This window comes from Capra hircus (assembly GCF_001704415.2).
Source record: "Capra hircus breed San Clemente chromosome X unlocalized genomic scaffold, ASM170441v1, whole genome shotgun sequence".
NCBI classification, from domain to species: domain Eukaryota; kingdom Metazoa; phylum Chordata; class Mammalia; order Artiodactyla; family Bovidae; genus Capra; species Capra hircus.
The window spans coordinates 22836539-22980717 of record NW_017189516.1 but is presented as its reverse complement, the minus strand read 5'-3'; the positions used below and the strand labels follow the sequence as shown (position 1 = coordinate 22980717).

Below are 144179 nucleotides of genomic sequence, written 5' to 3'. Positions count from 1 at the left end.
TGTAACCCGTTGTCATAGCGACAAGTTTGGGAAGCGAGCCAGTGCTGCGAGCTCCTGACAGTAGGGAGGGGAGGGCAGTGGGAGAAGACGGAAGATTTGGACCTCGCTTTCCTCTGATTTGTCTGAAGTGTTCAGCTGGAGAAGATGATGAGCATCCTCCAGGGAGAATCATTGGATGTTAGAGACTCTCTTATCCAATCTCCTGATATTCCAGATGTGAAAATAGGCCCAGAGAGGTCCAGAAGCTGGCTCAAGGCCACACAGTAAGTCAGTGATGGAGACAGGGCTAGACTTTTTAAAAAAGGATTCAGGGTCATAGAACTGAAGCATAGCAAACCTGGACAAGACCTTTGAACACATTCCATCCACCTCGCCACCAACACACTTATGCTTTTGTTATTTTTCATGTGGGAAACCTGGGACACAAAGTGGGTTAGAACTGACTCGGGGTCACACTGCAACTCAGGTGATAACTTGAGATCAGAACCCAGAGGCCTTGGTTTAAGTATTTCCTGAGGAAGTGGCATTCTGGGGGCCACTGTTCAGAGAAGTCCCTCATTCCTGACTGTCAAAATATGGCCTCCCAGGGTGAGAGTGACTTGACTGCTTGGCTTTTTTTTTTTTTTTTCCTGATTTTTTTGGCTACAACACTTTGCATGTGGGGATCTTAGTTCCCCAACCAGGGATCACACCCATGCCCCCTGCAGTGGATGTGCACAGTCCTAACCACTAGACCACCAGGGAAGTCACTGCCTTGGCTTTTCATGCCCTCAAATCCAACACACACATGATCATATATATCTTGTAAATAAGTGTTTCCCCCTGACAGTGGCAGTGATATTGCACAAATGGTAGCCCAGCCCCACCTCTAGAGCAAACACACCTGCCCCACAAATCTCCCCCTCCAAATCACCCACAGGGCTTGGCACCTCCTAGACATTTTTTTTTTACTTCGCTGGGTCTTCATTGCTTTCTCTAGTTACAGACAGCAGGGAAACCCTCGTGCTGGTGCTGTGGCGTGTGGGCCTCTCATTGTGGTGGCTTCTCTTGTTGCAGAGCATGGGCTCTGGGTACGTGGGCTCAGGAGTTGTGGCACTCAGTCTTAGTTGCTCTGAGACCCATGGGATCTTCCTGGACCAGGGATAGAACCCGTGTCCCCTGCATTAGCAGGCAGATTCTTAACCACTGGACCACCAGGGAAGTCCTGGACATTCTTTTATGTGATTCACGCCTCACAATGGTCATTCTCTGTCTCTCAGTTTAGCAGGTGGAGACCTAAATGACCAAAGGAAAATAAAGTGACTGGTCCAAGGATACACAGTGAGTCTTAGCCTGAATCCCTTCTCTTCCAGAAAGGTATTTCTGCCCCTGATATCCCACAGTGAATTCTCAGCCATTAGAATTCCTCCCATCATGATCTAATTACTCCCTGGCACATGTGCTATACATTTCCTCTGTATTCTCTGCTTTATGTGCAGCCCAAACTCCCCTTCTCTCCTCATAACCAATCCCTCACCAAGTCCTGCTGATTCTTCTTTCTGTCTCCCAAATACTCCACCCTTTTTCCTCATCCTCTGCCACTACCTTGATCTAGCCTCAGCATCTCTCATATGAATGACCCCAAGTCTACTCCCCGGCCTCACTGCTTCCAGACTGGCTGTTTTTAACCTACTATTCTGGACACCAGCAGTGAGAACATACGGGTTTAGAAGTTAAAACATCGCTTCCTTCTATGACACCCATCTCCACATAAGGATAAAGTTCTAGCTCCTTGTTGGGCAATTAAGGCCACCCATGGCCCCTGCCAAGCCTCTCGAGCCTCATCTCTTGCTACCCTGGCCTCACACATTGTGCTCTGGCCACTGAACTAACAACAAGTGGGTCCTTCAATGTACCAGGCTCTCCCTTAGGTGTCTTTACAGTGTCTTCTGCATGGAAGACAATGACTCTCCAAATCTAATGAACTCACCTCAAGCGTTGTTTCATCCAAGCAGCCAGCCTTGATTCTTAAGCTGGATTGGACCCTGTCCTCTGGGCTCCCACAGCCCTTGGAGCTCCCCTCTCCCCTATCCTGTGTGGAATTGATGTCTGGGGTTCTCTCGCCTACATGTCAGAAGCTCCACAAGGGCAGCTGACTCTGTCTCCGGCAAAGCCCAGAATCTGGCTGGCCTGAGTGGAAGGGTCAGCAAATATTCATCGCATGCATTCAGGTGCATGAATGGTTGAATGACGAACACAATTTGGGTTCAGCTCTGTGGTGGTTCAGTCCTTCCCCAAAGGGCTTGCATGTCACTCTTTTCTGGCCAGTTCCTCTCTCATCTCCTGGGTGTTGTTGCTCCGGGATGGGGAGTGGCTTGGTTCATCAGCTGGTGCAGCGTGAGACCAAACCAGCCAAGTGAGCAGGGAGGTGAGGTGGTGGGAGAGAAGGGGTGCAGTGCAGATAGAAAGTGAAGGCACCCACTGGGATTGGTGCTATTATTCCCCCCCACACACCTTAAAGGTAAGTACAGTGAGGCACAGGGAGACTTAGGTGACTTGCCAAAGCCACACAGCTAAGAACAGCAATGTAAGACTCCAACTCTGATGAAGTCCAAGTCACTTCCACATTGTTCCCAACATCCCCTTTAGACAACGGCTTGGCAGTAGTTAGTGGTGGAGTCATGCCACAAACTGGCACCTTAGAGAAACAATTGTCAAGGCAGAAGAGAGAAGAAATCATATCCTGAACACCTATGGTGACCTTGGTGACACCAAGATGTATGGAGGAGGATGCAGGAAAAGGGTAAGGGAGATGGAGCATAAATGCTGAGCTTTATTACTTACTCGAGTCTATGTGTGTGTTTGTGTGTTAGTCGCTCAGTCGTGTCTGACTCTTTGCAACCCCATGCACTGTAGCCCGCCAGGCTCCTCTGTTCATGGAATTCTCCAGGCAAGAATACTGGAGTGGGTTGCCATTCCCTTCTCAACCCAGGGATTGAACCCGGGTCTTCTGCATTGCAGACAGATGTTTTACCATCAGAGCCACCAGGGAAGCCCAAATCTCTCTATACATAACCTCTTAACAGTCACAGCAGCCCCTTTATGTGGAAACTATTAATATCTTATATTAATATAATATACTGGTTTTGTTCAAGCAGTAGGATGTGTTTTTCCCCCATATTTTCATCAATAAACATATATTGCTGTTGGAGAGAGGGTTATTCATTTTATTATTTGGGGACTTGCCTGGAGAATCCCATAGATTGAGGAGCCTGGTGGGCTACAGTCCATGGGGTCGCAAAGAGTCGGACACGACTGAGTGACTTCACTTTCTTTCTTTTCATCTCTGAAGAACTTGAGGCTCCTAGAGAGGCAGTTACTTACATAAGTTTAGGCACCTAATCAGCAGCAAGGGCAGAACTTGCATAGGAGTGCCAGGCTCTACAATGAGGGGAGATGAGAAAGTTGAGAATCAAAGTGGATCATAGCTTCAGCAAGCGGCAGTATAAGAGTGATTGGATTGAAAGGGGCCTGATTGATAGAAGGGAGAGGTGGGTTGGGGCTGTGCTTTGAAAGAAAAGATGGAGTGTGGCCTTGGAGGGTCCAGAGCTAGAATACTGGACCCAGACTGGGTACTTTCCATTAAAAAAATAAAAAATATTTTTTATATATTAATATATTAAAAATCACATAATATATAAAATATATATTGTTTCTCTCACAACCTCTGCTCAGAAATCCCCAAATAATAAAATGAATAACCCTTTCTCTAATAGTAATGTATGTTTATTGATGAAAACATGGGGAAAAAGCACATCCTACTGCTTGAACAAAACCAGTATTAGAATTTTGGTGCACTTAAGCTGTATTCTAGGCCTGAAAGACATTTGAGTCAGGCTGTATAGTCAATTATACTTTGCCATTTTTACACAAATGTTTCCCCATTAAAATTATTTATAAACATCATTCAAATGGCTGTACAATATTCCACTGAATACTTATGGAATTCCTTTCTGCATGGGTTTTGGCATTTCTTTCATTACTTTTCTTTCCTCCTTTAGAATTATTTGATTTTTTTCTGTGTCTTATTTTGAGAGATAATATAAGAGAGATCGTTGTTTGAGTGAAGTTAGGAAAAGCAAGGTAGGCTTGTTGGAAACAGTATTTGAGGGGAATGTTAGATTATGTTAAACATGAACAGGATAAAATCCTTCAAATGACACATGAAGGTATACAGTGGAAAATAAGTCTCTTTCTCATCCCCACCCTCAGTTTTCCAGTTACATACTGGGCTCTCAACTGTTAGCACTTCCCTGTGTGTCCTTTGTGTGCATAGCTATGTTTTTATTTTTTAACAGCTTTATTGAGATGCAATTTACACACTAGAAAATTTATCCGTTTAGTGTATAATTCAGTGACTTCTAGTATATCCAGAGTTTTGTAACCATCACCACAATCAATTATAAAATAGTTTCATTACCTCTCCCAAAAAACCTATACCCATTTGCTGTCATCCCAAAGCTCCCATCTCCCAATCCCTAGGAAACCACTGTCTGTCTCTGCAGATTTGCCTATTCTGAACATTTCATATAAATAGGATCATACAGGGACTTCCCTGATGGTCCAGTGCTTCAGAATTTGCCTTGTAATACAGGAGATGCGGGTTCAGTCTCTAGTTGGGGAACTAAGATCCCACATGCCATGGGACAGTTAAGCTGCACATCACAACTAGAGAGCCCGTGAGCCACAACTACTGAGCTCATGTGCTCTAGAGCCCATGCTCTGCAACAAGAGAAGCCTGTGAGCTGCAACTGGAGAAAGCCTGTGAACCACAACAGAGTCCAAGCACCACAACAAAGACCCCACATAGCTAAAATAAGTAATTAAAATAAATGAGATCATACAGTATGTGGCCTTCTGTGACTATGCTAAGTCTTTCACTTAGCATAATGGTTTCAAGTTTCATCCATATTGTAATATGTATCCATACTTCATTCCTTTTTTTAAAAAAGTATTTGTTTGTCTGCATTGGGTCTGAGTTGTGGTACATGGGATCTTCATTGCATCATGCAGGTCATTGCTGGCACACGAACTCTCTAGGTGTGGCTCACACACAAGCTCAGTAGTTGTGGTGCCTGGGCTTAGTCGCCCCATGGCATATGGAATCTTAGTTCCCTGACCAGGGATTGAACCCACATCCCTTGCATTGCAAGGTGGGTTCTTAACCACTGGAACACCAGGGGAGTCCCACTCTAGGTTTACCCAAGAATTGAATGGAAAGTGCAAGAAAGTTTCCATATACCCCCTTACCCAAGCCAGTCTCTTATTAACATCTTGCATTAGTGTGATACATTTGTTACAACTGATGAACCAATAATAATAACAATTTTTCTTTTTTCCAGCTTTATTGAGATATAATTGACTTATATGTTATTATTAACTAAGGTCCATAGTTTATATTAAGGTTCACTCTTGTGTTGTACATTCTAGGGGTTTTGAAAAATATATAATGACATAATCCACCACTACAGTGTCATACAGAGTAGTTTCATTACCCTAAAATTCCCTGTTCCACCCATTTACCCCCTTCTTCCTCTCCCTGAACCCCCGGTGTCTTTACTGTCTCCATTCTTTCACCTTCTCCAGAATGTCATATAATTGGGACCATGTGTAGTCCTTTCACATTGGCTTTTTTCCCTTAGTAATGTGCATTTAAGGTTTTCCTGTGTCTTTTCATGGCTTCATAGCCCACTTCTTTTTATTGCTGAATGATATTTTGTTGTCTGGATGTACCACAGTTTATTTATTCACTCACTTACTAAAGGATATTTTGGTTTCTTCCAAGTTTTGTCAGATATAAATAAATAGATTGGCTATAAACATACATGTGCATGTTTTTGTGTGGACCTAAGTTTTCAGCTCATTTCAGTAAATACCAAGGAGTACAGTTGCTGAACTATATTAAGGCAGTGGACAGATGAGCCCCATCCCACCCTAAGGTAAAGTAATAGGAGATGTCATTGCTTGGACTGAAACTCCAAGAGAAGAATAGCAGGACAATTAAGACACCACATATTTCTCATTCTCAAAGTTGGGAGACCTCCCCAACCACACATGTGCAGACAGGCTCCTTGAAGGTCAAAGGGAAGTGATGCTAAGTGATGCCAAGCTACCCATTGGCCTCTTCAGTGGAATCCATCTTGGCTAAGAGATGCATGCACACACATGGGAGGACCCTGAGATATACCTAATAGGGACTGTGAACCAGGCAAATCAAAATGATTGTCCAAAGGAAACCTGGAAGAAATGGCCCATAAAACTAATTCAAACAGCCATGAGGGCTTGACTCAGGGACTCTACCTCTGAGTCTGCCCGTGTGTCTATCTACACATACTGTACTCTTTTTCTTCCTAATATACACTTTACTTATTTCACTACTTTCTGTCTTTGTGGGAATTCTTTTCTGCAAAGCAGAAGGGCCAGGGCCTGGTCACTGACCACTGGTCTAGTGGCTAGGATTTGGTGCTCTCACCACCATGACCCAGCCTCAGTCTCTGGCTGGGAAACAAGCCCTGTTTCAAGCTGCTGAAGACTGAGCCCACCTGAGATTAGTATGGTAGCAGTATGTTTAGTTTTTTAAGAAACTGCAAACTGTCTGCGAAAGTGGCTGTACTATGTTGCATTCCCACCTGCAATGAATGAGCATTCCTGTCACTCTACTTCCTCACCAGCACTTGGTGGTGTTATTTTGGATTCTAGCCATTCTCATAGGTCTATGATGGTATCTTATTGTTGTTTTAATTTGCATTTCCCTAATGACATAGATGTTGAACATCTTTTCATGTGCTTATTTGCAATGTGTACATCTTCTTCGGTGAAGTGTCTGTTGAGATCTTTTGCTAATTTGTAAATTGAATTGTTTTTCTTTCTTTTTTTTTTTTTGTCTTGAGTTCTTTGTATATTCTGATTACCAGCCTTTTATCAAATATGTGGTTTTTTTTTTTTAAGTTTACTTTTGCCTGTACTGGGTCTTTGTTGCTGCCGGAGAAGGCAATGGCAACCCACTCCAGTACTCTTGCCTGGTAAATCCCCATGGATGGAGGAGCCTGGTGGGCTGCTGTCTATGGGGTCGTACAGAATTGGACACAACTGAGCGACTTCACTTTCACTTTTCATTTTCATGCATTGGAGAAGGAAATGGCAACCCACTCCAGTATTCTTGCCTGGAGAATCCCAGGGATGGCATAGCCTGGTGGGCAGCCGCTATGGGGTCGCACAGAGTTGGACACGACTGAAGCGACTTAGCAGCAGCAGAGCCTTTCTCTAGTTTCAATGAGCGAGGTCTACACTTCATTGCAGTGCATGGGCCTCTCATTGTGTGGCACTGGCTGTAGGGCGCTTGAGCTTCAGTGGTTGTGGTTCCCAGGCTTTGGAGCACAGGCTCAATAGTTGTGGTGCATGGGTTTGGTTGCTCTGCAGCATGTGGGATCTTCCCTACCAAGGACTGAACTTGCGTCTCCTGAGTTGGCAGGTGTATTCATCACCACTGACTCACCAAGGAAGCCCCCAGATATGTGTTTTGAAAATATTTTCATCTATTCTCTGGCTTGTCTTTTCATTCTTTGTGTCTTCCACCAATGGTGAAACTCAATTTATCGATTTTTGTCTTCCATGAATTGTGCTTTTGGTGTTGTTTTTAGTTATTGCCAAACAATGACTAAATACTCCAGTACTCCAATACTTTGGCCACCTGATGTGAAGAGCCGACTCATTAAAAAAGACCCTGATGCTGAGAAAGACTGAAGGCAGAAAGAGAAGGGGACAACAGAGGATGAGATGGTTGGGTGACATTATCAACTCAATGAACGTGAGTTTGAGCAAACAGATGGTGAAGGACAGGGAAGCCGGGGGTTGCAAAGAGTCAGACATGGTCGAGCAACTGAACAACAACAAAACTCAAGGTTACATAGATTTCCCCTCTGTGTTATCTTCTAGGAATTTTGTAGTTTTACATCTTACACAAAGGCCTATAATCCATTTTGAGTTGATTTTTGTAAAGGGATTAAAGCCTTTGTCTAGATTACTGTTTTTGCATGTGGATATTCAGTTGTTTCAGCACTATTTGTTGAAAAGACTATCCTTTCTCCATTGAATTGCCTTTGCTCCTTTGTCAAAGATTAGTTGACTTGGGACTTCCCTGGTGGTCCAGTGGCTAAGACTCTGTTATCCCAATGCAGGAGGCCCAGGTTTGATCGCTGGTCAGGGAACTAGCTCCCACATGCCTTAACTAAAAAAGATCCCACGTGCCACAGCTAAGACCCAGCACGGCCAAATAAATAAAATAAATATTTTTTTAAAAGATTAGCTGACTGTATTTTTGTGGATCTATTTCTAGGCTCTGTATTCTGTTCCATTCATCTATTTGTCTATTATTTCACCAGTACCATATTTGTCTTGATTACTGTAAGTTTATATCAATAGGAAATCTTAAAGTCAGGTAGTGTCAGTCCTCAGACTTTTTCAATATTGTGTTGGCTATTCTGGGTCTTTTGCATTTACAGATGAACTTTAGAATTAGTTTTTCAGATCCACAAAATAATTTGGTGGATTTTGCTTGGTATTGCATTGAATCTATAGATCAAGTTGGGGAGAACTGACCTCTTGTCTTCCTATCCATGTACATGGAATATGTCTCCATTTATCTTCTTTGATGTCTTTTATCAGAGTTTTATAATTTTCCTTATATAGATCTTGTACATATTTTGTTAACTTTATACCTAAGTATTTAGTTTTTTGGTGCTAATGTAAGTGGTATTGTGCTTTTTATTTAAAATTCCAATTGTTCATTGCTGGTATATAAGAAAGCAATTGGCTTTTGTATAATAACCTTGTACTTTGCAGCCTTGCTTGCTCTAACTGTTTGTTAGTTCCAGCCATCTTTTTGTTGATTCTTTGATATTTTCTACATAGACAATTATGTCATCTGTGAACAAAGACAGTTTTATTTCTTCCTTCCCAATCTATATACCTTTTATTTCCTTTTCCTGCCTATAGCACTATCAAGAAATTCTAGTATGATGTTAAAAAGGAATAATAAGAGCAGATATCCTTGCCTTGTTCCTGATCTTATGGGAAAAAAATCTAGTTTCTCACCATTAAGTATGATACTAGCTCTACTTTTTTGTAAGTTTTTCAACTATGAATTGTTTCTCTTAAATTTTTATTTAGATAATTTCAGATTTACAAAAGAGTTCCAAGAATAGTACAAAGAAAACTGCTGTATACTCAATCCGGATTCCTTAAACATTGACATTTTACTATACTTATCTTACTCCATTTCTCCCTGTCTCATATATATATATATATATTTACCTGTGAACTAATTCATAGTCACTTGCGGACATGATGCCTCTTTACTCCAAAATACTTCACTGTGTTTTTCCTAAAACAAATTATCTTACATAAACACAGAGCAATTATAAAAATCAGGAAATTCAGATTGATTCAATGCTATTATAATTATAATCTACAGAACTCATTCAGAACTCACCAGTTTCCTCAACAATGTCCTTTATGGCAAAAGAGAACTGAATCATGTTCACTCATTTGTCATATCTCTTTAGTCCCCTTTAACAGCAAAGACTTCAGTCTTTGTGTCTTCTGACACTGACATTTTTGAAGATTACAGGTTAGTTATTTTTTGACTATTCCTCAATTTTGTTTTTTCTGACATCCCCTCATGATTAGATTTTGTTATGCATTTTGGTAGAAATATCACAGAAGGGATGCTGTGTCCTTTTCAGTGCATTATATAAGGAGGCACATGATGACTAGTTGTGTTTCTCCACTGTAAAGTTACTATTTTCCCCTTTGTCATTAGTGAATATTTTGTGGGGAGATACATTGAGATTGTATATATATCCTGATCTCAAACTTTCACCCACCAGTTTTAGCATTCACGGGTGATCCTTGAGGTTACCAGATGGTGACTGTCCAATGCCATCATTCTTTGGACTTGTTTTAGTTGGCTCTCCAGTGTAAGGGAGAGCTTTCCCTTCTCCTACATTTATGTACCTATATCCTCATGGAACTGTGGTTGTCTATAATATTCAGTGGGTTAGTACCATTCTTTATTTTGATGTCCAAATGTCCCAGATTTGGCCAGCAGAAAGATGACTCCTGGGTCCTTTTGGCAGATCTCCATCTTTTCTTCAGCACTTCCTTATTTTCTGACACCACGAGATGCTCCAGGCCATCTCGTACTTTCCCTGCCTCAGTCCTGGAATCAGTCATTTTCCTCAAGGAGACTTGATCCTTTTTAGTTGAGAATGGCATTTAGGAACAAAGATTTGAGTGTTAGGTGTTATACCCATATTTTAAGTGTTTGGTTTTTCTATTTAGGGGGAAGGAAGGCTGAATCTACACCAGTCAGTCAGTTCAGTTGCTCAGTCATGTCCGACTCTTTGCGACCCCAGGGACTGCAGCATGCCAGGCTCCCCTGTCCATCACCAATTCTCAGAGCTTGCTCAAACTCATGTCCATCGAGTTGGTGATGTCATCCAACCATCTCATCCTCTGTTGTCCCCTTCTCCTCTTGCCTTCAATCTTTCCCAGCATCAGGGTCTTTTCCAAGGAGTCAGTCCTTCCCATCAGGTGGCCAAAGTATTAGGGGGTCAGCTTCAGCATTAGTCCTTCCAATGAATATTCAGGACTGATTTCCTTTAGGATTAACTGGTTTGATCTCTTTGTAGTCCAAGGGACTCTCAAGAGTCTTCTTCAACACCATAGTTCAAAAGCATCAATTCTTTGGTGCTCAGCTTTCTTTATAGCCGAACTCTCACATCCATGGGGCCCCTCACATCCATACACGACTACTGGAAAAACCATAGCTTTGATTAGATGGACCTTTGTCAGCCAAGTAATGTCTCTGCTTTTTAATATGTGGTCTAGGATGGTCATAGCTTTTCTGCCAAGGAGCGTCTTTTAATTTCACAGCTGCAGTCACCACCTGCAGTGATTTTGGAGCCCAAGGAAATCAAGTCTGCAGTGTTTCCATTGTTTCCCCATCTGTTTGCCATGAACTGATGGAACCAGATGCTATGATCTTAGTTTTTTGAATGTTTTTAAGCCAACATTTTCACTCTCCTCTTTCACTTCCATCAAGAGACTCTTTAGTTCTTCGCTTTCTGCCATAAGGGTGGTATCATCTGGGTATCTGAGGTTATTGATATTTCTCCTGGCAATCTTGATTTCATCTTGTGCTTCATTCAGCATGGCATTTCGCATGATGTACTCTGCATATAAGTTAAATAAGCAGGGTAACAATATACATCCTTGACATACTCCTTTCCCAATCTGGAACCAGTCTGTTGTTCCATTTCTGGTTCTAACTGTTGTTCTTGACCTGCATACAGATTTCTCAGGAGGCAGGTAAGGTGGGCTGGTATTCCCATCTCTTAAGAAATTTCCACAGTTTGTTGTGATCCACGCAGTCAAAGGCTTTGGCATAAAGCAGAAGTAGATGTTTTCCTGGAATTCTCTTGCTTTTTTGATGATCAAATGGTTGTTTGATCTGTGGTTCCTCTGCCTTTTCTAAATCTAGCTTGAACATCTCGAAGTTCTCGGTTCACATTACTGTTGAAGCCTGGCTTGGAGAATTTTGAGCATTACTTTGCTAGCATGTGAGATGAGTACAATTGTATGGTAGTTTGAACATTCTTTGGCATGGTTTTTCTTTGGGACTGGAATGAAAACTGACCTTTTCCAGTCCCATGGTCACTGCTGAGTTTTCCAAATTTGCTGGTATATTGAGTGCAGCACTTTATCAGCATTATCTTTGAGGACTTAAAATAGCTCAACTGGAATTTCATCACCTCCACTCGCTTTGTTCTTAGAGATGCTTCCTAAGGCCCACTTGGCTTTGCATTGCAGAATGTGTGGCTCTAGGTGAGTGATCATACCATCATGGTTATCTGGGTCATGAATATCTTTTTTGTATACTTCTTCTGTGTATTCTTGCACCTCTTCTTAATATCTTCTTCTGTTAGGTGCATACCATTTCTGTCCTTTATTGTGCCCATCTTTCCATGAAATGTTCCCTTGGTATCTCTAATTTTCTTGAAGAGATCTCTAGTCTTTCCCATTCTGTTGTTTTCCTCTATTTCTTTGCATTGATCACTGAGGAAGGCTTTCTTATCTCTCCTTGCTATTCTTTGGAACTCTGCATTCAAATGGGTATATTTTTCCTTTTCTCCTTTGCCTTTAGCTTCTCTTCTTTTCTCAGCTATTTGTAAAGCCTCCTCAGACAACCATTTTGCCTTTTTGCATTTCTTTTTTCTTGGGGATGGTGTTGCTCACTGTCTCCTGTAAAATGTCACTAACCTCCATCCATAGTTCTTCAGGCACTCTTTCTATCAGATCTCATCCCTTGAATCTATTTGTCACTTCCACTGTATAATCATGAAGGATTTGATTTAGGTCATACCTGAATGGTCTAGTGGTTTTCCCTACTTTCTTCAATTTAAGTCTGAATTTGTCAATAAGGAGTTCATGATCTGAGCCACAGTCAGCTCCCGGTCTTGTTTTTGCTGACTGTATAGAGCTTCTCCATCTTTGGCTGCAAAGAATATAATCAGTCTGATTTCAGTATTGACCGTCCATGTATAGAGTCTTCTCTTGTGTTGTTGGAAGAGGGTGTTTGCTATGACCAGTGCATTCTCTTGGCAAAACTCTATTAGCCTTTGCCCTGCTTCATTTTGTACTCCAAGGCCAAACTTGCCTGTTACTCCAGGTATCTCTTGACTTCCTAGTTTTGCATTCCAGTCCCTTATGATGAAAAGGACATCTTCTTTGGGTGTCAGTTCTAGAAGGTATTGTAGGTCTTCGTAGAACCATTCAAATTCCACTTCTTCAGTATTACTGCTTGGGGCATAGACTTGGATTTCTGTGATATTGGATGGTTTGCCTTGGAAACAAACAGAGATCATTCAGTCATTTTTGAGACTGCACCCAAGAATTGCATTTCAGACTCTTGTTGACTATGAGGGCTACTCCATTTTTTCTAAGGGATTCTTGCCCACAGTAGTAGATATAATGGTCATCTGAATTAAATTCGCCCATTCCTGTCCATTTTAGTTTACTGATTCCTAAAATATCGATGTTCACTCTTGCCATCTCCTGTTTGACCACTTCTAATTTACCTTGATTCGTGGACCTAACATTCCAGGTTCCTATGCAATATTGTTGTTTACAGCATTGGACTTTACTTCCATCACCAGTCACATCCACAAATGGGCGTTATTTTCGTTTTGGTTCCATCTCTTCATTTTTTCTGGAGTCATTTCTCCACTCTTCTCCAGTAGCATATTGGGCACCTACTGACCTGGGGAGTTCATCTTTCAGTGTCATATCTTTTTTGCCTTTTCATACTGTTCATGGGGTTCTCAAGGCAAAAGTACTGAAGTGGTTTGCCATTCCTTTCTTCAGTGGATCACATGTGGTCACCTCCTACTGCACTTAAAATAGAAACCCCCAAACAGCAATGTTCCCAACTTCTTGCCACAAACTATCTGCAAACTCATGAGATTTTAACCTGACCTATCCCTGTTCTTTCCCTTCTGTCACACTGGAAATGGTGTCATTCATCATGCTGACTGATCCTTCCGTTGGTGCTCTGTGCCCCATTCCCCACTCAGGAAAACCTTGATATTTCAGTTTCCTCTCTCCCTCCTGTATCTTTCATATTTCCCTCTCTATTGACTCATCCTTTAAACATGTTCAGGTCTCTTATAACATAAAAAAATTGACCTATTTACAATACCATCAAAAGGAACAAAATACAGAGGAATAAATTTAACCAATGAGATGGAAGACTTGCATGCTGAAAACTACAAAAGATTTGTCGTTTGTTGTTTAGTTACTAAGTTGTGTCTGAGTCTTCTACAACCTCATGGACCGTAGCACGCCAGGCTCCTCTGTCCATGGGATTTCCCAGACAAGAATACTAGACTGGGTTGCCATTTTCTTCTCCAAGGGATCTTCCTGACCCAGGGATATATAACCTGTGTCTCTGGCATTGGCAGATTCTTTGCTGAAGGAAATTAAAGAAGACCTAAATAAAGAAAGATATCCTATGTTCATGGATTGAAAGTTTTAACATTTTTAAGATGGCAATACTACCCAGATCCATCTACATGTTGAGTTTAATTCCTATCAAAATCCCACTGACCTTTTCTTCAGAAAAAGAAAAGTTGAGCTTAATATTCATATGGAACTGCAAGGGACCTCACATAGCCAAAATAGTCTTGAAAGAGGAAAGCAAAGTTGGGGGACTCACATTCCCCAGTTTTGAAACTTACTACAGTGATCAAAACAGTGTGGTACTGGCATAAAGACAAACATATAGATCAATGGAATAGAACTTGGAGTCCAAAATAAACCCAAATACCTATGGTCAATTGATTTTCAACATGGATGCCAGCATCATTCAATGGGGCAAAGACCAGCCTCACCACAATTGTTGTGGGATAACTGGTTAACCACATGCAAAAAAAAAATTGAACTCTTTACCTGACACCATCTATAAAATTTAACTGAAAACAAATCAAATACCTAAATGTAAGAGCTAAAACAATAGAACTTCTATATGAAAACATACGTGTAAATCTTTGTAGACTTGGATTTGGCATTAAAAGCACAATCAACAAAAGAAAAAAAATGAATTGGACTTTATTAAAAAAACTTTTGTGCATCAAGGAACACCATCAAGAAAGTGAAATGATAATGTACAGAGTAGGAGAAATTATTTTCAAATCATACATCTGATAAGCAAGTTGTATCTAGAATACAGAAAGGATTTTTACAACTCAGCAACAAAAACAACACAATTGAAAAATGGGAAAGGGACTTGAGTAGAAATTTCTCCAAAGGAGATATACAAATGACCATGAAACTCATGGAAAAAATGCCCACTATCAGTCATCAGAGGAATGCAAATCAAAGCTACAATGAGATACCACTTTACACCCACTAGGATGGCTCTAATAAAATAAAGGAAAATAAGTTCTGGCAAGATTTAGAGAAACTGGAACTTGGTACATTGCTCATGGGAATGTAAAATGGTGTAGCTGCTGTGGAAATCAGTTTGGCACTTTTTCTAAAAGATACACATAGAACTTCCACATGACCCAGCAATTCCATTAAAGCATATACCCAAAATAATTGAAAAAAGATATTTAACCAAATACTTGTACATAAATGTTCATAATAGTGCTATTCACAATATCCAAAAGGTAGAAAAAACCCAAATGTTCATAAACTGATGAATGGATAAAACAAAATGGTGGTATACCCACATGATGGAATATTATTTAACTTCATGTTTGGGAACACATGTAAGAATTAAAGATTTTAAAATTAAAAAAATAAAAAACAAACAAACAAAAAAAAAAAAAACGAATGAAGTACCAATACATGCTACAGCATGGATGAACCTTAAAAACATTATGTAAGTGAAATAAGTCAGACACAATAGATCATATATTATATGATCCAGTTACATGAAATGTCCAGTAAAGGTAAATTCTTATAGACAGCAGATTGTTTCCCAGGGCTGGGCACAAAGAGGGAGTGGGGAGTGATTGGCTAATGGGTACACGGTTTCCATGTGAGATGATGAAAATATTGTGTAAATAGATAAATGATAGTTGCACAACATCAGCTATGCATTTTCACTGAATTGTATACTTTAAAATTGTTAGTTTCATGTTTTGTGCATTTTACCTCAATTTAAAAAATAATTGCCTCCATTTTTTAAAAAGTTAAGCATAAATTTACCATGTCACCCAGAAACTCTACTCTTAGGTATCTACCAAAGAGAAATGAAACATATGTCTGCATGAAAAATTGTACTTGGATGTTCATAGCATTATTTATAATAACCAAAAGGTGGAAAGAACCCAAATTTTCACCAACTGGTGAATGCATGAACAAAGTGATATATCCATACCATTTGGCAATAAAAATAAAAAATGAATCTTAAAAACATTTTGCTCAAAACAAACAAAAAACCATTTTGCTCAATGAAAGAAGCCATGCACACACACACAAAACCTCACGTATTATGAGTCCATTACTATGAAATTTGCAAAAGTTGCAAATCTATAGAGGCAGAAAGTAGGTTAGTGGTTGCCTGGGTCTGGCGGCATGAATGGAGAGTGACTATAAATGAGCATGAGGGATCTTTCTGGGGAGATAGAAATGTCCTAAAAGTGGACTGTGGTGATAATAGTACAATTCTGTAAATATGCTAAAATTAATTGAATTGTAGAATTAAAGCAGGTGAATTTTATGCTATGTAATTATACCCCAATAAAGCTGTTTTTTTAAAACAACAACAACAACACAAGACCACTCTATACAAGAGACAAGACCACTCTATCCAAGAGAAGTGGAATACATTTTCTATTCAAATACACGTAGAACATTTCCCAGGTTAAGTCATATGTTAGGCCATAGAAAATTCATAATAAATTTAAGATGACTGAAGCATCATATCAAGCATCTTTTTCAACCACATGGTATGAAACTAGAAATCAATTACAAGGAAAAAAACTGGAAAATTCACAAATGCATGAAGATTAAACAACATGCTACTTAACAACCAATGACTCAAAGGAGAAATTGAAAGATAAAATTATTCATTTATTTGGCTGCACCAGGTCTTAATTGTGGCACATGGGATCTTCAAGCATTGTTGCAGCATGCAGGATCTCTTAATTGCTGCATATGGGATCTTCAGTTGTGACATGTAGGATCTAGTTCCCTGACCAGGGATCAGACCCAGGACCCCTGCATTGGAAGTGTGGAATCTTAGCCACTGGACCACCAGGGAATTCACTGAGATGCAGCAGTTCTAAGAAAGAAGTTCATAATGATGAACACCTACATTAAGAATGAAAATCTTAAATAAAAATTCTAACTTTACAATTCAAGGAATAGAAAAAGAATAAAATAAGCCCAAAGTTAATAGAAGGAAGGAAATAAAGATCAGAGTGGAAATAAATGAAATAGAAACAAAAAAGAAAACAGAAAAGATCAATGAAACTAAGAGATTTTTTTAAAAAGATAAACAAAATAGACAAATCTTCAGCTAGACTTAAAAAGAAATAGAAGATTTAAATCAATAAAATTAGAAGTGAAAGAGGAGTTATTACTTATTTACCACATACATGCATAGACTCATAAGAGATTATTATGAGCAATTAAATGTCAACAAATTGGGCAACCAAGAAGAAAAGGATAAATTCCTGGAAACATACAACTTACCAAGACCGAATCATGAAGAAATAGAAAATCTGAACAGGCTAGTTACCAATAAGGGGATTGAGTCAGTAATCAAAAACCTTCCAACAAATAAAAGCCCTGGACAAGATGGCTCCACTGGTAAATTCTACCAAACATTAAAAGAAGAATAAATGACAATCCTTCTCAAACTCTTCCCCAAAATAGGAGGAAACACTTCCAGTCTCATTTTATGAGGCTAGCATTACCCAGATACCAAAGCCATATAAGAGCACTAAAAGAAAAGAAAATTATAGGTCAATATCCTATATTCAATACCATATTAAAAGGATAATACAACATGATCCAGTGGGATTTATTCCAGGGATGCCAGGATGATTATCCACAAACCAATAAATGTGATACACTGCATTAACAAAATGAAGGATATAAATCATATGATTATCCTAATAGATGCAGAAAAAACCTTTGACAAAATTCAACATCCATTCATAAACAAAAACTTTCAACAAACTTGGTATAGTGAGAGAATGTACCGCAGTATAATAAAGGTCATATATGGCAAGCTTCCCTGGTGGCTCAGATGGTAAAGAATCTGCCTGTAATGCAACAGACCCAGTTTCGATCCCTGGGTCATGAAGATCCCCTGGAGAAAGGGATGGCAACCCACTCCAGTATTCATGGGGAATTCCATAGACATCTGAGACCCGAGGGCTACAGTCCATGGGGTTGCAAAGAGCCAGACACTACTGAGTAACTAACACACATGGCCATACTGTCTAAAGCAATGTACAGATAACACTATACTCAATGGTGAAAAGCTGAGAGCTTATCCTCTAGGATGAAGAATGAGACAAGCATGCCCACTTTCACTACTTTTGTTCCACACAGTACTAGAAGTTGTAGCCAGAGCAATTAGGCAAGAGAAAGAAATAAAAGGCATCCATATTGGAATGGAAGAATTAAAACTATCTCTATTTGCAGATGACATAATATTATATATGCTGCTGCTGTTGCTAAGTCACTTCAGTCGTGTCTGACTCTGTGCGACCCCATAGACGGCAGCCTATCAGGCTCCGCCGTCCCTGGGATTCTCCAGGCAAGAACACTGGAGTGGGTTGCCATTTCCTTCTCCAATGCATGAAAGTGAAAAGTGAAAGTGAAGTCGCTCAGTCGTGCCCAACTCTTAGCGACCCCATGGACTGCAGCCTACCAGGCTCCTTTGTCCATGGGATTTTCCAGGCAAGAGTACTGGAGTGGGTTGCCATTGCCTTCTCCGAATATTATATATAGAAAACCCTGAACACTCCACAAAAAAACTAACCAACAAATTCAGTAAAGTCTCAGGATACAAAATCAATATACAAAAAAAAAAAAAATCAATGTACAAAAAAATCAGTTGCATTTCTACATACTAACAATGAACTATCAGAAAGAGAAATTAAGGGACTTCCATGGTGGTCCAGTGGTTAAGACTATGCGCTCCCAATGCAGGGGGCCCAGGTTCAAGCCCTGGTCAGGGAACTAGATCCCACATGTCACAACTAAGACCCAGCACAAATAAATAGTTTTTTGAAAAAGAGAAATTAAGAAAACAATCCCATTTACAATTGCATCAAAAATAATAAAATACATAGGAATAAATTTAACCAAGGAAGTGAAAGATCAGTACCTTAAAAACTCTAAGACATTGATGAAAGAACTAGAAGACACACAAAAAATGGAAATATCCTCCATGTTCATGGATTGGAAGAATTAATATTAAGACGGTCATACTGTCTAAAGCAATGTATGGATTCAAAGCAGTCCTTATCAAAATTCCAATAAATTTTTTTCAGAGAAACAAACCATACTAAAATTGTTGAAACCACAAAAGACCCCCAAATAGCCAAAGCAATATTGAGAAAGAAGGACAAAGCTGGAAATAGCACAGTTCCTAATTGCAAATGATATTACAAAACAGCATGTTATTTGACCCTAAAAGTACTCATTACAAGGAAGAAAAAATTTTGTAACTATATGAAGTGATGGATGTTAACTAAACTTTTTGTGATAATCATTTCACAATATTTGTATGTCAAGTCATTAGGTTGTACACCTTAAACTTATACAATGCTGTATGTCAATTATATCTCAATTAAACTGGAAGAAAGACAATATGTTAATGGCATGAAAGCAGACATGTTGATCAATGGAAGAGAAAAGGGAGCCCAGAAATAAATCTATGCATATATTGGTCAATTTATTCATGACAAAGGAGTCAAGAATACACAATGGGGGAAGGATAGTTTATTCAATAAATGGTGCTGACAAAACAGGGCAGACACATGCAAAGAATGGAACTGGACCCTTATCTTACAACAAACACAAGAATAAACTAAAAATGAATTAACGACTTGAATGTTAGACCCAAAACCATATAACTCCTAGAAGAAAACATAAGGTATAAGGTCCTTGACATTGGTCTCGGCAATGATTTTTTGGATTTGATACCAAAAGCAAAGGCAACAAAAGCAAAAACAAGCAAGTGAACTAAAAACTTCTGCACAGCAAAGGAGTGAAAAGGCAGCCTACAGAATGGGTAAAATATTTGCAAATAATATGTCTGATGAGTTAATATTTAAAATACATAAAGAACTCATGCAACTCAATAGTGAAAAAACCCAAAGTGAAAGTGCAGTCACTCAGTCATGTCCGACTCTTTGCAACCCCATGGACTGTAGCCTACCAGGTTCCTCCATCCATGGGATTCTCCAGGCAAGAATACTGGAGTGGGTTTCCATTTCAAACAATATGATTATAAAACAGGCAGAGGAACTGAATAGACGTTTTCCCAAAGAAGACATACAAATTGTCAACTGGTTAACAGGTACATGAAAGGTGCTCAGCATCACTAATCAGGAAATGCACATCAAAACTACAGATATAACTTCATACTTGTTAGAATGGCTATAATAATTAAAAAAAAGACGAGATGACAAACGGCAACAAAGATATGGAGAAAAAGGAATCCTTGTGCTCTGTTGCTTGGAATGTAAATTGGTGCAGCCACTATGGAAAACAGTGTGTAGGTTCCTCAAAAAATTAAAACTAGAACTACACTATGATCCAACAATTCCATTTCTGTATATATATCCAAATGAAATGAAAACAGGATCTCAAAAGATATCAGCACTCCCATGTTCACCCAGCATTATTCATAAAAGCCAGGATATGGAAGCAACCTAAGTGTCCATCAATGAAAGAAAAAAATGTAATACACACACACACAATGGAATATTATTCAGCCACAAAAAGAAGGAAATCCTACCATTTGCTACAACATGGATGGAACTTGAGTGCATTATGTTAAGTGATATAAGCCAAACAGAAAAAGAGAAATATTGCATGGTATTCCTTACATGTGGAATCTTTAGAAAAAAAGAGAGAAAGAGTTAAACTCATAGAAACAGACAGTAGAAAAGTGGTTGCCAAAGGCTGGGAGTTGGTGGGGGGAATGGGGAGAGGTTGATAAAAGGGTAGAAACTTTCAGGTATATGATGAATAAGGTCTGAGAATCTAATGAGATTTGTGAGAATCTAGCATGATGACTGGAGAAGGCAATGGCACCCCACTCCAGTACTCTTGCCTGGCAAATCCCATGGACAGAGGAGCCTGGTAGGCTGCAGTCCATGGGGCCGCTAGGAGTCGAACATGACTGAGCAACTTCACATTCACTTTTCATTTTCATGCATTGGAGAAGGAAATGGCAACCCACTCCAGTGTTCTTGCCTGGAGAATCCCAGGGACGGGGGAGCCTGGTGGGCTGCTGTCTATGAGGTCGCACAGAGTCAGACACGACTGAAGCGACTTAGCAGCAGCAGCAGCAGCAGCATGATGACTAGAGTTGATAACACTGTATTGTATAACTGAAATTGGTTAAGAGAGTAGAACTTAAATGTTCTCACCACACACACGAAAAGGATAACAAGTGCCTCAGAGCCTAATCAGTATATCTCTGTCTCTGTCAGGGGTGAATAGTTTGAGAACATTATTTGTACCCCTGTCCATATTTCCTGTTCACTGTTTTCCTTTTTTATCTTTTTTCCTTTGATCACCTCTTAACCCATTACATTTTGGCCTCTGCTTCTTCCTTCTTAACCCATTGTAATTTGCCATCCACCCCCACCACTCCATGTTCTCTGCAAGGCTGCCAGTTATCTTATTGCTAAATCTAGTGGTTGGTTTCCAGGCTTTGTTTTGTGTGATATTTGGCATGTTAACCATTCCTTCTATTTTGGAAGATGATTTGCCCTTGGTTTCTCTGACACTACACTCTCCTGGTTCTACTCTACTCTGTGTCAGTGAATTCCTCCATTATCCAGCCAGCCACTTCAGTCATAAATCCAGGCTTCTTCTCTGACTCACTCTGTTAACTACCACACGAAATCCATTCACTAAGCATGCTGAGTTTTACCTCGTAAATATTCTCTTGTTCAGAATTCTATCAGGGGTTCATGGATCCTGGAAGGTTTCAGAGAATCCATGAATGCATATGCTGAATTGAAGGCAAAATTTGGTATGATTGTGTGTATTAGCATTTCTCTGGGGAGAATGTATAAGCCATAACTTTCATTATATTCTCAGACAGGTCTGTGACTCAAAATAAAGTATAACACCATTAATCTAACTCCATCCATTTATTGATATTTTTATCCCCTCCTCCCTGCTCCCCCCATCCCACCCACTCTGACCAGATGTAGTTACTACAAAGACCCATTTCTCCATATAACAGTCTCTGCAAGACCGCAAAGAGATCAAACCAGTCAATCCTAAAGGAAATCAACCCTGATTATTCATTAGAAGGACTGATGCTGAAGCTGAAGCTCCAATACTTTGGCTACCTGATGCGAAGAGCCAACTCATTGGAAAAGACCCTGATGCTGGAAAAGATTGAAAGCAAAAGGAGAAGAGGGCAGCAGAGGATGAGATGATTAGATAGCATTGCCAACTCAGTGGACATGAGTTTGAGAAAACACCAGGAGATAGTGAAGGACAGGCAAACCTGGTCCTTTGCTGCAGTCCATGGGGTCGCAAAGAGTCAGACATAACTGAGCGACTAAAAAACAACTTTCTCTTAGGGCCACAAATAAGGATGGGCTATTGCTGAGGACATGGACTGAGGCTAGCAGGGCTAGATGCATTCTGCCTCAGGAGGCTACTGTGCGCCACCATGGCCTGCTCCTCTCCCCTCTTTCTGCCAACAAATCATTTATTCTTTCATTTTCCTTCCTCTCCCATCTCTCCTTATCCAATTTCTCCTTTTCTCTCTTCCTCATTCTCCTTCTCTTCCTCTTTTTCTTCCTTAGCTTCTCCCTCATACTTTATTAACACATTAATTATAGGGTAATCAGACTTTGACCATGGAACTTGAAGCCTCTTAAAATCAGGACTAGAGGCGGCATTCACCTTGCTCATTGGCTCTTACTTGCAGAGTCCCCAGCACAGCCTCCACAGAAGAGAAAAGGGGAGGGAATGGGCCTGCGCTTGGAGGTATGGAGTCAGTAACTAGGGAAATCCCAGCCCCAAGTATAACTGTAATGAGTTAGAAGAAATATGTGAGTCAGGTCAAGAAATCATAGATCTTACAACTTTTTATCAAAACAAAGTTTGGAAGAAATTTAAAAATGTATCTAACCCAATCTTCCTCCCTTCTCATCCTTCTTGATTCCTTTCTGTTCTTCACCCCATACATCCATCAACAAGATTTTTAGCTCTCCCTTAAAATTTATTCCATTCCACTATTTTATGTGCTATAGCTTCTGGTACTATTGCTATCTTGAAATTGTGTAGTGTCCTCCAGCTTTCTTCTTCAATGTTGTTTTGGTGGACTAGATCTTTTCTTTTCCATACGAACTTTTTAATCACTTTGTCTATATCTACAAAATAGTTTAGCAGGGTTTTGACTGAATCTATGTTGAATCTATAGATCAATTTGGGAAGAACTGATATTTTAACAATATTGAGACTTCCTATTCATGGGCTTCCCAGGTGGCTCAGTGATAAAGCATCTGCCTGCTATGCAGCAGATGTGGATTTGATCCCTAAGTCAGGAAGATCCTCTGGAAAAGGAAATAGCAACCCACTTCAGTATTCTTGCCTGGAGAATCCCATGGACAGAGAAGCCTAGTGGTCTATTAGTTTATGGGGTCGCAAAAGAGTCAGACATGATTTAGAGACCAAACAACAACAATTCATGAACATGGACTATCTCTCCATTTATTTAGATATTCTTTGATTTCTTTCATTAATGTTTTGTAATTTTCCGCATTCAGATACTGTACATATTTTTTATATTTATACTTAATTCATTGTTTTGCAGCTATCGTAAATAGTACCATTTTCTTAAAATTTCAAATTCTAATTTTTACTACTGGCATATAGGAAAGCAACTGATGTTTGTGTATCGACCCTGTATTCTGTAGCCTTGCTATGTGTACTCTTATTAGTTCCAGAAAAGTTTTTTTTTTTTTTTTGTAGATTGTTTGGGATTTTCCACAATCTTCCAAATTTTCATAAATTGTATTTTTCATTTAACTCAAAATATTTAAAATTTTCTCTTGAGACTTCTTCTTTGACACATATGTTATTTAGAAGTATTTTAATTTATAAACATTTGGGGATTTCCTGGAAATTTTTCTGTTGCTGGTTTCTAGTTTAATTCCATTGTAGTCTGAGAACATATTTTGTATGATTTCTGTTCTTTTAAATTTGTTAAGATGTGTTTTATGGCCCAGAATATGGTCTATCTTGATAAGCATGTTGCAAACTTGAGAAAATTTATACTCTGCTGTTGTCAGAAGGAGTACTCTGTAAGTGCCAATGAGATCAAGCTGACTGATACTGCTGTAAATTAATTAAAAAAAGAATGGTTCACAGATTTAAAAAAAAGAAACAAATCTGAATTTTACATTTTAAAACATCCAGAAAACTTAGTTAAAAAGAAAATTATTTTTAAAATCCTACTTTAAAAAATAAGTAAAAATAGATCCGAAATCTTTACACTTACCTTTCTTCATCATCACTCTCCTAGCCTAAGCTATTTTGGTCTCCTGCTTAGACCTTCTGACTGGTCTCATCACTAGCCTCCTAACTGGTCTACCTGTTTTCAGTTTTGCTCCCACTATAATCCATTTCCCACAAATCAGACAGAATGATCATAGACATGTCAATCCTAGCTCAAAACCCTCTAGTGGCTTGTCATTGTACCTGGAGTAAACACCTTTGTATGGCTGGCATGGTCCTACACAGGCTTGCTTCAGAATTTCTCTCCTACTTCATTTAGTACCAATCAGACTTCTTCTGACTGGTAATCCCTTAAATACCCCCAAGTTCATTCTCACTCTACAGCCTTCACCCTTGTGTTTCACCTTGCTTGGGAAGCCATGTCTCTGGATCGTCCTGAAATGATCACTTTCTTGTCATTCAATCTCACCTCAACTCTCCCTCCTAGGAGAGACTTTCCCTGACTAATCTTGTAGTCTATAAGTGACAATGTGGTCAAGTTGATTGATAGTGCTGTTCAGGTAAAAATATATCCAAAATCTGTCCAGAGACCTTCACTGACTATTTAATCTTGTTCCCCAGATCTACCCAGTCACATTACCTTTGGACAATATTTTCAAAACACTTTTACTTTCTGAAATGATTCTGTTCCTATATTTGTTGGTTGTTTATATCTGTCATCCTTTCTCTAAAATGTTGCCACCGGGAGAGCAGGGACCCTCTTCATCACTGAATTGTCAGCACCTAGAGCAGAGTAGGCACCTAAATATTTATTAAATGACTGCACTTCTGTTTGAACATTCCCAGTCACTTGGAGCTGACTGCTTTGATCCATAAGGCAGCCAGTGCCTCTTTGGATGTTTTTGTGTGTTAGAAATTTCATCTTTCACTCGAGCTTAGCACTGCATTCTTGACCATATAAACAGATTAGAAGAGAAAAAAATAACTTACAATCATTATGAAAGATGCTGAGACTTTGGTAAAACTTAACACCTGTTAGTGATAAAAAAAAAGATGTTCTAAGCATGTTAGGAATAAGAGGTAACTTCCTTAAACCGATGAAAAGCATCCTCCAAAATCCCACAGGGAATGTATATAATGGTTGCACACTGAAAATTTTCCCTTTAAGATAAGTAACAAGACAGGGATGCCCATTATCACTCTTTTTGTTCAGCATTGAATTGGAGATCCTGCACCATAAGGGAAGGAAGTGAAATAACAGGAATAGGGATTTGGAAGGAAGAAATAAAACTGTCATTTAAATCTATTTTCTATCTTTCACCCACTGGTTCTCCTTCAGTTTTCTGGAGGCCCACAGACCAAAGCTGTCCCTTCTCCATGATGGTCCAGGTCTTCTTTCATCTCTGGGCCTCAGTCACCTTAACTAGAAAGTGAAGGGTTGGACGAGGTAATCCAAAAAGCTCCTTGTGGTTCCATCTTCCCATAATTCTTTGAGCCCAAATAATCTCTCCTGCAGGCTAAACATCTCTGTTTTCCTCGGTAGTTCCTAATAGTGATGACCAGAGCCCTCCTTTCCTAGTAACACATTCCATTAAAAAAAAATGTGGTTTCCAGAACTGGGGCAGAAGGTGAAGAAAGGATAGGGCATGAAAAGATTGGAGTAGAGGGAGTTAGACCGAAAACAGAGTTTAGACATGAAATGGTAGAGAGAGGCAGCAGAGGTTTCAAGGTATCTGAGGGAGAGGTTGCCTGGTAGGGGAGAACTCCTTGACTTTGTCCCTGGAGTGAGAAGAGGATCTTCTGCATGGTTTGGGGGAACAGTGATGGGAACTGAGTTTGTAGCTGTCTCCAAGCATTTGGTGGCTCTGTCAGTCCTTCCAGCTCTCCTACCCTGGGCTCCGTAGCTGAGATGGAGGGAGGGGGATTGACAAAAGCCAAAGCAGGGTGGGAAGGGAGACTGCACAGAGCTAGGCCCCTGTCCAGGAGGCAGGAGCAGCCGCCACAGTAGGAGGGAGCAGCAAGCCAACAGCTGAGTGAGACAAGGCCTGGGTTATTTTTTTTTTCCAGTTTGTTGGCATGTGGGTGGATTTTTCTCCTTTTTTCTTCTCTCCTGCTCTCTGCCGTTTCCACAGAGATGTGGGAGTTTGCAAATTTGTCTCAGTGGAGGGGAGAGGCAAGAGCTGATTTGGGGGGTCCTTGTCAGGAATCAGGGAAGCAGAGAAGGACACTGCAATTCTGGTAGCAAGAAAACTAGAACCCATTCCCTGATGGTATCACTGGGGCAAGGAAGGCTTCCCTCGCTTTCCTTTCCCCCAGTGCTGCAGAGGGATGTATTCTCACCTCTGTTCAACTCTTTGCTCTCAAATCCATCCCACCTGGTGATTGCAAAAGGCTTTCTCTGATTCTTTCCTTGCTCTGCAATGCCGAATGCCCTTTCCTCGGGTCCCTGAACAAACTATGGGCACCCTGAGACTATTCCACCCAGAGGTTGCTTTCCTCTCCAGTATGGCCTGGGGTTGGGGGTGAGGGGCTAAGGAGCTTTCCTTTTTTTCTAGCAATACATGTAAAGGATTGAAAAAAAAAAAAAACCAAAACAGTACTTATAGCACATGCTAAGTGCCAAATGAGTATTTCAGGCTTTCAGAGGGGGAAGCTTTCTGAAAGAATTAAGGGGTGAGTAATTTACAGAAGTCTTCCTGGAGGATGTAGAGCAGAGACAAACTGACAAAGTAGGTAAGGGCATGCCAGGCAGAGGCACACAGCACGAAGTTGTGGGTCTGGACACCTAGATGCTGATCCTCATTCTGCCATTTTGAAATGTGATGTTGAAAAAGAAGTTACTTCCCTTCTCTTGGGCCATCTTTTCTCATTGGGAAAACAGGCTGAATCTCTAAAAGCTCTGCAGATTTGTGGAGCTGAATCCTGATTCCTGGCCGTGGGGCTTATGAGCCATCTAATGACATCATGGGTATCCAGAGTGTGTTGAACAACTGTACCATTTTGCCTGGGACTGAGAGGTTCCCTGGGAAGCAGAATTTCAGCGCTTAAACAATCTTGAGCAAACTGGGATAGTTGGTCACCCTAGCAAGGCACACATCCCCTACTTGTTATTATCACTATCGTTATCATTATTATTACCACTAGAGGGCAACACTCTCTTATGCCTCGGAGTAGGTCTAAGCCTCCACCGGCCCAAAACGTAACGAAGTGTCCCGTCATTCCAGGACAGACCAATCCTCTCAGTCTTTCTCCAGGAGAGAATCCTGAGGAACAGAAAGATCTGTGGACCTTGAATTCCTGGAGCTTCCTTTTGGCCTTGCCAGCCCTATGTGGTCTGATTTTGCCAACTGTGCCCAAACCCTGATCTGCACTCACTTGCCTATTCTGCCCCACTATGGCAGGACCGCCCTTTTCTTAGGGGACTGGGGACATACAGGGATGCTGACACTTAGCTTTGGTTTGTCTGAATGCAACAGGCAGTTTCACACGGATTTCCTGCTCTCATGCTTTGACTTTCTGGCAGTATATACATTCTACAAGGGTCTCCCAGGATTTCCCTGGTGGCTCAGACAGTAAAGCGTCTGCCTACAATGCGGGAGACCCAGGTTCTATCCCTGGGTCGGGAAGATCCTCTGGAGAAGGGAATGGCAACCCACTCCAGTACTCTTGCCTGGAAAATCCCATGGATGGAGGAGCCTGGTAGGCTACAGTCCATGGGGTCGCAAAGAGTCGGACACGACTGAGCGACTTCACTATAAGGGCCTCCCAGGTGGCGCTAGTGGTAAAGAACCTGCCAGCCAATGCAGGAGAGGTAAAGATACCTGGGTTTGATCCCACCCCTGGGTCGGGAAGTTCCCTGGAGAAGGAAACGGCAACCCACTCCAGTACTCTTGCCTAGAAAATCCCATGGACGGAGGAGCCTGGTGTCCATGGGGTCGCAAAGAGTTGGACACGACTGAGCGACTTCACTTTTCACTTTTTCTGGGTCGGGAAGATCCCCTAGAGGAGGGTATGGCAACCCACTCCTGTATTCTTGTCTGGAGAATCTCCATGGACAGAGGAGCCTGGTGGGCTACAGTCCATAGCGTCACAAAGAGTCAGACATGACTGAAGCTACTGAGCGAAAGATACATTCTACAAGGCAGCTGCATTGATACAGGGGCTGGCTTTCTCTTTTCCATAGAATTGATTTCCGTATTACCTTATTTCTGTCATCAGATCGAATTGTAGTTATAATTTATCTATCTATATATCCCATTAGATGGTTGATTCATGCATTCAACAAACATAGATTGCTTATTGTTTACCTACCATGTCCCAGGCTTTTTGCCAGATTTGTGTTACAGTGGGTGGGGTGGGGGGCGCAAAACAGACGGAATATCTGCCCTTGTAGAGCTAACAGTCTAGAGAGGGAGGTGGGAGGGAAGCAAACAAAGAATCACACAAATCAATATGTAATTACACACTTGCTAAGTTCAAGGAAGGAGAAGGACTCACCGAAAGCATGTACCAGAGGGTTCTGCCTCATCTGGGAGTGAGAGAAGGAGCTGCTGATGAACTGACATCTGAACTGAGATCTGAAGAATGAACAGGCAGTAAGTAGGCAAAGGCAACAGAAAACAGCTTTCTATGGCAAAGGAACGGCAGGTGCGCAGGGCCTGAGAGGGGACGAGCCCAGCTCCCAGGAGGAGCTGTTTGCTTCTTGAGGGCACAGCCTGCTTCTTGTTCATTTTTGCTATAGCTCCAAGCCTGGCGTACAGAGATGCCAAATAAAATGTCTGGGGAATTGAACTGAATGAAATTTGGTCTTGGAAATTATCATAGGTTGGAGGTCAAAAGACCTAACATCTGATTCCAGCCCTCCTGGGCAATTCGATTTTCCAACTGCTTACCATGCACACATCATGCGCAAGGACCTGGGGAAAGGTAAACAAAACAAAACGAGTCTCTGCCCTTCAGCAGCACAGGGTCGGGTGGAGTGGCTGACAGATACGCAGGCTCCTTCCACTCTCTGGGCCTCATTCTCTTTGGTTCTAAAATGAAAGATTGGAGTTACAAAATCCCTCAGGCCCCTTCTAGCTTTAAGAGTCTTGACCCGCTCTTCCTTGAATACCAGCCGGTTAGGTGGCAGTGGGAGCAGCGGAGTGGTTGCTTCCATTTTTCCTGCCTTCTAGGCTTCACAAGGAATAGGACTGGGGAAGTGCAGACTTGAGCTCTAGTTTTGGACCGTTTTCCCTTTTTCAAGGGTCTCAGGAGCAGTTAGGGTTCACTGCTTTTGGGGAAAATGTTTCAGAATTCCATGAACCTTTGTTTCTTTCTTTCCCATCTCCTCTCCCCACCTGCCCCTCCCCAGTCTTCTTGTCTACATCTAGAACTGTGTTTGCATATATTAAGGCTACGAAGAACCTTTAACATCATTGTATCCAATACTTCCATCCGGTGTTTACATTTCCTACGCAATAGACCCTTCAAGTGAAGCCGTCTGGCCACTATTTGAAGACTTCCATTGATGGTTAACTCACTCTTTCCACTAGGCTTAGCCTATGAGACGCCACTTCCCTCTGGGAATCTGTCTCCCTGTAATTTTCACCCACTGCTCCTGGCTGTGTCCTTTGGGGCTAAGCAGAATAATTCCACTACATTGCCCCCTGACAGCCTATTGGGTATTCAAAGCCAGGAATCACATCTTCATAATCCTGCTCTCCTCCAGGCCTAATATCATCTGTTCCTTCAAATGCTCTTCATTGGTTCAAATCTCCTTAGCATCTGTAAACACAGATTAGTTTATGTAAGATTTATATTCCGCCTACTTTAAAGAGGATATTAGGCGACTCATCAGTTACAACATGAAAGAAAGACAATTAGGGATAAAAATGGGGAAGAAAACAGACCAGAGACCATGTAAAGGAAGCCTGAATAGATGTTGCCAGGTACCTAAAATGAACTGGATTATAATTGGACTCTGAATTTGGCTCGAAGTTTTATGGAAGCTAGGACAAAATTGGAAACACATTGGGTTATGTGGTTTTATGTTCTGACAGAATCATGCTTACAAATCATCTTCAGAGAGAAAATTTTTCCTAAAACAAAACCCAGACTAGTCTATTAGGATTGCTTTCCATGAGACTGCTCAAGACTGACAGGTACTTCACATACATCTTGGACCCTCCCCCTACTAGTGGGAAAGGGGCCAGAAGGATAATTAATTAATTAGCAAAATGCTGTCTCAGTTTTAAGCACTGCTATCTCTTTAGGGATCTCCACAGGGATGAGTCTTCCTTTTCTGTTCCTTTTTCTTTCTTCTCTGTGCCTCACAGATCATCACTTTCCCACTGTCCCGCTCTTTACAGTCTTCAATCTCAAGACTCTTCGGAATAGCAGACCTCAGGAAATAGCCCAAGTAAGGAGTTATAAGCTAGTGATCACACAGCAATTATATGTAAATCATTTCTCTCTGGTCCTCAGTGTTCTCATCTGAAAAATGAGTTAATCTCTAAGCTTCAGCTTGAACATTCTGGACTATAAAACTGAGGGAAAAGACTGATGATTTAAAAACAATTTTTTTTTCCATCTCGTGTCTGGCAGCTAACAGTGTAGAAGATCTGCTCGTGGTAGAGCTATGAGAACCCAATAGGAAAAACCAATTTGAACAGATGCCACCTTCAAATCTGAGGAAATTATTTCATGGCTCTCATCATCATGATGAGTTCTTGTTGACTGGGTACTGGCAGTGGTGAGATGTGGTTTTCAGGGTTCTTTCCTGCTTTAGCTCTGCGTTCTTTGGCAAAGCTGGCGCTGGGGTAAGGAGAACTGGAGCAATCACACCAGGGATCGAGGCTTCTGGGAAATGACTCCGGAGGCAGCAGGCAGGAAAAGAAGGTAGTGCCAAAGTTTCTGCTGAACAACAACAATGAGCCAGTTAAAAAAAAACACTTTTGGGCTTTCCTGGTGGTCCAATGGTTAGGAATCTGCCTTGCAATGCAGGAAACACGGGTTAAATCCCTGGTCCCAGAAGATCCCATATGCCACAGAGCAACTAAACCTGTGTGCCACAGCTACTGAGTCTGCACTCTGGAGCCCTTGAACTACAACTCCTGAGGCCCATGCACACTAAAGCCTGTGCTCCACAACGAGAGAAGCCACCACAGCGAGAAGCCTGCACACTGCAGCTAGAGAAAGCCTGTGCACAGTAAGAAAGACTCAGCCAAAAACAAATAGTTTAAAAAAAACCCTTTGTAGTGTGTAATATTTGGTACACATAACATCCATGTGGAACCCCTTCCCTCCTAGCCTGTTACTCTCCTGCTCAAAAAACTTTCCATGACTTTTCATTGCCTATAACAGATTCCAAATGCTCTTGTTTGGCTTTGGAATCTTCTCCGAGCGGAATCAAGCCATGTCTTCTTATCTCCTCCTGTCTCTTACAACACATGTGCACGCACACACACTTGTGCTTCTGTTTCTCTCTTCAATCACATCATGCATGGTTCCCTAAACACAGTTTCCCAACTCTGTTCCTTTCCTTCCATGGCCCGGGACTCCAACAGGGGTTTCTCAGCTCTACCACTTCCACCTGTTGAAATCCTCAGCCCAGCTCAAATATATAAAGACCTCCCAACATCCTAGTCCTGGTGACTCCACTCTTGTGCTTTGCACGTTCCATTTTGTTACTCCTTTTTGGAACATAGGATTGATTGTAGTTCTCTGACTAGACTGGGAGTTCCCTTAGGGCGCAGGCTATGTTTAATTCACCCAGAGCTCTCCATCATCCTTCCTTGCTTTGCCTTTCTCCAGAGCACCATCTGGGGTCATTTCCTAGGGCTGCCATAACAAAGTACCACAAACCGGGTGACTTGAAACAGCCGACATTTATTCTCTCTCAGTTCTGGGGGCTAGAAGTCTGAAATGGGACTTCTTCAAAGAGAGCAGGGCTATGCTCTCTATGAAGGCTGGAGGAAAGAATCCTTCCATGCCTCTTCTAGCTTCTGGTGGTTGCCAGCAATCCTTTGTGTTCTCTACCATGGAGACTCCAAGCTTTGCCTTCATCTTCACATGGTATTCTGTGTGTGTGTGTGTCAACGTCCAAATTTCCCTCTTCTTTTAAGGACACTGGTCATTAGATGGAGTGAAAGTGAAAGTTGCTCAGTCGTGTCCAACTCTTTGCAGCCCCATGGGCTGTATTCCATGGAATTCTCCAGGTCAGAATACTGGAGTGGGTGGCCTTTCCCTTCTCCAGGGGATCTTCCTAACTCATTAGATGAAGACCCATGCCAATAGAATATGACTTTACCTTAAGTACATCTGCAAAGATCCGAATTTCCCAAAAAGATCACATTCACAGGGTGGACATCAAGTTTGGGGGGATACTATTCAACTCAGTACACCATCTGACATGTTCTAGTTCTTTATTGTCTCTCCCCCAGTACAATGTCAGCTCATGAGGTTAGGAACTGTTGTCTATTTGGTTCATTGCTATATCCTCAGTGTCTAGAATACTGCTTGACACATAGTAGACAATAAATATTTTGTAACTGAAACTTAGTACCCATCTGCCTGCTGCCTCACAATCTGAATGAGAGAAGCAGGGACAGGAAAGGGAACATAGGTTTGCCTGGAACATAATAAATACTCTGTAAATATTTGCTGGAAATAGAAGTATTTGATAGCTATATTAATTTAACTCTTACGGAGCACCTATTTTGTACAAGGTATTAACGAAAGCAGTGGCGCCCTACTCCAGTACTCTTGCCTGGAATCCCAGGGACGGGAGCCTTGGTGGGCTGCCGTCTATGGGGTCACACAGAGTTGGACATGACTGAAGTGACTTAGCAGCAGCAGCAGCGATGTGAAAAAGAAACATCTGAGCTTCCTGGCTGTGTTTCTGTGTGACCCTGGGCGAGTCATTCAACCTCTGGGTTTCGCTTTCCCCATCCATGGCATGGAGGTAATGACATCATCCACCTCACAGGATTGTCATGCAGATTGAGCTCATGCATGTAGAGTACTTAGCACAGGGCCAGCCACGTGGTAAGCACCATAGATGTGTGTTGTTTTTTTTTTTAACTGTAGCTGCTGTTATACGCTAGACTCTGTGCAAAGTGTTTGTAAAAAGCAGTTTTATCAAGATACAGTTCATATACCATAAGATTCTCCCTTTTAAAATGTACAGTCCAGTGGGTTTCAATTAACAGGGTTGTGCAACCATCACCACCATCTAATTTTAGAAAATTTTCATTCTCCCTCCCCAAAACCCCATAGCAGTCACTCCTCTTCCCCCAACCCATGCCCTCGCCCCTAACAACAATTACTCTACTTTCTGTCTCTATGGATTTACCTATTCTGGAATTTTATCTAATGGAATCATGCAATATGTGGACTTTTGTGTCTCTTTTAGCATAATGTTTTCAAGGTTCATCCATGTTTTAGCATGTATTAGTACTTCATCCCTTCTTTAAAAAATTGAGGTATAGTTGATTTACAATATTATATGTTTCAGGTGTACAATACAGTGATTCACAATTTTTAAAGGTTATACTCAATTTATAGTTATTGTAAAAATTGGCTATATTCCCTATGCTATACAATATATCCTTACAGCTTATTTATTTTTAAAAAACTTTTTATTTTGTATTGGAGTATAGCCAATCAACAATGCTATGATAGTTTCGGGTGGTTGGCAAAGCGACTCAGCCATGGGGGAGAATTGTTCTCCGCAAATTCCCCTCCCATTCAGACTGCCACATAACATTCAGGAGAGTTCCCTGTGCTATGCAATAGGTCCTTGTTGGTTATCCGTTTTAACTATTGGCTTACTTATTTTATAGACAGTAGTTCCCCCTACCCCTCTATTGCCTCTCTCCCCTTCCTTCTCCCCACCAGTAACCACTAATTTGGTAACAACCAATAATTGTAAGTCTGTTTCTGTTTGGTCATACTCATTAGTTTATTTTATTTTTTACATTCCGCATATAAATGATATCATACAGTATTTGTCTTTCACTGTCTGACTTACTTCATTTAGCATAATACCCTCCAAGTCCATCCATATTGTTTCAAATGGCAAAATTCCATTCTTTTTATGGATGCACAGTATTCCATCTCATACACATACCACATCTTCTTTATCCATTCCTCTGTTAATATTGGCATGCATATATCTTTTTGAAGTAATGTTTTCATTTTCTTTGGATACATACCTAGGAGTAAAACTGCTGGCTCATATGGCAGTTCTATTTTTAGTTTTTTGTGAGGAAACTCCATACTGCTTTACACAATGGCTGAACCAATTTGCATTTCTACCAACAGTGTACTAGGGTTCCCTTTTCTTCACATCCTCATCAACATTTGTTATTTGTGGTCTTTTGATGATAGACATTGTGGCAGATGTGAGGTGATATCTCACTGTGGTTTTGATTTGCATTTCTCTGATGATTAGTAATGTTGAGCATCTTTTCATGGGCCTGTTGGCCATCTGTACATCTTCTTTGGGAAAAAGTCTATTCAGGTCTTCTGCCCATTTTAAAAATCAGGTTGTTCTTTTCATATCGAGAGAGTTGGATGAGCTGTTTATATATTTTGGAATTCCAGTCATTTTTATGGCTGAATACTATTCCTCCATGTGGATATACCACATTTTGTTAACCCAGTCATCAACAGATACACATTTAATTGTTTTCATTTTGGGGCTATTATGAATAATGCTGCTATGAACATTCATGTATAAGTTTTCATGTAAACATGTTTCATTTCCTTTGGCTATATTCCTAGGAGTGGATTCCTGGGTCATATGGTAATCCTATATTTAACAATTTGAGAAACTTCCAAACGGTCTTCCAAAGCAACCACACCATTTTACATTTCCAGCAGTAACGACTGAGAGTTCCGATCGTTCTACATGCTCAACCAACACTACTCCCTGTTTGTCCTTTTTATTTGAGTTATCATAGTGGATGTGAAGTGGTATCTGTATATGTGTGTTTTAAGAAACTGATGTTTATTTTTCAACAGCTTTATTTCTGTTTTCTGTTCAAGAGCCTGTGGAGAACAGCTTAATACTACCCAATGGTCATTCTTACCAATTCACTGGCTTGGGATCAGTCTTCAGTGGTGGATTGAATGCTCCGATCTTTGGCAGAGAACTGCTCAATAGGCGCACAGAGCACCAACATGCTTTCAGACCAGCCTGTGATCTCAGGTTGAGTAGCAGTAAACTCAGGAACTAGAGCGGTCCATTCAGTCTGAAATTCCTTCTTGGTCACAGCCTTTCCATCAGTGACCTATTTATTCTTTTCGATCTCTACAGGGTCTCTGTAGAAACAGAGATCAGGCATGACGACCCGTGAGTGCTCATGGAAGACGGTGTCACGCATGCACTGTACTTCCCAGGACAGTATTCACATCAGACCCATGGAGTGGGTTCCCTTGTTGTTGCCTGGGGTGGCAATGTCCACCTGGAGCAGAGGAGAATCTGTGTCACGCAGAGCAATGGTGGGCAGATCAACATAAGATGCCTCTGTGAGAGGCTGGTGGTCAGCTATGGGATCAGTGACCACTGGAAGTTATGGCTCATGGAAGGCTGCCTGGATCTCATTAACAAAAGATTCCAGGAGTGAAGGAGCCAGCCATAGGAGTGGCTCCAGTGACAGCAGCAAACTTCACTCCAGCTTGGTGGCCAGTATTCCTGGAGGATGTGACACTGACATCAACCGGGTTTTCAATGGCATGAGTCACCAGCAGAACCTTCTCTCAGGTTCTCTTCAGATTTATGATGTAGATGTTATCACTTCATTCTGTAGATGTACAGTTCCAGTTGAAAGTCAAGGTTGGTGCCACCTAAGTGGGTTCCTGCTGCAAGGAATTTAAGGATATCCTCCTCCTTCATCTGTAGGGTATCAAGGGCTCTGGACATTGTGAAAGTTTCCTTTTACATTAGGAAGGAAAGCTCACTGTGGTTTTTATCTGCATTCCCCTGATGGCTAATAATGTTGAGTATCTTTTCATGTGCTTAATGGTCATTTGTATATCTTTGGAGAAGTATCTATTTAAGTCCTTTGCCCATTTAAAAAAGTGAGTTGTCTTTTTGCTGTTGAACTGTACGAGTTCTTTACATATTCAGATATATCATTTGCAAATATTTTCTTTCATTCTCTGCATTGTCTTTTCTGTGCCAAATGATTTTGCATGCTTTTCCCAAGACCACCCCCTGTGAGGTAGGTGTTACTGAGAGGGAAAAGGAAGTTCAGAGAGATGAAATTTAAATCCAGTTCTGTACGACTGTAAAACTCAAGCTTTCTCTTCTATTCCAGCCTGCTCGCAAAGATGAATGAAGACATGTTTCTGGCTTTAAGGAGCTTGGTCTGGCAGAGGACATGCAACAAGAACAAAAACAAATGGGCTGTAAAGCAGAGTTCCACAAGTGCCACAGAAGAAGTGTGGAGGAAGTGAGCGCTCCTGGCTGGGGAGATCAGGGCTGGCTTCAATGAGGTGGTGTTTGTCCTGCAGGATGGGTACAGTTTCATTGGATGGAGGTGATGGAGTAAATGGAGATGAGCATTTCCAAAGGAGAGCAGAAAATGAGGGCTGAATGAATGAATGGAGCTTTGAGCCTAAGACTGGTTGTGATGGGGAGTCCCAGGGCTTGTTGAGGTGGGAGATCCTGGGGACTGCCCATGATATGGGCTGGAGAGTGGTCCCCAGAGGTAGAAAGTCCAGGGGTTGGATGGGATAGGAACACTGACACTTGGGATTGGCAGACCCAGGGGATGGGGAGTCTGAGGGATTCCTGGACCTGGGGGCTGCCTGGGATGGAGGTTCCTGGAAGGTCTTAGATGAGGATCTTGGGCCTGTGGACCCGAGGACGTTGGAACGGACTGGGATAGAGGGCTTCTTTAGGCTGCATTAATTGAGGACCCTGGGACCGGTGAAATGGAGAGATCTCCAGCAGCTTGCGATAGGGCTGGCCCGTGGGGGCCCTTGGGGCCCTTGGGGCGGGTCCAGCTTCGGGCGCCTGCGGCGGCTGCAGGTGGGACGCGCGGGGGCGGGCCGGGCGCGCGGGGTGGGGGCAGGGGCGGGGGGCGGGCCGGCGGCCGGGGCGGTCCCGCGCGGCCGCGCTGCGCAGTGACTCCGCAGCGGGCGGAGCGCCGCGGGCCGCGTCCTCGGGAGCCGTGGCGGCGGCAGCGGCGGCGGCGGCGGCGGCGGCGGTAGCCTCAGCTCCTGCTCCCCGTGCCGCCGGCCCCAGCGCTGTCTCCCGGGCCCCCCCGGGCCCCCGGGCCCTCGAGCCCGGTGCGCGCCCTCGCGTCCCGCCGGCCCCCTCCCCCGGCTGGGCCCGGGGGAGGGTGGCGCCGTGAGCGAGCTGGGATCGGGCTTTCCTGCCCCTTCCCCTGCCCCTGGGCCGCCAGGATGGAGGCGGGGTCGGGTCCCCCGGGCGGCCCGGGATCCGAGAGCCCCAACCGAGCGGTGGAGTACCTGCTGGAGCTGAACAACATCATCGAGAGCCAGCAGCAGCTGCTGGAGACCCAGCGGCGGCGCATCGAAGAGCTGGAGGGCCAGCTGGACCAGCTCACCCAGGAGAACCGCGATCTGAGGGAGGAGAGCCAGCTGCACCGCGGGGAGCTGCACCGGGACCCCCACGGCGCGCGGGATAGCCCGAGCCGCGAGAGCCAATACCAGAACCTGCGCGAGACCCAGTTCCACCACCGCGAGCTGCGGGAGAGCCAGTTCCACCAGGCGGCCCGGGACGTGGGCTACCCGAACCGGGACGGCGCCTACCAGAACCGAGAGGCTGTGTATCGGGACAAGGAGCGGGACGCCTCCTACCCACTCCAGGACACTGCTGCTTACTCTGCCCGCGAGCGCGACGTGGCCCAGTGCCACCTGCACCACGAGAACCCAGCCCTGGGTCGCGAGCGTGGCGGGAGGGAGGCTGGGCCGGCGCACCCGGGCCGCGAGAAGGAATCCGGCTATTCGGCGGCGGTGGGCGTGGGGCCCCGGCCACCGCGGGAGCGGGGCCAGCTGAGCCGCGGCGCATCCAGGAGCTCCAGCCCCGGGGCCGGCGGCGGCCACAGCACCAGTACCAGCACCAGCCCCGCCACAACCCTCCAGAGAAAGTAAGGAACGCGTGTTTGTTTTCCCCGGTTCTTCCCCGCTAGTTCCCTCTTCAACTTGAACGGCTAGTAAAGTAAGAAGCCAGTGCCTGATTCCGTGTCCTCTCCTGTCCCAACCTGTCGGGAAAAGCCGGGCGCCCCCTCAGGCAGCCGATACCCCTTCTCTAGCTTCCCCAGAGTGGGTTGGCCCGATGAGTGCAGGCATCTCTTCTTTCTCAAAACCGTGGCCAGTGAGAGCTTGGAGCAGTCGTCACCCCATCCACTTCTTCACCCCCTCCCTGTATCCTTGCCAGAGGATGGCTTTTCATTTCTTTATTTATTCTATTTGGATGTGCCGGTTGGGATATTTATTGTCTGTCACGATGTCAGCTCAGAGACGCAGGGGAACGAAAGCCCTCCCTCCCCCCCACCCCCGGCCGCGACTCCCCCCACCGTTCGGGTCTCCTCTGCAGGTCCTGAGCGCAGGCCTGATCTTTTCTCCTCTGGCAAGTGGGGACCAGAATGGCAGCTGGAGGCTGAGACGTCCCTCTGAGGGGGAACTGCAGCACGTCCTGGCCGGGGGAGCAAAGATGGAGGCCCGGCCCTTGGCTCGTTCCTCAAAGACCACCCCCTCTCCACCCTCAAGAAAAACACCGCCCAATTAAAGAGCATACCAGCAAGAGAAGTCTACAGATCTTCCCTCTTGTTGGATCAGTGCCAGTGTCTGTGCTGGGGTCTGTGTGTCTGCTTATTTGGGACACCTTGGCATCATCTCTTGGGTTGGTGGGGCATGGGCTGGGTCCACTTCCCCATGCAGATACCATGGTGAGCTGGTTGGAATAAATGTCAAGCTGAGGGAGCCAAGGGTGTGCAGGCTCACAGGGTTGCCTTAAAGGCTCCCTGATTTCTCTTCTGCTGGACTGGAAAGAATACTGAACCGGGAGTTAGGAAACCCAGGTTCCCCTTCCAGCTCTGCTGCAGATTGGCTTTGTGACCTTGACTGAGTCCCTTCCTCTCTTAGGGCATCGGTTCCCCCATATCTTTATAAAAGGCAGGATCTGCCTTGAATTCTCTTGAATGGCCCCTCCAGCTTAGATTTGATGGTTCTGTGACTAATCCAGCCACCACTACAGACCAAGTCTGAAGTCCTCTAGCAAATGGACAGCCTTCCTCCTCCTCTCACGGCTCAGCTGGTCCTACCATGTGCCACAACCAGCGGAGTGTCTCTTGGAGGCTGGGCTGGGGGTGGGGAAGCCTTCTGCCTCAGGAAATCTGCCGGGAGACAGCTCTCTGCAACTCCCCCGTGGTGAGGCAGCAGGCTGGGGTGCTGGGTTGAGATGGCTGGGCCCCAGGAGCAGCAGCTGCAGCTCAAGGACTCGGCTGGGCTTCACTGCAGCGCACCCTCAGCTGAGGTTTGCTGTGGGCTGCCCCACAGGGAGATGGGCTCTTCTGCCTGGGGGAGGGGGTGGGGGCTGCTTGGAGCCCATTCCAGGAGGACTGACTGTGTGGAGCTTGGGGCCCCACACTGGAGGGAGGGGCCAGGTCAACCAAGCAAGACCCTTTCAGGAGAGGACCATGGTAGGGTGAAGGCAAAGGGACACTAAATGGACATTGTGGTCCTTGAGCCTGGCTGCAGAAGACTTCCAGAGTGCTCAAGCCTGTGACAGACGAAGCAGCCTTGTTATGTATGCTCCAGGTCGCAGAACAGGGAGCAATGGGAAAATTGGGGATAAATCAGGAAGAACTTTCCAACCTGGTCTGGTGAGGCAGTGGACTGCCTCAAGGGGATCCGGAAGGGCTAGAGAAAACATAATTCCTGAACTGGTAGAAAGCCCTATGAAATGACCAAGGCTTTCCCCAATTCTAGGATTCAGTTCCCCTCCTGTTCTCCACCCTGCAGATGTGAGTTTGGAAGCCTGTTTGCTCTTGAGCTCTGGGCTTCTGCCATCTGGGTAGGCTTGCCTCTCGGTCCTTCCCTCTGTGCAGCCTCCAGGCTGTTCGTTGGATTTCACATTTTGTGAAACACATTTGTGTTTGTTGCTTCCCATTTCCTAATGGGTTAATAAGGGGAATTTAGATGGTACTTCAAATTTCTCCTAACCATAAATATTTGCACATCCATTATTACCTCTGTCGGTCCTCGCAACAGACCCTGTGCAGTGAGCACTAGCAACTCCATTTTAGAGATGGGGAAACTGAGGCTCCAAAAAATGAAGGGACCTTGCTCAAGGTTACACTGCCAGTTCTTAATAGAGCTAGGGCTATAACCCGAGTCCACCTGTCTCCAAGGCCTGTTATTTTTCCACTGGAGCTTTCTGGAGCCTCAGGACCTGACCAGGTCACAAACTGGAAGAGGCCAAGAGAGCCTGAGGTCTCTGGAGGATTCGAGCAGGGGAAGATGGCTCTGGAATGAGTGATGAGAGGGGGAGTTGATGGGGGAGGGCCTTGTCTCCCTCCTTTCCACTCTCCCTCCCTCTCTATCGGCCAGGTGTCAGGAGGGCCTGTTGATGCAGTAGCCATTGTTGTCGCCACAGCTGCTGCAAGCTACTCCCCTGCCAGGCCTCCTCTGGGTTTGTAAGGAGTGGGTGAGAGGCTGCTGCTGAAAGCCAGGGCAGGCAGGGTGGGAGTTGAGCAGCAGAGGCTGCAGCACTGGGGGAGGCTAGGTAGAGCTGGTACAAGCAGGGCGCTCCTGGCCCCCCGGCTCCCTCTGGTGGAGAAAGAGAGGAGCGAGGGGCCTGGGCCCAGCACGGAAGGGCCCCTCACCCAGGGGGCATATTCAGTCCTCCCAGCTACCCTGTGCGTCTGTCACCACAACCCACGTTTTCCAGCCAAAGAAACTGAGGGCTCAGAGAAGTGAAGCAACACTCCAGAGGTCACAGAGCCATGAGACAGACTCCCAAGCCTGGGAACTTGCCCTCTACTGCAGTTGATAGCAGCTGTTATGCCCACCCCCACCCATGTCATCCCCCCAGGATTCCCACACCCTCCGGCACTGTCTCTCCTGGACAGGTTCCCAGATGCCAGTCTGCCTTCTGCTGTGCTCTGGGTGTGGCCTTCCTAGTGCAGCATAGCGCATGATAAAGCCCGACCTCCTTCTGGCCTCTGGGCCTTTGTATGTGAAGTCTTCGCTTGCTTTTGTTTGTCTGTTTGTTTAGCAGCTGCTGATATCCACCGTGCTCAGGTCTGTCCCCCTGGAATTGCCACCCTTTCCCCCCCTCGCCTCACTCGTCATGATTAGAGAAGATCTCTGTTTTTGTTGTCGATCATGGCCTGGGCCCCCTTGCCAACCTGGCGCCTAGAATGATTTACAGTTGTGCTGGGGGCCACTGCTGAGTCCTCCACGCTGGAGAGAGCTGCATTTCCCACTCTTTTTGCCTGGGCCCAGCTCTGGCTTTGCCGTAGGCAGTGGTGGGCTGAAGCCTGTTTGGTGGTAACTCTCCATCCTCTGCCCCCCCACCCTGCCCACCCAGCAAGCTGGCTTGCACTAGGGGACAGCAGTCAGCAGGGCCAGCCTGGTGTTCCTGTCAGCCAGGGCAGTGCTGGTCTAGGCACTGCTGTGGCGTCTCCTGTGTGCAGTGGACTGACAGTGTGCTCCCCGCAGGGGCTGTGGATGCTGGGGGGAGGGAGGGAGCCCAGGGAGGGGCCCTAGGGAAGTCTGTCTCCTTTGGGGTCTTGGGCCCTTTTCCCGGGGTGGGGGGGGTCCTCTCCTTCTTCTCAGGAGGGAATACCATTTCTTTCCCCACCATTGTGTTGGGAGCATTATAGTTGTGTGGGAGGCAATGATAATGTCGAATTGAATGAGAATTAGAGGAATCTTGCTTCTCTGTCTAGATCTGGTGCGAGAATGGGGCTGTTGTCATCCACAAACATTTCTTGGCTGTGTACAGAGAGCAGGAGGGGCCTCCAGGCTGAGCAAACACCACACTCTCTGTTCTTGAGATCCCCCCACCCCCTCCCCTGGCCAAAGACACAGGGGACCATACCTGACCCATCATAGTGCCGGTGCTTAGGACGAAATGAGTAGCACAGGCAGTGAGGAGTGGAGGCCAGGACCTGGGGCAGGGGGAGCTTTGAAGAGAGTGGATATCACCCTGTGTTGGGTGGATAGGCAAGGGGGAGAAGACCAAATCCAGGCTTGCTCTCTGCTATTCTTTCATCTGTCCCACCTCTGCCTCCCATGGCCTGTGAATTTTCTGGGAGCACAGAAGAGGCCTGGGGCATGGAGAAGGGGCCACACATACGCTGAGTGAGCCTCAATTCTGTGTGCCAGGCACCACCCTGTGTGGTTTTATGTAACAGTAGCCAACATTGTTTTAACCTGCATTTACTGTGTGCCAAGCACTGTTTGTTCCAAGTGCTTTCCATATATTAATTCATTCAATCACCACATGAATCCCTTGATGTATTATTGATAGATACTGTTATTAAGTCCACTTCACAGATGAGGAAATTGAGGCCCAGAAAGGTTGGATAACTTCCCCAAGGTCACTCAGTGCATAAATGGCAGAACTAAGAAGGAGCTGGGAGTCCAGGTGGCTGGACTCCAGAGTCCATCCACAGCATTCTCACCCTCCATTCTGTGCTGCTGCTTATCTCATTTACAGAGTCTGTGCCAGGTGGGTGTTCGTGTTATCTTCATTTTTCAGACAGAGAAATGGGAGATCAGAGAGGTCCGGTGACCTGCCCAAGGTTACACAACTGCATGGGGCCCAGAACTATCTGGCTGCTGAGCCTTTGGTCTACCATTGCCTCCTGGAGGTGGGCGTGAAGATGGTTTAACATGCTCTGAGTGTAGCTCTGGGCTTCCACCTGCAGAGCTCCTGGGACCGCTGCTTGAGTCAAGCTCCCTCTCCTGGTAGCCTCTTGGATTTTGACCACAGACTCGTAATCGATGCCCTCCTGCTCTTGNATAATGTTATCCAAAGTGTGTATATAATGAGAAGCAATTAAGGTGGATCATGTGAATGCAAATGACGGCTAATAACACCATTTCAAACTTTAGTATGAAGAAGAGAAATTTCTGTAATCCAGGAAGAAAGGCCCTCCCTGCTTATGTCATCCTTAATTCACAGATCTTATAATAAATCACCTCTAGCATCACAAACAAGAGTTTCTACTTAGATGGTTAAGACTATAGTGCATGGGGATGACCCAGAGAGATGTTGTGGGGAGGGAGGTGGGAGGGGGGTTCATGTTTGGGAACGCATGTAAGAATTAAAGATTTTAAAATTTAAAAAAAATAAAAAATTAAAAAAAAAATAAAGTACAGGGGAGGATATGCAAAAAAAAAAAAGACTATAGGTCTTTGTCCACCTGAAACTTGAATGGGTAAACAAGAGCATGTTTGAACTCATCTCAAGAAATCAAAACACTGTTGCTATTAGCCTATAATGGGAAGCAGGTCCTTAAGTGTTAACAGTCATGTTAGCAGCCCATGTATACATTTTCCTGACTGTTCTGTAGCCCAGAATGCACAGGATTAAGATTCAGGAGGGGGGAACATCACTAAAAGTGGTAGATTGGGATGCACAAATAATAAGTCCCTCTACTGAATCACCCTTTAGCTGACTAAGAACAACAGAACAAACTTTTTCAGAATTTTGGAATCTAATCCAAAACTTACAGTAAGCAGGGAACTCTTTTTAAAAAAAATTTATCGAGGTATAGTTGATTTACAATGTTGTGTTAGTTTCAGGTGTACATCAATGTGAATCAGTTATACATAACATGCATTCACTCTTCTTTTTAGATTCTTTTCCCATACAGGCCATTACAGAGTATTGAGTATAATTCCCTGTGCTATACAGTAGGCCCTTATTAGTTATCTGTTTTATATATAATAGTGTATATATGTCAGTCCCAATCTTTCAATTTATCCCTCTTGACGCAGAAAAGGGTGGCTAAAATTTGATAAAAAAAATTTTGAAGCATTTTGCTAATTTGTCTACCATTTCTGATTCCCCAGCAGCTGAGAGAAAGGTGGCCCATATTCCTCCTGCAGCTTGCTGGTGCCAAGGGGCTAATGACCTTGTTCTTAAAATACTGTGGCTGTGTGTTTTGACCTTTTTGATCCTGAGGGTCAGGCATAGAGACTGACCTTTGTCTTAAACCCCTACACAAGGCTAAATTGGCTTTAGAGGTCATGACTACCTTTGTTGAAAGACTTAAAGACTTACACTACCCATGTCCATCTGGGGCAAAGGATGGCAGAAGGGGCAAGCAGCAAATGGATGCAATACCACAGAAAGAAAGAGACCGAGGAAAAAATTTCTTGGGTGAATAAAGCCTCAGAAGGGCCACTGTGCACACCGAGGAAGTCAGAGTGCAATACACATGCCCTGAACCAGATGTATGCTCAGTAAAAGCCTGAGTAGGTGGTAGGCTTGCACTTCTGGAGGATCTGTAGGTTCCATGCAATCAGGAATGTAAGAAAAGAAAAGTAAGGCAGAGTTGTGGGCAGCCTGGATTAGTGTTGAAGGAATGCCCCAAATCTTAGCCAAGTTGGAAAGACCTGGTCAGTAATTTGTTTATTTTGGCTTCAGGTATTTAAAAGCAATCTCTGTCAGTTCATTGGCTGACTAATGAAATAATGTAATGGAGACTTCCATGATTACACATGGCAAGGAATGCAGTCTTTGCAGAAAAAAAAAAGTTTGAAAAATTCAGTAAATAAGTAGGCAATTGTATCCCTCAACAAACAGCAACAAACTCTGAGGAAGGAAGAGAATCTGATTTCCAGAGTTATCAAACTGTAATATTCAAACTGCCCAGTTTTCAACAACAAAAAAATTACAAGGCATACAAAGAAACAGGAAATTATGGCCCACCCACAGGAAAACGACAGAAACCATACCTGAGGAATTCCATACATTGTGCTTACTAGACAAAGACTTAATATCATCTGTCTTAAATAAGAGTCAACAGGCCTGAGTTCAAGTCCTGGCTTTGTCACTAATTCCCTACATGAGTAAGAAAGTCACTTCCATTCTCTGAGTCTATGTTTCCTCGGGATTTATAAAATGAGGACTAGGATGACCAGTGGTCACAAGCTGGGAACTGACATTTCAATTTAGCCTACTGATATGTTCAGTTTATTCTTCACAGTGTTTCTTTTAAAATGTGAATTATTGGTCAACATTTTTAAAATATTAAGATTTTTACATGAAATCCAATTCTTGGCTTTTCTTGAAAAATCTGGAAGATCTGAGCTCGCTGGACTTTCATACTTGCTATACTCTATTCCACCAATGAGAACTATCCAAGTCACTTTTGCTCCCTTTAGATAGGCCATAGATTTCCCAACTTGACAACAGGCTCCCACTTACCCTAGTACCAGGCTGCTTTACTCATGTAAGTTACCTGCCTGGCCCTGTAAACATCTAAGTCAGCTACTCCTGGCTAAGATGGGTCTTTACAGCTCTAAATCTACTGTGAATCTAGGGTTTTATATAGGTGAAAAGTTTTCCCAAGTGAAATGAAAAAAAAGACACTATATAGTCCAAAGCCAAGTAATATTCTGGGGGCAGTGGGCTTTCGTATAAATAGGAGAGGTTTAGTTTCTGTGACATCTGATCTGCACAACCCTAAGGAATGATGGTAATGATCCGATTAGCTCATCCTTTCATCTTCTGCCAGAAGGCCAGAAACCAGGGAGATCTAGAATTTTAAGAAACAAGGAAAATATATGCTGATGGCTTCAGAGTAGGCTCTTTACACTCTGAACAAACCCATGCCTTATCTCTCAGGCCTCAGCTACCACTAATAGCAGGTTGCTACATATTCTGTACAGAGCCTGCCCTCGAGTGGGCAGTAAGCTGACCCCAGATCATGGCCCAAAGTCAGAACAAAGGCCAATTTTTACATGGTAATAAAAGAAATAGGCCTGAATGATTTGGAATTAGGGCCCCAAATGGGATAAGAGGGCCACCACAGGAATGGGATTTTCTACTTAAGAGACACATCATATCCTGGCAGTCGGCTCTCAGCTCCCAAAGGGGACACCAGCCCAGAAAAGCAGCTGAAGATGTCAGTACTTAAATGTGAGGACTGATGTTCAGCAAGCTCTAATTCACTTAACCTGATCAATTGCTGTGGAGGAGGAAATGGTAACCCACTTGGGTATCCTTGCTGGGAAAACCCATGGACAGAGGATCCTGGCAGGATACAGTCCATGGCGTTGCAAAGAGTTGGACAAAACTGAGTGACTGAGCATGCATGACCAACTGCTGAGAAAGTAAATCAACTCCTGCATTGCTCTCGTGAAGTCATATCCCCAGAGATATGAGAGAGACTGAGAACACACACACACATACATGTATGTACATACAGACTAAAATTCTCAATAATAGAAGAGGCAGATATCTGACTGGATAGAAGGCATATAAACTCAGAAGTTTCTTGTATAGCACCCAAAATGGTATCACACTTTCTATTTACAGATATCCAGCATACCTAAGGTTACAAATGATTTTCACAAGACTTAATTATCCACATTTTACAAGGAGGAAAATTGGGCTTCAAAAATATACAGAAAACTGTTCAAGGTGCATACTCAGAACTGAGGCAAGAATCCGGTTTCTCAGATTTCACATTGGTTTTAAACCTAATTAACAGCAGGTAAGTCTACCTTGGATAGAATAGCACTAAAAATCCTAGGGCTGATGTTCACATAGCAATGAGACTTCCAGGTAGGAAATGGAAATGCTCCACTATGTCAGTAACCTATTTGGTCCAATGATCCACAAAGGTGTCCAGTTGGTATAGAGTTAGGAGGAAAGTCTTTTCTTTGCCATTATACTTTTATGTTATATGCCAAATACCCTAAGGACAGTATTCTCAAGGAGTTACTGAATCTCAGCTCAGGATGAGACTAGATAAACAAGGCAACAATTCTACAACATAGAGGTACCTCATCTCAGGAAATCAACATCTACCTATATCAGTAATAATGAAGATTCAATAGTTGAGTGTTATTCATCTATATGTCCTACCTAGACATGTCAGAGCTTGAATAGATTCTAGAGAATGCTTCAGAGATGAAGGAGAAACTAAAAACCCATGCTGTTGCTGCTGCTAAGTCACTTCAGTCGTGTCTGACTCTGTGCAACCCCACAGATGGCAGCCCACCATGCTCCGCCGTCCCTGGGATTCTCCAGGCAAGAATACTGGAGTGGGTTGTCATTTCCTTCTCCAATGCATGAGAGTGAAAAGTGAAAGTGAAGTCGCTCAGTGGTGTCCGACTCTTAGTGGCCCCATGGACTGCAGCCCACCAGGCTCCCCCGTCCATGGGATTTTCTAGGCAAGAGTACTGGAGTGGGGTGCCATTGCCTTCTCTGGAAAACCCATGATGATTTGTCAAATGTCTGGAAAAGCAAAGATTATAACTCAGGTCTCTCATTTTTTTAATATAGCTAGCACTGCCTCCACAGTACAATTCTAACCTCAACCAAAATCAATGTAGAAGAATGTTGTTAGCAATTCTACATTTAAATACCTACTAGAAAAGAGCCTGGGTTTCCCTGATGGCTCAGTAGTAAGGAATCCACTTGCCAATTCAGGAGATGTGGGTTAGATCTCTGGGTTGGGAAGATCCCCTGGAGAGGGAAATGGCAACCACTCCAGTATTCTTGCCTGGGGAATACTATGGACAGAGGAGCCTGCCAGGCTACAGTCCATGGGGTTGCAAAAGAGACGGACACAATTTAGTGAGTGAACAAACAACAACAACAAGAAAAGAGCCTATATAACCTCTACCATTCAATTCCTTGAGTAACACAATCTTACCAGAATGTAAACATATACATAAATGTTCATTTATGAGAACTGAAAGGTCTAACTTGGTGTCAATTTTCACATCATTCATGCAACAATTTAACCTGATTTCCTTTTACTGGTAACACCACCACTGCTAGATGCTAAAGTTCCATTGTATTCCCCTTTAGAGATCAGAAGTCCATTTACTTATCACTTAAAAAGGTTTGCAGTGATCAAAAACTCATTACAAATACAATCTAAGGCAACATCTTAGTTTCTTAAAGAATAAACACTGGTATAATAGAATATTGGAGTTCTAACTTATGATTTAGGCTTTTTCATTAATGCTCCTGGTCTGCTGTCATGGTTCTCAGTCTAGATTTGTGCTATCTGATACAGTAGCAATTGTAACATTGCTAATAGGCTATTAGCCTATTACAGTAGCAATTGTAGCCTGTACAGTAGCAATGTACAGTAGCCTATACAATAGCAATTGTAACATTGCTAATAGTAACATATGGCTAATAGGCACTTGAAATGTGACCAGTGTGAATTGAGATGTGTATAGAATACACATCAGATTTCAAAAACTTAGTAAAATATTTAAAAATTTATAGTGATAATATAATATTATACCATAATATTTTAGATATATTGGGTTAACTTAATTTAAAATACATTAAATTACTTTCACCAATATCTTCTTAACTTGTTTTAGTGTGGCTAATAGAAAATTTTACAGTTGTGGCTTGTATTTGTGGCTCACATTATATTTCTACTGGACTATACTGGCCTAAGCCAAATCGTTCTCAATATCAAAGATTCTGATTTAACCAGCCTAGAGCTGGGGTTTTAGTGTTTGTGTCTTTTAAAGCTACCAAAGGGAATTATTTCACTGTGCAGCCAAGACTGAGGACCGCTAGGCTAGACTCTACACCATGCATGTCTGGCCCAGCCAGGGGTCTCCTCAAAGGTCAGCTTCAGCCCACCCATGTGGCTACTGAAGCTATGTCCTTGGAGAAACACTCCTCTTGGCCTTGGATGTATGAGCATCAATGTCAGTTCACTGATATTCTAAAACTTGGTTCTGTTATTTGTCTCCTAGAGTCTTTCTGCTTTTCCCAGTATTTTATCCTACCCCTTGAATTACAGTTTATTATAAAAATGACATTTAATTGAAGATGAAATACATGCATATTTGAGTGATTTTCACTGAGTGCAATTTAATCCTTTTTTTAGAGGGGGCTGTCAGCCCAAGGCACACAAGCTGTCTGTATACAGGGTCTCAGGCTAGTTACAAAGGCCCATGGTTATCGTTGTGCTCTTTCTAACTACCCCTGGGACCAATTCATTAACCAACAAAGCTGAGTTGGGACACATGGTCTGCGGAGACTCTGATGGAAGACACCATATATGTTAGAGGGAAAAGGACCGGATATTTCATTAAGAAATTCTCAGCATAGAGAGGATGAGGGGCCATTTTGTCTACCTCTTTGCTTCTGAGCAGTGCCCTCACCTAAATTATTGTAACCAGATAACAGTGCTTCCTACATTTGCAACTCCCCTAGGAAGGAGGCTTCTTTCAATCACTATGGTCAGCCTTGATACACAGACTTTCTTGGAGCTATTAATAATAAGGTGGCAGTGGTGAGGATGATAAAGCAAGTTACCATGTGCTAAGTACCCACTATGTGCCAGACACTTTACTCACACAGTAATCTCATTTAATCATCATAAAATTTCTGCTATTCCTATTTTTCAGATGAGGAAATAAGGAAAGATAAAAGTTTTGCCAAAAGCCATAGAGGCAGGAGGTAGTAAATATGAGACTGCATCTTCATATTGGATTATCTGATTCCAAATGCCCTGCTCCTTCCCTCATGTTACACTTCTATCCTTCATATCCTGAGGCCCTTCATTTTCCAAGGACCCAAGCCACTCTGATCTTTTGTTTGAGGCCAGGACTTCACCCTCATCTTACAAAAGAAACTAACAAAAGGTGATAGTAAGGATAGCTATAAGACACCCTGATGTGGCTTTGGTACTTGTATTGCCACAAATCTGTTTTAATATATATTATTTTGTTCACTGTGATATCCCCTAGCATGAAATAATTGTCAATACCATTTTGCATATGGGGAAAATCACAGCTCATGACTGCCAAACAGCTAATTCTAGCTCATAACACCAAGGAAAGCCATGAGCTGGAACACCAGGCCAGTGTTCTTCCCGCATTAGCCTCCTGCTAATGGGTAATACAGAGGAAGCAGAAACTGCTGAGGACCACCTTCTCAAGGACCCCTTCTTTTAAGGGCCAGGTTCTTCGTGGCATAATGTCAAAAGGGCCAAGGCCTTGGCAGCCTTATCAAGCTGCCTGCTTCCCACCCTTGGCACATCTTAGTTCCCAACCACCTTGCAAAAAGCAATATTTGCGGTCAGTAACTCTAGCCCTTGAGAGGGTAAGGAGCCCAGATTCTTACATTAACAGCTGCAGACAATCATGAGACAACACGCAGGGGTGTTCACACTTCCCTAAATGAGAGAAAAGAGGCAAAGGAAGCAGAGAGGAGTGGGGAGGGCAGAAAGAGGGTGGGAAGAGAGCTATAAAAAGAAAGGATAAAAAAAGAAGAGGCAAGTAAAAGAAAGAAAGCAGAAAAGAGAGGTAAGAAAGGTAAAATTTCACAGCAATATAGAGTTGAAAAGGTCTTCAAAACTATCAAGGCCAAAAGGGAAGTGATTTGTGCAAAGTCACAATGGGTAGAAGATGGGAGGCAGGAGATGGGGATTGTTATAAAAACAAGAAAAAAACCTCAAAATTAGAAGGGCAAAGATTAAAGAAAGCCCAAGTGCCAGGTAGGAGACCAAAAACATGAAGGAAAAATGTGAGGAGCCATAAGAAGGGGAATGAGAAGGAGAAAAGGGGTTGGTGAGGGGGAAGCCACAGGCAAGTAGCCAAGGAGAAAGGAGAGGAGAGTGAAAGCTGACACTCACCCTCACAAAGCTGGCAGGAAACCATCCCTCCTCATCGTCGATCTGGCCCCACCACCAATCCTTGTTGGAAGCATCCAAGACTTTGATGACGTCGCCAGCCTTAAATGCCAACTCCCGGTTGGCCATGGTGACGTGATCCCATACTGCCTCAGCACTAACGATGGAATCTCCAGTGATCAGCTTAGGAGACAAAATAAGAATGTGTTCAGTCCACACATCTAGCTACCTTACTTCCCCCGCTCCCCGAAGCTCTACTACTTATGGAAAAACTCACATATTAGTGGTGAAGGGTGGGGTTGATGGAGATGACACTGGGAGAGCAAGCTCTACTGGACCATAAGACAATACTATCAACTCTCCATTAGCCAGTAGGTTGAATGACCCAGAATGTGTATATGGACTATGCAGGCCTCAAACTTTTATCCCTACTCATGAGCTCCTCCCCTAGAAAAGAAAAAGATCCAGTCCATCTGTCTTTGATGCTTTAAGGCAGCTCTGGATCTGGAACGAGTGGAGAGTCTGAAACCAATGGCTAAAATGAGGCTCGAGCATATTTGCTCTAAACTCTCTGTTCTCCCCGTTTCTTCTTCTTTCTTTCAACTGTCCAATTGAGAGTTGGTGATACATTATTTAACTCTACTGTACCTCACCCACATGAGTTACAGACCATGGCATTCCTCACATATAATGGACCCCAGTCCTGCAGCCTCCTGTTCTCACCCACACATGATGCTATCCAGAGAATTCATGTGTTCATAGGTATGAAAGAATCTGGCATTCTGTGATGCCTTGCTCCCAGGAAACTTGACCTTGTCACAGATTCACTCAGTGATTTATACAATGACCCTGTGAGATACATAGGGAATCTAGGTTGACTTCTGCATTTGCGAGATGTCAAAACTGAGCCACAAGGAGATTAAAGGATTAGCTCAGATCACTCAGCAAGGTAGGGGCTATGTACCTTTGTCCTTAGACTTTATGGCCAGCAGGACTTGGCTCCACATAGAAGCAGGCAGACATCTATGCCACTTCCACATAAACACACACACACATGTTCATGACACTTGTCTAGGCACAGTAATGTGGATGGGTATGGGGGAATAGGCTGTTTCTCTCTGGCTACCATCTTGACCACTGTATTATTTGTTCTCATTTCCTCCACAACTGGTTCCAGCCTGTATGGGTCATCAATCTTCTTGGCATTTGGAGGAACAATTTCCAGAATGAGAACATATGGCTCATCAGGCAAAGGACTTAAACAATCCCTTCCCAGAACTGAATTGCTGAACATGTCCTCTAGAAGTCATCTTTTCCATCAGTCTACTCTGATGAAGGACACCAGGGTAATTATTGGCTCCGCAAGACCAAAGTCAAAATAATTCAGACAACAGAGACAGAATATGGATCATGCATCCTCTCATACAGGTCTGCCTTCCAACATACCAGCCAGAGGATAACCCTATGGTCATGATATTAATGCATAACACATGACACACATAGGAAAAAAAACAAACACACACACTGATCTTTTGACTTAATTAAGACATTCTGATGGTTAGCTCCTTCCTAAAGAATCCTTCATTGGGTTATAGCCATTGTTCTTTTGATAGAAGGCATAGAGGGAGCTCCTCAGTTTGGATGCAAAAGAGATTTCAAATAGGACCTTTTATAATACCACCTTTCGAGTACCTCATGAATTACTGTTTATAAAGTGTTTCACATCTACTGTATCACTTGATCCTTACGAATGAGCTGGGTCTCACTATTACCCATATTTTAAAGATGAGGAAACTGAGTCTCAGAGTGGTGAGCTGGTCCTTTGGCCAATCACACATGTAATAAACTATAGAGCTCAGTCTTTTGACTGCATATGCACTAATATCTATCATGCCATACTACCAATGTCTAATAATTCAGTTCAGTTCAGTTTATTTCAGTCACTCAGTCATGTCCGACTCTTTGCAATCCCATGAATTGCAACACACCAGGCCTCCCTGTCCATCACCAACTCACGGAGTTCATTCAAACTCACGTCCATTGAGTCAGTGATGCCATCCAGCCATCTCATCCTCTGTCATCCCCTTCTCCTCCTGCCCCCAATCCCTCCCAGCATCAGAGTATTTTCCAATGAGTCAACTCCTCGTATGAGGTGGCCAAAGTACTGGAGTTTCAGCTTTAGCATCATTCCTTCCAAAGAACACCCAGGACTGATCTCCTTGTAGTCCAAGGGACTCTCAAGTGTCTTCTCCAACACCACAGTTCAAAAGCATCAATTCCTCAGCTTTCTTCATAGTCCAACTCTCACATCCATTCATGACTACTGGAAAAACCATAGCCTTGACTAGATGGACCTTTGTTGGCAAAGTAATGTCTCTTCTTTTGAATATGCTATCTAGGTTGATCATAACTTTCCCTCCAAGGAGTAAGCGTTTTTTAATTTCATGACTGCAATCACCATCTGCAGTGATTTTGGAGCCCAGAAAAATAAAGTCTGACACTGTTTCCACTGTTTCCCCATCTATTTACCATGAAGTGATGGGACCAGCGGAGAAGGCAATGGCACCCCACTCCAGTACTCTTGCCTGGAAAATCCCATGGATGGAGGAGCCTGGTGGGATGCAGTCCATGGGGTCACGAAGAGTCAGACACAACTGAGCGACTTCACTTTCACTTTTCACTTTCATGCATTGGAGAAGGAAATGGCAACCCACTCCAGTATTCTTGCCTGGAGAATCCCAGGGACAGGGGAGCCTGGTGGGCTGCCGTCTATGGGGTCGCACAGAGTCGGACACGACTGAAGCAACTTGGCGGCAGCAGCAGGCCCAGGTCTACTTGATTCTGCTACCTGTATGTTTTTGACAGTGCAGTCTTCTTTTTAGGGAGTCCATTCTTGGCTTTCCCCAGGAGCAGTTGGCTCATTCTTGTCCCCATTTAGTCTAGTTGACCTGCCTAGGCCCTCAGGTCATAAACTCCTGCTACACCCTGGACAAAACCAATCCCTAGATAGGACCCTGTGGCCATAAAACAACTGGAAAGCCTGTTGTCAGGGCCTACTTGGAGTCAATGACAAAGCTGAATAGCACTTCAAAGATCATCACCCTTAATACCTCATTTTATAGATTAGGTATAATTTAGCAGTAGTGACTTGCCTAAGGTCAACAGATGGCCAACCTTCTTCCCGTTTTCTCATCATAACACCATTGATAAAGAAGGTGGAAAAAGGATACCTGGATTTAAGACCTTGCTAAAGAAGGAATGGCAAAGATGATATTAGCTAATACAGAGCACTAACTATATGTCAGACACTATTATAAGCACTTTATACACATCAACTCATTTAATCCTCACAGCAGCCCTATTATTATTCCTATCCTACAGATGAGGAAACTGAAGCTCAGAGAAATTAAAATATTTGCTCAAATCCATACAGCCAATAAGTGTTGAAGCCATAATTCAAATGCAGGCACAGTCTGATTTTTATAGCATCTTTGCTCTTACAAACTATACTGCCTCTGAGTCTCACTTTCTTCATCTGGTAAGTAAAGATAATTCTACACTCCCACATAATTTATAAGCTGTAAGACACTGAACCAAGAATTGACAAACGTGTGTGCAGACAATGAGAAGAGGGCATTTTAGAAGGGGATGCAGTTATATAGGGCTCCTGTGTTCTCTAGTCACAAATGCAAGCAGGAATAAGGGGATACTCTTCTCTTATCCTCTGAGATGTTTTAAAAGTAAGCTAAATTTGGGCTGAAAATTAGTTTCAAATCTCCCTTTTGTATATAGAATTGACTTTTAACTTGCTACAATTTTTCATAAATACAATTTTTCTCTGCTCATCCGTTTTTCACTCAACACTGTACCAACAGTGAATGCCCTTCAAGCAGTATGCCAAAGTGGTTAAAGGCAAGCAAACCTAGCTTCAGTTCTGAGCTCTGCTACTTTAGAAAGTAGAAGTGGCAATGGGAGGTGAGGAATACAAGAGAAGCCACATAAGTAATCCAAAATGGAACTGTCAGCATGTAATTAAGGATACCAAGAGTACAATATCACAAAAGCCATAGACAAAACTTTCAAGCTATACAACCTTCAGTTTAATTTCTTCATATGCAAAATGGGGTTATTAATACCTGCCTCACAGGCAGAATTGTAGAGAAAGTGAACTGAGTGCTAGATGTATAATGTCTAGTACTGTGCCTGATATAGTCTGGCCTAGTGCAAGACTTCAGAGGAAGGAAGGATCATGTGTGGGCTCTAAAACAGTTTTGTGGTACACTGAAGAAGGCCTTAAAGAATAGGTACAATTGTAATGAATAGAGAAGGAAACAGAAAAGGCATGTGAGGCAGGCTAAAGTCTCAAAGGTAAAGAGTATAGGAAATTTGATGGTAAACATGTAGTGAAGTTTGGAAAGGTCTGGGAAGATTGGGATGGAAAGACAGCTAGAAAGGTGGATTGGAGTCTTGTTTGAAGGCTTTAAATTTCATTTGAGAAAAAGGAGGTCAAAGTTGATTTGGTAGAGGGATTTCAATCCTAAGTATGATCGTTAAAGCATAAGGATGAGTAATGAGGAAATGTTGGTTTGGGGGTGGCATAAAAGATAATGTTTTCTCTAATGTGCTGAACGCTGGTGGCCAGCAGGACATGCAAGTAGATTTGAAGTTTGAGAGGAGGGAGACAGTTATACAGGTTTGAGAGCCAATGATCCAGAAGAAATTATAGAAACCAAAGAAGTTTGCCCTGGAAGAAAGTGCTAAGAAAGAAGACCAGAAACCTAGGAAAACAGCAATAATGTGAGGTGAAGAAGAGAAGAGGAGCCAGAGAAACAAATGAAAATGGAGTTGTCAGCACATAGTTAGGATACCCAGGGGTGCAATCTCACAAAAACCAAGGACAAGTGTTTTCAGTAGCAGGAACTGATCAAATTATCAAATAAAACAGAGCTATCTATAAGAGGGAAAAAAATCAAGAAAAGTCTATTTGGGAGTGGCTGTTCAGTTCAGTTCAGTCACTCAGTCATATCCGACTCTTTGTGACCCCAAGAATCGCAGCACGCCAGGCCTCCCTGTCCATCACCAACTCACGGAGTTCATTCAACTCATGTCCATCGAGTCAGTGATGCCATCCAGCCATCTCATCCTCTGTCGTCCCCTTCTCCTCCTGCCCCCAATCCCTCCCAGCATCAGAGTCTTTTCCAATGAGTCAACTCTTCGCATGAGGTGGCCAAAGTACTGGAGTTTCAGCTTTAGCATCATTCCTTCCAAAGAACACCCAGGGCTTATCTCCTTTAGAATGGACTGGCTGGATCTCATTGCAGTCCAAGGGACTCTCAGGAGTCTTCTCCAACACCACAGTTCAAAAGCAGCAATTCTTCGGTGCTCAGCTTTGAGTGGCTGTATCAAGGTTTAAATCCTTCATTTCTTGTTTATAACTGGTTTACGCCCCCCACTAAAATCCCTAATTTCCCAATGGTCACAACTTTTTCATCTTGTGATCCCATCATCCCCAAAAGCCAGGAGATGGTACTGGGTTACTCCAGCAAGGTGCCCAAATTACACCTAGCCTTGGGACACTGTTGATGTGACTTCTAATAAAATACTTCCCAATCCTCAGGGCATTTCAAGTACAGGACCAAATATAGGTTGGTTCTTGCTGAGACTTACCATTGAGTGGGACACATGGTGTTCTGCATTCCCAAACCAAAGACACTTTTGGACATGAATAAAAAGATGAAGAGGGAGAAGAGTCATAATTCTTAAAGGAATAATATCCAATTCCTTTTTAATCTAGATTTCCCAGCAATTCTAGTTTCAAATATTCTATTCCATTGTCCTACAAATAATCTGTTACCAGACCTATGTGTCCTGACATTTTACCTGAAAATATGATCACTATTCACTGTAGGCTTTGGGAGTTTGATCTCTCAGGCTGGTTTCTTATCAACAATGAGGCATGTGTGCCTATAGCTAACTTGGAGTGGCTAGTGGGCCCTTTTAGGAGGAGGGAAAGAAGGCAAGGAAGAGGGAGGAAGAAAAACAGAGAGGAAGAGAAGCACTTGTTGAAAATATGTGCCAGGCATTGGGTAAGGGGATTTCTTTTGTGATCTTAGTCTCTATAGCTCTCCAAGGTAAGTATTAATATAGTCATTTTTACTGAATATAACCTGTGAGGTTGCCAAGTAGCCCACAGTCACCCAGTTAGTAGGTGGTCGAGCAGATATGAATGGCTAGCTGACCTTATTGTATAGCTTTGCTTTTGTGAATCCCCAACACTACCTATCAAGAAGGCAAGGTGAGGGGGCTCCCAGCTGGTTTCTCTCTTCAGGGAAACCAGTCCACCCTGTGAATGATCTAAATCAGTAGTTCTCAATCCCCTGGAAGGCTTGTTAAAATACAGATTGCTAGGTCCCATGAGTCTCTTATTCAGTACTCTGAAGCGAGGCTTCAGAACTGGTATTTCAAACAAGTTCCCAGGGGATGCCTGCTGGTTCAGAGATCACACTTAGTGAACCACAGACCTAGAGGGTCTTTCTAGTCTAGGCTTTACCCCTGCCTTTCCTTATGCCTCATTCTCCTAAGGATCCCCATGGCACCCCACTCCTTGCTTGGTTACAAGGTACTGCTCAGTGGTTGGTATGTCTGAGAATGAGTATTTTGGGTCACGTAGGGAGCATTCTCAATGCTAGGCCTTGCAAACACAGAAATAAAACCCTCACCCAGTTTCCTTCTTTCTTTCTTGCACCTTTTGTCTTCCTCTTCACATTCTTGACCTCTAGCTGAACAGTACCACCCTCAAAATAGTTATTTAATTAGCCTGGGTGGCTGCCAGAAATACTAGAGTTTTAATGGCAAGGAGCAGCAGAGGGAAGGATTAAAAAACTGTTGTTCAAAATAGTATATGTCCTATTGCCATGAAAAGTAGCTGAGCCTGGCTTTCCTTCTGAGAAGCTTCACAAGGGGATAAGAAGCAGCCTGAAGGATTTTGCCTTTCTTTAAGGTTTTTTTTCAGTTGATACTTGCCCTCATTCTCTCAAAAGTTCCCCTCCCTCAACAGCTGCTGCTGCTGCTGCTGCTGCTAAGTTGCTTCAGTCGGGTACAACTCTGTGCAACCCCATAGATGGCAGCCCACCAGGCTCCCCCGTCCCTGGGATTCTCCAGGCAAGAGTACTGCAGTGCCCTCAACAGCTAGGCATGGACAAAAGAAAATCCTTTCCTTTGTTCCATTTGGCTGGTTGATGTTAGTTGCTCAGTCATGTCCAACTCTTCATGACCCTGTGGACTGTAACCCTCCAGGCTCCTCTATCCATGGGATTCTCTAGGCAAGAACACTGGAGTGGGTAGCCATTCCCTTCTCCAGGGGATCTTCCTGACCCAGGGATTGAACCTGGGTCTCCTGCATTGCTGGCAGATTATTATCTGAACCACTAGGGAAGCCCTTGTTTCCTTTACACACATCTAAAATAGGCTGGGATTTTATTCTCTCCTGAATAAACCAGAGATCTTTTTCATATGGCCTTGTAAACAGACTGTTATCTTGCCCAAATTGTTCAAGGACAAGACTTTTACCCATTTCTGGGTTACAAAGGTGTAACCCAGACTGTTTCAACAATAGTGGGGAGGTATCAAAAGATTGGCTTAGAAGAAGCTCTACCAGTAAGTCACTGAATCATCTTAGATGGGTCCCTTTACCTGTCTCAGTTTATCTGTCAAGCTACAGACTTGAACCAAACAGCCCTTTCCAGTTCTGGCTTTCTACTAAGGGTAACATTTGAGCTTTGCAAAGGTCAGGAATTTCATTATTGTAGATTATTTCTTCTCACTGATCTTTGCACTTGATAGTAAGTAAGTAAGTGTTAGTCGCTCAGTCGTGCCCAGCTCTTTGTGACCCAATGGACTGCAGCCCACCAGGCTCCTCTATCCATGAGATTTTCTAGGCAAGGATACTAGAGTGGGTTGCCATTTCCTTCTCCAGGGGATCCTCCCAAACCAGGGATTGAACCCGGATCTCCTGCGCTGCAAGCAGATTCTTTACTGACTGAGGTACAAGGGAAGTTTTGCACTTGATAGGATTTTTTTATTGCTCTCTACTCAAGAAAATGAGAACTTGTCACTGGCTAGTCCCTTCCTGAATATAACTCACTCAGGCATTGTTAGTGATACATTAAAGCACAGGCCAGTCAGACTGACTGGGAAAACTGAGGAATGGGTTTTCCACTTTAGCCCTTGACTGCTCTATTCAAAAGTCAGTGGGGGGGGTGTGGGGCAGTGTGGGTGGGGAGTGGATTTTCTTAGTGGTCCAGTGGTTAAGACTCTGCCTTCCAATGCAGGGAACTTGGGTTCAGTCCTTGGTGGGGGAATATGCCATGGGGCAACTAAGCCCCATGGCAACAAGAGAAGCCCACACACCACAAATGGAGAAGCCCTTGCACCACACCTAGAGAAAGCTCATGCACCACAGTGAAGACCCAGTGCAGCCAAAAATAACTTTTAAAAAATGTCCGTAGCAGGGAAAGCTTCCCTGGTGGCTCAATGGTAAAGAATTTGCATGCCAGTGCAGCAGCATGGGTTTGATCCCTGATCTGGGAAGATTCCACATGCTGTGGGACAACTAACACAACACACAATACTAAGCCTGCGCTCTAGGGCCCTTGAATCACAACTACTGAGCCCACATGCCACAGCTACTGAAGCCCATGTGCCTAGAGCTCGTGCTCTGCAACAAGAAAAGCCACTGCAATGACAAGTCTGCACACTGCAACTAGAGAGTAGCTCTAGCTTGCCACAACTAAAGGCCCAAGCGCAGCAACAAAGGCCTAGCAGAGCCAAATATAAATAAAAGTCAGTAAGGACCTTTGCTCTTTGTTCTAGCCACATAGCTCCTCAGATAAATCATCTTTCTCATGACATCAGCTCTTACTACCTCCAGTCCCATATTTCCAACTACCTGTTTCACTTTTCCCTGGGGGCCTGCTACTGCCTCCAATAAAACATATGTAAAACTCATAATATTAAGGCCCCATTCCCCTGCATCCTTATTTTTCTCATTTCTGATAAACTTTCTGGGCCTGCTGATTTTTTCTTCTACATATAGATATGACCCTTTATCTTCTTTTTCAATGCCTTTTCTTAGGCCTCGGCCTTATAACCTCAAGTTGCCTCCTAACTGGCCTTCCTACGGCTCACAGGTCTCTCTCCTCCTTAATAATGCACTTCTTAAAACTTCTTTGTTGGTGCCACTATTCATGCTCAAGAAGCCTCAAAAACTCCCTACTGTCAATCTCTCAAAGCTCTCCTTAATGTAGCCCCATCTTTGGATCCAATCCTTGTCTTGAACCAACAGGGACCTTCCACTCTGGTAACACAGAGTCTCTTTCAAGCAGATGACTCCTACCTCTGTTCCTGATTCAGCCATTCCCTTGTCCATGGTTAAGTGTAGGGATATGAGATATGCTTCCTCTTCCTTGCCATATGATCTTGGCCCACCTGCTCCTTAATCTCGTCCCTGATGACTCCACCCTGTATCTTCTCTCCCTTGCCTCTTTCACTAATTTTTACATAGGATAAGAAGAATATATTAAATAACGTAGAGTTATTCAAGTTGTTAACCAGGGTGTTATTCTCCAAACAGATTGTATACTTGTGAACAGTAAATCTAAAACATCTGCTTAATCTATAATGAACAACATTGTTTTTAGCCTCTAAAGTTCTGTGCCCAGAGCCCTAAAACCAGGTAAGCTCTGAGGAAGATCACAGTAAAAGAGTTAGCATCTTTGTCAGGTTGCAGAATATTCTATGGGGCCAAAGAAATTGTTTGCATAATATATACCAGATGACCTATGGGCCAATCCATTGCTGATAGGATTTATGGCCAGGTGGCTTCTGGGGTGGGCTGGCTTTTGCTGAAGATCTTCACTGATGCTCAATGGTCATCAGAGAAAGAAGAAATGTCAGGTAAGAAAAAAAAAAAACTGATTTTTTTTTAATCATAAGGATTGCTATTTGTTTTCCATATGACTTAATACTTCACACCTAGCTAGTTTCAGCTTTAATATGGATGCTGCAATCACCCATAACCAGATAATTTCATTTCTGAGCAGAATAATTAATACATTCAAGTGATGTGGCTCTAAATATATTGAAAGGAAGTATGCAAATATTGCCACTTTTCATGATGTGATTATCTTTTTCCTAGTTTGGGCATGTGATTTGTGAGTCATTAGGCATTGGCTTCATTCAATATCCCACTGTTAACATAATTTTTCACTTTAACAAAATGAAGGTTGGCTTTAGCCACACCTGGCAGACATGAACCCCAGCCCAGCTGGCTTGATTTGAAAGAAGAGGCTACATGCAGGTCAGCTCAGCAAGAATCAGACAGACCACCTGATCCAGAGGCCAATACGTCAAAAGCCAATTCACACCTGTCAGCTCCTAAAAGCTGGGTAAATCTATCAGATTAGCATCTTAAGATATGAAGCCATCCAGGACTAACAACAATTATTACAGACTAGTAACAAAGGATAACACCTCTTTCTAGACCTCTTCTAAAAGAAGTTATGAAGTGATCTCAGCTATAACAGTGACCAAATATATGAGGTAGGGAAGTTGCTTGTTTGGTTTACACCTTAGCAATGGACTCTTCTAGTATGACACTTCAGCCATTAGCTCAATCTAACCGGCCTAGGAGTTTCTGAAGTGACACCCAGCTGCTGCCCCAAAGCTTATGATGTCAAGATTTCGGTCTTGTTGAAGGAATAGGTCCTTTAGAGAAAATGCAGCCAACAGGGCCAAGGATTGCAAAGATCAGAGAGAAGTGTTTCCAGACCACCAATCATGATACCATTGGCTGCAGAGATCTCCCTCAACAGAGTAGCTCCCATCCTGATAAGCATCAGCTTGCACCTTCAAAGCATCTTGGAAATAAAAGTTACTGTCAAGTTGTTTGGGAATTTATTGGTATCATCCAGGTGCCTCTGATTCTTTATACCAGTTTCTCAATTGTCATTCCCAGACTCTTTGCTCAGAATCACCCCAGCATTTTTAACAAGCAGCCCGAGTGATTCTAAATCATATATCATACTGAGACCAAGTGTCTTTTAAACTTTCTAGAGCCTGAGTTTGAAGTACAAGAATTTCCTCTAACTGCAATGGTTTCCAAAGAAACCAGAATCTCTGAAATTCTCACTCTTGGTTTCTCTTTCTTGTGTCAGTTTTCAAGCAGGATAAGGAATTACAGTAGTTTGTCTAAGTGGATTTTCCCAGGCTGCCTCAAGAGACTATCTGTACCTGCACCCCTTCTTTCACTCCCTCCTAGATCTTCAACATTGACACCCCTAATGGAAAATTTTTGCAGTATCTCTCTACACTACAATCTAGAAGCAATTTCCTAGAGCTACGTTCAATCTACCCAAGTCAGCTCCCAATACTCTAAGAGAAAAATTATCAGTAAAAAAAAAAAAAAAAAAGACCCAGCAATGCTCTTTCCACGAGTTAAGTCAGAAGCATGTCATCCCAAGCTGGAGGTCACTCTGACCCCTATCTATCTCTTTAGTCAGACTGGGACCTATCTCCAAAATATTCCTGCCCTGATTATCTCGCCCTTCTTGGACTTGCTGTGGCTACTAAGTTCCAGCTATCCATGTGGGTCGCTTGTTTCCTACATACCTTGAAAGATGGCCAGGGCAAGCCTGGGGGATAGGCAGGAGATTCAAAAAGCCCCAAATGCTTGAAGTGACCTAGACTCATCACCCTACACCTGGGTTCTTGAATTTCTTTACATAGTTCCACTGAGACAAGACTTGGAAGCTTTAACTTTTTCTGGACTGTGCCTTGAAGGTCAGCCTTGGAATTCCTCCAAGGGATGGGGTTGGAACTCCTCTAGGTTTACAGAAGGGTTAGGAGGAGGGGGCTAGAACTACATGAAGAATTTGTCCTCTGTGGCTCCCACATGTATAGTTCTATACTCATCAACACTGCAGCCAGAGGGTGGGTGGGCAAGGCAGCAAGAAGGAAAAGTCATTTTTTATCCATTTGACAGATGTCGTGTTAAAATCTTGTAGGGCAAAGAGGACTGTAGGTGGGGGGAAGGAGCAGAGGAGGAGATAGGTTGGAACTAATAGTTCTAATATATTCTTAAATGTGGCCATCTGGTCTAAGGTAGTGATAACAGTAACAGCATTTAGTAAGGTATACTATAACCTGCTTCTATACCTGGAGAAGAGACAGAAAAAATAAATATATTTCAACCAACTTAAACCACCTTGAAGTCTACTGAGCATGCCCACCCAGGACACCAGCTTGCAAAGTCTCTAGCCTTGGCAGGCATTTCCAAAGAGAATCTAATTATCTCCTGGGGAGTCCTTATAGCCCAAAAGGGAAATATGTATTTAAACAGCCCATCAGAAAGTGAAAGATGGTTCCCAGTGCTTATTGATTTCCCTCTTCTCTTTTACTCCCTGCAACAGAAAAGACATTGGCCAAGGCATTTAGCAGTGTTTCTGGCCCTTGTCAGTAGTTTCCTGTTCAGGGATGGGTCATTTTTCTCCTGACGAAGTCTAGCACTGTCCTGGGTTCCCAGAAGATGTGATAAATGATTGATGAGCAGGAATGGTCAGTGAGCATTCACTAGATCAGGCCCCCGGGGACTCAAACTGGCTGAGCTGTCTCCCCTTCAGACTGTGTCCTTTAGGACTACAGACAGAGGCATGTAACATCTAAACCTAGGCTAACAATGAAGACACAAGAAAAGCACAATCAGACCCACCCTCAGGGCCCAGGAAGGATAGAATGCAGATTGGATGCAAACACCCCATCTGTGTTTGCAGGAAAAGTGATTGTGCTTGTAACAAAAGATCTTCAAGTAGGTCAGTTAGGCTTATGTAAGAGATCCTCAGCCTGTCTGGGCTAGGTAGAGGAGGTAGGAGTGGAGAAGGGAAGGGACCCAGGAAAGCTGACTGAGGGACAAAGCAAAGAGCAAGACGCTAGGGCTTGAACCTACCCTTCTTGACTCTGTCTCAGGCTCAAAAGCCTGAAAGAGTGAATTATTATACTCAGAGAAGGCCAGGATTGGAGATTCCCATGAGCTAGCACATCTAGTTCAGTCTAACATTTTACAGATAAGAAAACTAAGGTTCTAGTAAACAGAAGTTGGCTAACATGTCAAGTTAGTCTGCAGCAGAGCCAAGATTAGAAACCAAGCCTACAATAGTTTAAAAGGACAGTTGTCAATTGTTTTGGTTAAAAATTGCTTTCCAGAAATTATCAAAACATTGTTAATCAGCTATACCCCAATACAAAATAAAAAGTTCAAGATTTTGTTTAAAAAATAATCAATTGGTTAAAAAATAAACGTCTATCCCAGTATCTACCTACTACTAATGTAGTATGTGTTTCATAAAAAATCTACACAAAAAAGTAGAAATGAAATGATGAGATTAACAATTTAATATATAAAGAACTTGCAATATGTTCTTCCTAAGTTTCATTTTGGAGATCAGTTTTAGACATTTTCTGATGGTCCTTCCTTCCTCTGCCCTACAGATGTCACCCCTTGAATACTACAACCATCACCTACCTCACCCTCCTCTCAGGGCCCCAAACAAATCTGACTCTCCCTGGAAATGAAGGCTAAGTAGAGTTACTTCCAGTATCTCATTCACCACTAAATGTTTTTGCTAAGGAATCTGAAATTCAAATTTACACTAAAATAAAAATGCTAGTGAAAAAACAGTGGGAAGGGAAGAATGGGCTCCAGGCTTGACTTGGTTACTGAGTATTGAACTTAAGCAAATTGAACTTAAGTGAATATAACTCCCTGAGCTAGTTGGACCAGCTTATCTCAAATGGAAAGTTAGGTTGTCTTTGACAGATGCTGCTGTCAAGAGACAGAGGGGAACTGAAAAAGACATGGAAACAAGGACATCAGAAGTGGGATGGAGTGGGATAAGAAAGGTCAGAAGACAAAACTTGACTATTTCAGATTTTTGCCATGGGTTACCTTTACCCAGAATGGAACTTTAGTACAAGGATGGCCTTTAGGTTCCGCTGCCAGAAGAATGAGTACTGCTTTCTCCACCCAGTTCAAGCCACCTAAAGTAGTTTCAAGAAAAGAGAGAGCGGCTCACCTACCATGAGCTTAACACATTATAGTTTCTAAATTCCTTTCATATTCATTACACATTCATGAGGTCACTAGATCCTGCCAGCAATTCTGGGGAGTAAGAAGAGCAGGGATGAGACCTCATTTTTAAAATGAGGAAACAGGCTTGGACAAAGGAAGTCCCTCAGGTATCCCAGGAGCACGGGCAAAAAGAGAACCCAAATCTTCTGACTCACAGTCCAGAATTTTTCTAATAATAAAAAATGGTTAACATTTACTGAGTACTTAGTATTTGTCAGGGCTTCCCTGGTAGCTCAGACAGTAAAGCATCTGCCTACAATGCGGGAGATCCAGGATGGATCCCTGGGTTGGAAAGATCCCCTGTAGAAGGAAATAGCAACCCAATCCAGTATTCACACCTGGAAAGTCCCATGGACGGAGGAGCCTGGGGGGGCTACAGTCCATGGGGTCGCAAAGAGTCGGAAATGACTGAGCGACTTCACTTTCACTTTCATTTTAGTATGTGTCAGGGACAAATCTAAGTTTTTACATATACTAACTTACTTGCTCACCATTTTAAAAATGAGAAAAACATGGCTCAGAAAGAGGAAGTGATTGCTGAAGGTCACACAAGGTCAGAACCAAAACCCAGGTTGTCTTACTCTAGAACAAGTGCTCTTAACCTCTGCTCTCCACAGCATATCCTCATGCTCCTATAGGATCACAGACCCTCCGATGCATAGCAAGATATAGAATAGGGTGTATATTATCATAAACAGAGAAAAATATATTCATATATGTTTTATATATCCATGTAACATTTCTCTGGAAGGATTCACTGATGACCTCTGCAGAGGAAGCCAAGTGGCTGGAAGGCAGGGCTAGACTGAGACTTTTCACTGTGTACCTTTTGGACCATGTGACTGTATTTCCTTTTCAAAAATAATTTTAAATGAGTCTTCTATAGTCAAGAGGGTCTTCCCTGGTGGCTCAGAGGTTAAAGTGTCTGCCTCCAATGCAGGAGACCTGGGTTCGATCCCTGGGTTGGGAAGATCCCCTGGAGAAGGAAATGGCAACCCACTCCAGTACTCTTGCCTAGGGAATCCCATGGACAGAGGAGCCTGGTAGGCTACAGTCCATGGGGTCGCAAAGAGTCGGACACGAGTGAGCGACTTCACTTATAGTCAAGAGAACTGAAGAAACTATGTGGCTGCTTCTTGGCAGAGCTCTGGTGACTGACCCTTCCCTATCCACCTCTTTGGGTGCTCAAAATTTAAGAACAGAAGGTGTCTCTCTCCTTTTTTATTCCAGTTTCCTAACCCCTGACATTGCTTGTCTAATCCCCTAGAAAGGTCAGTATTATAGTCATTCCATAGGTTTCAGTAGCACAAGTGAAAACAGCAACAATTTGAGTTAGGCTTTCATAGCCAATCTGTGAATTATAGAAAAATAACCTATTAGTGGCAGGACAGATGACAAAAGACACAAAAGGTCTTCTTCCCCAGAGCCTAGCACCCAAGGCCTGAGCTCCACAGATTCTTCTATTTCCTTCCTTTCACTACTCTTGTCTCAGTGTGCCTACCCACCCTTCTCCTGGGCTGAGAAAGGAAAAATACACAAGCTAGAAAGGCTCTAGGAAATTTGGCCTAGCTTGTGAGTCTGCGGTGTACAAAGGAAAATATACAATGGGAATAAATGTCAGCCAAGCTATATTTTAATGTTTACATCAAGGCCGGTAAGAGTCAGCCCAAATAGTCTCAGGGAACTCTCTCAGCTGTGGTTTCTGGATCTCTACTATTTTAACTCTCAAGAGTTGGCAAAATACCCCAAAGATTAAGGTCCTAAAATATTATTTCTTCAGAAATAATTATTAAATAATTATTAAATAATAAAAAATTATTTCTTCAGATACCTTTAGGTCCAACCCCTTATGCAGGTCAGTCATACAAGGCTTCTATACTCAGGAAGCTGTGAGGAGGTGGGAGTAGCTGAGGTAGACCAAGTGCCTTCAGGGATCATCCTGAAGTGAATTAAATGGGCAGCACAATTCCCTCTCACAACAGCTTAGCATCTTCTCCAACGCTTCACTGCTTCTAATATGCAGGAGACGAGTAGGACGTGAGCTACTGTGGAAGGGATGACAAGTCAGTGCCTCTCATGGGTAAGCAGGGCACTTCTGGGTTAGGCTGTGCCCCAGAGAGGCCCTGTCCCTTGCTATGTGTCAGAGACAAACCTAAATTTTTAAAATTAAGTTGCCACCAGCAGCTTCCTTTTAGTACTAGACTTCATGGGGTGATAGCTTGGGGCCATAGAAAGAACACTGAATAGAGTCTGAAGGCATGGCTTCCGGACCAGAATCCACCATTACCTAACCCTGTACCCTCAGACTCAGTATTCTCATCTGCAAAATGGAGACAATACTAGTTTATAACAGGGTAGGGGGAAGAAATTGAGAAATAAAATGAAGACAAGCTCCTAGATTACCTCCAAAGTACCTGTAATCACAACTTGGATAGACTCGTAACAATTAACAATAGAAAAACATGGTCAACATTTTAAAAGGCACTTTCACATATTTTGTCACCATGAATTCTTGCACCTCACAATTCTGAAACTTAACAGTTAAGCCTATTTTACAGACCAGAAAAGAGACTCAGAAGGAATTTGCCCATAATTTATGGGATGAGGAGAAATTTGAACTTGCGCTAATAGTCTAGTTCCTGACCCACCCCCTTCAACAAGGCAGGTGGAAATGGCCCTAAGCACAAAACTTAGAATAAGGCACATTCTCAGGGTCAATACTGGAAATAAAGGCTACATCCTCTGGCACGTGGCAGGTACAGGCTATCTGAGCTTGCTTTTTCTAGTTTAAGAAGAAAACTGTTTCTGATGCTCCCCACTTTCCCTACCTAGAGTTCCTAAGGAGCCAAAGCTATATGACCATATAAATGTTGCAATACATGTTGTAAACCTGTATTCTGGGAAAGGACTGACCTGGTACTGAAAAGCATCTTTATGAGTGAGGGTGATCCCAGCATGACTGACCAACCTGACCCCATGAGATTGCTTCTCTTTGGTCTTTCTTTCTACTGCTACACTGTAAGTTAGGCTCAGTAGTTGGCAGGTATTGAGATCAACTTAGGAATAGGGGAGATACAGCTTTATGGGTGAAGAACAAGTACGTCCGCAAAGCATTTTCTCAGCTGAGTCTATCTGAGCTTTGCCAAAGTCTGAGAGGCAATATTGGCGATTTTACATATAGACCAAATAAGACTCAGAGAGAGGAAGGGAACCTGACTGAGACACACACCCCAAGTGGCAGAATAGCAACTGAAATGTGTGTGTGTGTGTTTGAAGTTTTATTGCATTCTTTCTTCAGGTAAGGAACAATATAAAAGAATATTAGAATTTTTTTCGATCTTCAAAATCTTCTACCCTAAATGTAAAATCCTAGTAAGAAATTTGTGTTTCTTGATTTCAAGTCCAAAGCTCAGAAACAGACATGAGGCTGTCACATTCAACAGTAATTCCCTGGGTCTCTGAGGCTGCTGCTAAAGGGCAGACCTGGCACACTGGCCACCTGTCTCATTGCTCCCCACCCTTTACCCAGATACAGTCTAGAGCCCCTCCTTCTAGCTCCAGCCTTTGGTACTAAGGGCCAGAAAGGCCTCTCCAGGACACCCCGACCTGGTTTCCAGCTTGAGAAACTCTAAAAATAGCAGGTCTTCATTAGTGGGGCCAGATGGTCCAAGCTGCTGTGCCTAGGGGCAGGGCTGTGGTCATTAAGGATGTGGCTGTTTTCTCCATCCACCACTGACCCAGGAGAGGCTAAATCTCTGCCCCCTTTATGAATCCTATGTACTTCCCCTCACAGTCTCCCGCTCACAATTTAGATATACTTACTCTGCTCCAAGTTGTTATGTCATTCCCTAGAAAAACAAACTTTAATATCAGTTACTTTAGGTTTTCTATGATATTACTTCACAATTATACCATTACCTAATGGTCTGTAAGTAGATTAGGGAATAGAGGAGCAGGCTCAAACTTTCTGCATTGATCAATGTCAACTTATCTTCTCCATCTGCCTGTTAACAACTCAGGGCTCAGTTCTAAGTTTTGTTTGAATGACAGAGCCTGCTATAACACATGCCACCTTGAGTATCCATTTTATTCCTGAGCCCACTGCTCTCTGAAGCCTGATTTCAGGCATAAAGGGGCAGAGCAAACTGATAGAGGCCCCAACAGATGGGGCCAGTGCCCTGTTGTGCCTACTTGAAAGACTGGGACAGCTGACTGGTCTTAGGGATACACTGTGTTCTTCATCAGAATGTGTCCCATAAGGATGTGTGGGGCCTGTGTATGTGTCCCATAAATGGGTTCAAATATGTCTCAAGGTTGTGTGGGGGGGGGTTGTTTGTTCAAGTCCTTAGGAGTGTGTGCCCAGGGGTAGGAGTATGCATCTCAGTATACTCTATGCATGTGAATGTGCAGTTATGTTTTATATGCATCCATGTATGCCCACAAAAATTTGCATAACCATGCCTCATGTGTGTATGTGTGTACTCTGCCTGTGCCAAGCATGTGCAAGTGTGAGTGTGCCCCATGGCAAACTGAACGTGTGTGCTCCAAGTGTATCAATGAGAAGGTATATCCCACATGTGTGTCCTATGTGTATCCTAAATATACTCCACGTATGTTTGAGTATGTGCATCACATGTGACCTATAATGTGTGAATATGGGCAGAAGCCATTGATAGACAGCAAGACTGAACTAATTTTCCTCCTGTACAATTTGTTTCTATCAGCTTTTCCCTAAGACACCTGGGTTAACCTGCTCCCAAGAAGGTCAGAGGACACTGACTCAAACTTCATCTGTCACTTTCTGAATATATTGTTCATAGGTGCTTTTCCCAAGAGGCTTAGCCACCACTCCATTTATCCAAGAGGCCTCAAAAAGAAAGACAAGGATCAAGGACCAACTCTAAGACTTTGGGCAAGTCCTTACCTCTCCCCAGACAGCAGTTTCCTTTAGCAGTATCGTGAGGGAGTGGGCTTATGGGTTGTTCCTCATTCTTATACAGTGATTTTCTCAGTTTAAGCATCATGGACTAACTCTGATCTCTCCTACCACCACTACCACAACAAAAAGAAAGTTGCACATATATGTGCATATGGATTAGCACCTACAGATGCCTCATTCTAGCTAGGCTCCCTTTAGCCCTGGACAGGCTATTGGTTGCTTCCCTACATTTGTCATTCCATACTCATTTTGCCAGTGTCTTGAGCCACTTGAGGATAAAGTCCTAAATGCATACAATGTTCACTAAAGCTCAGGCAAAACGAGATGGGGTTTATCCAAAGCATTCCTTTCCCATCTTTTGGGATGACTGTGGGAACTAGTGATGGTACTAAGCCATCTTTTAGGCTCAAGGTACAACCAGATAAATCTACAAAGAGAAAACCTCCAAACAGGGTGTGAAGGGTCACAGGATGTAGGGCCACCCTTCTGAATTTGGCAAGGCGTCTCATGCATCCATGGATGATATATGGGTGGACTTATAGGTCAAATAACTGTATCTGAGCTGCCAATTAGTAGTTCAATGCCAACCTAGTCAGAGTTACATGGTGACATCTGCCTGGTTTTCTCTGCTATCTTGACTAACTTTTATAACAAGACATGGATAAAAGCAAAGTGTAGAAGGCACCTTTACAATGAACTTCTTGCTCAAGGCCATTTGGTATGGGTGGGTTGATAACATCTAACTATATATGCAATGCTCTTAAGAGCACACCACTGCTGTAAGAGGAAACACTAAGAGTTTCAATTTACTTAACCTTAAAATGGGAAGAACAATCCAAGCCATGCTCACCTCACAGGGTTGTGAGAAAAGAAAAACATGGCAGGAACATATGACTATAGAGGACTATACAATAGTCCTTATCCTCTTGCCCTGTTCCAGAGGTAAAGAGAATTTTCCAAAGTAGTACAGATAAAGGTAAAAAGTGAAGACTTGACTTAATTAGGTCATTTGTCCAGAGCTTGTGAACTCTAAATACAGCTCTTAATCATATCATGAAACCCAGTAATGCCCATCACAAATTCTGGTTAAGGACCTGGGAGCAAAGAATTGGGTTTTAAAAGCTAAGTACCTAGGTTATTCTGGCCTGATGTATTTAAGAAGGCACTAAATAAAAATACAATTAACTTTGGCTTTCTTCCAAGCTCCTCTTTTATCTTTGCAGTAGATAGGGAGACAGAAAGCTAGTCTGGTATTCATAGTACCATGTATGGCCAGGTGGCAGGGTGGGTGGAAATGGGGGTAAATAAAACAAAGCTTCTTATAAGAAAAAAAAAAATCCAGCTTCCAACCAATGACCCAAGATATGGGCCAGGACATAGGGATTCTATCCTTCCAGGGGAGGAAAATAAAAGAGGCCTCCATGTTGTAACAGAGAGAAATGAGGCACAAAGACAGTGGAATTTGTTAAAGGTCACCCAGCAACTAAATTCATATTTATAGCCCCTCTTTATATTCATGTGTAAGTCTTTAACAAATCCTTTACAGAGAGGATTTGTTAAAGGTAGAGGCCTACCAAGTGTCAGGCCCTTCCACTACAGCAGTCACTCAGGGATTTTAGCCTCAGAAAGTTCTCAGGGATTATCAGAGAAAACCAACTCAGAGAGGTTAAGTGACTCACCCAAGGTCACAGAGCTAAAAAATGACAAACAATTAGTTCAGTGATCTTTTGCTTTCTATCACACCATACAGATTTCCTTTACCATTCCTGAAAGACAAGAGCAGCTTGCAAGTCCCATAGATCCGGGAATTCACATTCTTGCAAGCTATAGCTCCAGTACTGCTTTAAACATACTGTGTGTTTCCTTGTGTGAGTCCTTTCTTACTTTGAGCCTAGTTCCCCAGCTTCCAAAATGATGAAATTGGACTCAAGACAGCTGTAACACTCCCTTTCTAGAAGATAGAGCTGTTCAGAATGATTTAAATGGCACTATAACTTCCAAAGCTTGAGCCCAAATCTGGTACTATATGACAATACATCCTTGAGTCTCATTTTTCTCATCTGCAAAATGCTGGTAGTCCCTGTTTTACTTACTTCATAGGGCCACGATCAAGTGAGACAATGTGCAAAACCCACTGAAAAGTTTAAGACAATGTTCGAGAGTCAAGAATCAAGCAAGCATCCACTAGCCCCAGTGGCTTTTCTCTAAATCTGAGTAGAGAAAGTGTCAATACACTTTCTATCCAATAAATTTTTCTGAGCCCTCCTATGCAGTTCAATCTAGATTTTCAAAACAAGTGCCTCAGCTGGCTGCAAGGTCCAAAGGAAATCAGTAAATCTCTCCACTGCCTATTAGGCCCTAAACACAAAGCAGTCTCATCATTATGTCTGTTCTGAGTATTCCCCACCATATCAAAGCTTCTCCTAGGGATTCCTGGCTCTACCATGCCTCTTTCCAAATGTCAAAGCACCCACTGCCCAGCCCCACTGCCAAGCAGGGTTCACAGAGAGAGGAGGATGGAAGAGAGTGGGCAGAGCAGAGGCTGTGGGAAGTACAGCTAAAAGTAGATGCTGCCTTTAGGCACCACACTCTGAGGGGGTGTGGGTGGGCTCTTAGCACATCCTTCCTGCAGCCTGCTGGGCAGGGAGGTGCATCCTTCCCCTCCTCTAATGAAGGCAGGCAAACAGAGGTCAGAGCTGCCAGAACCATTCCCAGATCTGGCTATGGATGCACAATGCTAGATGCCTCTGGACCCTCAGGGTGGATGGCTGAGCAGCACATTGTTGTACCCAGGGAGCCCTTCCTCAGAAGAACTGATGTAGTCTGCAGAAGATTCTCTGCTCCCCTACCCGCATCTGACTGCCTGGCACTCTGAGGGCTCTGACAGGCCTTTTCCCCTTTAGGAAGTTACATAATACTTTTGTTCTCCCAGCCTCTCTCTAAGAGCTCTCTCCAACCAAACCTGAGAGAGCATCCAAGTCTCTGATACAGCCAAGGGAGCACAGAGCCAGAACTCTATAGCAGAGGTAGAAGGTTATAGGGGGCAAGGGGCTGATTTGATGACTCAGGATACCAGACCCATCACTGCAACCTTGAATAAATCCCTTTCTCCCTCAGTGCCTTAATTCTTTCACTTGTAAAACAGGATGGGGAAAGGCATGCAGATTTCCAAAATACTTTAATTGCTGGCCCACCCTGGCCTCCTCCATCGAGTTACCTATCTCCCAAGCAACTTGGTTGTGCTGGGCAACCATCCCTGCTCTTCTAACTCCAATTCCCCTAATGAATAAGGTCTGCACTAGCAAGTTTGGAACTCTAGACTCTCTCCTCCACTCAACCAGACAAGTTCTGCTTTCTCATGCCATGTTTTATAGAGAAGTTTGTGGATAAAATTTCATTTGAGAACACGATTCTCCTGCTAAATCTACTTCTCATTTTAGTCACATGGAAACAAGAGGCCTAGTGGAGAAGGGCTTTGATCAAGTTCTGGCAGCAAGGTAGGTACAGAGCCACAGCTTGATTTTAGTAGGCCCAAGGCCATTTATAGAGTTTTTTCTCCTACTAAAGATCTGCCTTCCATATGCTGTCTCTCCATCATGCATTCACAATTTCCCTCTTCTCTACTACCAACTCACAATCTTGATGCCCAAAGCCCAAATACCCAATTCTTGTCAGGGGCTTGAAACTAGCACAGAAGAGTGATAAAAGCAAGAAAGAACTGACTTTGGACATATCCCTCCCTTAACCTTTCCATTTCCTCTAGGTTATCCCTTTGTTCCTTTCTTCAAAGTTTTCTCTTGAATTCTGCTGTATGTCAGCAACAAATTTCAAATTCTCAGAATCATGACCACATTCTGACCACAGAGTTCAGTATGCAGGCTACACTTGAAGAACTGAAACGATCTGCTATCAAGAGACCTGGGTTCTAGGCCAGGAATGATCACTTTCTGAATACGTGACCTTGAGTAACACGCTTAATCTCCCAGTGCCTCAGTTTCCTCAACTACTTCCAGATTTAAGCAAAGAGCCAATGAAATAAGTACAAAATTTTATTCATTTAAATTCATATTAGCACTAGTAGTAGTATTAGCTAAATGAATGGCTACTTAAAATACTGTAGGAAAGGGGTTCTGAGGTGTCAAAAGAGCCAGCTGCTTGCCTCCTAGGCTTTCCCAGACCTATAACGCTGGCATTTTATCTATAAGAGGCAATTTTCAATTATCCATGCAACATGTCTCTTGAACAAATACTAAATCTCAAACTAACATCCCCCCTGCCACTCAGTTCACAGTAGATTTCACTTCCCTGTAGACAACCAGTGTGTGCTCAATGAATATAACCCCATAGTTCAGTTATTCTAGAAGAGACTAAGCTAAATATAATTAGGAAGGCAAGTCTACTACCTCCAAAACAACCCTGTGCATCCCAAACCTGCTAAAAGAGATCTTTGGATCACCTACTAGTCTTGAATAATAATATTCTTAATCATTTTGATCATTAGTATTAATCACAAAGTAAGCACAGATCATTAAACCTGGAAGAAATCTTTGAAGCTATCTAATCCAGCTGATCTTACTTTGCAGATGAGGAAACCAAATTTCAGAGGGGAGAGGTAATTTGACCAAGGTCACCCAGCAAATGAACAGAATCTTCTTCACCATTATAGAAAATGCATAGGAACTTTTTTTCCTGAAAGGTTCAAACTATCTCACAGCTGATAATTTAAAATCCAAATAGACCCTCAGACTACTCACTCTCTAGGGTTGAATCCTCCATTTTGGTGTGGGCACAAGCCCCTGGGATTCATCAAGGCCCCCACAATCCTAGAATAAAATTTCACCATCTGTGAAGCCTGCCTATTCATGTGTGCAACAAGCCAGATTCAGGCTGAGCTGACATTTCCTTTGAACATAGCAGTCATTCTCATCCCTGGCTGAACATTCTTGTCACCTCAGGGAGCTTTTTAAAAAATATTGATGCCAGGCTTCACCATGACCAACTCAATAAGATCTCCCCCAGAGATCTTAGGAATTGTTGTTAGTCCTGTTAACTCCCCAGGTGATTCCAATGTGCAGCTAGGGCTGAGAACCACTATGTTAATGAAAACAATGCAGCCAACCAAAAGAAATACACATACAGAGTTATGTGAACTGTTCGAAAACCAAATATATTATTTTAAAGCTAAATCTATGATGCCCTGCTTTTCCAAAGAGGGGAAAAGAAAGTGGTACCCAAAATCTACAGTTGTGGCACTGACCCTCAGGCAAATTCTGGACTCAATTAGGAAACATATGGTTTGTGGGTATTCAAAGAAAACAGGGAACCCCAAAGCCTGCAACAGGATTTACTAGGGGTAAGATATCAAATGACTCATACTTTTTCTCATGGGGTCATTGGCTTTGTAGATGATTGTTATGAAACTTGCGTACAAATTGATGTCCACAAAGCATACAACAAATCCATCATGCTACATTATCCTCATCAACAGACTGATAGGAGAGATGATGGTAGGGCCCAGTGATTCTGCACTATCTGACCAGATGTACACAAAAGTTAACTGGCTCCAATTCCAAGAGGCAGCTTGATGAGTTGCCAGAGGAGCTAGCATTAATCACATTATATTCAACACTTCTTTGAATCAACAGCTTGGATGGTACTTATTCAGTTTTTAAATGATGCAATGCTAGAAGAGACTGCTAATCTGTACCATGGCAAGGAAAAAAAAAAGAAAAACCCCCAAAGCTAGGATAGACCAACCAAAGAAAATAAAAGTTCAACTGATGCAATGCTAGAAGGAACTGCTAAGTTTTGGCACAATGAAGCAAAATTTTAAAAAGCCATAAAAAGCTAGAGTAATTGATCAACCAAACACATTTTAGTGCTTGGTTCAAAAACACCTGAAGTTAGGTTCAAAAGGCCAATTTCACAAGAGCATAGACGACTGGAAGAGGCAGCAAAGCCATTAAGAAGGCTTTTAACCCTCTCTGCATGTTTGAATCACCTTGGAATACTTATTTTTTATTTAAAAATAAAAAGCTGCCTGGAACCTATCATGTGACAATTCAATCAGAATCTCTTAGAGTGGAAACTCGGCACAGGTATTTAAAAATTCTCCAAGTGATCTGTATGTTCACTGAGGACTGAGGACCAGAAGAAGATTGCAAAATTAGGTATTTCATAGACAAAGTCCTTTTTTTTACTTAATTCTGATCAGATGGCACATGGTATAGTATGATCAGTTCTGGGCAGCACGTTTACACACACACACACACACACACACACACACACACACACACACACACACACACACACACACACACACACACACACACACACACACACCACACACACACACACACACACACACACACACACACACACACACACACACACACACACACACACACACACACACACACACACACACACACACACACACACACACACAGTGTTTTAGGCTTTACCAATTCACACTGCCTTTCTCCTTGAAGATCCCAAATAGTGAGTTTTCATGAGACTAAAGGGAACTCTTTGATGTATATGCAAGATTAAAAAGCAACATTTTATTGAATAAAGAATTCTGTCCAAAATTGCTATATAAATGAAAGGTATGAAAAAGCACTAAAAATGAAAGCAAGTAACTGAAGAAGCTAGTATGGTTTCAGGGATGACTTATGCTCCTTCCCCTCCACCTGACTCCATTCAGCTGCACACTAACTGGGAATGATCAAATCTGACTCTTTTGCCCCTGTCCATTTGAAAGGCAGACCCAGTACCATCCCATAAATCTGACTTTTACCTCTTGCATTGGTAAAACCAGGAATAACAATCCTTCCTATCTACTTCACAAGGTTGATGTGATGCTCTAAATTGGGAAAGATACAGAATTGCTTTGTATAGGCCCATGCACTGACAAGGGATTATTAGTATTGTCATTACTGGACTATTTCCCCAGTTTTCTCTCCCTATTAGGCCCTTCCCCCCTCTAGTTTTTCCACTCAGTACTTTGGTGCCAAGGCAAAGCACCATACCAAATACTCTTGAGAGCTGTACCTACTTAATGACAGGAGACACTCTGGGTAGACATCAGAAGAGCTAAGCTTTGATCAAGGATTCTAGAGATTCAGTTGGCCTAAACAAGTTGCAGAGCTAGAAATAAGGGCTAGAGGGTCTAAGATTCCCTACTTCCATCCCACTTTTTGGGGCAAAGCCAATGGGACTGAATCCAGATGCTTTTTGGGAGGTCTTCTGAGGAGGCAGTTATTTTTGGAGAATAGCTCAGTTTCCAATCATGTCTCTCTATACAGAGCAAGTACTCCACAGGCCAAGGAGAGCAGAGGCCAAGATGGCAGAGGCTAGATCTCTGCAACTGCTAAAGTGTACCCTCTGATTATAGCCAAGCACTCCCAGTCTAGACCTCACCAGAGTGCAGAAAAGCACCTCACCCACAGGTTCATTGGGATCCTTCAGGTTCCTAGCAACTTAATTTCTCTCTCTCTCTCTCACACACACACGGATGAGAAAGTCTGAATCAGGGCCCAAACCCTGTTCACCAAACTAACAATCAAACTGGCCTCTCCAATTTGCCCAGCTATCTCAGTTGGAATCTATTCAGAAACCAACAACATAGAAACAAACAAACCAATTTCACACTGCAGCTAGGTTGGGAAAGTTTCCCTGCTGCTGCTGCTGCTGCTAAGTCACTTCAGTCGTGTCCGACTCTGTGCGACCCCAGAGACAGCAGCCCACCAGGCTCCCCCGTCCCTGAGATTCTCCAGGCAAGAACACTGGAGTGGGTTGCCATTTCCTTTTCCAATGCATGTAAGTGAAAAGTCAAAGTGAAGTCGCTCAGTCGTGTCTGACTCCTAGCGACCTCATGGACTGCAGCCTACCAGGCTCCTCTGTCCATGGGATTTGCCAGGTAAGAGTACTGGAGTGGGTCACCACTACCTTCTCCAAAAGTTTCCCTGCTGCTGCTGCTGCTGCTAAGTCGCTTCAGTTGTGTCTGACTCTTCGAGACCCCATGGACTGCAGCCTACCAGGTTCCTCTGTCCATGGGATTTTCCAGGCAAGAGTACTGGAGTGGGATGCCATTGCCTTCTCCAAAAGTTTCCCTAGCCACGGCCAAAAGTGGAGTACACTGCACAGGCAGATGTTACAGGTTCTGACAGATAGAAGCTGTCTCAATGGGGAGGGGGGAAGCACCGCTCAGTTTGTTCTCACATGCTATCCCTTTGGTCTTCCCAGGTGGCTCAGGTAGCAAAGAATCCACCTGCAATGCAGGAGATTTGAGTTTGATCCCTGGGTCTGAAAGATTCCCTGGAGGAGGGCACAGCAACCCACTCCAGTATTCTTGCCTTGAGGAATCTCATGGATGAGGTAACCTGGAGGGCTACAGTCCACAGGGTCATAAAGAGTCGGACAGCCACTGAAGCAACTAGCATGCACGCACACTATCCTTTTACCTCCTCCCTGCATCAGTCAAAACTCATGGTGGACAAAAACATTTTTCAGAGCCTTCAGATCTCCTTGCACTAAAGCTAGACTGTGAAATGGCTCATTTAATCTTAAGGAGAAGGCAGGGACTAGAGAGGGATTTGAACCCAAGAGCCTTCAAATAAACAGTCCCATGACTGGGATGCAGCTAGGCTCTGTATGCCTTCCCTGGATGTTTTCTAGGCATTTGTGGGCAATGAGGATTTTGCTCTTTCTTTATCCTCTCCCCCAAAGCATCTTTCCAAGTCCTGCCTTGCCAGCTCCTGCCTTTCTCCAAAAGCGCTTGTGCCTGGACCTTTAAAGTGCCCTAGACCTCAGGGGGAGCTATGTGATGATGCAGGAGTTGCTTGGATACTGGTCAAGGACATTTTCTTGAATCCTCTAGTGGGGAGCTTGTAGCAAAAAGTATCCTCAACAAAGGAGTTAGACAGAAGGAAAGGGAACAAGGAGCTCTGTCAGAAAAAGTTGGGACAAATCAGAGAGGTAAAGACTTCTTCTTACCCCTTACAGCAGGGATGGTAAGGGAGAGAGAGGAGGCTGTATCAGGGAAGAAAGGAAAAGCTTAGAAGGGGGAAGATGAAGAGAAGAGACTGGAAAGGGGGAAAAAGTAAAAATGCAGAGGGTTCCACTCCTCTCGGCTGCATTTTTCATTTTCTCCCACTCTTTTCTCTTTTTGCTTACTCGTACAATCTTGAAGAAGAAATGCCAAACCTTCAGGATCCACACAAGTAAAAAGTCACCCTGTTCACTACTCCCTAAACTCCCTTTTAGCTGCTCTAGGGTAGCCTGCCATCTGGCTAGCAACATTCCCTTATGTGCCTAAAGATAAGTTAATTTGAAAAATGTTTACCCATTTCACAAACTAAATTACTGATGAAAGAGCTCTTTCAAGCTACCCCTTTAGTCTGAGGCTATGTAGGGTAGGGGAAAATCGACAGAGGGGGACACTCATCCACCTTCAGTTCAGTTCAGTTCAGTCGCTCAGTCGTGTCCAACTCTTTGCGACCCCATGAATCGCAGCACGCCAGGCCTCCCTGTCCATCACCAACTCCCAGAGTTCACTCAGACTCGCGTCCATCGAGTCAGTGATGCCATTCAGCCATCTCATCCTCTGTCATCCCCTTAGCACCAGTCAAATCCTTATAGGCCTTAGCACAAGGAGGCCTTTCAGAACTGGGGAACTCAATTCATGTCCTGCTGTTTTTCTTCATTCCTAGCACATTCAACCCCATCCAGATTCAGGAGTCTGTACCCGACACAAACACAGAGTAGATGTGCATACACACCCACATACATACTGTCACACATCCTACACACATACATTTACAAAGGCTTTCTGCCAAGGGTCTGTCAGGCATCCAAAGGTGACACATACTTTGTCATAAACCTGGTTCAAAGACTAGCCTTAGAGAATCCTTATCCCCTTGAAGGAAAAATAAAAAAAGCATTCTATTGCTATAGCCCAGTTTTCTTCCCACATAACTAGGTAGAAGAATCTCTTAGGTAAAACAAGTTTCTCCAGATACCAGCAACCAGATATTTCTTCCTTCCCCCCTCCCATCACCCCTTGATGTACATTTATTAACATTTCATTTGCCTTTTCAGTTATCTTCCCAGTTCATTAGCACCTGATTTCAAGTGCCTATGGACACCCAAAATCACAGAATTCAAAAACATAGTCCAACCATCCCCAAATGCCATGTTATAGACAATCCCAAAATTGCTCAATGTCAAGCAGTCACTGAACAGAGAAGACCCAGGTCTGTAGCTGCCTGGCCTACAGCCTTTCTTTCATCACTCTCCAACATTGTCTCAAAACAAAGTGTCCAACTAAAATATCAGGTTACTTTACACAATACTGTTGGAGCAAATGCAGGAATGGAGGGCAAATGGGGCTCACTAGATTCTCTTTGCCAAAAAATCAAGTTCTTAGTTCAATCCAGGGGTGCCCACAAAAGGACTAAAGAGTAAATAATAAGAATCAATGCCAGCAAACTTCCCAGATCATGCTTACAACATGGTGCCAACCAAATTAAAAAATCAGTTTATCACCCACACAGAGCCATCAAGAGCACACCTTGTAACTCAAAACCTCTTCTAATGCCATAAAATTATACTCTTTGGGTCCCAAGGTCTGGACAATTTCAAGAGCCCCCTTCACAGCCCCTCTGCCTTAAAAATCTTTTCCAAACAGTTTGAACAAAAGTACATGGTACTTGAAAGCACATTGCCAGCAGATTTACACATCACTCATGAACAGTCGCCCACATGGGTGCAGGGGGAACATGTGTGTGGATGTTTTATGTGTCCTGATTCATTGCTATATGAGACAGAAATGGTACTCTTTCAAGTCAGGTAAGCAACAGAATGAAGACCTGCCAACATCAGCAGGTTGCGGGGGGGGGGGGGCGCATTATATTATGCACACTGGCATCAGAGACAAATTTTTTACTGGATTTGACAAAAGCTTTCTTAGCGGAAACGGAAATATAGAAATAATAACAATAGCAAAAATAACAGCAATCACCACCACTACCACCTGATACAGACATGCAAATAAATATCAAATTGGAATGTTGCTTCTAGCTCACGTTTTCCAGAGCTTTCATCCCTTTCCATCCAGTCATTTTTTTTTGGGGGGGGGTGCTCAAAACTCACAATTTAGCATGATACATAATTTCATTTTGAAATGGAAACTTTCCAAGTAGAGAGACCTCTGATTTTAAAGAATAAGGAAGCAAACAAAACCACCATTTTCTCATTAACACTAGCAAGTTCTATTTAAAATGTAGTTCAAGAACATCACTGCAAATAAACCCCAAAGAGGCATATCTAAATATATTATTCCCAAGGTTGGTAGAAAGCTAGCTTTAGTTGTTTTTGGAGGCCACAGAGACAAAATCCCCAAACTCAAATTCACAGGCACAATTTTTGGGAAAAAGAACCCCAACAGTTACTGTCAACGTCTTCTCTTGCTAATTCATAAAAATCAAAGAACATTTTTATGCCACATACCATGATTCCAAAGAAATTGACATTTAATGATTTTTAAGAAATGTTTTAAATGTGGCTTCTGTCCAAATTGGAAACTGTAAACGCTGGACAGCAAATTAAGATTCAGAGAACACAGTCACCAAATGCCAGCACAACGCACCCCACCACATCACTTCCCATATTCTCGCTTCTCATTAAGAGACTGAAGAATAATTTCCCTAAATTCATTCCTGTATCAATTTCTTTCCTCTAAACATCTAGTGCAACACTGTTTTTCCTAAGCTGCCAGAAATTCATCATGCTCTTCCCACAACCTCCCTTGCCCCAGACAAACCCAAATACCATCTTCTGATGTCAAGAAAGAAATTCTAACTAACATTCTCTGATGGAATTTAAAGGTCGGTTTCCAGAAAATGAATTGACAAAACACCACAATCAGCAAAGCCATTGTGTAAAGATGCAGAGCTTGCTTCATGAACATCACATCAATGAAGAATGCACACACACATACACACACACACACACACACATGCACACTTAAATAGAAAGCATTTCTTTATCAACAGTTTTACTCAAGCAATAAGCAACTACACTCACAGGCATACTTAAAAGACAAGACATAACAAAAGATTTAGGGAGAGATAATATACCAACGTCATACATATCACAGCGAGGCCATGTTGAAGCTCAAAACGTTTTCCCCCCTGAGTAAGAAAGCGTGCTCTTTCTCTCCCTCTCTTTCCCTATCTCTTTCTCTCTCTCTCTCTCTCTTTTTTTTTTTTTCTTGGAGGTTCTCGGGATGAAATCAAAGCAAGAATTCCAGACAGCTCAGGCGGCTGGACTCCATTCAGCGCGTTCCCAGAAAAAACATGAGTATGACATTTACAAGCAGAAGGACTACAATCACGGCAAAAACGACTACAGTTTGCACATCCAGGGTCATGGTGCAATGCAGAACACTGTAGTGTTCCAAATGAGGGGCTGGCAGATTGGGAGATGTCAGTCTCTGTTCTGTCAGACTGTCCATACAGCCACCATGCTAGAAAGGAGAGGAGGAAGTCGGGTGGTTGGGGAAGGGCTGGGTTTGGCGCCCGAGTTTGGTATGGGAGGGGGGAAGGGGGGATGGGGACAGGGGTGCTTGCTTCCCCCTTCTCAGAACTGAGCTGATCTTTCTTCCCTAGCTGAGAAATCTTAGCTTGCGCTGAAGTCTGCAGAGTCCAGCATTCTCTCTCGGGCGCCACGGAAAAAGGCAAAATCCTGGCTTTCAAAGAGAAAGGCAGGAGAAACCAGAGCGAGGTTCTCCGGCTCCTGCTCAGTCTGTCTGTCCGGGGGTGCGTCCGTCCACCTGCCTGGCTGGCTACCGGTCAGTCTCGGTCTCCTCTATTCCCTCTAATTCGCTCGCTTTTCTACGCTTGCTCTGTTCGCCAGGCTCTGGGCTGCCAGCTACTCTTTCGGTCCCTGCCTCGCTGGCTCTCTTCCTCGCCTCTCCCCACCCCCCAGCCCATATTCTGCGTTTTTATTCACGGAACGACTGCCGGCGCCTGCGTGAGGTGCAGCCAAAATGCTGACAGGCCCGCCGACCAATAACAGGTGCCGCAGAGGAGCGTTTACTCGCCGCGGGGGGGGTTGGGGGGCGGTACTTGAGCTGGCGTGCTACCAGCGGCAGCCAATCGGTGAACACATGGTGCCCAGCAGGCCTGCTCCATCCAGCCCAGCCGGAGCTCCAGGCTGCCAGTTCTGGTGTGGGGGTGGCGAGCTTGTTGTGGGTGGGTTGATGGAGCTGAGGAGAGAGAGGAGGGAAAGGCCTGGGAGAGAGGAAGGGAATGGACAGAATGGGCCAGAGGGGAGAGAGCATGGCAGAGAGAGAAGAGGGAATGACGAGAAGACGGTGAGAGGCACAAGGGAAAGAAAAGGAAAGATGGGAAAGAGAAGAAATGGGGGGGTATGATGAAGAAAAAGAAGCTTGGGGAAAAGGATGGGGAGGAGAGAAAAGGAATTGGGGGGCGGGGCGCGGCGAGAAGGGACCCTTTGGAGCAACTTTGGAGCCTGGGCCAAGGAGGAAGCAAAGATGCTTTTGGTTAGGAAGATCCCCTGGAGAAGGAAATGGCAACCCACTCCAGTACTCTTGCCTAGAAAATCCCATGGCCAGAGGAGCCTGGTAGGCTACAGTTCATGGGATTGCGTAGAGTGGGACACAACTGAGCAACTTCACTCCGAGTATTTATAGGCCACTCACAATTAGCTATACAAATCCAACAAATCAGTGCTGTGTACAGAACCACAAGGACACTCTACAAATTATACATAATTCAATTATATTTATCTTTCTCTGATATCTCTGCACTTGCAGATCATATTTCTTTCCTATTTCTGGTTTCTTTGAACTATGACAGCTTGCACTATTCCAGCATATTGGGTACTAGGAAGAGAGGACAGTTTTGCATTGGAAAAGCCTCTACAAAACCTATAAAACTTGCAATCTGCTTGAAATCACTGCCCTGTTCTGTCTTTGTAGTCTGGTGTCTGAAATGAAGAAGCCCTGGAGTAGAGACAGGTTTCAGATTTACTCCTAGGCCTACTTCAAGCTTCCTATAAGACTTTTGGGCAGCTCCTTTCCCCTCTATGGGACTCCATCTCCCTTCTGCCACAGGAGACCTTAGATCTCTCAGAATTCAGTGAAATCTCTGAACCCTTACCTCAGAAAAATACATAGAGCAGGCTTCTGGGCCTTCAAAACCAAGGACTAACTTACACTGAATATCTCTAAGGGCCTTTCTTACTCTTACATAGTACTGTACACATGAACAGATAGATATTGGTGGAAAGGGGCAAGAAAGTAGATTATCCAGGGATAGAACTAATTAATTTCTGGTATTTCTACCATACTATAAACTCTAAGCAGAATAAGAATTGCTCTCTATTCTCTAAAAATCTTTGAGTCTAGGACAGTCACCTATTCAAACTTGGTGAGTGGAAATTCTGAGTCAATGGAGGTCATAAATAAAATGGCCCCTAGCCTTACAAGATAGAAAAAAAAAAACAAAAGAAATGCCCACTTTAAAAGTTTGACGTATCACATCACCTATGAATGATTTGTGCCAAAACAAACAGCAAAATATCTTCAATCAGATCAAGCTTCTAGATCTAGCTATTGATTTATATGATACACAGAGGACAGAAAAACATTTTAAACTGCAATATGGTGATACAGACTGTAAAAAACTACAGGACCAAAAATCTGGTTCTCTAGAAAGTAAACAAGGAGAAAAAAGAGTGATTGATTCAGGTGGAACTTGTATATGTGTGCATCACCACCCATATGTGACATTTATGAGACAAATGACAACTTTAACAGGCTAAATATTCAATAATATTAAGGAATCACTATTAATTGTTTAGCTGTGGTAATGATACTGTGGCTAAGTTTAACAAAATGAGGAGAATAGGGGTACATCTTTGTGATCTTGGATTTGGTAATGGTTTCTTAGATATGATATGAAAAGCACGAGCAATAAAAAATAGATAAATTGGATTTGGTCAATGTTAAAAAACTTATGTGCTTCAAAGGACACTATCACGAAAACATATACACTGGCTAAACATATACAATGGAAAACATATTCCCTGGCTACTTAATATATGGTAAAAAATTAGCTATGTAATATATGGATAGCCAGTGGAAATTTGCTGTATGACTCAGGGAAATCAAACTGGTGCTCTGTGACAACATAAGAAGTGGGACGTGGAGGAGGTAGGTGGGAGGTTCAAAAGGAAGGGTATACCTATGTCTGATTCATGTTGATGTATGGCAGAAACCAACACAATATATAAAGCAATTATCCTTCAATTAAAAATAATATTTTTTAAATGACAGAAATATGAAAAAAGAATATGAAAAGAGAATACACAGAATGAAATATTTCCAATTATATATCTGATAAGGGATTGTATCTAGAATACATAAAGAGCTCTTATAACTCAATTATTTTTAAAACCCAATTTAAAAATTGGCACAGGATCTGAGTAACATTTCTCCAAAAAATGGCCAATAAGACATAAAAAGATAGTCAATATATTAATCATCAGTTCAGTTCAGTCACATTTCTGTGTCCAACTCTTTGCAACACCATGGACTGCAGCACATGAGGCCTCCCTGTCCATCACCAACTCCAGGAGTTTACTCAAACTCATATCTATTGAGCTGGTAATGCCATCCAACCATCTCATCCTCTGTTGTCCCCTTCTCCTCCTGCCCTCAATCTTTCCCAGCATCAGGGTCTTTTCCAATGAGTCAGTTCTTCACAGCAGGTGGCCAAAGTATTAGAGCTTCAGCTTTAGCATCAGTCCTTCCAATGAATATTCAGGACTGATTTCCTTTAGGATGGACTTGGTTGGATCTCTCCTTGCAGTCCAAGGGACTCAAGAGTCTTCTCCAAAACCACAGTTCAAAAGTATCAATTCTTTGGCAGTCAGCTTTCTTTATAGTCCAAATCTCACATCCATATGTGACCACTGGAAAAACCATAGCTTTGACTAGATGGACCTTTGTTGGCAAAGTAATGTCTCTGCTTTTTAATGTGATGTGTAGGTTGGTCATAACTTTTCTTCCAAGGAGTAAGCAGCTTTTAATTTGATGGCTGCAGTCACCATCTACAGTGATTTTGGAGCCAAAAAATAAACAATAATAATAAAGTCTGCATGGTTTCCACTGTTTCCCCATCTATTTGCCATGAAGTAATGGGCCCAGATACCATGATCTTAGTTTTCTGAATGTTGAATTTTAAGCCAATTTTTTCACTCTCCTCTTTCACTTTCATTAAGAGGCTCTTTAGTTCTTCTTCACTTTCTGCCATAAGGATGGTGTCATCTGTATATCTGAGGTTACTGATATTTCTCCTGGCAATCTTGATTCCAGCTTGTGCTTCATCCAGCCCAGCATTTTGCATGATATACACTGGATATATGTTAAATAAGCAGGGTGATAATATACAGCCTTAATGTACTCCTTTCTCGACTTGGAACCAGTCTGTTGTTCCATGTCCAGTTCTAACTGTTGCTTCCTGACCTGCATACAGATATCTCAGAAGGAAAGTCAGGTGGTGTGGTATTCGAGCTCTTGAAGAATTTTCCACAGTTTGTTGTGATCCACACAGTCAAAGGCTTTGGCATGTTCAAAAAAGCAAATGTTTCTCTGGAAATCTCTTGCTTTTTCGATGATCCAATGGATATTGGCAATTTGATTTCTGTTTTCTCTGCCTTTTCTAAATCCACCTTGAACACCTGGAAGTTCACGGTTCATGTACTGTTGAAGCCTGGCTTGGAGAATTTTGAACATTACTTTGCTAGCATGTGAGATAAGGGCAACTGTTTGGCCTTGAAGTACAGAATGAAGCAGGCCAAAGGCTCATAGAGTTTTGCCAAGAGAACACACTGGTCATAGCAAACACCCTCTTCCAACAACACAAGAGAAGACTCTACACATGGACATCACCAGATGGTCAATGCTGAAATCAGATTGATGATATTCTTTGCAGTCAAAGATGGAGAAGCTCTATACAGTCAGCAAAATCAAGACTAGGAGCTGACTGTGGCTCAGATCATGAACTCCTTATTGCCAAATTCAGACTTAAATTGAAGAAAGTAGGGAAAGCCACTAGACCATTCAGTTCTGTTCAGGTATGACCTAAATCAAATCCCTTATGATATTAATCATCAGGAAAATGCAAATGAAAGATATTTGCTATAGCAGATTTGTAATGAGATACCACATTACACATGCTAGGATGGTTATAATCAAAAAGCTATATAATAAGTGTTGGGGAGGATGTGGGAAATTGGAACCTTCTTAACACTGCCGGTAGGAATGTAAAATGATGAAACCACTTTGGCAAATAGTCTGCAGTTCCTCAAAAACTTAAACATGGAGTTACCATTTGACCCAACAATTGCACTCTTAGATATACACCTAAGAAAAATTAAAACATGCCCACACAAAAAACTTATACATGTGTATTAATAACAGCATTAGTCACCATAGCCAAAAGATGGAAAGAATTCAAATTTCCATCACCTTCTGAATGGTCTGGTCTCCACTGATGCCTTACTCCTTCCTTACTCCCTCTGCCTTGGGGACACATTCACATGACCTGTCTGATTGTATTATCTTTGCTTCCTGCTTGGGTTCTTCATTTAGTCATTAAGGCCGTGAATTCTCAAAGTTCCTCTAATCTCAGTCCCCTTTTCTTCTTATTCCACACTTGCACTGAGTGATGGACCTATCCATTCCCAAGCCTTTAACTACCCACCACCTACATTACACACTGAAGTACCGCCTTTCAACAAGGTTACAGGACACCAGTGGGGGAACAAAACAGGCATAGGTGTTTGCCTGCAGGGAGCTTACAACCTCCCTGGGGGTTAGCTGATAAGCCCCAGGTAACTCTCTTGAACTCTATTGAATCTCCACCTGCCTTCTGGATGTCTCCTGAATATCTCACAAGAACCTCAAATTTGGTAAGTCCAAAATCAAAGCAGTTTTCTCCCGCCCCTGCCAGCTTCCTCTTTTCCCTGAGTTCCCTGTCCCTTGGCAATGTCACACACAGAATTAGCCAAGGAGATACAAAGGAAATATCCATAAGTCTTCCTTTTCCTTCACCTTGCTGCTAGCCAACCAGTCTCTAAGTCTTGGTGATTCTCTTCCTCCTTGAGGAATGTGTTCTTCCTGTCTCTACCTACTGCCAGCTACTGTGGTTTTTGTGCTGCTCTCTTTCTCCAATTCAGCCTCTACTCTCCTGAACAAATTATCTCTTTCAAAAGCAGTCCTGCTCTTCTTAATTCTATGGTGGATACTATATACTGGATGCTGAGGATCCATGCCACCCTCCTTCTAGCTTGCCTTCCTGTATTGCTGAAAAGCTATTAATAAAAACCAAAACAACAATAAAAACAACAACCTTTGATTTCTCAAACTTCTTTGCATCCATTGTTTTGGATGTGGTTTATTTCTGCCAACCATAGGCATATGCACAATATTTGAAAGAAAGTGATAATACAGAAAACATACTTCTGCTGCTTCTAGTGACAAGTAGAATGGTGGGGTTTTAGTTTTCTGCAGCTGTGTTACCTTTCCATAGGTCCCAGTGTCTAGACCCTGCTTTGTGTCTTTGAACAAGCAGGAAATGAGACTTTTAAATATTTTTACTTATTTGTTTTTGCTATGGAAGATCTAGCAGGCATAATGATACTCTAGTCAATAGTTAAGGCAGTGGCAGATTCCTAATTCCTAGATTGCAAATCAGGTACAGTGTTCCCACAGCTGCTGATGCTTTACCTCCTTTCTTCTGGCAGAGAAAACAGCTGGATTCATTCTGAGATTCATTCCTGGAGGCCTAGTCTAAAGCTTGCCCCTTAAGCTCTTCTACCAATTTTGGAAACACTAAATTTTCTATATTAAAACTCTGCTGAAAATAACTAGAGCAATATAATTTCCACAGCTGAACCCTGAGTTATATAGATCCTGTGTTCAAAGGCCTTCCATGGCTCCCCACTGCCTTTAAGGCAAATTCTGTAGCATGGCATACAATGCCTTGCCAATCTGGCATCCTTTGCTTGACACTTAGCAGGTGCTTCATAAACATCTGCTGAATGCATGAAGAGCTCCTTCACCTAGTTGTTTCTACTCTGAGAATTATATCTTCCAACCACAGAAGGTAACCTTATGAGAGCTCAAAGAAAATCTACTCTAACCCCTCATATTCTAAGTTAGGAAACTGAGGCCCAGAGAAAGTAAGCTATACACGATTACATAGTTAATTGCTGGCAGAGCAGAAAACAAAACTCATTTCTTGAGTCTTGAAAGTACTTTTGGGGGATTTCAGACTTTGAAACATGGCATTTGATCCCAGCCGCATTTATTTGCACTTAGCTTCCTGTGTAAGGTGACTCACAATTTCAATTTCAAAAAATTAGAAGAGGCCCTAATGTTTCAAGAAGCACTTCAAAGGCAGCCCTTCTGCTGACAAGAGTCAAGAAATCAGAGAATCTCTTGGCATAGCAAAGTCCCAATTTCATCCTTCAATCCCTTCTGTAACATCTCATCCAGTTTTCCACTCCAATACCCACGACAATAGGGAGGTTCCTCTCTCCTAAGATAACCTGGTAGTCCTTTGGACAATTTCAGTTGGTGAAAAGTTCTTTCATCTTTTTGAGCCAGATATTATCACTACTTCTATTACAGCCACTGCTGAGGAGCATGACATCAATTAAAATATAATATAGAATTATATTATTCAGAATATAAATGTTTGTTTATAAATATATATAATATATATTTATAAATATTGTCTAGAATATAAATGTTTCCAAACTCACACTGAAATTACTGTAAGTACCCAGCATATTTCTCAGAATCCAAAGGGAACTCATTAGATAATAATAATAATAAATGCTTATAGAGTGCTTACTCAGAGCATTGTTCTAAGCCTTTTACATATGTTAATTATTTTAATCCTCACAATAACACTATGAGGAAGATACTATTATTGTCATTATTTTACAGATAAGGGGATTGTGGCATAGACCTTAAATAACTTGTCCAATGTCACATGGCTAGTCAGTGGTGGAACCAAGGTGCAAACCAACCCTGTCTGGCCCTAGAGCCTATGCTTTTCAAAACTATGCTGTATAAATGCCACTAGGTGACACATGTTCCACCTTCCAATAGCATTTGACATGATATCTCCTCAGTCACAAGAATAAACTGTTTCAATGTTCTGACTTGAATCCAAATGGCCTACCACCCAGGTATGATATCTAGGTCTTAAATATTTGCCTTCTCTCAGGGAAAAGCCAATGATTGGTTTTCTCGTGGTTCAAATAGCTCCCAAAGCCCCACTTCTATCAGAAAGCATACCCAAGGAAAGTTCCACATTTTGTCCTGACCCCTATTGCTCCTCATTCATTGGCCATCCAACTCCCACCTCAGCCACCTCATAGTCCCTGATGTCTGCCATGGACACTCTGGAGATATTACACCTTGTCTGTTAATTTTCTTGGCAACCTATATGACTAGATGCTCTTGCACATTCATTATGTCAGTTCTATTTAGGAGAGGCAATTCCCTGAGGACAGGAACTCTTGGTTAGTTCAGTTATTCAGCAGTTAAATTCAGTAAGCAGTTATTTTGCCAGCTAAGGGGTAAAGAGAGCCTCTTGGGAAGCTTACAGTCTAGTGGGGAAAAGAGTCACAAATGCATGTAATTTCAAAGTCATAGTATTCTAAGCATAATCAGATAATGAATAAAGTTACTGATGATTATAGAGCAAATCAAAGAATTTCATACTTGAAATGGGAAAAAGTTATTTCCTCCCAACCTCCCTTTATAGGACTCCTAACTACAGTATATGTGATGGCGTAGAGGAAGTAGAGTGGGAGGAAGAAATATCTACTTTAGACTAGGCTTTTCAACATATTTTATTTAATCCTTCCCAGAAGCCCCCAAAGAAGTAACTGTTATTGTTATTTTAAAGAGTAGAAAACTAAGGTTAAGAATGTTTACATCATTTGTTCATAGCCATATAGGTATTCAAATCCTATAGCGGGATTTAAATTGAGATCTATTTCCAAAGCCCACTTTTTCTTCCTCCAATATCCCTGATGAGTTTTGTTCAGCAGCCACTAGAATATCTTCAGTAACAAAAAGAAAAAAAAAAAATCTCATCCTGAAGCTTCCAAAGTCATTATTCATTTTGAGCTAAAATTCACTCTTCTCTGGTTTCTGTCCATTTGTTAGCCTCTGGGCTATGCAAGAAGGATCTACCCATCTAAGCAACAGTGTTCTTAAGTGTTTGAAGATATCTATCATGAGTTCAAACTCTGATCCCCCCCTGAACACCCATCTTACACACACACACACACACACACACAGACACACACACGTTTTCCAAGTAAACATGACATTTCTTTAAGGCCTTCCCCTTGTGGCATGATTTACAGTCCCCTCCCCAGGCTCGTTGCTTGGGAAGTTTTCCCACACATCCCTCAGAACACATATGCAGGTGGAAGTGGCAATGGGGAGTATGGTGAAACTGTCACCTCCCTTATTCTAAACACTAGTTCTTAGGAAGAGCTACCTGTGAACTCATGTTCACCTAAAATGACTGATGCTTTCATGTGCTGCTGTGCCCCCACAATGCCTTGAGAAGTTCATGGCAAAGTGAAAAAAGGACAGTGGATGAAAAGCTAAAGCTGTATGACCTCAAACATGTCCTTAAACTTACTTAAAACTTAAAAGACCATGACTTGTTTTAAAGTTGTAACTTAAAGCATCGGTTGTTTTAAAATTTCAACAGCCTTGCCAAAAATGTGGAAGACATGGAGTTTGTCTCAAGTAGGGTACCCTGAGGAAAGGGGAGTGATTGGGTTAAGTTAAAGAATAAGGTTGCATATAATTGTATGGTTGTGTGGGTGGCATTTTACAGGGAAAATCAGACAGGATTAAGAATTTTACTCTGCCTGAAGATTTTTCTCCTAGCTATCTACAAGTTTAGGTGTAATTACATTGCTTCAAAAGGAGTCCATCCCTGAACCATCCAATCACTGTCTATTCCATCATCCTGCTTTTCTTTCTAGCCTTGAAATGTTATAATTATTTGTTTATTGGTTTGTTTTCTCCCTTTATAAAGTGTAAGCTCCATGAAGGTAGAGACTGTTTTGTTCATTGCTGTATCTCTAGCACCTAGATGCTTGGAATTCAATAAATATTTTTAAATGAGTGAATAACTAAATGGTAAATGAATGAATGAGTGAATGAAGACCAAGGCATAGTCCTCCTGATTCACAGTTTAGGATGTAGAGGAAAAGTGTCATGGAATTATTCTCTGCTGTGGCCTGTGAATACGAAACTTTGCACTGCCTCCCTTCCCCCATGGCTTCCGTCACTTAGAACTTCTCCAAAGGGACTAAAATTTCCAGATTACAGCCTGAGAATTTCAGGACCTCTTTGGTTTTCTGTTCCCTGTTGGCAGAAGCCATCCTAAACCACCACTCGGAAGGAAGCCCTTCCCTCAAGAAACATTGCCTATACCGCCCTCCTGTGGCCAAAGACTGAATACATTGCTGAATAAATACCCAAAACCAGTATTTCCTCTTGTTTCTTTACATGATTTATTTTGGACCTATTTCTCTCTCTCTCGCTCTCTCTCTCTCTCTCTCTCTCTCTCTCTCTCTCTCTCTCTTTTTGCGGGGCATGTGGGTGAGGGTGGAGACTTATTGCAGTTCCATTTCAAGCAAGCTGGCGGGTCAGCCAACTTGCCTCTACTCAGAGTAGAAAGAACTGGTTAGAAGAAAGTAGCAAGGGTCTAAAAGACCCTTCAGAGGAAGTACAATGCTTGCATATCAGGCTCAGGATCTTTCTGGGAAGGCCAAACCCAATAATGCATTAATTCGGGGTTTATATGGGCAGTGAACACTTCCCTGAGGCCCAGTGTTTAGTTTAGGAGCCTAGTCTGAATAGTTCCATCCTTGGGCCTCACGACTCACTCAACCAGCTACTTCTCTGACTCCTATGTCCAAGTTTATTTATTTACAGGCTCCATTTAAACTGAAAACTGCTGAACAGCAAGGACACTAAGCATTCATCATCAAATTAAGCATGGTGCTTTGCTCAGAATAGATGTCCAACAAGCATTACATAGATAAGCAGGTAGATTGGCTGGTAGGTAGGTAGATGATAGGAGTAAGTTGAAACTGCAATAGGAGGAGAAGGGGTTAGCTCAGCTAGGGAGTTTGTCAGATACTGGATTATGTGTCAAAGGAAGACTAAGGAAATAGTTTAGGAACTATATTTTCTATGGAAGTCCAAGGTAGTCTAGCAATGAGGCTCTGAGCGAAGATGTAAACAGAGTTGGACACTACCAAAGATTAGTAAAAAATAAAAAGATGTGTGTAGGACACACAGCTGGATAGAGGTTTGTAGAGATTTGTGAGGGTCAAGATGAGACTTCAGAAAGTCTTTGTGGATTGATGTGGAGACATCTGAAAGATATATTGTATGAAAAAAGAAATATGCAGAATTAATTTTGTTAATATTCTCCAAGGCAATCTACAGATTCAGTTCAATCCCTATCAAGATACCGATAATGGCATTTTTCACAGAACTAGAGTAAATGATTCTAACACTGCTATGGAAACATAAAAGACTCTAAATAGCCAAAACAATCTTAAGAAAAAAAGAACAAAGCTGGGTGTATCATGCTGTGTATGTGTGTGTGCTTAGTCACTCAGTCATGTCTGACTCTTTGGGACCCCATGTAGCTGCCAGGCTCCTCTGTCCATGGGGATTCTCCAGGCAAGAATACTGGAGTATGCTGGCATTCCCTTCTCCAGGGGATCTTCCCAACCCAGGGATGGAACCCAGGTCTCCCATATTGCAGGCAGATTCTTTACCATCTGAGCCACCAAGAAGCCCAAGACTACTGGAGTGAGTAGCCTATCCTTTCTCCAGGGGATTTTCCTGACCCAGGAATCAAACTAGGGTTTCCTGCATTGCAGCCTGAGTTATCAGCTGAGTTACCAGGGAAGCCCAGGTATCATGTTCCCTGATTTCAGACTGGACTACAAAGCTACAATAATCAAAACAGTATACTGCCGGCACAAAAATAGACACATCTATCAATGGAACAGATTAGAGAGTCCAGAAAAAAGCTCACTTTTCTATAGTTAATTAATCTACAACAAAGAAAGCAAGAACGTACAATGGGGATAAAACAGCCTCTTCAATAAATGTTGCTGGGAAAAATAGACATACATATGTAAGAGAATTAAACTGGACTATTTTCTCATACTATATATCAAAATTAAACTCAAAATGGATTAACGATTTGAATGTTAAAACCTGAAACCATAAAAATTCTGGAAGAAAACAGATGGTATGCTCTTTGGCATCAATCTCAGCAATATTTTCTTTTAGGTGTCTCCTCAGGCAAGGGAAACAAATGCAAAAACAAACAAATGAGGCTACATAAAGCTAAAAAGATTTTATGTGGTGAAGGAAGCTATCAACAAAATGAAAAGGCAGCCAAATGAATGGGAGAAGATATTTGTAAATGATATAGCTGATCAGAGGTTAATATAAAGACACACAAGGTACTCATATAACTCAATATTGGAAAAAAAGATCTGACTGAAAAATGGGCAGAGGACCTGAATGGACATTTTTCCAAAGAACACATAGAGATGGCTAACAGATACGTGAAAAGATGCTCAACATCACTAATCATCAGGGAAATGCAAATCAAAACCACAGTGAAATATCACCTGTTAGATTGGCTATCATTAAAAAGACAAGTGACAGTACTGGAAAAGGTGTGGAGAAAAGGGAAGCCTTGTGCACCATTGGTGGGGATGTACATTGGTGAAACCACTATGGAAAACAGTTCCTCAAAAAATTAAAAATAGAACTTCTATATGATACAATCGGAGAAGGCAATGGCAACCCACTCCAGTACTCTTGCCTGGAGAATCCCGGGGATGGCGGAGCCTGGTGGGCTGCTGTCTATGGGGTCGCACAAAGTTGGACACAACTGAAGTGACTTAGCAGCAGCAGCAGCAGTATATGATACAACAATTACACTTCTGGGCACCCAAAGAAAGCAAAAGCACAATTTGAAGATATATATATACCCCTATGTTCATTTGCAGCATTATTTAGAATAGCCAAGATATGGAAGCAGCTTAAAGTGTCCATTAATGGATGGATGGATAAGAAGATGTGGAATATTACTCAGCCTTAAAGAGAACGGAGTCTTGCCATTTGAGACAACATGGGTGGACCTAGAGGGTATTATGCTAAGTGAAATAAGTCAGAGAAAGAAAAATACTGTATGATTTCACTTATACGTGGATTCTAAAAAAACAAACAAATGAGCAAACATAATAAAACAGAAACAGACTCAGATACAGAGAAAAAAACTGGTGCTGTCAGAGGGGAGAGGGGGAAAGGATGAGTACAATAGATGAGAGAGATTAACAGGCAAAAACATCCAGTTATAAAATAAATAACTCATGATGATGTACAGCATAGCAAATATAGTCAATAATATTATAATAACATTGTATGGTGGCAGATTATAACTAGAGTTACTGTCATGATCATTTGGTAGAGTATAAGAATATTGAATCACTATGTTGTACACCAGAAACTAATATAATATTATAAGTTAATTATACTTCAGTAAAGAAGTACAAAGAAATATGCTGAATGGTACATAAAATGTATGGTTTGGGGGATGAAAAATAAATAAAATAAAATAATTTTGCCCATATCTGCATAAAGAAACTCTAGTAACCTCTAATGGAGGGACCTGGGTGAATAAGCTTCATTCATTTATACATTTTAAAAGTTTGCTTGATTTTTAAAGATGTGACTGTTATATTCATTAAAAATTAATTTTTAAAATGTTAAATATGCTGTGTGGTGTTAATATGCACCCCCTTTTTCTTTCTCTCTGCTTCAATTAATCTGGTTAAAGAGCCCTACACTAGAAGCAGTACAGTTTGAGAGTCTGACCATAGGCATTAGAGTCAGCTTGCTGAATTTCAACCTCAGTTATTCCAGTTGTTGGTTGCTTAACCTTGAGCAAGTTTCTTAATGTTTTTGAGCCTCGTTTTTTTCACCTTTAAAATGGGGAGAATTCTATAATGTCCTGGTACTCACTCTGCCCTTCACTTTAAGCAAGCTTCAGAATCTTAGTATTGTCGTTTCCTCACCTGAAAAATAGAGAGATTCTTACAGTTGTCGGTGAGGGTTTATGAGTGAATTCATGTAAAGCACTTAGAATAATGCCTGGCATATAGGAAGCTCCGTAAATGCTGGCAATTACTATTATTTGAAGGATTGAATATTATCATTTTCCCTTCAGTTCAGTTCAGTTCAGTTCAGTCACTCAGTCATGTCTGACACTTTGTGACCCCATGAATCACAGCACGCCAGGCCTCCCTGTCCATCACCAACTCATGGATTTCACTCAGACTCACGTCCATCGAGTCAGTGATGCCATTCAGCGATCTCATCCTCCGTTGTCCCCTTCTCCTCCTGCCCCCAATCCCTCCCAGCATCAGAGTCTTTTCCAATGAATCAACTCTTCGAATGCGGCGGCCAAAGTACTGGAGCTTCAGCTTTAGCATCATTCCTTCCAAAGAAATCCCAGGGCTGATCTCCTTCAGAATGAACTGGTTGGATCTCCTTGCAGTCCAAGGGACTCTCAAGAGGCTTCTCCAGCACCACAGTTCAAAAGCATCAATTCTTCGGCACTCAGCCTTCTTCACAGTCCAGCTCTCACATCCATACATGACTACTGGAAAAACCATAGCCTTGACTAGACGGACCTTAGTCGGCAAAGTAATATCTCTGCTTTTGAATACACTATCTAGGTTGGTCATAACTTTTCTTCCAAGGAGTAAGAGTCTTTTAATTTCATGGCTGCAGTCACCATCTGCAGTGATTTTGGAGCCCAAAAAAATAAAGTCTGACACTGTTTCCACTGTTTCCCCATCTATTTCCCATGAAGTGATGGGACCAGATGCCATGATCTTCGTTTTCTGAATGTTGAGCTTTAAGCCAACTTTTTCACTCTCCACTTTCAGTGTCATCAAGAGGCTTTTTAGTTCCTCTTCACTTTCTGCCATAAGGGTGGTGTCATCTGCATATCTGAGGTTATTGATATTTCTCCTGGCAATCTTGATTCCAGCTTGTGTTTCTTCCAGTCCAGCGTTTCTCATGATGTACTCTGCATATAAGTTAAATAAGCAGGATGACAATATATAGCTCTGACGTACTCCTTTTCCTATTTGGAACCAGTCTGTTGTTCCATGTCCAGTTCTAACTGCTGCTTTCTGACCTGCATACAGATTTCTCAGAGGTAATTCCAAAGAAAGGCAATGCCAAAGAATGCTCAAACTACCACACAATTGCACTCATCTCATATGCTAGTAAAGTAATGCTCAAAATTCTTCAAGCCAGGCTTCAGCAATACATGAATCGTGAACTTCCTGATGTTCAAGCTGGTTTTAGAAAAGGCAGAGGAACCAGAGATCAAATTGCCAACATCTGCTGGATCACGGAAAAAGCAAGAGAGTTCCAGAAAAACATCTATTTCTGCTTTATTGATTATGCCAACGCCTTTGACTGTGTGGATCACAATAAACTGTGGAAAATTCTGAAAGAGATGGGAATCATTTCCCCTTACTTTAGGCAAATTGTATATTCTCTGAGCCTCATTTTCCTCATCTATAATAGAAGAAACAAATAATACCTACTAAAAAGATGATGATATAATGAATTTGAAAGTTCTATATGGAGTAAAACATTTGGTTAAAAAGAGATTAACTAGTATAGTAGAAAAATGAAGATTCTACTTATTCAAATTCTCCCCATCCCACCCCTAGTATTCTGAATGAGATCATATCTAAGTAGCAAGTGGAAGTCTCTAAAGGTAATGAGTCATTTATGTATTAAATGTCAAAAAGTTAGTCCTGGTTCCCACTTCTCTAAAGCAGAGTGGGGAAAAGGGGCTGAACACCACTGGTTGCCACTTCATCATGAGATGTTAAATGTTTCTGTATAGCTGTTCTTATTTCTGGAGGTGCTAAGACTAATTGATTCTTCCACTATCCCCAGCAACTTCTGCAAAAGGAAACTTGCACTCAGCCCCAAAGGCTCACTCTCCCACCTCCACACATACAACCAATTTATACAGTACAAAGAAAGTCACTTAAGCAGGAGTACCAGTCCTCCAAATCACAGCAAACAGCAGTTTAGGCTCATTTTATGACATTATCTGGTTGGGACCTCACAACAGCCAAAGAAGGCTAGCAAGGGGTGGAGGGTAATCAATCATTCCCACTTTACATAAGGGGAACACTCTGGTTCTCAGAAGGAAAGAGACTTCCCTCAGCTCTCACTGCTTCATGGTAGAATAGAAAGAACCAAGAATTAAAAGCCAGAAAACTCAGTTCTGGGGACAGTACTTTCGAGTCCATAAAGTTCTATACGTTTAGGATTTTTGTTTTTTTTATTTTTTTTATTTTTTTTTCGTGTCATTTTATTTTATTTATTTATTTTTTTAATTTTAAAATCTTTAATTCTTACATGCAAAACTATCATACCAGGGCCAGGCCTAGAACCCAAATTTCTTGTCCTCCAGATCAGAACTCTTACTACACTGATAGAAAAGAGAACAGCAAATAAGGATTAAGAAAAATTATCCCCCCCCCAAGCCTAACTGCAGCTTACATTGAAATGGAAATTCACAGCTTCTTAAATAAGCCTTTTATCACATTTCAACCTCATGGCAAACTTGTGAGAGAAGCACAGCCAGAAATAGGAAATTAAAATTTTAACTGCCCCTATGTATACTTCTTCTCCCTCTTCCCTGCTGTATTTTTTCTCTTTAGCACTTAGAACATACTATATGCTTTATGTAATAATTTGCTTACCATGTATCTGCCGTACTAGAAAATTTGTTCCACAAGAATAGGATTTTGTCTGATTTGTTCATAATTCGGTGCCTAAGACAGTGTCTGGTACATAATAGATGCTCAATATGTATTATTGAATAAGTGAATGAAGGAATGGGAGGGCAGTGTGCATGTGTGTGGGGGAGAGAGAGAGAAAGAAAGAGAGGGATAAAATGGCCCCATTTTGCATATTAGTAAACTAGTATCCAAAGGAGTTAAGCAATTTTCTCAGGAAGGACTTCTGGAGCTTCCCATTTCAGCCTGTATCCCTCACCTAACAGCCTGGCTGGTTCAGGGGCATTTCACCTGGGCCAAAGAAAATATTTATCACAAATTCCTCTGCCTTTTCTAGGGCCAGCTCTAGGCATGGTTGACTATAAGCAGTCTAAGAATCTTTTCCTTCATGAGTTCACTCATCCATTCCACAAATATTCATAGGAGTGCCTGCTCTGTACACAAAAGGCATTCTGCCAGGCCTCATTGACCTTTACACAGCCAAGTACATATGTCTCACAAACATTCAAATGACTTCCCTCAGTTTTCACAATCTCTAGAATTTATAACAGTGAAGGAGGAAGGAGCAAAAGTTATTTGAGTTCTCAGCATGTGGCCTAAGAGCTCTGTTCTCTTCCAGAACCTACCTGGTGATTTCACATCTACCTTATAGAACTGTTGGGAAGAGTAAACTAGATACACATGCGAAACAGAGCAGTGCAGTGCCTGTCACAAGATGAACACTGGCTTTGTAAAGGTTAGCCCTTATTCTCAGCCCAGAGGAAATGGCAACCCACTCCAGTATTCTTGCCTGGAGAATCCCAGGGACAGAGGAACCTGCTGGGCTGCTGTCTGGGGTCGCACAGAGTTGGACACAACTGAAGCAACTTAGCAGCAGCAGCATTCTCAAGCCCTACTGCATTCATGATCTTATTACTGGTACCCCTTACCACTAGAATGAAGGAAGCCAGGCAAACATCCACTCCTGGCAAGCGGGGTGAGTAACGCTCAAGGTCTAATCCTGGCTTTGTTTAAAGATCAGTTCAGTTTGGTTCAGTCACTCAGTCATGTCTGACTCTTTGTGACCCCATGATCCACAGCATGCCAGGCCTCCCTGTCCATCACCAACTTCCAGACTCCACCCAAACCCATGTCCCTTGAGTCAGTGATGCCATCCAACCATCGCATCCTCTGTCATCCTCTTCTCCTCCTGCCCTCAATCTTTCCCAGCATCAGGGTCTTTTCAAATGAGTCACCTCTTCACATTAGGTGGCCAAAGTATTGGAGTTTCAGCTTCAACATCAGTCCTTCCAATGAACATCCAAGACTGATCTCCTTTAGGATGGACTGGTTGTATCTCCTCGCAGTCCAAGGGACTCTCAAGAGTCTTTTCCAACGCCACAGTTCAAAAGCATCAATTTTTCAGCACTCAGCTTTCTTTATAGTCCAACTCTCACATCAATACATGACCACTGAAAAAAACATAGCCTTGACTAGACGGACCTTTGTTGGGTAAGTAATGTCTCTGCTTTTTAATATGCTGTCTAGGTTGGTCACAACTTTCCTTCCAAGAAGTAAGCATCTTTTAATTTCATGGGTGCAATCACCATCTGCAGTGATTTTGGAGCCCAGAAAAATAAAGTCAGCCACTGTTTCCACTGTTTCCCCATCTATTTGCCATGAAATGATGGGACCGGATGCCATGATCTTCGTTTTCTGAATGTTGAGCTTTAAGCCAACTTTTTCACTCTCCTCTTTCATCAAGAGGAAAAGAAGATATGTCATCTCTCCCAGTCTCAGTTTCCCCAGCTTTAAAGTATGAAGACTGTTGTGATGCCTACATAAATGAATGTATGTGAAGGAGCTTTGGAAATGCAAATTACCCCAAAAATGTGAGATTATTATTGCATTAAAATAATAAAGATGATCATTATTTGAACTCTTGATATGTGAAATACACTGTTTCAAGTGCTTTACATAATTTCATCTTCACAATAGTACCAATGACCAATGACGACTATCATTCTAGTTTCATAGATAATGTGTGATGGTTAATTGTATGCATCAATTTGTCTGAGCTATGATGCTCAGATATTTGGTCAAACATTATTCTGGATATTTCTGTGAAGGTATTCTTTTAGGTGACATCAACATTTAAATCTGTGGGCTGTGGGTGAAGCAGATCATACTTCACAGTGTGGGTGGGCCTCAGTTGAAGGTCTTAATAAAACAGAGACTGAACTCCCTCTAACAAGAAGGAATTCTGCTAGCAGACTGTCTTCAGACTCAGACTGCAACTTTTCTCAGCTTGCCGGCCTACCCTACAGATTTTGGGTTTGGATCTCCACAATCACAGGAGCCAATTATTTACACCCGTGGAGGATTTATTTTGATGTATGGCAAAACCAATACGGTATTGTAAAGCAAAATAAAGTAAAAATAAAAATTAAATAAAATAAAATCTCTCTCTCTCTCTCACCTTCTGTGTATGTGTGTTTATTTATTTATAAAGTTGACCTTTAAACAATGGAACGGTTAAGGGTGCTGAGCAATAACACAGTTGAAAATCCATGTATAACTTACAGACAGCCCCCCATATCCATAGTTTCACATCATGTAGTACTGCAGTCTATATTTTGGTGAAAAAATGCACATGTAAGTGGACCCACTCAGTTCAAACCTGTGTTGTTCAAGAGCCAACTGTGTGTGTGTGTGTGCACGTGTGCATATATATCCTGTTGGTACTGTTTCTCTGGAGAACCTTGATTAATACATAAGGAAACTGGAGCTTAGGATGGTTAAATCCTTTGCCCCAAATCACATAACTAGTCAGTGACAGAGCCAGAAACCTAGAGGTTTTCTTTCACATTTCCTCCCTATACTATACTTCTCACTCAATCCAGTATCAATTTTCATTGATTCTATCTTCAAAATTATGTCCAATCTGCCCTATTCTCAGCTTCAATGACTGTATTCTGCAGCAGTTTCTTAACTGGGCTTGACTTCTCCACTTTCACTCTCCTCAATCTAGTCTCTATAGCCTGAAAAAGTCAATTTCTCATATCACAAAGCAGATTCCATTATTCCACAAATTCAAATGCTTCCTACTGTACTTATAATAAATAGCACTTGTTAGTGTCCAGCACTATCACACACAATGTTAGCATAACTCAATCTTTACAATAACAGTATGGATAAACCATTATTATCCTCATTTTTCAGAGGCCATAATTGAGGCACTGAAAGGTTAGGTAACATGTTCAAGGTCACTAAACTAATAACTGGCAGAGTAAGAATTTGAACCTAGGCAGTCTGGTTGAACATGCTATTAAACACAGAACCATACTTTCTTTGAGTATAGTGATATATACCTTCCCTGGGCTTGCAAGCTCCCTGGGCCTACAAGATCCTGTGTAATCTGGTCCCTGCCTGACTTTCTAACTTTTATCATGCCACTTGTCTCCCTTTCTGACTGTGCTCCAGCCAAATGTGCCTTCTTTCTATCCTTTGAGCATACGAAACTATCTCAACCTTAAAGGACTTTACACACACAATTCCTGCTGCCTCTCCCAGACTCCCCACAAACTTCACTATCTCATTCTTTATTTTTTATTATAATGCAAGTTTGTTAAGATTTTTCTCCAAATCTCTACATAGCTTACTCAACTTGAATGCCATTTCCCTTGTATGCCACACAGGCACTTTGACAGAATATTTCTTCATGGCAACAGTACTTCTTAGAGCTAGCTGAATGCATTCATTTTCTGCCACTGCTTGGTTTTCATTATTGAATAGCTTAATCACTCGCAGGACTAGTCACATTCTCTCTCTCTCTCTCACACACACACTTACACACACAACTACCCCCCTACACAACTACCCCCCACACACACACACACCAAAAACAGCCTGATGAGCAAACTTCTCAAAACAGTAGGTTCCTAAGAAGTTTCTCTCATCATGTCATGGGACTGTTTGGGGGCCTTTTTGTCTCTCCTCAAGCAGAGAATTCAGGAAGCCTTGGGCTGGGGTGGGAGGGATAGTTATTTGTGAATGAAATTCCTGTTGGATCTCTTGGCACTCAGAGAAGAGTAAAGTGTCTCATCTTCTGAGAGCTGAATTCAGGGTAGTAGGAAAGATCATATTCTTCCTACCCACATGTGTATCCCTTCTGTCTTATCAATAATAATAATTTTCCCCTATGGGTAGAGAGCAACAAAATTTACACAGCTCCTTCTTATCTATTCATACATATGATTTTCACAGAAAACTGGAAAGATAAGTTAGGCTATGTGTTGATTAATTTTATGTATTAACTTGACTGGGCCATAGCAATGCTAGACATCTGGTCAAAGATTATTCTGGGTGTTTCTTTATTATTTTTAATAGGAATATAACTAGATATGTGGATTCTTTTCCAGGTTATATGATATATGATAGCAGAGAATTTCTTTTTAGATCAGTGTCAATTCATAGTAGCCTGTATAATTTTGTTGAATTAATTAAGAAACTCAATAGCATCTATGAGATAAGGTACTTTGCCCCATTTGACAGATGAGAATACTGAGAATAAAAGAGGTTTGACAACTGTCAAGTGTTTCAGAGTTGAGAAGTATGAAAGCCAGGCCCTTCAATGTCAGACTTGTGATTCTGAGATCAGTACCTCGATCCCTCCACTCGAGGTACTATCTAACCTAGCACAAACTGACATTGCAGATACAAGCTATGAATAAATATACTGAACAATTTACCATCAAAAGTGAGCTCATATTTTTTTCTTTTTTAACATTGTCTACTGAGACAGATTTTATTCTGTAAATGACAACTGATGTTTTATGTTCAAGGACCTTTGTATAACATGTGACACTTTCAATCAGTTCAATAGTCGAGTGTTCAGCAAAGAAATCTGACTGTAATGAAAAGCTCAATATGAATTTCCAGGGCTTTGAAAATGAAAGAACAAGGAGCAATGACCTTTCAACCAGCCACATTATAGAATGGTAGCTAAATATGCACTCTTATCTTTTCATAATGGACCACTAGTTAAATTTTACCCAACATTTACTTCTAGGAATCTGAGAATCTCAGATCTGGAAGGATTTTGGTAATCATTAATAGCCCCATTTAACTGGTGAGAAAACTGAGGTTCAAAGCACTCCTATTAAACAGCAGAGCCAAGATTAGAAGTTTCTTGCTTTCCAGGCTATAACAGAATTTACTACTCTTATCTCTTGAATTTTGGGAGTATCTTTTCTTTTTTTCTTTTTAATTGAAATATAGCTGAATATGTGGATTCTTTTCCAAGTTACACTCAGTTTGTGGTCTTGGATAAAGTACCCTCTCTATCTGAGGCTCAGTTTTCACAATCTACAAAATGAGTGGCATGAAAAAAATTTTTGTGTGGGAAGTAGGGAGAACACAGGGAAAGTAAAACCTTTTTCCAAAGCTGTAAGCAACAACCTCAGAGAAGGCAATGGCACCCCACACTTGCCTTGAAAATCCAATGGATGGAGGAGCCTGGTAGGCTGCAGTCCATGGGGTCGCTAAGAGTCAGACATGACTGAGCGACTTCACTTTCATTTTTCACTTTCATGCATTGGAGAAGGAAATGGCAACCCACTCCAGTGTTCTTGCCTGGAGTGTCCCAGGGACGGGGTAGCCTGGTGGGCTGCCATCTATGGGGTAGCACACAGTCGGACATGACTGAAGCGACTTAGCAGCAGCAGCAGCAGCAAGCAACAATCTAACACATAAAGCAAAAACCTAGGTGCTCTGGATAAATCAAAAGTAGGAGATCCAAACTTTCTCTTGCCCCTGTCTATCCCCTTCCTGTGAGGAACTGCCATGGCAACCCTAGGGTTCTGAGGCAGAGAGTCTATAATCCTTTTGTATAAACAGCCAAATACTAAACATTTCAGGCTTTTCAGGCCATATCGTTTCTGTCAATGCTACTCAAATCTGTGTACCGTGAAGGCATAGTGAGCTTGACTGTGCTCCAATAAAACTTTCAGTTCAGTTCAGTTGCTCAGTCGTGTCTGACTCTTTGAGACCCCATGAATTGCAGCACGCCAGGCCTCCCTTTCCATCACCAATAAAACTTCAGGGACTCTGAAATTAGAATTTCATATAAATTTCCATGTAATTTCATGTATGTGTGTCACAAAATATTCTTCTTTCAATTTTTCCCAACTATTTAGAAATGTAAAAGCCATTCTTAGTCTGAGGGCTGGATTTGACCGTTAGGCTGTAACTTGCTGACCCTTGATCTAAAGAGTTGAGCTAAATTATACCCAATATCAACCAGATTGGACATTATAGCTGAGACAGTCCAGAAGCAACTTAAGCAGTATAGAAAGTAAAGCCCAAAATTATATTGTTGCCATGGAAATTCCAGAAAGTAGATAACACAGTACATTGGGTCTGCTCAAGAGTAGGGGACCACAAAAAGGAGAAGGCTCAAATTCTGATCCTACTCCTCACTTTCCCAGGCTGATCTGCATTTCAGACTACTTGGCAATTCATCTACTGTCAGAACTTCAACTGTAACCAATGCCTCGCAATCCTTCTGTGAGCTCAATGTGTAGATCACAAACTGCCTGTTAGCTATCTTCCATTTGAGGCTGTTTGAACATCTTAGACTTAACGTAGCTCAGACTGTATTAGTCATCTCCCCTCTCTACCCTCTCTAAATACTGCTCCTCATTTTGTATTCCCGATCTCTGTGAAGGATATTACCATCCACTTGGTCTCACAAAAAGACTGTCACTAAAGGGACGTAATGGAGTGCTAGAATACATCAAGTCTTGATTGATCCTTCACCCAATTGATGGCAGCATTTTTACTATTGGCCACATTTTAGCTGTTGGTCACATCTATTAGGTTGTAGCTTATAGTCCAAAGCTGAGTTCAAGCCCTAAATCTCTGCATTTCTACACTGATAGGCATACATGTGGGTTAACTGTGACAATAACTGTAGGTTGTCTCCCAATGGCCCCTTATTCCTTTGTATCAGAAAACTTTTCCCTGATTGTTAGCTGTGCACATAACAAGCCAGTTTATATGACTACATTTCCAAGTTTCCCTTGCAGCTGGAAGTGTCCATGTGACTTAGTTCTGACCAATTAGATTTAAAGTGAAAGTGAGGTCGCTCAGTCGTGTCAGACTCTTTGCGACCCGTGGACTGTAGCCCACCAAGCTCCTCTGTCCGTGGGATTCTCCAGGCAAGAAAACTGGAGTGGGTTGCCATTTCCTTCTCCAGGGGATCTTCCCGACCCAGGGATCGAACCCAGGTCTCCCACATTGCAGGCAGATGCTTTAACCTCTGCACCACCAGGGAAGCCCTAGTTAGATTTAAGGAGAAGTGTTAAATAGAATTTCATGGAAAGTTTCTTTTAAAAAGGAGGGTCAAGTCCTTTTCCTCCTCTTTTATGCTTCCTCATACCTAAAATGTGGATATTGATAAATGTTCTGGAGCTTCAACACCTATCTTGGATCATGGAGCAACCTCCAGAATAAAAGCAAAATGCTAAGGATGGTGGAGCAGAGAAGTCCCCAAAGACTTCCTAAAGCTACCATATTGGCCCTGATATGCCTATATTCTGACCTATTTTATGTGAAGGAATGAAATCTGCATGTTTTAAGCCACTGTGAATAGATTCCTATTATTCATAGCAGAAATAAATCAGCCATTAAACTTACCAGTTGCCACTCTATCTTGCTTATGCAGAGATTTCCACCAACTCAAATGCTGTGGCTTTTATATTGGCAACATGAAATTTGTCATGGAATTAGTTCAAGAATCCGTAGTCTCCAAAGCAGTGGCATGCCAAGAGTGGAACAACAGGAGTAGACAATCCTTAGTGCAGGTAATGAAAGAGTACACTACCTATAGATTATTTTAAGACTAAAAGTAAAAGTGTACTTTTATTATCACTATGCAGCACCAATTTTAAATAATCTCAGTAACAGAATATTCCTCCTTGAAAAAAATCTTTCATTGGTCAAAACGCTAAACAACTATTGTTATTACTGAGTTTTAGTAATATATACATACAGTTTCAAAGCAACTTTTATTACTTATCCTTTAATAATATTGTATTGTACATGGAAGTTGATTCAGAGTTGATTCAGCTGATTCCAGTTGTACGCTTGCCACCCCTAACATGCACACAGATTTTACATGTGTTCCTTTAGTTCATTTTACTTTGAAAAGGTTTGTGTGCATGGGTGCTAAGTCATTTCTGTCATATCCAGCTCTTTGTGACCCTATGGACTCCTAGAGGACCCCTCCAGGCTCCTCTGTCCATGGGATTCTCCAGGCAAGAATACGGGAATGGGTTGCCATGCCCTGCTCCAGGGGATTTTCCCCACTCGGGGATCAAACCCATGTCTCTCACATCTACTGCATTGACAGGTGAGTTCTTTATCACTAGTGCCACCTGAGAAGCCTAGAATAAGGAACATTCAAAGTAGCTTTGGGTGCATTTCATGTCTGCAGATCCCTGTGGGACTAAATGTTCCAGAATTTAAATAGCAGATGTGAAGTAAACAAAGATAGCACAATAATTGTAGTCAAAGATACAATGTAAGTTATTTCAATTCTGTCATTTGTGACCAATTAGAGTTTTTACTTGTGTTTAAAATATAGAACAGAGAAAACAATACAAACTATAGAGTGTAGTACTTTTGTTCAATAAGTACAGATTTTAAATCAAATATGAGATGTTACTGAATTTGAATATATTTAAAATTGAATTATTCTTTTTCATTGTTAATTATTTGAAAACTAAAAAACAAATCAATAAAATAATTATTAGAACTGATTATTACACGATTACTGAAAATAATTTTGTCACATAGAGAAGAGTATTAAAAATGATCCATTCCAGATGTTCCATATGTTAAGTGTATCATATCTCCAAAATACTAATAATATACTTAATATTTTCCAGAATCCCAGAAAGCAAAAGACTGATTCATTGATAATCCATACAGAATCAACCCTTAGTTAGCCCACTAGAGGCCAGGAGCCCAAAGAAGATCATTTGATCATTGACTTAGACACAAAATTCCCTTGCATGCATCTACCCACTCTGTGTTCATTCTAGCTCCACATTCAGCCATCTGAGATTTGGATGACTGGCTAGAAAGGAGAAAGATACAGATCATCTATAATGCTCAGTACAGTCCTTTCATACAGATTATCATCACCCTGGCCCAAGCCACCATCACCTCTAACCTGAACTATTACAAGAGCCACCTCACAGCTCTTTGCTCCACTACAATGTATTATCCTCTTAAAACTTAAGTCAGATTAAGTCCCTCATCTGTTTGAAACCTTCCAAAAATTACCCATCTCACTCAGATTAAATGTCCCCAGGACAGTGGCCTCCTTGTGTTCCTTAAACAAACCAAATGTGCTCTCTCTCTCTTTCTCTGGCTGTTTTTTCATCCATTTCACCTAAATATCCCCACAGACCTTGTTCCTTCATTTCCTTCACATATCCACTCAAATGTTTCTTAGTTAGAGAGGTTCGACTGACATCTAATACATTATTCCAACTCTATCTCTATTCTCATACTAGGTTTCCTTTTTCTTCTTAGAGCTAAGCCCCTTCTGACATATTGCATAGTTATTTGTGCAATTGTTTAGTGAGCCCCTTCAACCCCTTGAATGTACGATATATGATAGCAGAGAATTTCTTTTTGTTCACTGCTACCTCCAATAACTAGATCAGCATCAATTCATAGTAGCCTCTATATTTTTGTTGAAATAATTAAGAAACTCAATAGCATCTATGAGATAAGGTACTTTGCCCCATTTGATGGATGAGAATACTGAGAATGAAAGAGGTTTGACAACTGTCAAGTGTTTCAGAGTTGAGAAGTATGAAAGCCAGGCCCTTCAATGTCAGACTTGTGATTCTGAGATCAGTGTTCCCTCCACTCGAAGTACTGTCTAACCTAGCACAAACTGACATTGCAGATACAAGCTATGAATAAATATACTGAACAATTTATCATCAAAAGTGAGCTCATATTTTTTTCTTTTTTAACATTGTCTACTGAGACAGATTTTATTCTGTAAATGACAACTGATGTTTTATGTTCAAGGACCTTTGTATAACATGTGACACTTTCAATCAGTTCAATAGTCGAGTGTTCAGCAAAGAAATCTGACTGTAATGAAAAGCTCAATATGAATTTCCAGGGCTTTGAAAATGAAAGAACAAGGAGCAATGACCTTTCAACCAGCCACATTATAGAATGGTAGCTAAATATGCACTCTTATCTTTTCATAATGGACCACTAGTTAAATTTTACCCAACATTTACTTCTAGGAATCTGAGAATCTCAGATCTGGAAGGATTTTGGTAATCATTAATAGCCCCATTTAACTGGTGAGAAAACTGAGGTTCAAAGCACTCCTATTAAACAGCAGAGCCAAGATTAGAAGTTTCTTGCTTTCCAGGCTATAATGGAATTTACTACTCCTATCACTTGAATTCTGGCAAACAGTTAAATAAATGCTTTCATCATACAATATTCACTACTTCAGTCCCCTAAAAATATTATGTGATTTCTCCATCAATCTTCAATTACATAGTTTCCACAAGGTTTCTGTTACCCTCTCTTCTTTCTCATACACAATTAGCAAAACTTCAGATTTCTCTATTAACTTAATCTGTTATCAATGGGTGGCTCTGGATCCCTACGCTATAATATACTTAGAGGAGGAGGGAAGTATCTCCTTGACTCAGCTTCCAGAAATACTAGGACTTTCTTTTCTTTCTTTTTTTTTTTTTTTGGCAAATTTCATGGCATTCGTTCATTATGAAAGAAGTCCTTTACCAAGATCATGATTCTCTGTTCCTTTCTGCCTTCCTCAGCACCATTTGATGATTCTGTGGAGCAGTGGAGAGGGACACTGACAGAATCAGGAGACTCCTGTGCTGGACTGAGCTCTACCTTCATGGAGCTGTGTGGCCCTGGGCAAGTCTCTCCCACTCTCTGGATCACAACTTTCCTGGATGGACAACATGGGTCTGAAGGTCTTTTCCTGTTCTATTGCTTTCTGGTTCTACAAACATTTGAAATATCCTTATGGGACCCCACAGAAAGAGGAAGATCTGAGAAGAGTCTCTTAAAGCCCTGGCAAATACAGACTGAATGACTTCAAGAACCACTGAAACAGAGGTCTGAGGAAACTCCTCTGAACACAGTCTTAGCCCACACCAGATTTACGCCTCCCTTCCAGAATGGAAACAAAAACGGAGTTAAATATCCGTTTTTTCCCAAAAGCTTCAGGCTACCTTCCTTCAGCTGCAAGTTATGGATAGCAGTGGGGAACTGTAGGCTGGCATTGCCATCAGTGCCTGCTGACCCAACCTGACTACCCTCCAAGACTCTCTTGATTCCTCCCAGCTGAAGACAAAGGCATGGTGGTCTCCCATGACTTGAGCTACCCCTCGCTGAGTCAGAGAGTCATCAGGATGAAGCCACCACTTCCTCTCTGCAAAGGAAGTCATTCCAAGGTCTCCAGGTAGAGAAGGGAACATAATAGCATACAGTGAACTGTTGGGAGGATGATAGTAAACACACACACAAGCACACACTCCTTGGATGGGGGTGGCAGAGAGAATTCTAACCGAATGGGGCCAGACCCATTTCCAGAATGGCAGGTTCTGTAGCCTCTCCTTGGCAAAGCCTCAAGTGTGGACAGGGTGACCCCAGCCTAGGCAAGGAAAGGCTTCAGGACTCCCCCAGGCACCTTCTCTGAGAGGGGCTCTCTGGCTCTCCCAGTAAGGGGATACACACAGCCTATTTGGGGGACCATGCAGTTCTCCCATACTGCCCCCTCCACAATCCCAGGCTTTGTAACTTCCCCCTCTTTCCCAACCCCGTGCCACCCTCCACCCTCGCCACCCGCCCCCGGCCAATCCTCTCTCCTGAGAGACTCACTGCTCCCAGAGAGTCCCTCTACCCACCCCCTTGCCTCTCTGGTTTGCTAGGTGACCCCCCACCCCCCCGCCACACACACACACACACACACACACACTCCTATCCCACTCCCACTCCGGGGTGGTAAGAAAGGGGACGGAGAAGGGAGGGGGCTTTCCTCACAGGCAGGCGAGCAAAGACTCCTAAAATGGCCACAGCAAGCTTGCTGGTATCTCAAGGACAGCGGAGAGGGCTCTGTGCCGAAGCTAGGGGGCTCACTGCATGGCGGCTGGTGAAGGAACTGGGGGTGGGGCTAGGGGACTGAGGCTGGGGAGGCTGCGGTTATGTTCACTCACCATTCCCGATCCGCCCCTTATCCACTGCATGGTGCTAATGAAGTCCGGCTTCTCCTCAAGGCCCTGGAGGCTGTTGCGGGTTGTTTCAGGCAGGCTGGGCTGGCAGGGCTGGAGCAAGCGAAAGCCCCAGCGCCCCCTCCCCCTCGTTTCCTTCACAGCCCTACAGCCCAATCCCCTCCTCTCTGGAACTCGCCTTCATTCAGCTTTTTCCATCCCTGCAGCAGGCTCTGCCTCTCTACCCTACAGCTCCCGAGGTGCTTGGCCTGGGGAGATGTGGGAGGGGGGGTTCCCACCGACCGCCTTTGTCCTTTGCCAAGGCTTGAGATCTGGGAGGCAGGGATGCAGGGAGATGATGTGGGTGAATAACCTCCGCCCGGGAGAAGGCAGCTGCCACCTCTGCCTGCCTCCGGCTGTACTGGAGTTAGATGCTGTTTACTGTGGGGCTCCCCAATTGTGTCGAGTCAGCGAAAAGTCCTTTCCAAAGTTGCCAGAGGTGTTGGGCCAGGCTTTGAAATAATAGGATTCTGCCCCCGTGAAGCCATGCCAACACTTGCTTTATCACTTTCACTTCTCAGAACAACCTTGTGGAGGCAGGCATTGGTATCTCCATATTACAGATAAATAAGTGGAGGTTTAGATGATGGAAGAGACCAACCTAAGGTCACATAAAAAAGATAGTCTCAAGTTTACCCTCTGCAGCTTTCCATGCTTCTTTTGCTATAATTCATACAAACACACACACACACACACACACACCCTCATGAATCTTCCTGACACCCTAAGGAATATAAAAGGTAGCTTGTTGATGGATGAATTTTCCATTTGCTTATTTTGCTGAGAATAAGTCAAATGAACATCAGCAAAACAGGCAAACGGAGAAACCACCCACCTCTTCGTGATGTCTCTAACTCTATGCAATTCAACCCAGACTGGCCCCTCTGCATCTGCTGGGAGTTGATGCTGTTGGTCACATTCATACCCATTATTATTGCATATAGTCTTACAATAACTTTGTGAGGAAGACATGACAGTGAGTGCTAATTAATTAGTCCCTCATTATAGATGTGAACATTGAAGACTAGAAAGTGAAAGATATTTGCCCATGGTAGCACAACCAAAGAAGGCAAGAATTCAAGGCTCCTGACCCACAGGGAGGTTCAAGCAAGAAAGAGATTACAAAAAGCAGAGATTGGGGTTACAGCAAGAAGGAATTAAAATATGACATCAGAAAGAAGTGCCTGAAGGTAATTGATATGAAGACATCACTGGCATACTCCACACACTACCTTACTGTCCTCTCCTTTCTAGCAAATTCTCCCCTCTTCATCCAAGGCATTGTTTTGGCCAAACAGCTGCCCTAATATCAAAATAACTGCCTTAATGAGTATTCAGTCCTGGGAGGGGTATAAGCAGAAGCTGAATTGTCCTTTGGCAAGGGATTCCTGAATCAAATGGGAACTTAGCCTGGGTGACCTTTCAACTTTCTTTCAAGTCTGATGGTTCAGTATTCAGAGATTCTACAATGTCTCCTCACTGTCTCATCTAGGGACCTTCATTCACAGTGAGGCTCTTGAATGCACCTCCCTGGCCAACCAGCCCATTCAAGCTCTCACGACTCTATAAAAATTTCTTTAAGTCCTGACACTAGGCACACAGCCTCTAGAAAGCTTTTCTGAAATACTCTTAAGACCTGATTTTATCACCTTTCATCTAACTTCTATAGTGCCACCTTTAGTTTTCTCAATTGAAAATAATCTTTTACTCACTGATTGTTATAGGCTGAATTGTGCAGTCCTCCCCTAAATTCGTATGTTGAAGTGCAAACCCCAGTGCCTCAGAATGTGACTGTATTTGAGGACAGGGTCTTTAACGAGGTAGTTAAGTAAAAATAAGATCATTGTATAGGCCCTACTCCAATATGTTTGGTGTCCTTACATGAAGAGGAAATCTGGACACGGGTGAAGACCATATGAAGACAAAGGAGAAGACAGCCATCTATAAGACAAGGAAAGAGGCCTTGGAAAAGACTACCTTGATCTTGGACTTTCTAGCCTTTGGATTTGTAAGAAAGTAAATTTATGTTATTTAAGCCACCCAGACTGCAGTACTTCATTATGGTAGTCCTGGCAAATTAATACACTAGTTATGTGTACATTTTTCTATTTAATGTCACTTAAGTGGAAATATAAGTTTTTGTTTGTTTGTTTGTTTGTTTCTTAAGTAGAGGCAATGAATTACTAACCTTGCTATCTCCTACAGTAGTGACTGGCACATAGGAGATATCCAATAAAATATGGATTTTTTTTAATGGATACATTCAGTCGACAATATTATTGAGGGGATATTTGTATACATATAGCTGATTTATTCACTGTACGGCATAACTAACACAACATTGTAAAGCAACTGTACTTCAATAAAAAAATAAATAAATAAAAAGACAAAACATAAAAAATATTATTGAGCTTCCTTGTTCCAGGCATTGGGATAGCTATTCAAGATACAAGACAAACTTCCTTACGGACTTTGTAATCTACTTGAAGTGGAGAAAAAATAAACAACATAAAAGTAAACAAACAAGGTAATGAAAGGTTGTGACACATGCTTTGAAGAAAATACACCAATTTGTGTGATAGTGAGAAGCCTTGGGATTATAGAAGTTGTCTATATCAATAAAGATCCAGTCAAGAAAATAAAAACCACTCTAGATATTTCTTCTGTAGGGTTTAATACAGAGAACAAATCACACTGTCAAAACGAAGAAACCAAATAGGGAATGGTGGGGCAAGCCAAAATGTAGCAACCATAGAAAACTGTTACCAGTTTTCTACCCATCTAGAGCTAGATGGGTAATGGGAAAAGGTAATGTTTGTCAGATGGAGAAGGCACTGGTGACCCACTCCAGTACCCTTGCCTGGAAACTTCCATGGACGGAGGAGCCTGGTAGGCTGCAGTCCGTGGGGTCGCGAAGAGTCAGACACGACTGAGTGACTTCACTTTCACTTTTCACTTTCATGCGTTGGAGAAGGGAATGGCAACCCACTCCAGTGTTCTTACCTGGAGAATCCCAGGGATGGGGTAGCCTGGTGGGCTGCCGTCTATGGGGTCGCACAGAGTTGGACACGACTGACCTGACTTAGCAGCAGCAGCAACATTGTCAGAACCCGGAAACTGGTATTAAATTGAAGCTAAAAGCATGGGGTGGTTGGCCTAATGGTGCAGGTGCCATGAATAGAGGAATTATCCCCAGAAGCTAGAGTCACTGAGGAGATAGAGCGACTTCCAGAATACACCTCTTTGAAGCAGGAGGTAAAGGAATACTCTTCCTCCTGTCCACCAGTCTCCCACAGGTGTCTTCCTTTGGACAAAACAAGTGAGACAGCAAGGGAATCTAAGAAATTTAGTTTGTAGGAGAAGAGGGAAGAATTGATTTGAGGGCAAATATTTCAGTGTTAATATATGACATGTGTGGAAGAACAGATGTTGATCCCATAGGCATAGACACTACCAAATCCAGTATGTCTGGAGTGCTATTTGCTTAATACATATGAACAGCTATAGGTGACAAAATGAGGTGGCACTAGTGGTAAAGAACCTGCCTGCCAATGCAGGAGACATTTAAGAGACACAGGTTAAATCCCTAGGTCAGGAAGATCCCTTGGAAAAGGGAATGGAAACCCACTCCAGTATTCCTGCCTAGAGAATCCTATGGACAGAGAAGCCTGGGGTCACAAAGAGTTGGACGCAACTGAAGCAACTTAGCAAGTACCCAATGTAGAAGGCTAGAGTATAAGCTCTGAGGCCAGAACTGCTTGAATTTAATTATTGACTTTGGTAATTACTCAGCCAGGTATTTAATGTTCTGCATCTCGATAGTTTTCTTATCTGTGAAATAAGGGTAATAATATTGTCTACTTCACTAGATTGTTTTGAACATTTGATAAATTTGTCCATAGAAAGAAAGTACTTAGCGCAAACCCTGGCAGCCAGTAAGTGTTCAGAAAAGGTCTGTGCCCCAGACCTCGCCTTTGAAGTCCTGTGATCTCCCAGAAGCCTATTTGGTACTTAACCTTGCATCAGCTCTCAGTGGACAAGTGCCAAATGCTGTCCTCTTTTCAGCCATGAGCAGCATGAGGAGAGAGACAATCATAGGTATGTCCCCAGCTACATTCTCTTTATTTGAGTCCATTGTGATTCAAGGAACTCAGAGGCAGGCTTCTGAGGGCAGAGCTACCAGGGCAAGTTAGCCACTGTCTACTGTGGCTGTGGCTTTGTGCAGAATAAAGAACTGAATTCACTACAGTTGGGTAACCTGGTTCAAGTGCCCAGCTTCTCTGCATCACATTTCTCAATTATCCAATGAATAAATTAATTGTCATTTATGTAATAGTCTTCAGTTCAGTTCAGTCACTCAGTTGTGTCTGACTCTTTGTGATTCCATGGACTGCAGCATGCCAAGCCTCCTTGTCCATCACCAACTCCCAGAGTTTACTCAAACTCGTGTCCATTGAGTCAGTGATGCCATCCAACCATCTCATGCTCTGTTGTCCCCTTCTCCCGCCTTCAGTCTTTCTGGTTGGATCTCCTTGCAGTCCAAGGGACTCTCAAGAGTCTTCTCCAACACCACAGTTCAAAAGCATCAATTATTCAGTGCTCAGGTTTCATTATGGTCCAACTCTCACATCCATACTTGACTACTGGAAAAACCATAGCCTTGACGAGGTGGACCTTTGTTGGCAAAGTAATGTCTCTGCTTTTTAATATGCTGTCTAGGTTGGTCATAACTTTTCTTGCAAGGAGTAAGCATCTTGTAATTTCATGGCTGCAGTCACCATCTGCAGTGATCTTAGAGCCCCAAAAACTAAAGTCTGTCATTGTTTCCACTGTTTCCCTATTTATTTGCCATGAAGTGATGGGACCAGATGCCATGATCTTTGTTTTCTGAATGTTGAGCTTTAAGCCAATTTTTTCATTCTTCTTTTTCACTTTCATCAAGAGGCTCTTTAGTTCTTCTTTGCTTTCTGCCATAGGGGTAGTGTCATCTGCATATCTGAGGTTAATGATATTTTTCCTGGAAATCTTGATTCCAGCTTGTGCTTCATCCAAATTGTAATAATCTTAATCACTTATGCATATATATCAAAGTTGGCAATGATCTCCAAGATTATCTTCTTCAACATTCTCATTTTCGAGATGATAACATGTTCAGTTCAGTTGCTCAGTAGTGTCCATCTCTTTGCGACCCCATGGACTACAGCAGGGCAAGAATCCCTATCGATTACCAGCTCCTGGATCTTGCTCACATTCATGTCCTTCGAGTCAGTGATGCCATCAAACCACTGCATCCTATATCTTCCCTTTCTCCTCTGCCTTCAATCTTTCCCAGCATCAGGGTGTTTGCCAATGACTCAGTTCTTCACATCAGGTGGCTAAAGAACTGGAGTTTCAGCTTCAGCGTCAGTCCTTCCAATGAATATTCAGGACTGATTTCCTTTAGAATGGACTGGTTGGATCTCCTTGCAGTCCAAGGGACTCTCAAGAGTCTTCTCCAACACCACAGTTCAAAAGCATTAATTCTTCAGTGCTCAGGTTTTGTTATGGTCCAGCTGACATCCATACATGTCTTTGGAAAAACAATAGCTTTGACTAAATGTAACTTGTGGGTAAAGTAATGAATTGTCTAGGCTGGTCATACCTTTTCTTCCAAGGAACAAGCATCTTTTAATTTCATGGCTGCAATCATTCATCTGCAGTGATTTTGGAGCCCAAGAAAAGTGTCTCGCTGTTTTGATTGTTTCCCCATCTATTTGCCATGAAGGGATGGGACCAGATGCCATGCCATGATCTTCATTTTTTTGATTGTTGAGTCTTAAGCCAGATTTTTCACTCTCCTCTTTCACTTTCATCAAGAGGCTCTTTAGTTTCTCTTCACTTTTTACCATAAGGGTGGTGTCATCTGCATATCTGAAGTTATTGATATTTCTCCCAGAAATCTTGATCCCAGCTTGTGCTTCAACCAGCCCAGCATTTTGCATGATGTACACTGCATATAAATTAAATAAGCAGGGTGACAATATACAGCCTTGACATACTCCTTTGACAATTTCGAATCAGTCCATTGTTTCATGTCTGGTTCTAACTCTTGCTTCTTGACCTGCATACAGATTTCTCAGGAGGCAGGTAAGGTCATCTGGTATTCCCATCTTGCTAAGAATTTCCCACTGTTTGTTGTGATCCACACAAAGTCTCTGGCATTGTAAATAAGGCAGAAATATATGTTCTTCTGGAAATCTCTTGCTTTTTCTCTGATCCAATGCATGTTGGCAATTTAATCTCTTGTTCATCTGCCTCTCCTAAATCCAGCTTGAACATCTGGAAGTTCTCTGCTGATGTACTGTTGAAGCCTCATTTGGAGAATATTGAGCCTTACTTTGCTAGCATGTGAGATGAGTGCAACTGTGTGGTAGTTTGAACATTCTTTGGCATTGCCTTTCTTTGGGATTGGAATGAAAAATTATTTTTTCAGTCTTGTGGCCACTGCTGAGTTTTCCAAATTTGCTGGCATATTGGCAGCACTTTCACAGCATCATCTTTCAGGATTTGAAATAGCTCAGCTGGAATTCCATCACCTACACTAGCTTTGTTCATAGTGATGCTTCCTAAGGCCCACTTGACTTCACATTCCAGGATGGCTGGCTCTAGATAAGTGATCATACCATCATAGTTATCTGAGTCATTAAGATCTTTTTTATACAGTTCTTCTGTATATTCTTGCCACCTCTTCTTAACATATTCTGCTTCTGTTAGGTCCATTCCATTTCTGTCCTTTATTGAGCCCATCTTTTCATGAAATATTCCCTTGGTATCTCTAATTTTCTTGAAGAGATCTCTAGTCTGTCCCATTCTATTATTTTCCTCTGTTTCTTTGCATTGATCACTGAGGAAGACTTTCTTAACTCTCCTTGCTATTCTTTGAAACTTTGCCTTCAGATGGGTTTATCTTTCCTTTTCTCCTTTGCCTTTCACTTCTCTTCTTTTCTCAGCTATTTGTAAGGCCTCCTCAGACAATCATTTTGCCTTTTTGTATTTCTTTTTCTTAGCGATGGTTTGATCATCACCTCCTGTACAATGTCATGAACCTCTGTCCATAGTTTCTCAGGCACTCTGTCTTTCAGATCTAATCCCTTGACTCTATTTGTCACTTCCACTGTATAATCATAAGGGATTTCATTTAGGTCATAACTGAATGGTCTAGTGATTTTTTCCTACTTCATTCAATTTAAGTCTGAATTTTGCAATAAGGTGTTCATGATATGAGCCACAGTCAGCTCCCAGTCTTGTTTTTGCTGACTGTATAGAGCTTCTCCATCTTCAGCTGCAAAGAATATAATCAGTCTGATTTTGATATTGCCCATCCGGTGATGTCCATGTAATCCCTTGTGTTGTTAGAAGAGGGTGTTTACTATGACCAGTGTGTTCTCTCCACAAAATTATGTTAGCCTTTGCCCTGTTTCAATTTGTACTCCAAGGCCAAACTTGCCTGTTATTGCAGGTATCTCTTGACTTCCTACGTCTGTATTCCAGTCCCCTATGATAAAAAGGAAATCTTTTTCTGGTGTTATTTCTAGAAATACTTCACAGAACTGTTTAACCTCAGCTTCTTTGGCATTAGTGGTTGAGGCATAGACTTGGATTGCTGTGATATGGAATGGTTTGCCTTGGAAACAGATCATTCTGTCATTTTTGAGATTGCACCCAAGTACTGCATTTTGGACTCTTCTGTTGACTATCAGGGCTACTCCACTTCTTCTAAGAGATGGTCATCTGAATTAAATTTGCCCATTCCGGTCCATTTTAGTTCACCGATTCCTAAGATGCCAATGCTCACTCTTGCCATCAGCTGTTTGAGCATTTCCAATTTACCTTGATTCATGGACCTAACATTCCAGGTTCCTATGTACTATTGTTCTTTTCAGCATTGGACTTTAGTTCCATCCCCAGTCACATCACAACTGGGCATTGTTTTCACTTTGGTTCCATCTCTTCATTCTTTCTGGAGTTATTTCTCCACTCTTCTCCAGGAGCCTACTGGGCACCTACCAACCTGGGGAGCTCATCTTCCAGTGTCATATCTTTTTACCTTTTCATACTGTTCATGGGATTCTCAAAGCAAGAATACAAAAGTGGTTTACCATTCCCATCCCCAGTGTAACACCTTTTGTCAGAACTCTCCATCATGACCCGTCTGTCTTGGGTGGCTCTGCTGCTGCTGCTGCTGCTAAGTCGCTTCAGTTGTGTCCGACTCTGTGCGACCCCATAGATGGCAGTCCACCAGGCTCCACCGTCCCTGTGATTCTCCAGGCAAGAACACTGAAGTGGGTTGCCATTCCCTTCTCCAATGCATGAAAGTGAAAAGTGAAAGTGAAGTCGCTCAGTTGTGTCTGACCCTCAGCGACCCCATGGACTGCAGCCTTCCAGGCTCCTCCATCCATGGGATTTTCCAGGCAAGAGTACTGGAGTGGGGTTCCATTGCCTTCTCCGTGGGTGGCTCTAGATGGCTCATATTGCTCATAGTTTCATTGAGTTAGACAATGCTGTGGTCTGTGTGATCTGTTTGGTTATTTTTCTGTGACTGACAATCAAATGTAGCCTCCAAGAATAAATGTGATTCCCAGAGTCACAGAGTAAGTTAATGGTTGAACTAAGACCTTTGATTCTTGACAGAGAGTGGAATGTGGCAGTGAAAAAGGATAAAAGTTAAATGTACACAACTACTATGATGCTAGTATTGAGAGTCCAATGCTCAAATCCACCTTATAACCTGTGACGTCTTTACATATATCACTTATCTTTTCTTGTTTATTCATTTGTAAATTCAATAAATATGGGTGCCTATGTGGCGGGCATAGTGTGTTAACCACTGATTATATAACAATGAACAAAACAGACACCATTCGTGCTTTCATTTCTACCCAATAAACAAGTAAATGAGGTAAATAAATATGTTAATACAGACGGTGACAAATGCTATGAGAGAAAGAAAGTGAAAGAATCAAGAGTAACTGTGAAGGAAGGCAGAATTTAGATTAAAAAGGTTTCTCCAAGGAAATGACATTTAAGATGAGGACTATAGCCTGAATATGAGTCAACCATGTAAACAGGTAGGGGGAAAGTATTCCAGGCATAGAAAACAGAAAGTGCAAATGATTCGACTTCCCAGGTGGCATTAGGGATAAAGAACCCACCTGCCATTGCAGGAAACACAAGGACATGCAGGTTCAATTCCTGAGTTGGGACGATCCCCTGGAAGAGGGCATGACAGCCCACTCCAGAATTCTTACCTGGAAAATCCCATGGACAGAGAAACATGGCAGGCTACACAGTCCATAGTGTTGCAAAGAGTCAAACATGACTGTAGCGACTTAGCATGCATGTGCACAGAGAGCCCCAGGAATTAGAAGCCCAGTGAGGCTGAAACATAGAAAGAAAGTAGAAGAGTGTAGGAGACATATTTGACAAAAACATGTCATATAAAACCTTTATTTTGAGAACAACAGGGAGAGAGGGGAGGGAATTGAGGGGTTTTAAGCAAGAGAATGAGTTGATCTGATTTACATTTGTATTGTAAAAGAACACTTAGGTTGTTAAATGATAAACAAATTGATAGAGAGACAATAGGTTGAAGCTGTTGTAGTCATCCAGGAGAAAGATGATGTATCTTGTGATGGAAAGGCAGTGAAGATGATGAACAGAGGTAAAAATATTTGAGATATATTTTAGAAGTAGAAACAACAGAACTTGGTGATGGGTTGTATGTAGAGTATGAAGCAACGAAAGGAGAAATTAAGGATGCCTTTAGGTTTCTGACTTGAAGAACTGGGTAGATGGTAGCACCATTTGCTGATATGAATAGACTAGAATAAACAGATCTGAAGAGGGGAGGAAATCAAGACTTCCATTTTTGATGTATTGAGTGTGAGCTATACTCTAGTCATATTGTCAGAAGAGATGTCAGAAAGACAATGGGGTATACAAGCCTAGAGCTCAGGAGCAAATATCTGCTGGGAAATATACATTTCAGAGTCATCTTCATGTAGACAGGATGAGATTGTCTAGAGAGAGAAGGTAGGTAGGAAAGGGTCCTTGACCCCCAAGAATTAGACTAATATTGAGTAGAGAGGGAGGGGTCAAAAATGGAGACTGAGAAGTAGTGGTCAGTAAAGTAGAAAGAAAACCAGAAGAAATCTTATTCAGATAAAAAAAGTTCTGAGAAATGACACTGAGAAGTTGAATGGATGATGATACTAATAGAGATATGACCATTGTATTGGTAAGACAGTAATAGCCATCGGTCTTAAGAAGAGTAGCTTCATTAGCACAAAGGTAACAGAAGTCATCCTGTAATGAACTGAGGAGTGAATGAGGGGGAAAAGAGTTAATGAAGGTAAAGAAGTTGGAAGAGCATAGATATCACTTTGAAAAGTTTTGCTCTGAAGGGAATAGGAAATAGGGTAATATTTGGAATGGTATGTGTGATCAAGGAAGTTGTTCCTTTTTAAAATTTAAATAAGAGTTTAAGAGCATGTTTATATGCTGATGAGGGTGAGAAGGAAAGGTTGATGACATAGGACCTTGCTACTTGAAGCATGGTCCACAGACCAACAGCCTTATCATCACCTGGACACTTGTTATAAACATAGAAACTCAGGCCCCATCCCAGACCTACTGGATCACTATCTACATTTAACTAGAAATCCAGGTGATTTGCATGTACTTAATTCTCAGAGGCACTGGTGCAGCAGAAGTGATACTTGCAGGAGCAAAGGCCTCAAGAAGGTGATAGGGAAAGGTCCAGAGCATAAGAGATGTTACTTGCTCTTGGCAGGAACAGAGCTACTTCTTATACTCTAGCAAGAAGGAAGAAAAAAAAATGTGCAAGGGTGCAAGTGCTTCTGAGCAAGTATGTAATAGTCCTCTAAGAGCAATGGTTCTCAGTCTCGGTTACACACTGGAATCATGAGAGGAGAGTTAAACAGGAAGTGTTGAGTGTCCAGCTGAGACTTGTGGTAAAGCAAAATTAGTCAGCTCAACTGTGGGACTATTTTTATTCAGTTTACCTTGCTGTTCAAGCACAAGTATAGAAAAGATAGGTGGTTGGTGAAATCTGGGGTAGATTTGCCAGGAAAACACAATTGGGAAAGAAATGGGAAATAGAGCTGAAAATTTTTGCAAGGAATTGAAAATAATAACAGACCAGGTAACCTAAGTTGGACAGAAAAGAAAAGACATGGGAAGGGATGACGAGTATGGGCTAAGGTCAATGGCATTATATATCTTGATGATGCGGAAAAATTGCTAGAGTAGACGTACCAGTGTAAGTGGGCTGGAAGAATAGGAAAGTGATCAGAGGGGAAATGCCTGATATTGAGATTCTGGAGGCAATTAATTTAGATATTTTCTATAACAAGACCAAAGATTACCACAGGGGTTTTCTGACTGAGGTGGGATGAAAGTGAGGCCAGGGTTGAAAAAGCCAACTACAGGAATATTGAGGTTAGACAGACCAGAGAAAGATGAAGACAAGTGATGATACAGGAGCTAAAGTCTTTAATGAATGAGGATGAATATCCAGAAAGATACTCTACCAGCTGACAATTATGCTTAAAGCACCTACTATGTGCCAAGTTTTGTTCTAGGTACTAAGGATACAGAAGTGAACAACACAGATTAGATCTCTATTCTCAGGAGCTTATATTATAATGAAGAGATTTAGATATTAAACTCCCAAAACAATAAGTAAATATTGTACTGAATAGTTATTATGAAAATAATAAACAGTTCAGGTCAGTTCAGTCACTCAGGCATGTCTAACTCTTTCTGACCCCATGAACCACAGCACGCCAGGCCTCCCTGTCCATCACTAACTCCTGGACTCCACCCAAACCCATGTCCATTGAGTCAGTGATGCCATCCAAACATCTCATCCTCTGTCGTCCCCTTCTCCTCCTGCCCTCAATCTTTCCCAGCATCAGGGTCTTTTCAAATGAGTCAGCTCTTCGCATCAGGTGGCCAAAGTATTGGAGTTTCAGCTTCAACATCAGGCCTTCCAATGAACACCCAGGACTGAGCTCCTCTAGGATGCACTGGTTGTATCTCCTCGCAGTCCAAGGGACACTCAAGAGTCTTCTCCAAAGCATCAAAAGCATCAATTCTTTGGCACTCGCTTTCTTTACAGTCCAACTTTCACATCCATATATGACCACTGGAAAAACCATAGCCTTGACTAGACGGACCTTTGTTGGCAAAGTAATGTCTCTGCTTTTGAATATGCTGTCTAGGTCGGTCATAACTTTTATTTCAAGGAGCAAGCGTCTTTAAATTTCATGGCTGCAATCAACATCTGCAGTGATTTTGGAGCCCAGAAAAATAAAGTCAGCCACCATGTCCACTGTTTCCCATCTATTTGCCATGAAGTGATGGGACCAGATGCCATGATCTTAGTTTTCTGAATGTTGAGTTTTAAGCCAACCTTTCCACTCTCTTCTTTCATTTTCATCAAGAGGCTCTTTAGTTCTTTTTCACTTTCTGCCATAAGTGTGGTGTCATCTGCATATCTGAGGTTATTGATATTTCTCCCAACAATCTTGATTCCAGCTTGTGCTTCCTCCAGGCCAGAATTTCTCATGATGTACTCTGCATAAAAGTTAAATAAGCAGAGTGACTAGATACAGCTTTGATGTACTCCTTTTCCTATTTGGAACCAGTCTATTGTTCCATGTACAGTTCTAACTGTTGCTTCCTGGCCTGCATACAGATTTCTCAAGAGGCAGGTCAGGTGGTCTGCTATTCCCATCTCTCTCAGAATTTTCCACACTTTATTGTGATCCACACAGTCAAAGGCTTTGGCATAGTCAATAAAGCAGAAATAGATGTTTTTCTGGAACTCTCTTGCTTTTTCCATGATCCATCGGATGTTGGCAGTTTGCTCTCTGGTTTCTCTGCCTTTTCTAAAACCAGGTTGAACATCTGGAAGTTCACGGTTCACATATTGCTGAAGCCTGGCTTGGAGAATTTTAAGCATTACTAGCGTGTGAGATGAGTGCAATTGTGCGGTAGTTTGAGCATTCTTTGGCATTGCCTTTCTTTTCCAGTCCTGTGGCCTTTTCCAGTCCTGTGGCCACTGCTGAGTTTTCCAAATTTGCTGGCATATTGAGTGTGGCACTTTCACAGCATCACCCTTCAGGATTTGAAATAGCTCCACTGCAATTCCATCACCTCCACTAGCTTTGTTCCTAGTGATGCTTTCTAAGGCCCACTTGACTTCACATTCCAGGATGTCTGGCTCTAGATGAGTGATCACACCATCGTGATTATCTGGGTTGTGAAGATCCTTTTTGTACAATTCTTCTGTGTATTCTTGCCACCTCTTCTTAATATCTTCTGCTTCTGTTAGGCCCATACCATTTCTGTCCTTTATTGAGCCCATGTTTGCATGAAATGTTCCCTTGGTATCTGTAATTTTCTTGAAGAGATCTCTAATCTTTCCCATTCTTTTGTCTTCCTTTATTTCTTTGCATTGATCTCTGAGGAAGGCTTTCTTATCTCTCCTTGCTATTCTTTGGAACTCTGCATTCAAATGCTTATATCTTCCCTTTTCTGCTTTGCTTTTCACTTCTTTTCTTTTCACAGCTATTTATAAGCCCTCATCAGACAGCCATTTTGGTTTTTTGCATTTCTTTTTCTTGGAGATGGTCTTGATTCCTGTCTCCTGTACAATGTCACAAACCTCCATCCATAGTTCATCAGGCACTCTGTCTATAAGATATAGTCCCTTAAATCCAGTTCTCACTTCCACTATATAGTCATAAGGGATTTGATTTAGGTCATACCTGAATAAACAGGGTGATATAATAAAAGGTAACTGAGGAAGGAAAACATTATTTTAGCTAGGTGGCCAAGGAAGGCCTCTCTGAGGAGATGACATCTGAGTTGATACCAGAATGATAAGAAGAAACCAGCTGGGACTTCCCTAGTGGCCCAGTGGTTAAAAATCTGCCTTGCAATGCAAGGGACATGAATTTGATCCCTGGTCAGGGAACTAATATTCCACATGCCACGGAGCAACTTAGCCTGCATGCTGCAATTACTGAGCCCACGTATTCCAGTGCCACACCCCACAGCTAGAGAGCCCACATGCTGCAACTACTGAAGTCTTTACACTCTGGAACTTTCATATCACAACTACTGAGACTGGGTGCCACAACTAGAGAGAGAGTCTGTGCACCACAAGGAAAGATCACATGACACAATGAAGATCCTGTGTGCTGCAACTAAGATCAGACACAGCAAAATAAATAAATTAGTTAATTTTAAAAATGAGCTGGGGGAAGAACATTCCAAACAACAGGAACAACAAAAGCAAAGGCTCAGAACTGGAAATTAGACTGATATGTGTGAGGGGCAGAAAAAGGTCAACATTGCAGAATGTAGTAAAACATAGACAGTGGTGGGAGATGATTTCAGAGAAGCAGGCAGGGCCAGAATATCAGGAGAGGAAAGTAAAAAAGAAAGGAGAGTTGGTACCAGAGGCAGATGACTTGTGCTTCCAAGGAGTTGAGAGTTTTGAAGGCAAGAGAGGAAGAAATGCTAAACACGATAGATGTCATCCCAAATAAGCAAAAACAAGGAAGAATTTAAAGCAAGATGTTAGTGCAATAGGAAACGTGTGTATAGGTATATATCTAAATATATAGACTTAATATACACTAGCTTAGACTTTGAGAAGAAAAATCCAACTAGATGAATTTTTAAGGTCATCCATCCCTTTGCTGCTACTCAAAGTCTGGAGCTCAGACCAGTGACATCAGCATCACCTGGGAGTTTATTAGAAATGCAGACTCCCAGGTCCACCCCAGACCTACTGACTTAACACCAGTATTTTTACTAAATTCCTAGTGATCCACATGCACATTAAAGTATGGAAAGCCCATCTCTAGACCAAACTTGTGCCACTAGGTTGGAGTCATTGAGGTAATTTTCCTTGCTAAAAAAAGGATAGGAAACATCTTCATGTATATATGGATGCATAATTAATAGTCAGAGATGTTGAGATCAGCTAGGGTTCCTGATTTGGGGAAGAAGGTTTGCTGAACATGTGCACTCCCATTTCTTCTGAGGGAACATCAGCTAAGATAGTCACTTGTGCTATGCTATGCTATGCTAAGTCACTTCAGTCGTGTCTGACTCTGTGCGACCCCATAAACGGCAGCCCACCAGGCTCCCCTGTCCCTGGGATTCTCCAGGCAAGAACACTGGAGTGGGTTGCCATTTCCTTCTCCAATGCATGAAAGTGAAAAGTGAAAGTGAAGTCGCTCAGTCGTGTCCGACCCTCAGCGACCCCATGGACTGCAGCCTACCAGGGTCCTCTGTCCATGGGATTTTCCAGGCAAGAGTACTGGAGTGGGGTGCCATTGCCTTCTCCGAGATAGTCACTTGTCTAGGAACACAATTCCTCATCCTTAAGCTCCCCAAGAAGCTCAATGATCTTGCAGATCCAAGCCAGAGTAGAGACCCAATGGATTCTGAGACACTTGAAATAAGCTCTTAATGTAGCTTCAAGCAGCCCAGGGAAGAGCAAGAAGGACGTAGTCACACTTGTTTTTCTTCAGGCCTCAACAGGCAGAGCTGAGGCTGGAGCTGCTACACAAATTACTTCCCTGAAATGTAAGGGTCCTTGGCCCAACTGCCTTCCCCCAAGGCAACTTTAGCTTGATCACAGGCACCACTCAGATGAAAAGCCTATTCCTTCCTCTGTGGTAGAGATCCATTAGTTACTCTTCTCCTGTAAGCTCTCCATGGGGTTTTTACTCTCAAATTTAGATAAATGAAATAATTTCACATTCATCTCAGTCAAACCCTTTTCCTAGCACTCACCTCTTTCCTCCTTCTCTCCCTCTTCTTTCTCCCATATGCCATGCCTTTCAGCCTCAAACAACTTCTTGTTTATCTAAGAGATTTGCTTTCCAGTCCACTGTTCATTTTTAGTTATAAAGATAGGAGCTGAAATAACTGCATGAACTACTAGCTTCAGTTGGGTGAACAGAAAAAAATCCCCATCTGGGCAGAGGTATTGCTTGTGTATCTGCTCAAAGATTCTCTGGCAAAACAAACTCACATGTTGATGTTCAACCTTATGAAGTGATGAGCTTCCCATTATTGAAGGCAACAAAGTAGAGTCTGGAAGAACACCTGCCAGAGATGCTGTAGAATGAATCTTCCATTGATGGAAGGGTGCATTAGAGAACCATGTAAAGAAGTCAGTGAGCCAAGATGAAAAAAACACTGGACTGGGAGTCAGATGACTTCTGAGTTGCTGTGTGACCTTGAACAAGCCACTCAGTCTTTCTACCTGTCAAATGTTGTTGTTAGAGTCTCTTAATGCTTTTTGATCTGTGGTTTTACAGAGTGTAGAGAATGTCCTTCAGAGGCCACTTCTTTTTCTGAGGGACATGAGGGAGGCTGAGTAGGAGGAGCTCTGGGCCCCACTTCAACCAGAGTAGTTCTTTCATCTGCTTAATGCATTAAATTTCTAGCTAAGATTCTGGTTAAACAAAGCATCCCTGCTGCTAAAAAACAACCAAGACTACGTCAAATGCTGAAAATGGAAACTCTTTCTAACAGCCCACCAGTGCTTTAAGTTTCAGGATGCTCAACAAATATATATATGGATATATATTTTTAATTGAGATATTTCATATAAAAATCTGAAGTTACAGCTTCTCTAGAAATATCAGAAGGTCTGCCAGCCTAGGGCTGGTATTCACACCATACAGCCATCAGCTGGCACTAAGTGGCAGCTTCCTTCTTTAGAGCCAGTGTGCCTGACTACTGTCCACTATCTAGCCTCTGCAGACATCTGAGTGGTGATTCCTGCTTTCTAGGGCTCTCTGACCTTCTGCTTCTTTAGCCCTTCATAGTTCCAGGGGGGCTTCCTAGGTGGGGCTAGTGGTAAAGAACACACCTGCTAATGCAGGAGATGTGGGTTTGATCCCTCTGTCAGGAAAATCCCCTGGAGGAGGGCATGCCAATCTCCTCTAGAATTCTTGCCTGGAGAATCCCATGGACAGAGGAGCCTAGTGGGCTATAGTGCATAGAGTTGCAAACAGTCAGACATGACTGAAGTGACTTAGCATGCAAACACAGTTTCAGGCAAACTCAGAATGGGATGATGTAAGAATGACTTTGTCTGTATATGGATGTAGTCCATGAAGAGCAATGCCTTTAAAATTTCAATATTCACGGATGTTCTGAATGAATATTCTGATTCAGTTCAGTCTGGTGTGGAACCTAAGGTTCTGCATTTCTAATAGATTATCAGGTGATACAGACACTACTGACCCATGGCTCACACTTACAGAAGTGAGAGGCCAATAGAAAAAGCAAAGAAGGGGGAGGGAGGTGGGAGGGGGGTTCATGTTTGGGAACGCATGTAAGAATTTAAGATTTTAAAATTAAATAAATAAATAAATAAATAAAAAATAAAAAAATAAAAAAAAATAAAATAAAAAAAAATAAAAAAATAAAAATAAAAATCATGCAAATAGCAAAAAAAAAAAAAAAAAAAAAAAAAAAGAAAAAGCAAAGAAGAAGCAAGAGCCATGGGCTCCAGTCCCAGTTCTCATTGAGAGCTTCTCTGAGGAAACTACTAAATCTTCTGTTAACCATTCCCCAGGCCTGGGGATGGTAAGAGTGGGATGGTAAGAGGACAAGAAGAGACTCTTCCAGCCAGAGGCATGCTTGGCCAGGAAAAGCATTGCAAAGAAAACCAGCAAGGTGTCCATTTAACAGAAGGTAAGTTTCCTTCAAGAGTACCAGCCCCCCACCCCCCAGCTCCCATCAACCTGGATGACTTGAGTTACCTCTCAGTTACCAAATTCTGACTCCTGAACTTCAAGGACATTTTGTTTGCTGGTGAAGGTGCTGAGGAGGGTCAGGGAAGAAGGGAGAAGCAAAGGAGGGAGAAATGGGAGAAAAAGAAGAGGAAATGAAGAGAATAAGTAGAAAAAATAAGAGAATAAGGAGGAGAGGTAAAGGATGAAGTGATGGAGGGAGAAAAGGAAGGGTAAAGAAGTTAGAGGAGGAAGCAGTGGTAGATGAGGAGGAAGGGGAAAAGGGAAAAAAGAGGGAGGAGGAGGTAGGACGAAAGGAAAGGAGGAAGAATCAGAAAGAGGAGAGCTTAAGAGGTCAAGGCTAAGACTTTTCCTAAAGGCTCCTTCCTTGCTACATTCCATCCTCATCTGACCACTCCTCACAGCAGGATATCTTCACAGCAGGATCCTAAGGTCCCTTTCAATGATCTTCTGAAATGCTACGGCAACAGGACAACATGACTCCATTCAGCCAAGCCTCCTAACTTACCTATGATGCAATGTCTCTTCTTCCTCACCAGTTGCATAGCAGGAGACACCCATCCGCACCCATGTTTTCTCTTCCTAGCATAGGTGGATTAACAGAATTCATCAGGCTTCTGTGGAAGCCCAGAGGTGAGAGGTAAACCAGGAAGGAAGAGAGAAGGCATGACCTCTACATACATATTTACAACTAGTTGCCAAGTCCTGTTGCCTCTGCCCCTATGGCATTTTTTTTTTCTTTATCCCCTCCTTCCCATACTTGTAACAGTTGCTTCAGGCCAAGCCTTTGCTTCTCTCCTGACCATCACATCAACTGCTTAAGTGCCAATATACCTCCATTTTTGCTGCTGTCCAATCCATTCTCACTGTACTTCCAGAGTTAGAGCCCTAAAACATTATTTAATCCTCCTCTCATGAGACATTTTTAATGAATCCCCATGGCTTACAAAACGAAGCTCAAACTATTTAAAAAGATATTAACAAGGCTCTATAACCTGACCCTAGATCTTCTAAATACTCTTTAGTTTCTCTGAGTATCTACAGTTTCCAGCTCACATGCTTTTAAAATAATATCATTTGATATACAAGCAGCTCATGCGGTTCAATTCCAGAAAAATAAATGACCCAATCAAAAAATGGGCCAAAGAAATGAACAGACATTTCTCCAAAGAAGACATAGAGCTGACTAACGAATACATGAAAAGAGGCTCAACATTACTCATGATCAGTTCAGTTCAGTCGCTCAGTCATGTCCGACTGTTTGCAACCCCATAAATCACAGCATGCCAGGCCTCCCTGTCCATCACCATCTCCTGGAGTTTACAGAAACTCACGTTCATCGAGTCAGTGATGCCATCCAGCCATCTCATCCTCTGTCATCCCCTTCTCCTCCTGCCCTCAATCCTTCCCAGCATCAGAGTCTTTTCCAATGAGTCAACTCTTTGCATGAGGTGGCCAAAGTACTGGAGTTTCAGCTTTAGCATCATTCCTTCCAAAGAAATCCCAAGGCTGATCTTCAGAATGGACTGGTTGGATCTCCTTGAAGTCCAAGGGATTCTCAAGAGTCTTCTCCAACACCATAGTTCAAAAGCATCAATTCTTCAGCACTCAGCCTTCTTCACAGTCCAACTCTCACATCCATACATGACTACTGGAAAAACCATAGCCTTGACTAGATGGACCTTTGTCAGCAAAGTAATGTCTCTGCTTTTGAACATGCTATCTAGGTTGGTCATAACTTTTCTTCCAAGGAGTAAGCGTCTTTTAATTTCATGGCTGCAATCAACATCTGCAGTGATTTTGGAGGCCAAAAAGATAAAGTGTGACACTGTTTCCACTGTTTCCCCATCTATTTCCCATGAAGTGATGGGACTGGATGCCATGATCTTCGTTTTCTGAATGTTGAGCTTTAAGCCAACTTTTTCGCTCTCCTCTTTTACTTTCATCAAGAGGCTTTTTAGTTTCTCTTCACTTTCTGCCATAAGGGTGGTGTGATCGGCATATCTGAGGTTATTGATATTTCTCCCGGCAATCTTGGCTCCAGCTTGTGTTTCTTCCAGTCCAGCGTTTCTCATGATGTACTCTGCATAAAAGTTAAATAAGCAAGGTGACAGTATACAGCCTTGACATACTCCTTTTCCTATTTGGACCCAGTCTGTTGTTCCATGTCCAGTTCTAACTGTTGCTTCCTGACCTGCATACAGATTTCTCAAGAGGCAGGTCAGGTGGTCTGCTATTCCCTTCTCTTTCAGAATTTTCCACAGTTTATTGTGATCCACACAGTCAAAGGCTTTGGCATAGTCAATAAAGCAGAAATAGATGTTTTTCTGGAACTCTCTTGCTTTTTCCATGATCCAGCGGATGTTGGCAATTTGATCTCTTGTTCCTCTGCCTTTTCTAAAACCAGGTTGAACATCTGGAAGTTCACAGTTCACTTATTTCTGAAACCTGGCTTGGAGAATTTTAAGCATTACTTTACTAGTATATGAGATGAGTGCAATTGTGTGGTAGTTTGAGCATTCTTTGGCATTGCCTTTCTTTGGGATTGGAATGAAAACTGACCTTTTCCAGTCCTGTGGCCACTGCTGAGTTTTCCAAATTTGCTGGCATATTGAGTGTGGCACTTTCACAGCATCATCTTTCAAGATTTGAAATAGCTCTACTGGAATTCTATCACCTCCACTAGCTTTGTTCGTAGTGATGCTTTCTAAGGCCCACTTGACTTCACATTCCAAGATATCTGGCTCTAGATGAGTGATCACACCATCATGATTATCTGGGTTGTGAAGATCCTTTTTGTACAATTCTTCTGTGTATTCTTGCCATCTCTTCTTAATATCTTCTGCTTCTGTGAAGTCCATACCATTTCTTTCCTTTATCGGCACATCTTTGCATGAAATGTTCCCTTGGTATCTCTAATTTTCTTGAAGAGATCTCTAGTCTTTCCCATTCTGTTGTTTTCCTCTATTTCACAAACTGCCACATGACCCAGCAATCCCACTGCTGGACATACACACTGAGGAAACCAGAAGGGAAAAAGACATGTGTACCCCAATATTCATTGCAGTACTATTTATAATAGCCAAGACATGGAAGCAACCTAGATGTCCATCAGCAGATGAATGGATAAGAAAGCTGTGGAACATATACACAATGGAGTATTACTCAGCCAGTAAAAAGAATACATTTGAATCAGTTCTAATGAGGTGGATAAAACTGTAGCCTATTATATAGAGTGAAGTAACCCAGAAAGAAAAACACCAATACAGTATACTAACACATATATATGGAATTTAGAAAGATGGTAATGATAACCCTCTATGGGAGACAGCAAAAGAGACACAGATGTATAGAACAGTCTTTTGGACTCTGTGGAAGAGGGCGAGCGTGGGATGATTTGGAAAAATGGCATTGAAACATGTATAATATCATATGTGAAATGAATCACCAGTCCAGGTTCAATGCATGATACAGGATGCTCAGGGCTGGTGCACTGAGATGACCTGGAGAGGTGGTATGGGGAGCGAAGTGGGAGGGAGGTTCAGGATGGGGAACACGTGTACACCCGTGGTGGATTCATGTCAATGTATGGCAAAACCAATACAGTATTGTAAAGTAAAATAAAGTAAAAATAAAAATTAAAAAATAAATAAATAAAATAAATAAATTTATATTTTTAAAAAAGAAAGAGACACATGTTCCCCAATATTCATCACAGCACTGTTTACAATAGCTTGGACATGGAGGCAACCTAGACGCCCATCGGCAGACAAATGGATAAGAAAGCTGCAGTGCATATACACAATGGAATATTACTCAGCTATTAAAAAGAATGCGTTTGAATCCATTCTAATGAGGTGGATGAAACTGTTATACAGAGTGAAGTAAGTCAGAAAGAAAAACACCAGTACAGTATATTAATGCATATATTTGGAATTTAGAAAGATGGTACTGATGACCCTATAGGCAAGACAACAAAAGAGACATCATTTAAAGAACAGACTTTTGGAGTCTGTGGGAGAAGGCAAGGATGGGATGATTTGAGAGAATAGCACTGAAACATGTATATTACCATATGTGAAATAGATCACCAGTCCATGTTCGATGCATGAGACAGGGTGCTCAGGACTGGTGCACAGGGGTGACCCTGAGGGATGGGATGGGGAGGGAGGCGGGATGGGGGTTCAGGATAGGGAACACATGTGCACCCGTGGCTGATTCATGTTGATGTATGGCAAAAACCACTACAATACTGTAAACTAATTGGCCTCCAATTCAAATAAATTAATTAATTTTAAAAATATCATTTGAGAAATGTTTCCCCTACTTCTGCTTGCCTAAGTCCTAGTCATCCTTCCAGGCATGGTTCAAGATGTTATGGGGAGGGAGGTGGGAGGGGGGTTCATGTTTGGGAACGCATGTAAGAATTAAAGATTTTAAAATTTAAAAAATAAATAAATAAATAAAATTAAAAAAAAAAAAAAAGTCGTCTCTTCTAGGAAGCTTCAACCCAAATTGAAATCCATCTCTTTTTTCTCTGTATGCTCATGATATTTTACTGGGAACCTTTTTATGCCACTTGTTACTGCTTGCTATATGTAGTTAGATGTTTATAAGCTGGTCTCCCCCATATAATTTTGCTTCCCCACAGCCTCTGAAAGAGCACTTAGTGTTCAGAGGCTTAGAAAATGTTTGTTTGGTGAATTTATGTTCAGAGAAGGCATTTTTAAAAAGGGTTCCACATGGGTTCAGAGAAGGGTAATTCTGAGAAGGGCACAGTGACTCATGTAGGGTTCACCTATCACTGGAGGCTTTAAGGCATTCTAGGGGTGTCTCCATCTCTGCCCTCCCCCTACTAATGCGCCTCTTGATTCTTCACATTCTAGTATTAGAATGACCCTCTTTTGGAACAGGAGACATTTTGGAGGTCTCTGAGAAATGAAAGTAACCTTGAAAGCGGGCACCCAACCTAAAGCACTGATTTTCAAAGGGTAGACTGCAAGCCTTCAATGAACTAATGTGGACCCATTTGGGTAATAAAACCAATTAGGTGTGTCCTGATTAGCTTTTTTTTTCTTTTAACTGAAGAGAAAGTTTTAGGCTACATGGCAAATAGTTAGCAAATAATAAATAATGCCTAACTACATGGCTATGGTTTTTCCTGTGGTCATGTATGGATGTGAGAGTTGGACTGTGAAGAAGGCTGAGTGCTGAAGAATTGATGCGTTTGAACTATAGTGTTGGAGAAGACTCTTGACAGTCCCTTGGACTGCAAGGAGATCCAACCAGTTCATTCTGAAGGAGATCAGCCCTGAGATTTCTCTGGAAGGAATGATGTTAAAGCTGAAACTCCAGTACTTTGGCCACCTCATACGAAGAGTTGACTCACTGGAAAAGACTCTGATGCTGGGAGGGACTGGGGGCAGGAGGAGAAGGGGACGACAGAGGATGAGATGGCTGGATGGCATCACTGACTAGAAGGACGTGAGTCTGAGTGAACTCCGGGAGGTGGTGATGGACAGGGAGGCCTGGTGTGCTGCGATTCATGGGGTTGCAAAAAGTTGGACACGACTGAGTGACTGAACTGAACTGAACTACATGGCAAATAAATAAATTGTTTGAAAAGTTTGTTTCTATTTTGTATGTTAGTTGTGATGTTGAATATATAGTTTTTAATGTGGGTTCCAGTCAAAAGAGTTTTAAATATGCTTTCCTAAGCCAACGTTGGCTGAGAGCAAGATAAAGTAACATAATGTATTTACTTTATCTCTCTGGATCCCAGTTTCCTCATCAGAAGAACAAGAATACTAATAGTATCTATATCAAAAAGTTGCTGTGAAGAGTAAACAAGTGAATACACATAAAGTCTTTAGCACAGTTTCTGGCACATGTTAACCCTGATGATAGTGATTAACTGTGGGATGGAGGTAGGGGATAGGGTTGAAAAGATTGCAGTAAAGATCTCTAAGGATGGTAAAAGACTTTGACAGATTTGTTGTTGACCACATGAAGTGACAGTCATACATAGTGGGTGCAAATATGATACAAACTATATGTAGTTACACACACACACACATACTTGTACATCCAATAGCCCCACACAAACTATAATCCCTACCAGTAGTGAATCATGCCTGTCACTTTGCTCCTGTGAGGAACCTGAGCCTGTCACAAAATAAAGTGTTTGGGGTCTAATATTCAGGATGGCCAGGAAGAAAAGGGGGCTTAGGATAGGGGGACAGTTGTGTTAAGAGCAATGAAAATATCCTAGTCTCCAAAGCACAGAGCATGCATTGAAAGAACCTCAGGAAACCCCGAGAGTCAGACAAATGAAATACAGGCAGGCATAAGACCACTTGTTTATTTTCCATCAATCTTTCTTTCCTTTTAGGGTGTGATTCTTTTGTGAGCCTGCTGCTTTGTCTTCTCAGGATGGGTGCTGCTGCTAAGTCACTTCAGCCATATCTGACTCTGTGTGACCCCATAGAGAGCAGCCCACCAGGCTCCCCTATCCCTGGGATTCACCATGCAAGAACACTGGAGTGGGTTGCCATTGCCTTCTCCATCTCAGGATGATTAGGTCTATCTTATATTCTTGGGGAGATGTAAAGAGATATAAGTAGACAATGGCAGGGAAGAATTCTTGTCATTTATTTTTATTCAAAGAATATTTATTGAGTACCTTCTATGTGCTAGGCACTTCCTGTTCCTGGTACTGGGGATATTTTGGTGAATGAAGCAGTCAAAAACTCTTTGATTTCATAGAACTTAAGTTCTAGCAGAAAGAGGCATATAACAAGGAAAAATAAATAAATAAAATTTATGGTATGTCAGATAGTTAAAACTGCCGTTAGGTGAAAAGGCAGAGAAGAAGATGGGGGTAGCAAACATGCAATTTTTAAAAGGATAGTCAGTGATAATATCACTAAGAAGACATGTGAACTAGACCTGACTGAAGTGAGAAAGCAATGTAGGCATCTGAGGTCAGAGCGTTCCAGGTGAAAGGAATAGCAAGCAAGGCCTAAGACTGGAGTATGCCTGGTGATTTGGAATAACAGAGGGAAGGGCAGTGTAACTGGAATGGAGTAAGCAATAAGAGACAATGGTGGGAAATGAGGTCATGGAGGTAATAGGGGCATGAGCATGTAGGGTCTAATAGATTATCATGAGGATTAGGCTTTTACTCTAAGCGAGGTGGGAGAAAAATGAAGAATGATGAGCCAATAAGTAATATGTGACATGATTTGACTTAAGTTTTAACAATCTCACTCTGGCTGCTGTGTAAAGAATTGACTCTTGGGGGTTAAAGGACGAAACAGAGAGAACAGAAAGAATAATGCAGTAATAGTGAGAGGTGATGGTGGTTTAGACTAGAGTGGTAGCATGAGAGAAATAATCAATTCCACATGAATTTTGAAGGTAGAACCAACTGGGTTTCCTGATGAATTGGATGTGGGATGTGAGAGAAAATTAGTTATCGAGGATTTTGATCTGAGCATCTAGAAGAAAGTAGTTGGGAGTTACTATTTACTGAAGCAGAGAATATTGCAAGAGAAGCAGATATGGGGTTTTATATCAAGAAATCAGTTTGAGACATATTAAGTTTGAAATGCCTATTAGATATTCAAGTGAAAATATTGAATAGGCAGCTAGATGTGTCCAGGCAGGCCGGGCCGGAGATATAAATTCGGAGTCATTAATGTATAAATATTATTTAAAGTTATGAGGCTAGATGAGGAATTCACCAAAGAAGTGATAATAAATGGAGAAGAGAAAAGTTCCAAAGATTGAGCCCTGGGGCCTTCCAACATTTAGAGACTGGGAAAATGAGGAGAAAGGAGCAGAGGAGTCTGAGAAGGAGCAGTCAGTGAGGAAGGAGTGAGACCAGAAGAGTGTCCTGGAAACCAAGGAAGACAGAATTTCAATGATGAAGGAATAGTCAGCTTAGTCAAGTACAGTTGAGAGGGGTTCTTTTAGGGGTTAATAAGAGGGTTAGCCCCATGGCAAGCTGATATAACAGTGATATGTGTTTTTAGGGAAGGGGAAGGGTTTGCTCCCTAGATAACAGCTTCTTGAGTGGTCTATATAGAGGCAGTGTGACATAAAGATTCTGGTTCAAGAGGCACAAGGACCTGGGCTGGACTGGCCAGCAATTCTGTGTGCTTGGTGTGTCATGTGAGACACTTAATACAGAGAGCAGAGCAGCTGTAGCTGTGAACCACATTGGAAACACTGGACTACCAGTAATAGATGTATACGGAGCAGCTACCCATAGAGTACAATTAGAAGCACACTAGAGAGTAGTCTGGAGAAGGCAATGGCACCCCACTCCAGTATCCTTGCCTGGAAAATCCCATGGACAGAGGAGCCTGGTAGGCTGCAGTCCATGGTGTCGCTAAGAGTCAGACACGACTGAGCGACTTCCCTTTCACTTTTCACTTTCATGCATTGGAGAAGGAAATGGCAACCCACTCCAGTGTTCTTGCCTGGAGAATCCCAGAGATAGGGGAGCCTGGTGGGCTGCCATCTATGGGATCACACAGAGTCAGACCCAACTGAAGCGACTTAGCAGCAGCAGCAGCGGAAAGTAGTCAGAAGCACACTCTCTAAACATCCTCCTATTCCAAGATCAGATTCTAGCCTTTCTTGTTTATTCAGTCAACACTATGTGTGAGACACTGCTCTAAAGTGTGAAAGTGAAAGTCTCTCAGTTGTGTCCGACTCTTTGCAACCTCATGGACTATGTATTCCATGGAATTCTCCAGGCCAGAATACTGGAGTGGGTAGACTTTCCCTTCTCCAGAGACACTGTTCTAAGCACTTACAGATAATAACTCAGTGAATCTCCACAACAGCCCTGTGAGGTAAGTTGTATAATTATCCCATTTTTACAGATGAAAAAACGGAGGCAAGGGAGAGCCTATGTGACTAGTTCAGTTGCACACAGTTACTAAGAGACAGATCCAGAATTTCAACTCTGCTGTCTGCAGTGTAAATGTTCTTAACCTTTTCAACCAGGCACTAGCAGAAGTGGGCCAAATCCTGCACAAATGCTATACTGTTTTTGTGTATTCTTGCACATCTTGAAAGAATTGTTCAAAAAAAGGAAAATCATGCAACAGAGACCTAATGTGGTCCACAAAGTTTAAAATATTTACTATAAGGCCCTTTACAGAAAAATGTTACCATCCCCTGCTCCATACTATAAAAGGGGAAGAGAATACCTCTAATTGGTTTGTGGGTATATCAAATGACATAATATATAGAAAGCAGATGTAGGTGTTCAAAAATAGCAGTTTTTTATGATTAATTTTATATCCTTCTGCTATTAGCTCTCTGCTTCTTTCACTCTTCCCCAGAATAATTCTTGTTAGATTTGATTCATCCCAGTACTCCCCATCTTCCCCACCAACCTTTGCTGAAATGTTACCAGAAATAATTGAGCTAGATGGAAACATCAACCATTTATTAGTTGATGTCACCATTGACAGAACACATTAGAAAATTTAAGTTCAGTAGGACTTTCAGTGGCATTAAATTCCTAAATGAGTTGGATGAAGCAAGTAGGTTCTATCTAAGAAAGTTGTGACAACAAACGGTAAATAAGTGACTAAATAATATTTCCAGAAATAGAAAATCAATATATGATGGGTTATGTCTCCTAAAAAACAACATTTTGAATAAGTATATAGAAAACTTTAAAGAAAGTGATCTTTCATTTGGCTATCACATATAAGGAAAAATTATAGAACATCAGAGCTCAAAGACTCCACAGAAATTCTCTAGTCAAACACTTTCAGAATAAAGATAGGGACGCTGAAGCCCATAGGAAGATACTTACACATAGTCACACAGAACATCTGGAACTAGCATCCTGTTCTTCAAATGTAGCACTTTTTTCATTAAACTGGTGGTTAAAAACTAGTATCTTGGGGCTAGAATCTGTTTAGTTTGTATCACAAAATTTTAAGAAAATTTGATCCAACATTTTAAAAAAACAATATTGCACAAAAATCTGGATTTCCAAATTCCGCTGAACTAAATTATAAGATCTGGCAAAATAGGTCCACTTCTCCAAATGACCGGGGTTCCAATGGAGCTAAATAGTGGCTGCCTCCTTTAGAAAGGGTTTTGCCATGTTCCTCACCACTTTCAAATGAATTCACTCTGTAATACCGCTCATGTAATTTATCAACTAAACTCCTAGAGGCACTTATGATTTACCTCTCCCTCCTTAAATTTCACAGCATTCTTCCAAACAAGGGATAGGCAGTCCTATCCTAGGGTTTCCTGGAGAAAGATGTGCTGAGGAGGCAGAGTCATGGACTCTCAGAGGCTTCTCATTCTTAAGAGTTGTGTTAGGGAAACTAGTTGCTTAACAAAAACCCAATCCCCTTCTTCTTGAGTATGAATGTATCAGGAGTCCTTTGCTACTAAGATTGCCAAATAGGAGGTCAGTGGAAGTTCTTGGGGGGAGCTTTCAGGAAAGCTCCTTAAAACAATGGCAGGTAGCATATGCCATTTTTGTCCTTCCCACTGTTTGTAATACAGATGTGACAGCTTGAGTTCCAGGAGCCAACTTGTGACCTTAAGGATGAAAACCATGTGCTAAGGATGATAGTCACCACACCAGCCCTGAACAGCCTACCTCTAGATCATTTTTACATGATAGAAAAATAAATGTCTATTTTATTTTAGCTACTGTTATATTTCATTTCTGTTAACAGCAGCTGAATGTAATTCCTAACACATAAGACAAGCATTGGATTGGCTTTGAGGTAGTAAAGATGAATTCTGGAGGGAACAATATAATTAGGTCTAATCCAAATAACTACCTTATAATTCTAAAATACCTTTAAAAAATCTTTCTCTTGGTCCCTTCCTTGTCCCAGGCATTTTATTTCTTTATCATAAATGATACTGTATCTTTCTGCCTCTAGTCAATTATTCATATTTGCTCTCCATTGAATAAATGCCTACTTACTTGATTCAGTTCAACAGTCATGTGAGCCTGGGACTGTGCTAGGCACTGGGGTATATATAATTGAATGAGACTCCATGCCAATCTGGTTGGGACATCTGCACCGTTGTTGGGTAGGTAAATAGGTAAGAGTATTAAACTCTGGAGTTAGACCCCGTGGGTTCAAATTCTAACTCTATCACTTCTTAGTTGTGGGAAGTTGGGCAATCTAATTAACCTCTGCATGCTTCAGTCTCCTTGTCTGTAAACTGGAAATAGTAATACTCTCTACTTTAAGAGGGTCATTGTGAGGATTCAGTGAGGCTAATAGGAATCAGCAAACTAAAATGGACTGGAATGGGTGAATTTAACTCAGATGACCACTATCTACTACTGTGGGCAGGAATCTCTTAGAAGAAATGGAATAGCCATCATAATCAACAAAACTATCCAAAATGCAGTACTTGGATGCATTCTCAAAAACTACAGAATGATCTCTGTTTGTTTCCAAGGCAAATCATTCAATATCACAGTAATCCAAATCTATGCTTCAACCAGTAGTGCTTATGGAGCTAAAGTTGAACAGTTCTATGAAGACCTACAAGACCTTTTAGAACTAACACCCAAAAAAGATATCCTTTTCATTATAGGGAACTGGAATGCAAAAGTAGGAAGTCAAGAAACACCTGGAGTAACAGGCAAATTTGGCCTTGGAATACAGAATGAAGCAGGGCAAAGACTAATAGAGTTTTGCCAAGAGAACACACTGGTCATAGCAAACACCCTCTTCCAGAGAAGACTCTACACACAGACATCACCAGATGGTCAACACCGAAATCAGATTGATTATATTCTTTGTAGCCAAAGATGGAGAAGCTCTATACAGTCAGCAAAAACAAGAGCGAGAGCTGACTGTGGCTCAGATCATGAACAACTTATTACCAAATTCAGACTTAAATTGAAGAAAGTAGGGAAAACCACAAGACCATTCAGGTATGATCTAAATCAAATCCCTTAGGACTATATAGTGGAAGTGAGAAATAGATTTACGGGACTAGATCTGATAGATAGAGTGCCTGATGAACTATGGACAGAGGTTTGTGACATTGTACAGGAGACAGGGATCAAGAACATACCCATGGAAAAGAAATGCAAAAAAGGAAAATGGTTGCCTGGGGAGGCCTTACAAGTAGCTGTGAAAAGAAGAGAAGTGAAAAGCAAAGGAGAAAAGGAAAGATATAAGTATTTGAATGCAGAGTTCCAAAGACTAGGAAGGAGAGATAAGAGCCTTCTTCAGTGATCAATGCAAAGAAATAGAGGAAAAGAACAGAATGGGAAAGACTAGAGATATCTTCAAGAAAATTAGAGATACCAGGGGAACATTTCATGCAAAGATGGGCTTGATAAAAGACAGAAATGGTATGGACCTAACAGAAGCAGAAGATATTAAGAAGAGGTGGCAAAAATACACAGAAGAACTGTACAAAAAAGATCTTCATGACCCAGATGATTATGATGGTATGATCACTCACCTAGAGCCAGACATCCTGGAATGTGAAGTCAAGTGGGCCTTAGGAAGCATCACTATGAACAAAGCTCGTGGAGGTGATGAATTCCAGTAGAACTATTTCAAATCCTGAAAGATGATGCTGTGAAAGGGCTGCCCTCAATATGCCAGCAAATTTGGAAAAGTCAGCAGTGGCCACAGGACTAGAAAAGGTCAGTTTTCATTCCAATCCCAAAGAAAGGCAATGCCAAACAATGCTCAAACTACCACACAATTGCACTCATCTCATATGCTAGTAAAGTAATGCTAAAAATTCTCCAAGCCAGGCTTCAGCAATACATGAACCGTGAACTTCCAGATGTTCAAGCTGGTTTTAGAAAAGGCAGAGGAACCAGAGATCAAATTGCCAACATCCGCTGGATCATGGAAAAAGCAAGAGAGTTCCAGAAAAACATCTATTTCTGCTTTATCGACTATGCCAAAGCCTTTGACTGTGTGGATCACAATACACTGTGGAAAATTCTGAATGAGACGGGCATAGCAGACCACCTGACCTGCCTCTTGAGAAACCTGTGTGCGGGTCAGGAAGCAACAGTTAGAACTGGACACAGAACAACAGATTGGTTCTAAATAGGAAAAAGAGTACGTCAAGGCTGTATCTAGTCACCTTGCTTATTTAACTTATATGCAGAGTACATCATGAGAAACTCTGGGCTGGAAGAAGCACAAGCTGGAATCAAGATTGCTGGGAGAAATATCAATAACCTCAGATATGCAGATGACACCACCCTTATGGCAGAAAGTGAAGAGGAACTAAAAAGCCTCTTGATGAAAGTGAAAGAGGAGAGCGAAAACGTTGGCTTAAAGCTCAACATTCAGAAAACGAAGATCATGGCATCTGGTCCCATCACTTCATGGGAAATAGATGGGGAAACAGTGGAAACAGTGTTAGACTTTATTTCGGGGGGCTCCAATATCACTGCAGATGTTGATTGCAGCTATGAAATTAAAAGACTCTTACTCCTTCAAAGGAAACTTATGACCAACCTAGATAGCATAATCAAAAGCAGAGACATTACTTTGCCAACAAAGATCTGTCTAGTCAAGGCTATGGTTTTTCCAGTGGTCATGTATGAGATGTGAGAGTTGGACTGTGAAGAAAACTGAGCGCCAAAGAATTGATGCTTTTGAACTGTGGTGTTGGAGAAGACTCTTGAGAGTCCCTTGGACTGCAAGGAGATCCAACCAGTCCACTCTAAAGGAGATCAGTCCTGGGTGTTCTTTGGAAGGAATGATGCTAAAACTACAGTACTTTGGCCTTTGGCCACCTCATGCAAAGAGTTGACTCATTGGAAAAGACTCTGATGCTTGGAGGGACTGGGGGCAGGAGGAGAAGGGGACGACAGAGGATGAGATGGCTGGATGGAATCACTGACTAGGTGGACATGAGTTTGAGTGAACTCCGGGAGTTGGTGATGGATAGGGAGGCCTGGCATGCTGCAACTCATGGAGTTGCAAAGAGTTGGACACGGCTGAGTGACCTAACTGAACTGAACTAAATACATGTAAAGCACTTAGAATAGCAACTGACTCATGAGAAGGAAATGGCAACCCAGTCCAGTACTATTGCCTGGAAAATCCTGTGGATGGAGAAGCTTGATAGACTACAGTCCATGGGGTCGCAAAGAGTCAGACACAACTGAGCCAGCTTCACTCACTCACTCACTCATGATGTGGTAAGCAGACTAATTGTGTCCCAAAGATACCTAGTTGGACACAACTGAGACTTCACTCACTCGCAATCCTAGATTACAGAACAAAGGAGAAGACAAGGGTTACAGGACAATGGAGAATTAAGATAGAAGATGGAATTAAAGTTGCTAATGACAGCTAAAAATGTTGCTCACCATCTAGTTCTACAATAATTATGTCACTAGCCACTACAATCACTGACTTTTAACATAACCTGGAAACAGTTCAGGTTGGAGATCAGGAATTAGGCACTCTGTATTCTGGGAAACTGGAAGAATAGACCTTCTTATTGGTAGATATTTTCAGAACATTTTTTTTCCATGAACCCAAGCTCTTGTATCTTCCCATGCTTATAAAAGCATACTAAAACCATTAACTAAGACATCTATTCTTCATGACTAACAGCAAACTTCTACCAAATTGTGTGCTTGGTTGCAGGTACTCCTGTCACCAAAATCACATATATGTTGATCTCCCCTCTTACCTCTTTGGAGCAGTTTCTCAAAGCTGTCTCCTCTGCTATAGTCCG

At 42.2% G+C, this 144179-nt stretch overlaps 2 protein-coding genes, 1 non-coding gene and 1 pseudogene across 3 annotated transcripts; 1 reads left to right on the top strand and 3 right to left on the bottom strand.

Moving 5' to 3' along the window:
* Positions 1–35378: 35378 nt before the first annotated feature.
* On the bottom strand, positions 35379–36193 carry LOC102181483 (annotated as a pseudogene).
* Positions 36194–37591: 1398 nt separating this feature from the next.
* Positions 37592–38390, top strand: IQSEC2 (IQ motif and Sec7 domain 2; the record flags this gene model as incomplete). The annotated part of the gene is given in 1 exon segment (XM_018043763.1): positions 37592–38390. A coding segment is annotated over 1 exon segment (707 nt), but the record flags the coding sequence as incomplete, so codon positions are not given.
* Positions 38391–51110: 12720 nt separating this feature from the next.
* On the bottom strand, positions 51111–111933 carry ARHGEF9 (Cdc42 guanine nucleotide exchange factor 9; the record flags this gene model as incomplete). The annotated part of the gene is given in 2 exon segments (XM_018043762.1): positions 51111–51290; positions 111523–111933. Coding segments are annotated over 2 exon segments (210 nt in total), but the record flags the coding sequence as incomplete, so codon positions are not given.
* A 390-nt stretch (positions 111934–112323) lies between these two features.
* MIR1468 (microRNA 1468) lies at positions 112324–112417 on the bottom strand. The gene has a single exon (NR_129593.1). It is a non-coding gene; the product is annotated as a microRNA 1468 (primary transcript).
* Positions 112418–144179: the final 31762 nt, after the last annotated feature.